The 124,029-nt window shown below is 37.9% G+C and overlaps 2 protein-coding genes across 2 annotated transcripts; both read left to right on the top strand.

Moving 5' to 3' along the window:
- The first annotated feature begins 5,257 nt into the window (after positions 1-5,257).
- Positions 5,258-8,283, top strand: LOC118347713 (transcription factor MYB63-like). The gene is made up of 3 exons (XM_035687767.1): positions 5,258-5,566; positions 6,703-6,832; positions 7,202-8,283. Exons 1-3 carry the CDS (start codon positions 5,428-5,430, stop codon positions 8,136-8,138), a joined length of 1,206 nt encoding a protein of 401 aa, XP_035543660.1. The 5' UTR covers positions 5,258-5,427; the 3' UTR covers positions 8,139-8,283.
- Positions 8,284-33,585: 25,302 nt separating this feature from the next.
- On the top strand, positions 33,586-98,300 carry LOC108987186. The gene is made up of 17 exons (XM_018960062.2): positions 33,586-34,141; positions 44,029-44,227; positions 52,077-52,370; positions 52,468-52,557; positions 55,698-56,180; positions 56,308-56,415; positions 66,985-67,115; positions 67,213-67,345; positions 67,750-68,113; positions 68,210-68,730; positions 68,843-69,022; positions 69,101-69,259; positions 69,693-69,767; positions 73,984-74,167; positions 77,254-77,405; positions 97,023-97,238; positions 97,455-98,300. The coding sequence occupies exons 1-17, from the start codon at positions 33,918-33,920 to the stop codon at positions 98,103-98,105; spliced, it is 4,164 nt and encodes a 1,387-aa protein (XP_018815607.2). The 5' UTR covers positions 33,586-33,917; the 3' UTR covers positions 98,106-98,300.
- The last annotated feature ends 25,729 nt before the right edge of the window (positions 98,301-124,029 follow it).

Below are 124,029 nucleotides of genomic sequence, written 5' to 3'. Positions count from 1 at the left end.
TTAATTTCTTAATTCGTTTTGATCATCAGTCTGTTTCCTTGGACTTAATGTCTAGTTTGTTTGGTAGTCATAAAAAGTCTTTGATATGGTTAGTGAAATTTGTACCAATCCATCGATCACAACAATGATCGATCGATTGTCAAGAGATTAGGTGCCCAAATGGTAAAAGCCTTGTAATGTTAGTTTTCCTAACTGAAGACTTGGAGGTGGGAAACTTCTTATATTAATGTTTTTTATATTTATTTTTGTCATTTTCAAAATGGGTTAAAGTACTTATCAGACTAAGACAAGAGTATTGCATGGAGCAGGGTTTGGCATATATAAATATATATATATATATATATATATATTTATATACGTACATGTCATTTAATTCAAAAGGCACTAATATGGGCGGGCCGGGGCCGGTGACCTAAATCATAAGACTTGTGGCAGCTTTATATACCAACAATATCTTGTGTTGACACAGTCACAGACATGCATGCATGCATGGCATGCTACCATGCATGGTACTGATCACCTTAACATATTATATTATTCCACTTGTCATTATAAAATAACGTTTGGTGTATGCATGAGTAATTAATCAATTTATAAGGAATAAGGTCTCCTGTGGTTGTCGTTTACGTATAGGCCGGACGTACAAATGTTTCATAGCCTGCAGCCTGCTTGATCAATATTATTGGCCTATAATTTTGAGGGATATTCAATTTGTTCTCTATTAAAGTAATTAACCTTAACATGGTCGACAAGTCATGAGTACAGTCAAATTTCAAAGTGTTTTTTTTTTGGGGGACCGGACCTGTTAGTTTTATTACGAATGAGTACTTCATAATTAATTGAGAAATTTTATTTCCAATATGAGTAAAACATTGTTTGTACAGTACTTTTATTAATGAATGAGAATAAAAAGGGAAAGAATATAATTTTAGAAATGATAATTTTTAAAAAATTTTTAAACATAATTGTATGGACTTGCATGAACAGTCTCAAGTAGAAACTGTATGTAGACTAACTCTAATTAATTAAATGATCATTTTAATCTTAAAACCATTAATTAAGTAGGAGTTATGAACGTTTAAATGTGTGCCTGCATTTTTTCGTTTTCTCAGCCAATGCTTTAGTGATAAATAAATTTTATAAAAATAAATTTATTAATTGATGTGTGATCTTAACGTGATACGTTAGATTGTGAATATATTTTTATTATAAAATAGATCTAATATATTAAATAAAATTATATTAATTTATAAATTTATTTTTATAAAGTGTTTTTATAACCGTGATGGCCAATAATATATACAGTATCAAGACCCCGTGCGCATGCATGCATGCATATATAGTAATTTTGACCGTGCATTAATATTTATTAGGTAGAAGCTAGCCTAGATAGCATAGGGTGGAATGTTTGAATCACCTACAGTTAGATATATTCTAGTTGGTGTTTTATTCAAACACCAAACTAGAATATGCATGCATTGCATGATCGGATTAGGTTCGAAGTACCATTTCCGCACAAAAAAATCGTTGAAAAACGTGGATGAAAGAAAAGTAGTGAAACTAGTTCCTAGCTAACTCTTGCTTTCATATTCAATATTCCTTCATACTTTTCTACCTTATGTCGGTTTTGGTAGTTTGTACTTTATAAGAACATCCTCAAGTGGGCTTGACATATTTGTTTTTTTACCTTTTTTTTTTCATGCATCTTCATCATCACTGATTGTTGCAACGTACGTAACTTTGAAAAAATAAATAGAAAAGGAACTGCAAATCATCATGTGTTGTTTCTTGGCGCGCTTTTGCAGCTAGCAAGCACCGGCGCCGGCCTTCCTGATCTCTGGGTGTGTGCATGTGTTTGTTGAATGTATTTTCATTGGATAAAGGCGTAATAATTAGGACTGTTTAGACAATATTTTTTTATTTAAGAGGGTCGGATCATATTATAATAGAAAAATTCTATAAACTAGACTACTATTTTATTTTTATCTTACTGAGTATGATATAACACATTTAATATTCAAGTTCATTTACAAAAGCGTTCAAATATATATATCAAGATTAATGTAGAATTTAGAGTTTAATTAGTTCATATGTAAAAATTAAAAGAAATCGATTATATATATATATATATATATGCATGTATGTATTAGTTGGAAAATATTTATATATTATATATATATTCAATAAATAAAAGCTATTAATCTCATAAAGAACTCGAAAAGTAATATCCAAAGCTTATATAATTTCCAAGTAGTACTGCATATAATATATATATATATATATATATATATATATAATGAAAGAATAACGCGCCAAACTTAATTATACATATATATTAAAAAAAATCCTTAGGAAAATTTCATGACATTTTGCTAAATTAAGTACTATTAGATTAAATATTATCTAAATTCAAATAATTTTCAATTAGTTGTGCTGTTTATTACACTTTCCTAGCTCCCATTAATTCTATATATATGTAATTATGTGGTATTATCAATCAACTGTTAGATTAGCTCTTATTTTTTAATTAACAAATTCAAGAGTTAATGAATATATAACGTCATATTAACACAATAGAATAGGAGTGCATGGAAGAGAGTAGTACAGTACATATATAGCATCTTTTTGTTTTGGATTAATATGTAAATACAATGCAAATCCATACAATTAATATAAAATATAGTATTTTTATTCATGTAAAACAGCTTTTGTACTCAAGGTTCTAATTTTTCCTTCTTTAGCCTTTTTTTTTTTTTTTCAATTTATAGAACAATCTAAAATATAGAAATGTATTCAAATAATTCTTCAAAATCCTAAATAAGGCCGGTGCAAGGACCTGGCCTCCCTGGCCGATTTCTTGAATAAACGATAGAATAATGAAAAATTCTTTTAACCATCTCCACACACTATATTTTTTTATTTTATTTTTATTTTTTTCTTATAAAATGTGTACTATATAAATGGTTAATAGAAGAATTCAATTAGTTTAAGAAGAATAAAATAAAAAATATTAAAAAAATATAGTATATGGTGTGTGAGGATGATGAGAAGTAAAGCTCTAGAATAATTGGTCTAGATAGAAAATTAATTTATAAACTGACATGATTTAATATAATACGCTATATTGTAATTTTTTTATTATAAAATAGATCTGATATATATATTACTTTAAACTCCCTACATCAATTTATAAACTACATCAAGTACGAAGTTAGGATTATAAGTTTGGAGGGGCCAAATACTTACACTAAAATAATTAGTCGTTGATGAATTGATAAAATGAGTAAAAATTAAAAAGAACGAAAAAAAGAATTAGTAAATTTTCATTCTTCTAATTAGAAAATTTCTTTTTAAAATAATTAAAATTTTCTACTCATTATACATATATCACACATTTGGTAATTAGAAAAAATAAAATAAAACAAAAAGTATTGTAGTGTGTGGAGATGATGAATATAATTTTTCTTAAATAAATAAATGAAACTTTCTAATATGTTAAATATCTTAAAAATGGAAATTAAGGTGCCGAGATTAAAAAAAAAAAAAGAAAAAAAAGAAACATATATACAAACAATAACGTAAATATATGCAGCGTTTTTATCTTCCTAAATAAACATAAGAAATTTTGTATGTACGTGTTAAGAGCTTGTAATCCCACTTCACTTAGATTGAATAAAATGATAATTGACATTAATTCCCTGGTCATATATATATATATAAAAGAAATTATATTTGTAATTATAGAGTGTGTATAAGTCATGTTGTGTGCTTCTTTTAAGAAAAAAAATAAATATAAGATTCATATAAAAAAATAAATTATTTAATAATAAACTCAATTCATTTTTAAAAAGAGTACAATTCATATATATAAATATAGATATATATATATATATATATAATTACCATATGCATATAAAAAAGTGGAATTGGTGCAGGGTAGAGTGAATACAGATGGTTGCGTGGTACTTGATCAGCGTTAATGCAGAATCAAGTACATGAAAGAATGAGAGAATTCACATCGATCCGCGTATTAATATTATAAATTGCTATCGGATATGCTAGCTAGCTTGAATAGGATTGATCAGCTTTACTACACAACTTTTATCACACTTCACATTTTATATTTTTTAAAATTTTTAAAATTTTTAATATTTTTAAATTTTTTTTTTGAGTTTATTTTTTTAAAATTTTTTTAATTTTTTTATTCATTATTCATATAATAAATATTTGATAAAAGAAAAAAATAATAAAACTTAAAAATAATGTAGAGTGCGAAGTGTTAAGAAGTTGTGAAGATTTTTTGTATATATAAATCCTCTCTATTTCCAAGGATAGTTAATCCGAGGCGGTGGATTAATTCACGTTTTGGATTCTCAAACCTCTTTAATTAATACTAGTTCAGAATTTCATATATAAACATGCATATATGAGCTTCTAAGTACTACGTCGATCGGATTATATATATATAAATATATATAGAGAGAGAGAGAGAGAGCGATCGAGCATTGAATTTTATATGTACGTGGAACTGATTCCAACGGTAGTTAGTAAATAGAAAATTAGTGACAAAATGTGGACCAATATTAAGTTTCAGAATCATGGTTATAAAAATTATAAGAATTCGACACAAAATTACCGTAAAAAGTCTGGAAATCCCTGTTTTAACCTCGAAATGAAATATTCAGGGTTGATTTGGTAAATATTTTTATTATGTATATAATATAGGTAATTTTACATATAATCGTGAAGTACATAAATGTCGAGTATTTATTTTGAAAATGTGGGATCATCTATTATTAAAAAATTAAATTTTTTATATAAAATCTATATTTTATTTTATTTTTTCAAAACGATTATAGGGGCATACTTTTTTATTACAAATATCATCTATATATATCAATTAATTAATGAGATTGAAATGGCACGTTAATTAATGAGATTAATGGAAAAAGCTGCTAGGAAACTTTTAAAACAAAATAAGCAAAGCAGTTTTGCAAATAATTAATTAGTCTAATTAATTGGGTGGCTGAGATCGTTTTGGTATCACGTGGATTATCATAGGACCAGGCGTAGGGGAGCAGAGAGGCTGATTACAATATAAATTCACATTCTAAATTGGATAACTACAGGAGAGCTCGAGCTGACTGAAGTCTGGGGGAGACTGTATATACCATTAAAGGACAAATAAATAATTATAGATTTTGAATAATCTTGGAGGATTTCCTCCTATTTATTGCATCCATTCGTATCCTATTTCATGGCATGACCCTTGTGGCCCCATTTGGGAAATTAAGCCCTGGCTTTCTTCTCTGTGTCTCTGTGTCTCTGTGTCTGCGCCTGATCAATATATATATACAGAAAACTTTGATGCAATATTATTCCATTAACAGTCGGGCTTGTCTTTGAGGGAGTGGCCGTATATGTAGCATGGGGAAAGGAAGAGCACCTTGCTGTGATAAGAGTAAAGTGAAGAGGGGTCCTTGGAGTCCAGCAGAGGACTTGAGGCTCATTACTTTCATTCAGAAGCATGGCCATGATAACTGGAGAGCCCTTCCCAAACAAGCTGGTATGTATTCAATATTCATCTCTCTCTCTCTCTCTCTCTCTCTTTCTCTCTCTCTCTGAGTACACATGACAATGGTTTTCATGCATGCTTGAGAATACTTCTTGCAGGATTAATTCATTTTTCTTTGACACTGGAAATTAGTATATACTACATTCATGCTCTTGAATTTCCTGGACCAAAAAAACTGATCGACTCCATGGATATATATATATATATATCTATATATATATTTATGTCATATTTTCCCATAAGTGAAGTTGGATTAATATATAGTTCAAAACATGAATATATATATGTATATGTATCCCTTTACAACAGTACTGGTGTTTTCATGGCCGATATATTCCTACAGCTAGCTCCTTGTTTGTTTCTTAATTACTTCCATATATATATATATATATATATATATATATAGATAACAAGCTGCACTTACAGATCAAGAATAATGCAGAATAATTAATCCTAGAAAATATATATATAGTAAGTACGTACGCACGTACTTTTCACAATGACTCTTATTTTGATCTGAATGCAAAAGTGAACAGAGTTTTATTTTCAATGACAGTGAAATACTACTGGTTTTGTTTGCATGATGTGTTGATGGCTTTGAATTACAACCAGTACGTACGACCGAGTTCATCGAATCTGGGCTCCACTGTAGGATATTATTATATATTGTGCGTTGAACTAATTAGTACGTACGTACGTATTTGCTAGTTTCTGCTCTAGCTAGCAAGACAACTTTGAAACGTCTTTCTTCCTAGTTTTTCTGGGCCGTCTGTTTCCACCAAATTAAGTGTGACTTTTGAAATACGTGCACGTCTCAATGGAAATTTAACCATTTTAACCTTATTTTAGTGCCTTCCAGTTTAGAATATTATATATATATAGTAACCAATATATTACAAATTAAAAAGTCCAAATTAATTAATTTATAATTAAGAATATGACAAAATATCATGACAAGTTAGGAAATTCCACCTAAAAAAAGGCCCAGTTAGGAATTGACAACAACAGCTAAGCGAACATACTTATTCAAATTTCACTTTTCTACTTGGCTACGAAAGTAAGAAAATTATATACATTAATACCTTATTTAATTAATTTTTCATCTTTTATATATATATATATAATAGGGTTGTTGCGATGTGGAAAAAGTTGCCGTTTGAGATGGATTAATTACCTCCGCCCTGACGTGAAGCGAGGGAACTTTACCAAAGAGGAAGAGAATACCGTAATAAAGTTACACAAGGCTTGGGGAAACAAGTAAGAACTTTTGACATATTGCTAATTAATTAAGTTATTTTTTATTTCATTAATTTCTTGTAATACTTCCTTTGCAAAAGATTTGCTTTTAAATTTCTCTTGTAAATTAACTTAAATCGAGTACTGCTATTCTAAAACCTCTATATCACATACATATCATCTACATGGTATAATTTGATTTGTAATATTCAAATTTTAAAATTTATGATCTTTTTAATCAAATTACGTCATGTGAATGGTATATAGTACTGTAGAAACCATAACATAGAATTATTATTGTTACCTTATTAATGTGGATGATGCTATGTTTTTGTATTTTGACATATTATATTACTCTCGAGATGCTTATAATATCAAATTATTTCGCAGGTGGTCCAAAATCGCATCACATTTGCCTGGAAGAACGGATAATGAGATTAAGAATGTGTGGAATACACATTTGAAGAAAAAAATGGCTTGCAAAGATGCTAACACTCACGATGGAGATCATGAACAATCCTCCATAACCTCCTCGTCCTCATCTTCGTCTAGCTCACTTACGTCATCTGGGAAACATGAAAGTATGGGAATGGAAGTACTTCATGAGTATCAATCGAATGATCAAGACCCGATTATGAACAAGAAACAATATCATGAAGCACACAACTTGACACATATTGAGAAAGTTGATCAAGACTCACAAAAAGAAGTACTTATTTCAAATCAACTTAGCCGAGCCAATTACCCGATAGAACAAACTAGTTCTACTTCTGTTTCTTCTCATGATCATTCAAATATCTCAAACTCAAGTCCATTATTATTTGATGCGTCAAGGGAAGAAGAAATGCAAATCGATAACCCTGATCTGATCGATTATGGAGGCCCTTATGATGTTAATAACATATTACAGGAGGTGAACAAACCAGATACTGTCGAGGACAACCTGCGCCTAGAAATCCCATTTGAGGCCGATGCAGACTTTTGGAACATGTTAGAGAATATAGATTCAACCTTGTCGAATGAAATCCAATCATGTTGTACTGAGGTGAAGGCTTGCCAAAGCTCGAATGTTGGTGATGAATATCATGGCAAAGAAGTTGAGAACATGAAGTGGTTTCGTTACTTAGAAAATGAACTCGGATTAGTAGATGCTACCGAGGAAGACAGCAAGAGCATTTTAATAAATCAGTATGCAGCAGAAGCAGAAGCAGAAGCACAAGCCCCAGATCAGAATTTTCAGTGTCAGATATATTCGAAGGCAGAAATCAATCCAGACATGGCTTATTTTCAAACTTGGCCCACTTTGCCACAGAGTTCTTCTATCTAATTGGAATCAAATTCCGTGTTTCTGAGAGAACATCAAAATTGACTTATATATAAATAATAGGATCCCTAACTTTATGACTTTGTCTGCTTGGTCATGATGTATGATGAACGTACTTTTCCAAAAATTGTAGTTTTTTTGTTTATCAACTGTGGACCGAACCAGAAACATCTTGTTAGCGTTTAATTTCGACTTGAATGACTGCCTACAGCTTCTTACCATCTAAGGAGTGGTTTGGATTCAGAGATGAGTTGAGATGGATTGAGATGGTTTGTGAATAGTAGAATAAAAATTAAATTATTTCTAATATTTTGTATGGGAATTCGGAAAAGTTGTTTTAAGATTTGAAAAAATTGAATTGTTTATTATATTTTGTGTGAAAATTTGAGAAAATTGTAATGATGAGATGATATGAGTTGAAATGAGGTTTTGAATGCAAACCTAAGCCTTTCGTGTCTAATTCCAAATAGATAGAGTAGCCACTTCTAAATTTTAGGGATGGCAAATTGTGTTAGTATTCGTGTCATATGTGTGTATATTATAAAATATAGATCAATCCGAACATAACCAGTTAAGTTTAAAGGGTCATATTTCAAACACAACCGGTTTGAAAATTTTCAAACCCTAACACGATTTATTAAAATAACAGGTTGACACGATACAACCCATTTTGACCCGTTATGAATTAAATAAAAATATATCGACAGGACATGACCAATTTCAATCCATTTATGAAAATGAGTTAAATTGACCCAAATAATTAATTTGACCCAATTAATATAATATCACATAACTGTTAAAATCACAATATCTCAAAAAAAATATAAAATTAACTACATAAGTCCAAAATTACAATCCAGAGGAAGTGTGGGAGGCGGTTATGACTCATGAGTATTTTTATTTTTAGGTTAAAAAGGATATAATTTTAATTTTGAGTAAAAAATTTAAAGAGTCTAAATGGGTCACTAATAAGTTAAGCGGGTTGACCCGTTAATTAATAATGTCTTAAAGGATCAACCCATTTTAATCCAAACATGTTAACATTAAATCCAAACTCGCTAATTTCGTATCGTGTTCGTGTTGGGTTAACGGATCATGTCACATATTGTCACATTTACATTTAATTGTCCCCTCCTACCATTTTTGCTCATTAAAAAAAAAAACAAAAAAAGGAAGCATGTTGACGTTGTTGTTCTTTTTCATGCATGTGGCAAGAATGATGTTGTACATAATCCCAATTGATGACTACTAAACTCTTTTCAAAGAGGGTTAGGTGACATACTCAACTTCAACCATTTGGCAAGACATTTTCAATTCTTAATTTGATGTTCTTTCACCTTAAAAGAATGAAGACAATATAACTGGAAACTACGTACAACCTCCAATTTGACGTACTGATGCCCCTGAAAGAGTCGAGCCAATCAATAACCCTAACTTGAACTTGAAGTGACGTTAGCAGGTACAACAAAGTATATATTATATGAACTGTGCCAACTGCCAAGGTAATCATTTGAAGGAAATCTTACCAAACTCATGTAGATGGTCTTCTTGAGGGGCATTCTTTTTCAGCAGGCTGGCGCCATTTCAATCTTTTATGTATGAAAGTGCGACCTAATTCATCAAGTAAAATTAAACCAATTAAGTCATTGACCGTAAAATTCTTATTGAATGCAGTCATCGGGTGAGAATAAACAAAGTCATGACATGGACTTAGTAAAAACTCAGCTCCCACTATTTATTGGGGACTCAATTTTAAGAAGAGAAATAATAGTTGCAATCGTGAGTGCGCAAATACTGTGCAAACACTTTGAAAAAAATGAATAAATATGAGACCCAAATGGAAAAATAATAATTTTTTAATAGTAGATCTCATTCTTTTTCAAAACAACTGCACGGCACTTAAGTACTCAACGACTACATGTAGCGTTCCTCTTCTAAGAATAGATGAGATACTAGTGGCCTACGTACTGTATAACATCACGAACTACATATTGGGGGTTCAAACTGGTTATCAATAATTAGGTACTATATTCGTACAATAGATGCATGCTCAAGATACTCCAACTCACATCTACATAGACTTTGGAGAAACAGATCAAGGCTTAAGTCATGAGCAACAACCATGGAACAACTGATACCATGCTACAGATGATTTAAAGAGCATATATATCATGCTTTTCAAAGAGTCATGCTCATTGTAAATAAATGCAGAGATTTATACTATAGTTGTTATTTACATATTATATATATAGACTGATGTGTATCATCATGTCTGTATAGAAAAATGTGAATATAGAAAAGTTTCAGCTTCCATTCAATTTACATTTGTTTTTCTACATGCTATCATGAGCGCCCTTTTGTTAACACCAAATTCTTCTATGGCTGAAACATGAACTTCCTCTCAAACCACCTCCTTCCTTATTCCTAATATCATGCACCCAACTTATCTCCACCAAACTTGATCACAACAACTACTTACTATATATAGGTGGAAATGATATTTTTAGTCCCCACTAGACTAGGCCTATATCAAGTCTAGGAAGCCCAATGGCCAGGATGTAATCGGCCCACTAAGCAATGAAGGAGAAAGAGGGCCCAGAGCCTAGTGGGAAAAGGATCGGGATGGGAGATGAGGCAACGCTTGCTCTGGCACAATCTTTTCCGGATGACTTGTAAGGATGCCACACCGCATTAAATGTGCATATACGAAGCAGAGACAGGAGATCTTGGCAGAAGGCACTATTCCTGATAGAATGCCCAAGTAATGGCCACACTCACCCACCTAACACAGGGGACGTGACCCGGGAGAACCACGCCACATTAAACGTCATGGCATGGTACCTTGTACATAATAAGGAAACCCTTAGCACAGGAAATGGGGCCCACCCCAATAGGAAATATAAAAGCTTAACCCATGTCAGAAGCCGACTCTAATGCACTCTTATATAGAAAAATCCTCTATATCACCTAGAGAACTGATTTAGACATCGGAGGTGTCTAATCACCCATTGAGCCCCTACATTGCTTGTGTGTAGGATCGTTGAGCCCATGGACCGATGTACGAAACACGTCATCAACAGTGACGTCATCCATGGGATCCTTCTAAATTAATGTGTCTTTCGCATGCCGACTGCAACACGCTCTCATACGACCTGCAGTTAGGAAGCAACCTTGAGGAACATGGAAGGAATATTCGCAGAAATTAAGGAGCGCATGAAGAGGATGGCAGTAGAATGGAAAATCTCTGATAGGAAAATAAAATCCTAAAGAGCAGAAGTAGGAAAACTCAAGAGGACGCAACATTGAGCCAAAAGGAGTGTGCCGAGTCGCGAAGTAACGAAGGGATAGATACCTACGAAGAAGAAAGAAGGAAGATTCACCATGAGCTATGTAGCATCGTGGAAGAGTATGAGGAGATGGCCAAGAGAATGGGAGTGTCGTTGTTGGTTGGCCAGCTACTCAATAGCACGAACCTACCCTACATTAGGGGTGGGCAGCGAGGCCCCGACCCCGCTTCCACTCCGCCCCCACATGGCGGGGCGGGCAACCCATCGCCCATGCAGGTGAGGACCCATCTAGGGCTCCTAGTGCTTGGTGAGGTGAGGGCCCACCCCCGCCCCGCATTTCCCCCGCCCCGCCCCTTCCCCCATTTTTACATATATATATATATTATATACATATATAAACATAAATATATATTTATATTTTATAAATTGTGTATATATAAATATATATTACAATTTGTTAGACTTGTTCACAAAATATATATTGGCAAATTTAAAAACTACATAGTTTAAAAACTAATACACTACAATTTATACAAAATATACACTAGCAAATTTAAAAATTATATAGTTTTTAAATTATAGTCATATTTACAAAATTTAAATTTATAATTTAGATCTAAAAATATATTTTTAATTACTTTTACACTTATAAATAATTTTTAAATAAAATAAATGTAGTATTTTTTTTTTAAATGAAAATAGGCAGGGCGGATTCGCCCCGCCCCCGCATCTCGGGGGCGGGGGTGATAGCCCCACCCCCCACCCCATGCAGGGCGGGGTGCGGGGAAGGGGTGCCCCCTCCCCATAGGGAGCGAGTAGCACCCCTACCCTACATTACGAAGGTGATGGCGGCACCAGTCCCACCAAAGTTCAAGATTCTGCAAATAGAGATGTACGATGGGTCCAAAGACCCCCTCGAGCATCTGGAGACCTTTAAGGCACATATGACTCTTCATGGGTTCCACAGAGAAGTGATCTGTCAAGCTTTCCCATTGACATTTAAAGGTATAGCGAGATGATGGTTTGGATCTTTACCACCGGGCTCGATCAATAGTTTTGGAGAACTTGCCCAACTATTTTAAACGCAGTTTATGGCGAGCAGAATGAGGAGGAGGCCTACAACATACCTTCTCACCATCAAGAAATAAGACAACGAGTGTCTAAAATCGTACCTAACGTAGTTTGATAAGTGTTATTTTTATATAATTTTTATTACTCTTTTATTTATGAAAAATGTCATTTTTCCTTCAATAATATTGATTTTATTTTACTTTTATATATTTTTCTTTATTTTCTTATATTTGAAGGAATGAGAAGATTTATTCCGAAATGAGAGCATTTTGGTACAAAAGAAGAGACTACGGATCCAGATCGATGAGAGATAGCGAGATCTGAAGAGAGCTGAGGAGATTTAGGAGTGATTTGGATTCAGAGATGAGTTGAGATAGTTTATAAATAGTAGAATAAAAGTTAAATTATTTATTATATTTTATGTGGAAATTTAGGAAAGTTGTTTTGAAATTTGAAAAAGTTGAATTGTTTATTATATTTTGTGTGGGAATTTGATAAAGTTATAATGATAATATGAGATGAGTTTAGGTGAGTTGAGATGAGTGAGGCCTTAGGCGAGGAGACTCATGACTAGAAGGCGCGACCAGGATTCGTGACTAGAATTGGCGACAAGAGTTAGGCGATAAGCAATATATTTTACCTTCTGGGCGAGAAAACTTGGTGTAAGGCTCTAGGCGAATAGATTGGGCGACTAGTCTAAACGACTAACTTAAGCGATCAACCTAAACGATATCGTGGGCAACAACTAATAAAGGCGAGCAGCTTTACCGTTTGGTAGGTTGACGAGAGGATTCTATCATTCCAGTCGGGAGTCTTTCCTCTCGGTAGGCAATGAGACCAGTTATATTCAGAGCACATAGGCATTTACTCGATGAGGTCCTTCCAAGTTCCGCAATCAATCTGCTGACTACCAAATTCTCCTGAACTCCGCAATTCATGCCGCATATTACTGAATCTTCCATTTTAGATAATTACGTTATTATCGGAATAATTTCTTTTATGTTAAATTTTATAGTTAAAAACTATCTTCCAGATTTTTAGGCTAGATTGTAGCCACATTTATCTTGTTTTCGGATTTAAATTTTGACATCTATTTAATCCTAACTTGTGAGATAATCGAGCGTCGAAGTTTAAGAGGAAAGTCTAATTTTTAGAGTAAAAATATTTCAGAGTTTATTCTTGAAATTTCTTTGAATGAGGCGAATATGGGGGAGCAGATGCGAGAGCTGCATGCTTCATCAGCCAACTCCTACTAAGAACACCAGTTTTATTATTTTTCTTTTCAATTTCATTATGAACTAATTTTATTTTCTAGAGTTTTGATATAGTCTAGCATTGAACACACAATTTATATTCTAAGTTATCATATTTTCAATATTTCCATGATTGAGTGTTTATTCTTTATTCTTAATGTTTGTAATTTTCTAACTAATTATTGTTCGATCTATTGAATTGAAATGAGACCAAGAGGTGATTTGTGATTAAAGCTTTAGGATTATGCACCATTAGTTGAGTAAAAGTAGAGATACTTTATCGCGATTAGAGTGATTTTCAAGAAAAGTTCAAAAAACTTAATGAGTTTCCAATTAGTTAAATTCACATAGAGATATGGAGTTATTAGTTGGAGATATTTTTGATATTGTTCAAGAGAAAATACTGAATAGTTAAGGGATTTTTATCATCAACTTGGGATAACTGGAATTCTATAACAAGGAAGAATAAATTGTGTGAGATTTGCTAGGTTAAATTAAACTCTCTAGATCTATTCTTATTATCTTTAAAATATTAATTTTAAATCTCTTTTTTTTTTCAATTTAATTTAGATCATCTATTCTTTAAACTTCGGTTTTCTAAATAGTAATTAATTTAGTAAATTTTAGTACTCAATAGCATAATTATTCTCAGTGAATTCAACATCCGTTTTCTTTAAAATATTTTACTACTTTTTACGATTTTGTGCACTTACAGATATATATATATATATTTTATGCGAACATAGTTCAACAAGAGCATATGACAATAGACAACCAGGATGAGAAATCACCCTGGCAACGCTCTTTAGCGGCATTTTGCCTTGAAATCTGGCAAAGAAGACATCGATGACATTGGAAGACTTCATGGACAGGGTGGATGGTTTCATCAAGGCAGAGGATAGTCTTAGGGCCTTAACGGCCCCAAGGAAAGCCAAGTTAGAACAAGCAGAGAATGGGTCTAATAGACCAAGCTGAACGAAGGCCCCATAGAAGTCTAAAAGGGGGCATCATGACTGAAGGCAAGAAGAGAACACATCTTTAAGAGGGCAAGGCACCTAGTACGCCATCGCCTGCTAAGCTTCATGGACTCCTACTCAGGGTATAACCAGATCCGAATTAACCCTGATGATGAAGAGAGAACAACGTTCATAATGGACGAGGGTTGTATTGTTACCGATCCATGTCCTTCAGAATTAAAAACGTAGGAGAAACTTACCAACAACTAGTTAATTGCATGTTTAAAGACCAGATAGGGCACAACATGGAGGTTTATGTAGATGATCCGCTTGTCAAAAGTAAGGAACCCAAACCCACCTGGATGACCTACGGGAAGTCGTGCCTGTATAAGATGAAGTTGAATACAGCGAAGTGCGTGTTCGGGATAGACTCGGATAAGTTTTTGGACTTCATGGTCTCAGAAGGGGGGATAGCAGCCAACCTGGAAAAGATTGAAGCCATAATGAACATGTCGCCACCTCGAAATATAAATAAAGTATAGAGACTAGCGGGATGGATATCCATGCTTAACTGCTTCGTCTCCCTGTCAATGGACAAATGTCTGTCATTCGTCAAAGTGTTGAGGAAGGCATAGTCCTAAAATGACGAGTGCAACTTAGCATTCGAGAAGCTCAAAGGGAATCTAGCCAACCCACTACTCCTCAGCCAAGTAGAGCTAGGGGAAGCCTTGAACTTGTACCTGTCGGTCTCCCCTCACATAATCTCGGCAGCCTTAGTACGGGAGGCGAAGGATGCCCAGAAACCTATGTACTACACAAGTTGTGCATTCCAGGGAGCAAAGGTGAGATATCCCTAGTTGGATATGTTGGCCTTTGCACTAGTGACGACAGTTAGGAGCCTGCGGCCATATTTTCAAGCTCACCCGATCAAGGTCCTGACAGAAGCTCCTCTGAAGAAGATACTAAAACAAAGATCAGACGCCTCGGGCCATTTGATGAATTGGCTAATCAAGTTAAGCAAGTTCGACATTGAGCACCTTCTCTGGAACGCTGTAAAGGGGCAAGTCCTGGCTGACTGCATTGTTGAGGTCACTGAAGAAGTTAAGAATGCTCCCGTGAGAAAGCCCTGGCAGGTCTTCGTTGATGGCTCGTCCTGTCATGCCGGGGGGAGTAGAATTGCATGTCACAACGAACTCTGGGGAAGAACACAACTATGCAATAAAAATCACTTTCAAAACTACTAACAACCAAGCATATTACAAAGTGTTGTTGGCCGAATTGCCAGTAGTCTAAGTACTAGGGGCTACAGAGATCAAAGTAAGAGCTAATTCCCAAGTGGTCATCAACCAAGTCTTAGGAGAATTTACGACAAAAGGCAAAATACAGAAGAAATACTTACAGCTAGTGTGGGAGAGACGCGACCATTTCTGGCATTTCCATATCCAACAGATACCATGGATAGCGAATTGTTGGATACCATGGATAGAGAATTGGAAGGCCGAAAAACTAGCATAAGCAGCCTTGGGAGAAGAGGAATCCACCCTACCAAAACACAATGTCACCAAAACTATAAAAGTCCCCGTCCTAGGGATGTAGGTCTCAAAAGTAAGGCCGACGACTCCAGAATGGGCCTTGGATGTGATAAAATACCTAGATACTGGGGAGTTCCCCGATGAAAAATTGGAGGCTAGGAAGGTGGAGAACAGGACGACACATTTCATTTTGATAGATGGGTTTTGTACAGGTGGGGTTTCTCGGTACCACTCTTGAGGTGCGTTTCATTAGAAGAAGCCTAATACGTGCTGGCTAAGATACATAAAAGGGTGTGTGGAAGTCATCTTGGTAGAAGAGCCTTAGCCAAGAAAGTTGTGAAAGCATGTTACTATTGTCCACACACCTTCAAAGACGTGGAAGAACTCGTCAAAAAGTGCCTAAAATGTCAGTTTTATGCACCAATACCACATTGCCCACCAGAAGAATTGATGTCAATCATGTCACCCTGGCCATTAGCGTAATGGGAGATCGATCTGGTTGGCCCTTTGCCCTCAAGTAAGGGAGCGTTAGGTTCGTGGTCGTCACCATGGACTACTTCACCAAGTGGGTGGAGGCAGAAAGTCTAGCAACCATCACGGCAAACAATATCACCAGATTCCTATGAAAGGTTATCGTTTGCAGGTTTGGTATTCCTTGAAGCATAATCTCAGACAACGAATGACAATTCTATTCAAACTATTATCATGATTGGTGTGCAAAACTGGGGATCAAATTTAAATATTCCTCCCCTAGTCATTTGCAGGCGAACGAATAGGTCAAGGCAATTAACAAATCCTTGCTTGGGATGCTGAAGAAGAAGCTGACAGACAATAAAGGAAGCTTGGCGAAAGAACTCCCAGGGGTTTTCTTGGCAAACTACAGCACCGTCGAAACACTGATGAGAAAGACTCATTTCGCTCTCACCTATAGAAGTGAAGTGGTGGTGCCAGTTGAAGTAGGAATGCCGACTTAGAGAGTCCAGTACTTCGACCAAAACTCCAATGAAGAGAAGTTGGAAAAGTAATTAGACTTGCTGGAAGAAAGGAAAGAGGAAGATGAGATTCGGACAACGATCAACAAGAAAAGGGTGGAGCACTACTTCAATAGGAGGGTCAAGCCCAGGTCCTTCAAAATGGGTGATTTGGTTCTAAGAGAAATAGGATTGACCACACAAGAGGAACAGAAGCTAGGGCCACGTTGGGAATGATCATTTGTCATCGTCACCAACAACAAACCAAGGTCTTATAGCCTTAAGGACACCTTGGGAAAGGAGTTACAACATCCTTGGAACATGGAGCACCTAAAGAAATATTTTGCTTGAATGTATTAAAAAAGGCATTGGTAAATGCTGGAAACCATGAATGAAATTGTCTTTCTTTCCAAACTATGTGTTATCTCTTACAGGGTGTCAACAATGGGTAGTGACAATCCCTTGACAGCTCAACCCTCACGCTCAAAGCCAATTCGATAGGTGATGACAGTCCCTTAAGTACCAAACCCTCACGCTAAAGTCGAGTCCCTTGACTCGCAGCAAACCACTGGTGGGGACAGTCCCTTAACTGCCCGACTCTGGCGCCAAAGTCGAGTCCCCCAACTCACCATGAAGCATGGGCAACGAGAGTCCCTTGGTAGCCCAACCCTCACGCTAAAGTTGAGTCCCTCGAGCCTTCACGAACCACGGGCAGCGACAGTCCCTTGACTGCCCAACCCTCGCTCCAAAGTCGAGTCCCTTGACTCGCCGCGAACCACAGGCAATGACAGTCCCTTGACTGCTCGACTGTCCCACCAAAGTCGAGGTCCTTGACTTGCCACAAACAGCGGGCAATGATCGTCCCTTAACTGCCCAACCCTTGTGCCAAAGCTGAGTCTCTTAACTCGCTACGAACCATGGGTAGTGACAATCCCTTGACTGCTCGACTCTCGTGCCAAAGCCGAGTTCCTTGACTTGCCATAAACAGCGTGCGCTGACAGTCATTTGATTACTTTGTCCTTGCACAAACAAAATAGCAACAAAAATAGGACAAAAGAACCACAATAGTAAAAAGAAAGGGCACAAACGCATAGAGAACACATAACCATTGCAGACAAGAAGTCAAATTCATTAGAGGATGTCACGATTACAAATTTATTAGTCAAATTTATGATTTATTTAGTCAAATTTATTAGTCAAATTTATGATTTATTTGACATTAAAGGAGCACTCTGAGAGTGAAGATGACTACATGAAGAACATGTCTTGTCAAATGCTTGCTAAGTTTGAGAAATATTGGTCTGAGCTCAATGTGTTATTGGCTATAGTAGTTATATTGGATCCTCGATACAAGATTCAGTTTGTTGATCTTTCTTATAAGAAGCTTATAGAAATGGTTCCCTAGGGTATTTGAATGTTCGTACCAAATTGGCATCACTTTTCATGGAATATAGTTCTAGTGCTCCCACAAGTTCTACCGCGACTTCTAAAAGAAATGTTAGTAGAGTGAAAAGTCAGTCCTCTTCTTTTAGTAGATGGAGTCGACAAGTATTGCAAGAAATAATATTTTTTGTTTATTGATTTATATTATATTGTTGTTTCATATCACATATTGCCTTGAAACATTTTTTTTTTTTCGTGTATAGGAATTTGGTTCATTTGAAAATGATGATCTTGCTACCCATATACAAAAATGTCAATTGGAGCTTTACTTGGATGAACCTAGGGCAGATAGAAATACAGACCTTGATATTCTTTCCTTTTGGAAAGAAAATGAATTTCCTTATCCTGATCTTTCTTGTATGGCTCATGACATTTTGAGTGTCCTAGTTTCTACAGTTGCATCTGAATCTACTTTTAGTGTTGGTGAGCATATCATTGATCAATTTAGGAGTGCACTAAAACTAAATATTGTTGAAGTATTAGTCTACACAAGTGATTGGTTATAAGGCGAGCAAGGTAACATTATTTTTATTTTATTTAATAATTGATTGTAATTTTTCAATACAACAATTTTATTTGATATAAAACTTAATTGATGCCATTTTTTCAATAGGAACACAAGAAATGAAATTGGACGAATTAACTGAAGATATAATGGAGTTGGAGTACAACAAGAGCAAGGATGACGCTACACTTCCTTCTTCAAGTTCTAAATTTTTTTAGATTTGTGTGTTTATCATATTTGGGATTGTAACGTTAATATTATTACAATGTGTATTTTTATTGTTTGGATTATACTTTTGGACTTATGATGCATATTTGTGATTTGTGTATTTATCATATTTGGGATTTGTATGTTTACAATTTGTGTGTTTATTATATTTGGTACATTTGAGATTTTAATTTTGGTATTTTTATTGTTTGGATTATAATTTTGGACTTATGCAGTTAGTTTTATATTTTTTTTTATAGATATTGTGATTTTAACATTTATCTAAAATTATGTTAAACTTAATCGGGTCAAATGGGTTAATTTCGGGTCTATTCAATCCATTTACATAAACGAGTTGAAATGGGTCGTGTTGTGTCAACCTGTTATGTTAATAGGTCATGTTAAAGTTTGAAATTTTGACACGATAAGCTTAACGGGTCGTGTTTGGGTTGACCCATATAGTATAATATACATACCTTTGCACAACACAAATACGACCCGTTAACACGATTTGCCACCCCTAATTGGGCGTCAGATCTCTACCCAAAGAGTTAGTGAATTGGAGTGAGCAAAGGTCGGGCTGGAGGGTCCTCAAGTCGAGGGCCCTTAGGTCGGTCTGAGGATTTTCCTTTAGTTTATCCCTTAACCTATCCAGGCCTTCCTTGTACTTGTAGCCCCAGACCCTATTCCGAACTACCTTGGCAGCAAACATTTGGCTAGAGAGCAGGGCCAGGGCCTCCTTATAATTAGCTAGCTCTACGGATCCCAAGAAAGTAACTTCCCTCTCATGGAAGCCAATTCAGACTCTAGGGCCTTGATTCACTGATCTTGTGATCTAACCTCCTCCTTCTTGCGCTTCCAGAATTTGGTAAGATCCATATATGTCCTTTCCAACCAGCCGTATGACCTTACATTCGATTCGTGTTGTTGGACCAGCTTGTCCCTCTCACTCCTGAGGTCATTACAAGCCTTCTCAGCCCTCTCCACCGTAGCAGCATGGTCTTGGCAATGTTGCCTGACCTCTTCCAGTTCCAACTCCTGGCGAGATAGGCAATTCTGCCGGGTATCCGTTTCCTCCTCCAGTTGCTTAGCCTCGAGGTGGCAACGGGCTACCTCTTCCTGGGACTTTAATTAGTCATCTCGGAGGTAAGTCCTCTCCTTATGAAGAGCTGAAACCATCCTCTTCTTATGTCAGAGATGAGAACACACATAGAGGAAAGCTTCCTCTACCTCGTCCCTCTCCCTATTCGCTTTACGAAACTCCATACAAGCCAAGATGTGCAGTGCATGGATCTCTTCTTCCAAATCACCCCTCTCATCAATGACCCAGGTGGCCAGTTGATCGACTCTCTAACAACGTCAAACGGGCCTTTTCAAAAAAAAAGAAGAAAAATGAAAATGAAAAAATGGGAAGAAAAAAAGGAAATGAGAGACGAATGGAAGCTTATTGAGGTAAGGAAGTTCCTAAGTTTTTCGGCTTCCCGACTAATTGCTTTGACCCATGCTCTGCTAAATCAGGCTCAGTTCCCGAAGTGTCGCCCTCTCCCACTCAAGAGGCCCGCCTCAAGCCTCTTAGCTTCCAAAGCAAGTCGGTGAGAGGGGGAGGGAGGAACCCTGGAAGAAGAACCTGCACCATACCCCCAACAGTCTTGGACCACTGGTTCTTGAACATTTGTCCCCGAGGTACCTTCATCAGCCGCTAACTCCAGTTCAGAAGTCCCCATATCACCTCTGTTGACCACTGGTTCCAGCTTAGGCATCTCCATGACGCCCCTGTCGGCCGTGGGCTCTAGTTTGGATGTCCCCACTACATCGACATCCACCACCGGCTCCTGCCCAGATGTCTTTGTAATACCTGGCTCCTCCACTCGCTTGATTAGGGTAATTGCAACATTGAGTTTGGTCTGTTGCCCCCTAACACCTCTGTGCCGCTTACGGGAGGAGTTGATAGAGTAGGCTCCTCCAAAATTTTTGATGAAGAAACCTCGAGCTTAGGAGAAGTAATAAAGGGCAAATAAGGTATTGAGACCTTGCCCTCGCTATGGTCCACGATCATGGGTGATCCCAAGACATCCCTATAGGGTAGAAAGAAGAAGTCAGCACCTCACCACCAGCGAGGAGGGGTGAGCAGAATGAGGAGAAGGGACCCAATGGCCTCATTAATAAGAGATAGCGGCAGGTCTACAGTCACCTCAGGAGTGGCAATGTGAGCCTCGACTTCGTAGTTCATTGAAGCGGCCACAGCATCATCAAACGGCAGAACGGGCTCACGAGGACCCCTCGGAGCGGGTTCAAGGAAGGCTGAGAAGAAGGTCATCTCAAACTCTTCCTCTTCTTCTAAACTAAGAACCCTGGCTGACTCTTGATCAGTAGGTGGGTAGAAGATTGGGGCATCGGTCTGGATGAAGCAGAAGGTTGGTTAGACAAGAGAGCATTTGAGCGCCCTGGGGTAGGTCGTTGACCCTAAGTCGATTCTACAACTCTCGATGAAGACGGGGCCTATGAAGACTAGCTAGGCCCTCCACGAGGGTGGGGCGCTTCCGCCAATTTTTAGCTACTGCGGTATAAGGTTTCTTCCCTTTCCCTTCCACTAAAGGATTGAGAGGCGTTTTTCAGTCTCATGAAGCATATGGCTCCCTCAGGAAGCAACGGCTCCCGAAATTAGATCGATTCGAAGTCACCAGAAGTTGGTTGATGTTGGCTCCAGTCAGCAGGGCATCAGTCCAAACTTACTCCTGATGTTTCTCAACCCAGGCGTAGAGCACCTTGAAGCTTGCTCCCAATTGGCCAAAACCAAAGAAATCTCCTTGTCCTCCAGGACAACCCCCCAAATAGCATGGATGTGGAACTCACGACGAACTGCCACGCCAGCGGGAAATTCTCAACCGTGACCCAAAACAAACAAGAACTGCTTAAACCAATGATTGACATGGGAAAAACAGGGTTCCAAGCAGGCAACCCACTGTCCCCCTCGAGAACGAAAACTGCACAAATTGTCATCGTGTCGCCGTACCTCAAGCGTAAAAAGGAACTCCCTGGCGATCATGTCAGGGTCATCTTTGCCCACGGTTCCCAAGACAATGTGCTAGACAATGCAACATGACATCATAGTCTTCCATGCGTTGGAATGAAACTGTGACGGAGCCAAATTGAGATAGTCTTAGGTACGTTTGGGTAGTGAGGTGATCTCAGATGATCTATGAATAGTAGTGAAAAAGTAACGGAAAGGTAATGATAAAATATTAAATAGTAGTAAAAAGTAGTGAAAAGCAAGTGAAAAGTAATGATAAAATAATGAATAGTCAGATCACTCCACTGCCCAAACACAACATAAGACATCTAAAAAATGGGTACAATGCCACTTTTGCTATAAAAGCCTCTAAGTTGAGAACCCATTGGCGAGCCCACGAGATTTCTAAATCGATGGAGCCAGGCACCCCATAAGAGGTCCTTACTGACCTAAGATCTGCAGAGGAGGGGAGGCTACTGAGGACCAATTGTACTTTAAAAAAAAATGGGAGCTTCCTCAGACCTTAGGAGGATCAAGACCCCCTGCGTCTTTGGAAGACCCCTCGGGATGAGACAAACACAAACCCCGAGATGAGAAATGGGAGGTGGTTTTAGGCGTCATCGTAGACAAGAAGAGCAAAGGTTAGGGATTATCAAAGGATAAAGAAAGTTAGAGAAAAGAGGGCTAGGAACTCTTTGAGATAGTAGTAGGAATGAGAAGAGGGCGAAGGAAGGGCGAAGATGGAAGATGGGGATGCGAATTTAAATAGAAGACTACATCAATTGGATTGCCTCGAGTGGGAAAGGGACAAGTGTCACTGAAGGGGAAACAACGGGAACAAATTCTGTGATTTTTGTTGCATTAGGGAGGGTGGGACCGACTTGCCACACGCAACCCCAAACGTGGGGAAATGTACTGGTCCTCGCAATAGACACAAACTAATCCTTTGAGCATTACGAACAATGAAGCGTAATAGGGTAAAAAAAGCCACCCCGATAGTTTGTATAAAAGCTTAACCAACAAACTTGCAACCTCAACGTAGACGAGCTCTACCACAACACTGCAAGCTATACTCAAACACACCCATACTTTTACACCACCGAAACCAGAGCACCCCAAGCCATGCACAACCCTTTCTCTCTCCACTCCATAGAAACTACCGCCCGAAGCTTCCCATCACCCTAGATTTGCTACACTTCCTCTTGGTAAGCCTCTGTCACAAGATCTCTCCTTCCTCCTCCATTCCTTTCTCTAGCTAACAACACCGAACACTCTCTCTCATTTCACAACTGCACCATCATGTACAGAAGCTTTTGCGACCGTCGATTTCACTTTGGCCATTGTTTCCATCGTCCCTATCATCGGACCCTTAAACCCTTTTGTTTCTTGATTCCTTCATTTTCTTCGGAGCATTCTTTGTTCTTCGCTAAATAACATGGTCTCAATTCTTTGTTATTAATATGGTCTCGATTTGTTTCTCAATTCCTTCATTATCTATTTCAATGTGCTCTTGTTAAGATTTATAGTATGGACTGTAACACCTCATTCCTCTAGGCTAGAGATGTCAAACACTTTCATAAATATAGTCAGGCAAATTTGTTAACTCGTCAATTTTGAACTGTAAGACCTCATTCCCTTAAGTTGTTACCTCAGAAATATAGCATGTATGATTATGTAAGTAAAATGATAAGAATGGATATTATTTTCCATTTTTAAAAAATCAAATGATCTTTTATGTCATTTATACTTCAAAAGCTTTTTTTTTTCTTTTTTTTTTTCAAAACAAATATAATATGTTTGAAAGTGTTTTAGACATATACCTACCAAATAGTAAATAACTTTCTAATAGTAATACTTATTACTTTAAGTTTTACAACTATAAGCCTTAAGTTAAAAGCTATATTACCAACCATATTCTCAAACATGCACTTAGAGCATCGCCACTGGAATGACCAAATTTCTCTAAATTTTACTCAAAAATAATCTTTTCCTATTTTAACTACTCATCTTTCTAAGACCTCCTGCATCTTACTCCCTATTATTTCTCTCTTATATTATAATAATATTTCTTTATTATTTTTTCTACTCATTTCTTTGTATATCTTTAACTACTTAGTTTTTTGTCTTTTATGGAAAGTGAGGAAGAAAAGTTTTTAACTTTTTTTTTAATATTTTCATAATTATTTAATTATTTATTTTTTCAATATTTTCGAATTTTAATTTGTAAAGAAAATTTTCTAAACTATTTATCTCTCTAAACGGTAATGTTTTCAAAATCATACTTTTGTATCAATAATATTTTTTTTAAAAAATCATACTTTCACAAATGCTCAATTTTTTTAAAAAAATTGGATATCTCAATGGTGACATTTTTGCCAAATTTCAACTATAATAAATATGAGCATGAGAGAATAGATGATTGGAAGAAGAGTTTATTTTGTTAATTAAATAAAAGAAAAATGATAATTGTACTTAGGAAAAATTTACAAAAAATTTATTTCTCCACGTGTCAATTATTGATACGTTGAAAATTATAAAATTTGAAATTCACAATTTGAATTTTGAAAGCAATATGATAAAATATAAAAAATGATTTATTGATAAACAGTAACTCCCAAGCAGGCAGCTACCGTTCAAATCCCAAATATTTCATACAAATATTTGGAGAGGGTTTTTCTTTGTCAAAAGTTAAATATTTTTACTAAAATTTAGGCAACAAACTCCTATCGAGTAGTGGTTCAATAATATGTCGAACAAATGTAGTTGAGTCATCTTAATATTTTATTATTTTTTCTCTCACTACCAAAATGTTTCCTTTCATTTCATTTTGAAAAGAAAAATTTTACTTATTATCTTCTACATTACACACCAACATATGATTTGTCATTTTTATCCTTCTATTTAAATACATACATATCGATGTGTAAATATACGTCTTTAAATAAAAAGATAAAAATGTCAAATCACATGTTAGTGTATAGTGAGGAGATAATAAGTAACATTTCATTTCTCACCCCTGTTATGATGCTATAGAACGGTAATAGAGAGTGTAAGGATTAAATGGAATAGAAACTGAATCAAAATATTGATATTTTTGGATAGTAAAATGATAATATGCTGCATAAGTTTATCCCTTCAATTTGACCGCTTATGTATTTTATTTTATTTTTAAAATAAAATTACTTAATGGTTAAGGAAATGACTATTAATGTATTAGTTTTTTTTTTTAAAAAATCTTTTAAAGATGTTTAAAAGAAAAACCAGAAAGTAAGTGTAATTTGCATTAGGGGCACGCAAAGTGGGCAAACTTGGGTGGCACAATTGCACTACCCTTTTGGATAATAGGAAAAGTTACATAGGGATGATTCGAGGCACCCAACCTCTAGATTCTCAAATTCTTATAGACTTGTTTCATACCCTTTTTCTTCCTTGCCTTCACTCATATATTTCCTTTCTGACTAAACCACACAAAAACAGACACCAACATGGCACCCCAAAAATAAAAAAATACAAATGGTCGTCCCGACCTATATTTTGGTTAGTACCAGCTCGTATTTCGGCTTTCAATTTTTTTTTTCAAACTACAAGCTCATTTTTTGACCCACAATTCAAAATAGACTATTTATAATTTATATATAATTTATGCATATATATACTATTATTTTGGAATAATATATATATATATAATTTATTCATATATCGACTATCCCGAAATGGTATACGAAACAGTACCGGTATCGAAATATTTTGTTACAGTGCCTTGACCGGTACGACATCTGGTACGGTATTCAAAATATTGATTTGCGCACTCCACTGATGTGATTGGTCCAAGTAATTATTTTATATTAAAAAAATTGACGTAGCTAATCACATCAGTGGAACGCGTAAAGAGTATGAAAAAATGATTGGACATAGAGTTTTTCTAGGAAAATAATGTTATTGCATACTTCTAAAATGGATATTGGTCGCATCGAAATGTTAAATTTATTTTAAAAAGTTCCAACTGCTCCCCTTTTAGGTTTCTCTAGGTAGGGGTCTGGACTCCTGTCTTCATACAGGTTTTATCAAGGTGTTGTTTTTTGGTTACACGAAGGTTTGGATTCTATTCTGAGGGGAAATTTCACAATGAATGCTGAATTGAATGCTTTGTATGACAAGCTATCGTTAACGGAGAAGGAAGAGGAGGAATTACAAGTTGATTCCAGACTGATCGAGGATGTTCTTTCAAAGGGTACCAAATGTCTAATCATGAAACTTTTGACAAGTACACACTACAACAAGGAGGCTTTCAAGAATACGATATGAGATTTGGAGGCCTGTAAAATCCATCAAATTTTGTGATCTTGATGTTGTTCTGGTGTTGGTGGAATTTGAGGATGATAGAGATAAAGCGAGAGTGCTGTGGGAGAGTCCATGGTCTTTTGATAAGCAACTTGTGTTGCTTAAAAAATTAGATAGACATCAACATGCTCAGTAAGTGCGTATGACAGAGGCCTCTTTCTAGGTAAGTATTTTTTTATCTTCCTCTTATGGCAAGAAATCAATACTTGAGAAATTTGGTTGGAAGTGCTTTGGGTAGAGTTGAGGAAGTTGATTTGGAACTTGATGCGCTGGAGTGGGGAAAGTTTATGCGTGTTCGTGTATGTATGAATGTGACGAAGCTATTGATGCGCAGAAAGAAAATTAATATGGGATTGGATTTTCCATGTTGGATTCATTTTGAATATGAAAAATTACCAGATTTCTGCTATCGTTGTGGTTATTTAGGGCATGGACATCGGGAGTGTGATCGATGGCAGCAAAATCAATCTGTGTACAAAGCTGATGGATTTCCCTATGGTTCTTGGTTGTGAGGTAGTTATGTTGCTGATCGTGGAAGGGAGAAAAAACAGTCGAAGAGAGGGGTTGAACCAGTGTCGCCACCGACAAAGCCAGTACTGAAAAGTAGTCCATCGAATCAGGAAACACATTCATTAGTTGCAGTGGAGTTTTAGGGAGTAACAACGGATAAGGGTGTAATGGAGAATCCGGATGTAACTGAAAATCAGGAAGTTATTGGAGCCAATCACGCTGTGGATAAATTTTTGCATTCAATTTCAATGGAGGAGAATGCAGAATGTGTAGAATTGGGAGGTTTTGATCGTTGCGTGAGATGAGGGGTGTTGGATATTCAAAAATCTGTTGTAACGGTTGACATGGATAGGAATGAGAGTTCAATGTTGAGGCCAAAAGCAAAAATGGCTCTTAATGGGCCGGGACTTATGGGCCCATCATCTATTACACAACCTGGCCTGTTTTAGGAAGACTTTTCTCCAACTGAAGTACCAACGTCCCGATTGGGAAGAATGGGAGTGCGAAGACATTTTCTGGGTGTTCAAATACAAAAGTGTGAAGGAAGCTGCAGAGAAAGAAGATCTAGAAAAGTTTTGGAGGATGAAGAAAAAGTGGCAAAGACTCAGAAGAGAACTTCCAAACTTTCATTAGAAACGCTAGAAGACAACATTTTGTTATCGGTGGAGGTTGTTTCATAGCCTCGCCGAGAACAATGAAAACCTTGAGCTGGAATTCACGTGGGCTTGGGAATCCATGTAGAATTCGAGCCCTTCGTGACCTTGTTGTGAAGGAAGATCCTGACATATTATTCATTCAGGAGACAAGATTACAAGTTTCTGAAATGCATAAGTGTAAGTTTCGAATTGGTTTTTCTAATTGTTTAGCTGTTAGTAGTGAGGGGCATAGTGGTGGGTTGGAATTATTTTGGAAGCATGATATTAATTTATCTGTATTGAATTATTCCAAAATTCACATTCATGCTTTAGTAGTGAATAATGATCAGAGTAGAAGCCAATGGTATTTGACAGGAGTTTATGGTTATCCTGAGGTGACCAAGAGGCATCATACTTAGGCTTTAATGAGATCTTTGAAATGCAATGATGGATTAGGATGGTTGTTAATTGGTGATTTTAATGAAATAATCACTCGATCTGAGAAGTGGGGTGGCAGTGATAGACCATAATGGCAGATGAATGATTTTAGAGAAGTTATTAATGATTGTGAAGTAAGGGACTTAGGTTTTCAAGGTATACCTTGTACTTGGTCCAATCGAAGGGAAGGGTCATATTGCATTAGTGAAAGGTTAGACAGGGCTTTGGCAAATGCAAAATGGTGTTTATAGAATCCTATGGCAATTGTAGTTCAGGGTAGTATTGCTTACTCTGATCATACTCCTTTGTGGGTGGATACTGCTGGATTATATTCTGGATGGATGGGTCAAAAACCTTTTAGGCTTGAATCCATGTGGGTGGGGGAAGAAGGTTGTTCTAGAATAATTGCAGATACTTGGAGGAATATAGGGTAATGGTGGCTTGCAATAGGTTATGGAGCTGATTGAAGGTTGTGGGGGAAAGACTGAAGAAATGGAATAAAATCAGTTTAGGAAATGTGAAGTTCAAGATTAATGAAGTAAAGAAGAGATTAATGGTGCTACAAGAGAAGGATCCCAGAGGTATGAATGTCCAAGCTAATTTACAAGCAAGGGAGGAGGTGCACAAGTGGCTAGAGAGAGAAGAGGTAATGTGGCATCAGAGATCTAAAGCAATGTGGATTTAGGTAGGAGACCAAAAATTGAGGTACTTCCCTTCTAAGGCTTCTTACAGAAAGAAAAAGAACACTATTAAGAGATTGCAAGATGATCAAGGTTGTTGGCAAGAAGGAGAGGATATGGAGGCTCTAATTGTGAGCTATTTTCAACAAATTTTTACAAGTTCTGATAGGAGAGGTTGTGTGAATTTTATTGCAAATTTTGGGTCCATAGTGACTGCTCAAATGAACGAGGTGTTGTTGAAACCTTATACTACTAAGGAGGTCTTCACTGCGCTTCAACAAATGCATCCCACAAAAGCGTCAGGACTTGATGGTATGTCCCATATCTTCTATCAAAAGCATTGGAATATTGTTGGTACTTCTGTTACTGAGGCAATTTTAGGGGCTCTTAATTCTAGGGTCTTTCCTAAGGACCTAAATCACACACTCATTTGCCTTATTCCTAAGAAGCAGACTCCTTTAAAAGTGGCAGACTTTTGTCCTATTAGTTTGTGCAATGTTCTTTATAAGCTCATTTTGAAGGTGGTGGCTAATAGATTGAAGCTTATTCTTTCTAGTATTATCTCTGAGACACTGACTGCCTTTGTGCCAAGTAGATTAATCACTAATAATGTATTAGTTGCTTATGAGATTATGCATTTTTTAAGGCAGAAAAGAAAATGAAAGAAGGGTTATATGTCTATTAAATTAGATATGAGCAAAACCTATTATAGGGTTGAGGGGGACTTTTTGAAAATGATTAAGATAAAACTGAGGTTTGAAGAAAGGTGGATTAAACTGATTATCCTATGCGCTTCTTCAATCTCATTTTCTATGTTGTTGAATGGGGTGCCAAATGGATGTATTAAACCAAGTAGAGGTTTGACACAAGGGGACTCACTGTCTCCTTATCTATTTCTTCTATGTACGGAAGGTCTTATTCATCTATTAAAACAAGTAGTAGTTGAATTAGTGGTATCTGTCATAAGAATTTGTAGAGGCGCTCTTGTTTTAAACCATTTGTTGTTTGCTCATAATAGTGTCATCTTTTGCAAAGCTGATTTGAGCACAAACCTTGAGATTCAAAATTTGTTAAAAAGGTATGAGTTGGCCTCTAGACAGAAACTAAATATGGATAAGATTAGTATGGTTTTCAGTAGAAATGTGGGTGAAGATGTGCAGGATGAGTTAAAGAACTTGTGGGGAGGTAGTACTGTGCAACAATATGAGAAGTATTTAAGATTGCCTCCAATGGTAGGAAAGAAAAAGTCTTTCGCTTTTTCTGAAATTAAGGCTAGAGTTCGGAGAAAATTACAAAGTTGAAAGGAAAAACAATTATCACAAGGAGGAAAAGAGGTTTTGCTTGAAGCAGTGGCCCTCTTGATTCCTACATATGTTATGAGTTGTTTTAGACTACCTGATTGTTTATGTAAAGAGTTGAAAATTTTGATGGCTCAATTTTGGTGGGATAGAATTGAGAGTAATAAGAAGACTCACTGGATCAGTTGGAAGAAGATGTGCTGCTCTAAGTTTATAGGGGGTTGGGTTTTAAAGATCTAAAGCCTTTTAACATGACCGTTATTGCTAAACAAGGGTGGAGACTTGTTCAATAAAAAGAATTTCTGTTGTATTAGGTTTTTAAGGCAAGATACTTTCCAAAAACAGATTTTTTAAAGTCTAACTTAGGCTATAGTCCTTCATGTGCTTGGAGAGGGATATGGGAACCAAGAGCTTATCTCAAACAGGATTGTCAAAAAAGAGTAGGGGATGAGACGACTATTAATATTTGGCATGATCCATGGGTTCCAAGTTACAAAAATTTTCATCTTGGTCATGCTGTGGAACCAAATTGATTTACCAACAACTATGGATTCTCTTATCAATTTGGAAACAAGATGGTGGGATATTCATAAAGTAAGGGCTCTCTTCAATCCAAGGATAGCTGCATAAATTTTAAAGATTATCATATGTCCAGTGGGTTATGAAGATAAGTGGATCTTGTTGGCAGAAAGGAGTAGTGAATTCAGTGTTTGTAGTGCATACAATGATTCAAAATAGGAAGGATAATTTGGTAAGGGAGAGCTCTACGAGCAGTAACCTTAATAAGCTATGGAAAGCTATTGGGAAGACGAAGTTACCACATAAAATAAAGATCTTTGCATGGAAAGTATGTTGAGATTGTTTCCCAACCTGTTCAAATTTGCTTCAGAAACATGTGGATATTGATCCAAAGTGTAGTTTGTGTACTCAGAAGAATGAAGATTTGCACATGCTATTGTGTATTGTTCTCATTTAACTGAAATATGGATGTGCTACTTGCCTGCTCTGTTTCCTATTCCAAAGCCACCCTTTTTTCTTGATAGCATGGAGCTTTTGGTTTAGAAGAAATAAAAAGTTTCATGAATCTACTTCACTTACTCCTAAACAGGTTGTTGACAATGCTATCTCTTTGCAAAACTATCACAAAGTTCCCTCACAGCATAGAGGAACACATCAGATCAAGGTATGGTGTAAGTGGAGATCTCCACTAGTGGGTTTTCTCAAACTTAATGTCGATGGTGCTCTATTATTTGACCTTATGAAAGCTGGTATTGGGGTCATACTTCGGGATGAGAGGGGGGATGTAATACTTGCAGCAAGTAAGGTGGAACATTTTATTGAAGATCCAGAAACAATAGAATTGGTGGCAATGCTAAGAGGTTTATAGTTGTGCTTTGAAAGAGGTATTACTCATCTGTTATTAGAATCAGATTGCATGATATTGGTTGATGAGTTATAAAAAGAATCAGCTGCTTCTTCAAGTCTTCGAAATCTGGTTATGGAAGTTAAAAGACTTATGTCTTATTTTGATGTTTGATCTTGTCATTTTGTTAATCGCATGGGTAATAGAGGTGCTCACAAACTTGCTAGATTAGCATGGAATTAGGGGTGTTCATCCGGGTTTTAACCTAAGAACCCGAGTAAACCTGGACCGGAACCTGGGTTTTAAACTCAGGCCGGAACCCGGACTGGGTTGGTCCGGGTCAGACCCTGGCCGGAACCTGGGTGGATTCGGGTTTTCGAAACCCGGAAATCCGGGTTTAGGGTTGTACCCGAGTTTTTTTTTCTTCAAGTAAAAGCCTTTATTTTATTAAATTTTTTTGTAATATGCATATGCTGAGTAAGACAGGTTGGGAATCAAATTTTAGGGGAGAAGAGATTGGATGATGATTGTAATTTCACCATACTAAACAAAACATAATGGGCTCCAACCTCTCCTCTTTAACCCCACGATTTTCTTCCAATCGATCCCAAAGCTTATTCCCAAACTACAAAAAAAAAAATCCCATCCACCACTTCCTCGTGTGAGCCCAACTGAAAGAACAAGAGCTGTAGCTTCATCGAATTCGACATTTATTACCTCTAAACCTACACCCAAAAACCTATTCTTTCATCTTCTTCACCATTTCTTTCTTCATTCTTTCAGACACTGTATCTTAATATAACTATTCCTATAGCAAACTAAAAGCTTCCAAATTTCTTTTGCTTCCTAAAACTCCCAAAAAATAAGGATATGAAGAACACAGATTGAAACGGGAATCAATAAGTCCACTCCTTTGGTAGCCTAATCTCATGGTTCGTTTTTGGCAGCAACCAGATGTTACGCTTCTGATGAGAATAGACGGTGTTACTCCTAAGCCTCAGAGCAGTATCTACAAGAAAACAAACAAAAAAATAGGAGATATAAGAAAACATTAATCCATCACTTTCACCCCAAAGTCTAAAACCCATCACAATCGAATAATCATGTTTATAATATATATGGAGTAGCTACTTCTTATCTATTATACAAAAATCTGGGTGATGAAATAAAACCCAAAAAGAAAAGAAAAGATCTAGCCAAACGACAGCTCTACTAGTCACTGGCGATGATGGCTAGGGTTTCGGCTTTCCCAACACACTCTAGATATGAAAGAAACCTTTCCCTAAGAGAAGAGATCTAAACGAATAAAATAGAGAGAGAAAGAGAGAGGAACATATCGAGAGTAGCGAAAAGGCTTTTGTCTTCTGTGGACGGTGGCCTTTGATAGCACCGAAGGTGATGGTTGTGGTTTCGGAGCTAGGGTTTCTATTTGACACTTTGGGTGAGAGAGAGAGATGGAGAGCTAGGGAGTCTGGGATGAGGGTTTGGAGTTGGAGTTTGAGCTAGAGAGAGAGGACATCTCACGGAAGATTCAAGAATGAGGGTTTTTGTTTTTATATATAACCCGGGTACCGGATGTTAAATTCGGAACCCAGGTTTCATAAATCGGATCTGACCCGGATTAATCCGAATTTTGTAATTCAGGTTTCGAATCGGGCCGGGAAAAAATCCGGCCTGGATGAACACTCTTACATGGAATGTTTTGAGGATTTAGTTGTATGGGGGAATTATGTAACTAATTCTATCGCCCAAATTATTTGGGCTGATAAGAATTTTTTGTAATCCTTGATGCAATATATGAATTTTTCATATATATATAAAAAAAAACTATTAAAACGACTCGTTCCACTAAGATTGTAATTAAAACGGTGCGTCTGCTTCAAGTTGATGCTGCCGCGTTTGCTTCTCTTCTTCCTTACAAGTTACACCAAAACGACCCGTATGATGAAGGCTCCTCCAACTCCAGTTCAGAACGCAAGTACTCCTCTGTCGAAACCTTCTGAGTTCATACTTCATAACACCCCCTCGCCTGTTACCTCTCCCGAAACCTCCCCTCGCCCTCTCCCCCGTAGCCTCTCTCTCTTCTCTGTGAGTTTTCTGCCGCCCCTTCCCACGACGTCCGCCAGCCCACTGCCACGCCTTTGCCGCCTGAGTCTCTTTCTGCGTCTGTGCCTCTCTCTCTCGCTCCCCCTCTCTCTCTCTCTCTCTCTCTCTCTCTCTCCGTGATTAAGACTATTTTGGGTAGTAGAGTATTCTCAAGTTTCCTCATCTGAGCCTTCGAAATGGACGAAACCGATAGAATTAACTGCGGATTCACGGATGAAGAAGAAGTTCAAGAACAAGAAGGAGAAGAGGCAAGAAGCAGCAGCATTTTTTCACAGCTAAAAGCCCACTGCGTAGAGCTTCTGGACCTTGTTCAAAACCCCAACAAGCATTCCTACGCAATCCCCGCTATGCTGCAAATCCTTCGCACTTCTCAGCCGTCTGTTCTCCAGCCCTTCTTCGAGTATGCAATTTTCCACATACATTTGTACATACACATATAGGGTATATGATGCAATTTTCCACATACATTTGTACATACACATATAGGGTATATGCGAATGCATTATGCTTTTTGCAGAATAGACTTGTGAATTCTATTGGGAATTGAGACGATTGGTGTATAACACAAAGTTATTTATTTTGCATAAATAAATTGAAATTCTTGAGCTGCACTTTCAATCTTTTTTTTGGTTGCCTTGGCAATGAAAATTTGTGACGTGATAAAATTTTGATGAAACATTTATGGACAAAAGTTTTTGTCTTATTTTATGGTTTTGATTGGTTGAAGGTGTAAGTTTTGGCCATAAGTGTGAATTTTGTGACGTGATTTTATTTTATTTTATTTTTTATGTCGGGAAACTCTCCAAAGAATGGCCCTTCGGACCCACCCTTACAGAGTAAACCTCGGTCCCGTGCACTGCACTCTCGGAAGTTTCCCTATACGGAACTGGTTAAGTCGCTGGCTTTTCACTAGGGGGTGTGGCCTTAAAGGATTGTTTGCACCTATGAGGTGTTGAATGACGTGAATTTACTTTGGCACCATATTGATATGGAATTAGTGGTGTAAGAGGAAGCTTGGCTATGATTATTCTGTCGAAGGTGGCTTCTTGGTGGAAATAGGGGTTATCTCTTTATAAGAAATTTCATAGATATGGTAAGGTTAAGTGAATAAAGGTACTCGTATAAAGTAATTATGGTTTTTGTGCTCAATGCATGGTTTGCTACAAAACTACTGGAACTTTGGATGGATTAAATACTGCATGAAGAAATTTCCTTCCGCGTCTATTCTAGTTATGCTTAAGAAACCGATGTTGGGCACTAGTTGAATGCAATATAAGCTGTTTAAATTTTTGAAGGCTTGAATTGTTGATAGGAGTACTGATAAAAAGAATAAAAAAAGAATTGTTGAAAGGAGTAATGGGGTTAGCTTGATGTGGTTTATAATAATACCAACTTGCTGTTGTGATTGTATTTCTGGCAAACACTGGACAAACGTCCATGAAATTGTGGCAATGTTCTGAAGATAATGGAATAGGTGAAATTATCAACGAACTGTTATTTGTATCTAGTTCTAAAGAAGCTAGCTTTGAATTTGAAAGGTTTGATTAAGAATAGGCTTCAGAAAAGGTCACAAGCCCCATATTGACTATGGGTGTTTTGATTGAGTGAAACCCATGGACACAAACCTTAAGGAAGAGAGAATTCACTGCGATATTTTTGCTCCTATTCTAGTTAGTAAGTAAATGAAACTTCCAATCAGATGGTCTACTCAAATGGAAGTATCAAGAATACTTATTACGAGGATCTATTTTGGTGTTGAATACTATGTTATTCATGAAACTATTGTAACATATCTTCACTTGTGCTACCTATCAAAAACTTATCTTCACTTGTGTTGAATATGTTTTGAGCGCTTCCATATTTTTAGATTGGTAGGTCACTCACACATCCAATGGGTATTTTCCCTTAAATCCTTTCCCTCCGCCTCCCAAGATTTTGAGATTAAATCGACATACATGTGGATGGAATGTGGCTACATGGACAAATATTGTATGAATGGAATAGAAAGAGGAAGATAAATATTCAGGGAGCGGAAGGGTGGGGCTGAGGTGGGGGTGAGCAGTGGTAGAGGTAGAGTAGGAGGCTATGGAATCTTATATATGTATAGGTGTTCTCTTGTTATCTTTCTGTTTTTATATTGTAGCCACCATGCTGCTTAATCTGTATTAGTTTGTAATCTGTCTTGTGTTTCTATCTAGAAGCAAGTTAGTGTTCATCTACTATTTAGAAAGAGAAAAGTTCTATGATACTCTCAAGTTATTGGTAGCGCCAAATGTTGATTTATGCTGGAAGTTTTTTTTTTTTTGGCACCCCACCCGGTGCTCGAGAACAGTGTCCGGACTAATCCTGAGGGTGCACAGGCTCTCGGCAAGGAGTTTTCCGCAAGTGCACATAAGGTAATTCAAGGGAAAAATCCCTTAGTCTGATGGCCCCTAGAAATTATTTGCACTCGAGAGGATTCGAACCTTAGACTTTGGAGGGAGCATACCACCAAAACCAAGGTCCTTACTACTTGAGCCAACCCCTAGGGGTTTTTTATGCTGGAAGTAAAATTTAATCAACTGAGAAAAAGGAATGTTGGTTATGATACTGATTAGGAATGTTTCACATGCTGTTTGGCACGTCCTAAAACATGCTGAATTCAAATAGTCATGGGTTTGAAACATAAAATGTTAACTAGAACTGTTTTTGTTAATTATAATTTGTACTTAATGAACTTGGGAGAATGTCCAATGTCTAATCAAAGACTTAGAGGGACTGAATTTAATCAAATAAAGAGGATTTACCCAAAACAGCTGCAGCTTTTGTCCAGGAGTTACTTTAAGAGGATCCATTTCATGGTCCCCAGTCCCCCTTTTGTTTTGGAAACTTGATGGAATCTAGTGATGTCATAACGAAGTTCCAGCTAGATGTTTCATTCTGTGTTTAAGCTGTGAAAGCATCCTTTATTGCTACACTTAATAACAGACTGATTGCTTCATTGAAACTTAGTATACAGTATATGGAGGCTTCAATGAATGAGTAGAAATAAGCATTAGAAGACATTAGCAAGGGATTGATAACTGAAAATCGATAACAAGTTTTTGTTTCTTTTAGATAAAAAGTAACACAGCAAGGATAATTTGGGTTTTCATAATTTGATGGAAATAGATATTCAGAAACATGAGTCTGAATGCAAGATGATAATTGAAGTTGTTTGTAATAGCTCTGAAAGCACCCGTCTTTGACATGTAAGTGACAAGGAGGCTGTTCATATAAGCGAAGTTTGTTTTTGAAACAGATACGGGGTTCAGTGATTCATGTCACTTAAGGTGAATTTGGGTAAGTTGGAGATGGTTATGGTGGGGGAGGTGCAGAATATTAACTGTTTGGCGGATCTTTTGGGCTATAAAGTTGCTTCTTTACCTATGAAATATCTTGGTCTTCTGTTAGGGGCGTCTTTCAAGGCTAAGAATATTTGGGATGGGGTGGTTGAGAAGATTGAGAAAAGATTGGCGGTTTGGAAGTGGCTGTACTTATCAAAAGGGGGTAGAAGTACTCTTATTAAAAGTACTCTTTCCTACCTCCCGACTCATTATCTTTCTTTATTTCCATTGCCTGCAGGAGTGGCAAACCGGATTGAAAATATATTTCGTTCATTTATGTGGGGTGGAATGGGAGAGGAGACTAAATTCCATCTTGTTAGTCGGAATAGAGTTTGTTCTCCTATTGCAAATGGAGGTTTGGGGGTTCGCAATCTGAGTAGTTTCAACAAGGATTTGTTGGGTAAGTGGCTGTGGAGGTATCAATTGGAAGGGGAATCGTTGTGGAGGGAGGTTTTAGATCGGAAATATGAGAGTGATTGGGGGGGTTGGTGTTCTAAGGAGGCTAGGGGGGCTTATGTTGTGTGTCTTTAGAAATTTATTAGAAAGGGGTGGGAGAGCTTTGTTAAACATGTTAATTTGCTGTTGGAGAGGGTCCAAAGATCCGTTTTTAGTTTGATGTTTGGTGTGGTGAGCGGGCCCTTTATAGAGTTTTGGCGGCTATTTTTCATATGGTAGCTCATCGGCAAGCATCCGTTTTAGATTTGTTAGTTTGTTCTAATGGAACCTTGCAGTGGGATGTTTGTTTTATTAGAGCTGTACAGGATTGGGAACTTGATGAGGTTTCTGATTTTTACAGCTTCTTATACTCCCTGGGTATTGGAGGTAATGAGAGGGACAGATTGTTATGGAAGCCTACAGGTAGTAAAATTTTTTTGGTTTGGTCATATTATAAGGTGTTGACTGTTCAGCATAGCCCTCCTTTTCCTTGGAAGCGTATTTGGAGGTCTCACGTGCCTTCCAAAGTCTTTTTTTTTTTTTTTATATGGACAGCATCGCTTGGGAACATTTTGACAATCGATAATTTAAGGAAGTGTGGATTTGTTGTTATGGAGTGGTGCTTAATGTGTAAGAAACATGGGGAATCTGTGGATCGTTTACTTCTGGCACTCTGAGGTGGTTAAGGCTTCATGGGATGGTGTTTTTAGTAGAGCTGAGCTAGATTGGGTGATGCCTATGAAAGTAGTAGATTTATGTGCGTCTTGGAATGGGCTTCATAGTTGTCCTCAAGTGGCTGCTGCATGGAAGATGGTTCCTTTGTGTCTTTTGTGGTGTATTTGGTGGGGAAGAAATGAGCGGTGCTTCAATAATAAGGAGCTCACTTTGGAGGAAATCTGGAATTTTTTGCGTTCTTTTTACTTCAATGGTTTTCTGCTATTGTGCTTAATGGAGGGTCTGCTAATAATTTTTTGTCTTCGTTTTCTGCTTTTAGAATGTAATTAGGTGCTTTCTTTTGTATACACCCTATGTACACGGGCTTTGTCTATTTCATTCGATGAATAAAAGTGTCTTTCTTACATATCAAAAGAACAAAATGTCACCGAGTGTTCCTCCCGCGGGAGGGGGGGGGGGGGGTTGGTCGTTTTCTATGGGGAAACTGAGCATATAGTGGCTTATACTTGCAGTGTAGGCTCTTTTACAGATGACGGGAGTTAAAGATTTTGTGGACCACTCGTGAGAAGGAAACGAAACATTCTTGCTACAATGTTGTACTAATAGCAGTGGACTTTTTTTATCTGGTTCGATGGAAGCGGATATATTTACTGAAGGGTGGAAGGAGTACATTGATTAAAGGCATGCTTTCCAACTTGTCCACCTATTTTGTTTCATTTTCCACATCCTAACGAAGTTGCTAACCATTTGGAGAAGTTACAATGGAATCTTTTATGGGGAGGGACGGGGGAGGGCACCGAGTTCCATCTTGTGAAATGGGCTAAGGTGTGTTTGCTGATAGAAAAAGGTGGGCTAGGGGGTCCCTTCTGGGGAAACGGCTTCAGTGTTATGCCCATGAATCTATGAGCCTTTAGAATGTGTCAACTACACACAAAATATGGGAGCATGGAGGAGGTTGGTGTTTACTTGAGGTGAACGGGTCTTTGGGGTTGGTCTTTGGAAGAACATTAGAAGATGTTGGGGTGACTTTTCCCGGTTCACTAGATATATGGTGGGTGATGGGTTAGAGATATGCTTTTGGCATGATGTGTGGTATGATGATTAATCCTTGAGATGTACATTTTCAATTCTATTTAGAATTGCTTGCATGAAGGAGGCTTATGCAATGGGTCACTATCATTCTTGACATGATTATACTTAATGGGGTGTCATCTTCACCAGGGACACAAATAATTGGGAGGGGATTTCTTTTCATCCTTCATTGAGAGGCTATACTCATGCAAAGTGGGACGAGATGGTGATGATAAAATGGTTTGGACCCAATATAGGAGAGGCATTTTTCAAGTGAAGTCATACTACAAAGTGTTATGTAATCACGTCAGGGCTCCTTTCCTGTGTCACTTGGAGAAATATGGCTTTTGTCATGTGGATAGTTGAACTAGGGGAAATCCTCACCTTAGACAACATGAGAAGACATGGCATCATAGTGATTAACCTATGTTGCATGTGTAGGAAAAGTGAGGTAATGATGGGTCATCCTCTTTATATTGTGAGATTACAAGCATCCTTGGAGCATGATCTTCAATATTTTGGAGATCAATTGTGTAATGCCTTCTTGGGTGGTAGAGCTTTTAACGAGTTGAAAAGGGAAATTTAGCAATAATTAGTGTGTTCCTATGTGAAAGATGGTTCCTTGGCACATACTATGGTGCTTATGGAGGGAAAGAAATCAGAGTAACTTTGAGACCATGAGAGATCAGTGTTGGAGTTAAAAGCTTTTTATTTGAAACACCTTGACATCCCTTTCCATCATTAGTAAATTTATCTTACTTGGAAAAAAAGTATGGATAACTGAATGCAGTTTATATGAAGGAAAAAGAAATACAGTGCAGAAAGTGGAAGAGAAAGATGTTTACATAATGTTTGAAGAGTAAATACATTACCTATGTTGACCAAAAATTTTTATTTATATTTTTTTATCAACACTGTAATTTCAAAGCTAGTTATGTGCTGCTTTTTATTTTTTTATCTACACTATAATTTCCAAACTAGTTATGTGCTGCTTTTTATTTTTTTATCTACACTATAATTTCCAAACTAGTTATGTGCTGCATTAGTTTTGAAGAGTACAGACATTAACAGATTTCTTTCTTTGACTGAATAATCTCTCCTATTCCTTCTCATTCATTAAGTAGTCAAAATAGATTACACCCAATTAGCCATTCGAAATTTGACTTCCTATCCTATAGGGATTCAAATCTTGGATAAGATATGTTTCCCATACTTATCTACTTAATCTAAATATTCAACTTACAAATCATATAAATCCTATACAGCTGTACAAATATATCTATACCCGAAATACATAAATAATATAGGAATTAATTCAAATAAATATAATTCACTAATACCCCCCATCAAATTGATGCCAGTGTATCTACTAGCATCAATTTGCTAACTAGGAATTGATGCCGCTGTTTTGTCATCGCTTTTGTGAATATATCAGCTACTTGAAGATCTGTAGAGATATGAGGAAGAATAATAGCATAGCCTCATAGGCTTGACGAATATCGTGACAATCTACTTCAATATGTTTGGTACGCTCGTGAAATACTGGATTGGTAGCAATTTGAATGGCACTACTGTTGTCACCATGAAGAGGAGTTGGCTAGTCTTGCGAAAAACCAATCTCTTGAAGAATGCCCTGCAACCACATCACCTCAGAGCATGCTGCTGACATAGCTCTATATTCAGCTTCAGTAGAGGATTTAGAAACACACTCTTGCTTCTTGTATTTTCCGGAGATGAGTGAATCTCCAAGAAAAATACACCACCCAGTTGTAGAACGCCTAGAATTTGGGCAACCAGCCCAATCGGCATCACTATAAGCAATAAGTTGTAGAGAAGTGCGAATAGGAAAAAATAACCCACGGTTAGGGGTCCCAATCAAGTATCTGATAATACAACGAACATCCACTAAATGCAAGTGCCTAGGAGTGTCCATAAATTTACTGACAATATGGACAGCATATGAGATATCCGGACGTGTGATAGTGAGATAGATTAGACTCCCAACAAGCTTCCTATATAATGTAGGATCAGAAAGTAAATCACCCTCATCCTTCCGATACTTCACATTGACTTCCATAGGAGTATCAACTGAAGTAGTCTCCCCCAACCTAGCCAACTAAACAAGGTCCTGGGTGTATTTATGTTGATTAATAAGTAACCCATGTGGCTGATTGTGAACTTCCAGCCCCAAGAAATAAGTCAATAGTCCCAAATCTTTCATATGAAAGACCCTATGAAGATGCATCTGAACCCTTTGAATAAATTCGATATCGGATCCAGTAATAATGATATCGTCCACATAAACCAACAGAAAAACAACACCAAAATCACTCTTATGAAGGAACAAAGAAGCATCATACGCACTCTGAGTGAATTGAAACTCAAGTAAGGTATTGCGGAACTTCTCAAACCAAGCTCTAGGAGCTTGTTTTAGACCATACAATGACCTTTTCAGCTTACAAATATCATTAGCTGAGGAAAGGGGCATACCAGAAGAAAGTTTCATATAAATATCCTCTTTTAAATCACCATGAAGAAAAACATTCTTCACATCCATCTGATGCAATTGCCAAGACTGAGAAGCGGCAATAGCAAGAAGGAGACGAACAGTCATCATCTTAGCAACAGGAGCAAACGTCTCGTCATAATCAATCCCATATTCTTGTCTATTTCCCAAAGCTACCAAATGAGCTTTATATCTCTCAAGGGACCCATCTGATCTAAGCTTCACAGAATACACCCACTTACTACCAATAGGTGTAGAAGAAGGACAAGACACAATATCCCAAGTGTCATTGACCGCTAGTGCATCCATTTCTACTTGCATGGCATCCCTCCAACACTCATGTTCCATAGCTTGCTTATAAGAGGAGGGAATAACAATAGAGGAAAGTATAGTAGACATAGAAGAATGAGATGACAAACCATACCGATCCGGGGGTTTGGAGACTCTAGAAGTATGCCGACGTGGTGGTGGATCATAAGATGTGTCAAGGGATTGATCAGGAGGCACGAGCAGATACTCAGGAGGGGCAGAAAGAGCGGTTAGATCTTCTGGATGAGATGATTTACGCCTGGTATAAACACAACCAGGTTTAAACCAAGCAGAAGCTGGTGTAGAAGTTGTATCTTCATCTGAAAAATTTGGCAAAACACATAAACTAGGAGGAATAGGGTCTAGATGAGTATGGAAAAATTGTTGTTTGTCAAAGAACACCACATTGCGAGAAACTCGAATGCGTTTAGCCTGAGGATCATAACAAACAAAACGCTTCTGAAAAGAATTATACCCTAAAAAGGCACATTTGACTGATTGAGCAGAAAGTTTGTATCTTTCGTGAGATGGAAGATGCACAAAACAAACACAACCAAATGAGTGCAATTGAGAATAGTCTGGGGAGTGCCCAAATAGCAAAGAATAAGGAGAAACATTGTCTAATACTGGAGTAGGTAATATATTAATTAAATATACAACAGTAGACAAAGTTTCACACCAAAAACGAGAGGGCACACCCGAATCAATTAGGAGAGCCTGGACCATATCAAGAAGATGACGATTCTTTCTTTTAGCTACTCCATTTTGTTGTGGAGTATATAGATAAGAACGTTGAGAAATAATTCCTTGATCTTGAAGAAACATTTGAAACTCAGTAGATATATATTCTCCTCTTGAATCGGAGAGAAGAACCTTAATAGAGGTAGAGAATTGATTAGTGAGATAAGCCAAGAAACGCTTGAATACCGGAAATACTTCATTCTTAGTGTGAAGAAAGTAAATCCACGTAAAACGAGTATAATCATCAATAAACGTCACAAAATATTTATAACGATCATGAGATTCTATCGGGGCAATACCCCACACATTACTATGAATAACATTAAAGGCACGAGTGGCATGAGATCCTTTTGAAGGAAAAGGCAAAACCTTACTTTTAGCTAACTTGCATGTATCACAATCAAAATTTAATTGAGCAAGAGAATAGAAATTTTTATTGCCTATTAAACCAGAAGATGACAACTTATGAAGTATGTGAGAATTGGGATGGCCCAACTGCCTATGCCAATCCTTCACACTCAAAGTACCAACATTACAAGAAAACGAAGAGAAAGATTTTGACTCAACAGATTTGGAATCTAAACATAAAGGAAACAGCCGACCCTCTTTAGGACCCCTCGCGATCATCTTCCCGTTCACCTGATCCTGTACAAGACAACCAGAAGAAGTGAATGACACTCTACAATTGCTGTCAACTAATTGTCCAATAGAAATCAGATTGGTATTTAATGAAGGAGACACCAAAACATTATTTAAGGAAGGAGAAATGTCACCTACGGCAGTGATAGGTAGGGAACTACCATCTGGCGCGTGAATTTTAAGTGGACCAGCATACTGTGAGACATTAACAAGAGAGTTAGAGGTACTTGTCATATGGTTGGTGGCACCGGAATCAAAATACCAAGGTTTAGAGGCAGATTTGGTTTTACCTGAAATACCAAAAGCTGAAAATAAATATAATCCACTAATAGACATTACCTATGCCGACTAAAACTTTTATTTTATTATTTTATTTTTATCAACGCTGTAATTTCCTAGCTAGTTATATGCTGCAACTAATGCTGCCTTTAATGGTATTAGCAAAATTAGAAATGGCTCTGATTTCTGATTATTTTCCATAGTTGGGGTCTATGATGTATTTTGTGCTTGATGTCTTGATATGCCAGTACTTCTTCTCTTTTTCAGCTACACCTTGTTCCCATTGCTGCTGCTGTTGGATGCGGCAATTGAATGCAGATCTCCACAGAAGGTTAATGTTGAAGAAAAAATCGTGATTCCTGGTGTCCAAAGAATGCCTCATAAAGTGAGCGATTATGTGGCAGAGGGCGTGCTTCAATGTTTGGAAGAACTTCTGAAGAAGTGTCAGTTTCGATCTGTGAATCAGGTGCTCTGATTTTACAAACAATACAAGTTGGACTTGTCTAATATCAATAGAAGTTTGATATCTTCGGTGTGCTGTTTATCAAGGCAACTGATTATTTATTTGTGAAAAAAAAAATTTTATAATTTGATGGAAATGGTCTTAGTTTGAAATAAGGATTGTGCAAATAAATAAATCTAAGATAAAAATGGGTTTTCCATATTCCTTCCAGCTCTATAGGTCTTTCTCTCTCAACGTAAATTTTAGACTTTCTATGAACATAACCTTGAGCCTCAGTATTATGCTTCTTTTCCAACTATCATTACATTTTGTCATACAGACTATTTTCCTCTTCTTCTCTTTTCAAATAGTTTCGAGCAATCTGAGAATATGTGATGTGAGGGCTTGGTTTATGTGCTAGAATACAGTTTTAGGTTCTTAAATAAATTTGTAACCTTTTGAGACTATTGGGTTTCAACATGCTACTTCCTAATTTGATATCCATGTTATAATTTTCCTTTTTCACTTGGATATATGGGTATTTAGAGTAGGTTGAACTCTTTGGACATTGTAGCACATTACACTCATGACACAGTATGTGAGTCCCATGGATTAGTCATTTTTATCAAATTTATAATTCTTATTTTATTACTTCTTAATAGACGAAACTAAATTTATGTTTTATCTGTTCGGAGAATGGAAAGTATGAGGGGAAGGGGAGGGGAGAAGGGAAAGGAGGGGGAGGTGTGAGGAGTCCACCTCACCCTCCTTAGCATGCTTTTGTAGAAGGAAAGGAGAAAAATGAGAGCATAGAAGATATAATTATGCAACTATACCTTCATTTAAATCGTTTGAAGAGGGTAAATTGAATTTTATAGACTTAAGAAATCTCCCTCCCCCACTTATCAAAAAAAAGAAATCTCCCTCCCCTAATCAACCAAACGTTGGATGAACAAGTTTTTGTGGGCTAGAAGATTCATTATCCCTTATCTCCTCCCTCTTCTTTTCAGCCAAACATGGGTATCTACCCTTTCATACACTCTCCCTCTTAGTGTTGGTAAAAGTGTGCATAAGCGAAAAGCGCCTAGGTCAAAGTGCTTCATTTACCATAAGTGAAGTGTGCTACAAAAATGCACCATTGGCCGATTTTTTAATACTTTTTGTGTAAGCTTAAAGTTCAAGAAGTGCACTTTTGTTATTTTTTTTTTTAAATATTTTGAAATATCGGTTCAAGACTTAGGCCTGGTTTGTTTTCACAACACTTCTTGACTTATCTCACCTAATTTTATCTCATCTAATCATTACAACTTTTTCAAATTTCCACACAAAATAAAATAAACAATTCAATATTTTTAAATCTTAAAACAAAAGTAATATTAAAAAAATATATTCTAACAATATTTTATTCAACTTTTAACTTTTATCTCAACTCATCTTATCTCATCTATGAAAACAAACCAGGCCTTAGAAACCGATTAAGACAAATATTATTATGTATATCGTTGGTATTGAAGATCATTTACATGTCATGATGACACATGTTGTCTAATGTGATCTATATGCCTTGAACCCAACATAATTGTCCGAATTAGCTTACTAGATGGATTGATATTTGATTGCTTACGTTAGCATAGAACTCAATACCTACAAGAGAATTGGATATAATGTTATGTTTTTTTATCATTAAACAAAATTTTATTGATCATATGAATAGGCAAAAGCCTAGGTATAAGCCTAGGTATACGGGACATATCAAGAGCGTCACCTGAGCGTGCTAATTCAGTGATATAAGAAATTCATAGAAAAACTCATTCCATTGAACTCAATTACAATTGACCAATGAAGTAAATATTGGAAGACAATTTCCTAAGCTCTTTCATTGATCGCTCTTGATCGTTGAAGCTTCTGTCATTCATTTCCCTCCAAATGCACCACCATAAGCATATTGGGACCATCTTCCATATTGATGCAATATGAGAGTTACCCTGAAGGCCTCTCCAAGAAGCTAAGAGATCGATCACCTTTCTCGGCATCATCCAAGTGAGTCCCACCCTATTGAAGAAGTCATTCCACAAGGTCGTGGTAATCTCTCAATGAAGTAATAAATGATCAACTGACTCCCCATTCTTTTTGCACTTGCAATGCCACTCCATGACAATTAATCGACGTTTCCATAAATTGGCAAGTGTGAGTATCTTCCCGAATGAAGCTGTCCAAACAAAGAAGAGTGCCTTTAATGGTGCCTTTGTCTTCCAAAGACTCTTTCATGGGAATGAGTTTGTTGTATGTGTGTTCATGGCTTGATAGAAGGAGTGAACGGTGAATTTCCCTTTCTTGGAGTGATGCTAGAAAATCTTGCCATCGACTTCCCACCTCATGTGAGTGGAATATATGAGTTAGAAAACTCCGATATTGTGTTGACTTCCCAATCATGTGCATTTCTAAAGAAAGTGACATTCCATTGAGGAGCACTATTTGATGTAACCAAAAGGTCTGCAATCGAGGCTTCTTTCATTTTTGCTATTCCAAAGACTTTTGGATAAGCTTCCTTGAGTGTCCTGTCGCCACATCATATGTCATACCAAAACTTGATTTTGAGTTTGTCACCTACCTCAAATTGGGTATTTCAAAAGTATGCATCCCATCCTCTTCTTATGTGCTTCTAAAATCCCACGCCATATGGCCCACTTACCTCATTGGAACACCAACCTCCCCATGCTTCACCGTACTTCGATTCTATTATATTTCTCTACAAGGTACCCCGTTCTTGATGGTATCACCACAACCATTTGCACAACAAATTGTAAGAAATCTATCTGAATTTTCTCCATACGTTGGGCCACCTGGGTAGGAATCAAGAATAGTGATAAGAAATAACTTGGCAAGTTGGATAGAGTATATTTAATTAAAGTAGCCCTACCACCCTTGAATAGGTACATCCTCTTCCAACTAGCCAGTTTTTGCTCCATTTTCTCTAAGACAACATCCCAAATTGATTTCGATTTAAATGGTGCACTCAAGGGGGAGGCCAAGATATTTCATCGACAAATGAGATATCTTGCGGCCCAAGATGGAAACCACTCCCTCCAACTTAGTGGCCTCTCCCATCGGAACTACTTCCGATTTGGTCAAGTTCACCTTCAATCCCGAAATAGTTTCAAAGCAAAGAAGAAGTGCCCTCAAAGCTTGAATATGATTGTTTCTGGCCTCAAAATATTAGAGTGTCATCGGCAAATAATATTTGAGATATATTTGCCTCCCCCTTTGAAAATTTACAAAGGAAACCGCCCTCCACAACTCATGAGATCTGTGGAAATCCCGATAAATATGGAAATGGAGTAATTGCTGGTAGATATCGAGATATTGTATTAGTGGAGTAATTAGTGGAGTAATTAGTGGTAGATATTGTTTAGGAAGTTTCTATTTAGGAAGTTTTTGGTTTTCTGTCAATTAGTTAGGCAGATTTCCTGCTCTTATTCTAGGAAATTATCTCGTTCTTTGATATTTCTCTTGTATCTTAAATAGAGATAACTAGCATGTACAGAAATATACTGAAATATCACTCTGATTTCAAGATCATTTTGCTAAAGACTTTCGTTACAAAAACAAATAGTAACGGAGAAAAAGGTTCACCTTGTGTTAAACCATATGAGCTTTTGAAGAATCCCATAGGGGTGCCATTCACCAAGATAGAGAAATAAGCAGTTGAGATGCAATGAGTAATCCATGAACACCATTTCAAACCAAAGCCACACCGTTCAAACATGTAAAGCAAAAAGCTCCAATTGACCTTGTCATGAGCCTTCTCTATGTCTAGTTTGCACAAAAGTCTCGGCTCTCCCAACTTGAGTTTACTATCCAAACATTCGTTTGCGATAAGTACTGTGTCAAGAATTTGCCTACCTCCCTCCATACTTTTTACTGCTTTCTGGATCTCCATCTCTTTGAAGGGTCCCTCAAGCCATGCTACTTCTTGCAACTCGAGCATCAAAGGTTAGTCCTTTTAATTTTGGCCTCCAAGAAAATTCTTCTGAAAGCAAGTGCTCATAGTATTTCACAATATGATTTGTGATCATTGGTTGGTTTGAAGTAGCCACCCCCTCCACCAACAATGTCTCAATGGTGTTGTTCTTCATATGCGAATTTGCCACCTGATGGATAAACTTGGTGCATTTGCCCCCCTCCTTCAACCATAAAGTTCACAGTTTTTGTCTCCAAGATATTTCCTCCAATAATGAAACTCTTTCAAGTTTTGTAGACACTTGGGCATTACGATCTTACTCCTCTTCGGATATTTCCCTAACCTCCTCCACGCCCTCCAATCCCTTGAGTTCTTCAAACAGAGTATGCTTTTGGCCTTCCACATTGCCAAACACTTGCTCATTCCAACCCTTCAGATCTTTCTTCAAAGCCTTCAATTTACTAGCCATGACATAGCTTGGGTGTCCTTCAAAGTGGTATCAAGACCACCACTGTCAGACTCTCTCAATGAACCCCTCTAATTTCAAACTTAAAGTACATTGGGCATCCAGGAATACTTCCACAATCAAGGGGGATGGGAAAATGGTCGGAGCAAAGCCTAGATAGTCTCTTCTATATAAGATTTGGGTAGGGATTCAGCTGATACCAAGAATCGATCGAGCCTTGACCAAGAGGGGTGTTCTTAGTTATTTGACCAAGTGTAGAAGCCACCTGCAAGAGGAAGATCTAGTAAGTCGTGCTCAAAGATGGAGTTTGGGAATTCTATGATTGCGGAATTGGAGCTAGCGTCACCTGATCTCTTACTCGGAAAGTGAGTTACATTGAAGTCATCTCCAATACACCAAGGTAGGAATATGCTTTTTATACCAGCCAACTCATCCCATAATCACTTTCTTGCATGGTCTATATTTGGGCCATAAACACCTGCAAGGGCCCATTGAAATCCATCCACAACACTCTTGAACGAACAAGCTACCATGAAGTCCCCCACACAGTCTTCCATCTTCTCCACCACCCTTTGATCCCACATCACTAAGATGACTTCCAAGGGTCCATTGGATGGCAAATGAAGCCACCCCACTTGACTACATCCACACAAACTTCTGTGTTGAAAGTGATGAGTTCCAATTTCATTTCTTGTAAACATACAATGTCTACTTTCCATTTGCGAAGCTGATTTCTGATTTTGAGGTGCATTTCCATCTCATTCAGCCCCCTTACATTCCATGAAATGATTTCTGGCTTCATAAAGCTACATCCGTTGCCCTTCCCTTTGATCTTGCATGGCCCAGACGCCTCTCTCTAGCTTCGTAATTAACTGTCTAGTTGAGTCTTTTTAGGTCTCTAACTCTTTTCTTTGTTGAATTGAACGCATTTTCCGAGTTTATTTGTCCAGCCTTGATGGCTGTAAGAAGGGCCATGAATTGGTCCTCGAAGCCATCACTCATGATCCTTACACAATGTTGGATCTCCTTTACCTTTTGTAGTACCCATTCTGATGCATGGATATTGTTGTTTCTACTTGGATGCACAAAATTGAGTGGATGGATTTCCTCCTAGGTTTCTCCTTCACTGTCTATGAAGCTCATATGGGGGTACCTTTTCAATGTCGTATTTCGGCCCTTGACAGTGTTCTCCCACAATCCCATCAATATTGTACAAGACCATAGCCCCTAACATTTCTGGTACATGCTTTGCCCCTGCTACATTTGTTTCGCAATGCCCTTCCTCTACCTAAGCCCTAGTCAATCTCAACCCTCCTTTTGTGTGTTTCTATGCTTCCAGAGGTGTCTCGAGTGTCTTTCCGTTGCCATTTCCGTCAATTTCCACTGCTCTAGTGTCTTTTCCTGCGTCGAAAGCATGTTCTACAGCCGTAACGGATGTCGTCGGCGTTATTGCCGTCGTAATCTCTGTCAGGATGCCAGCCACTGATCGTCATGTTTCGGTGAAGGTTTCTGTGCAATCCCCTCCTTGAGAGTCATCGGCGCCGAGGAGTTGTTCACGAATCCGGACGAAGACCTAGTTTTGATGTGAACATGTTTGACCTGCCCCAGCTGCGGATTGGGCTGCCTGTGCATTGAGGGGCTTTCTTTTTCTTTTTCTCGGCCTGCGAAAAACGTTGCCCACTTGATTTCCCTTTCTCGGCCCATGAAAAGCGCAGCCCACTCAATTTCCTTTTATCTGCCCACGAAAGACCAATCTTTAAAGAGTCTAGTGTGCTTTATGCCCATGTTCATGCTAGGGCCCATTTCTTCATCCACTCTCTTATAAGCCGATTCACTGCATCTCTCACCTCCAACAGTTGCTTTTTTAGAGAGTTGAAGTCCCTATTCACTTAATCTGCACAGTCGACAGTTGCCCTTTTCGTGTTTGCCTTGAGCTCTGAACCATAGATGATTCAAAGTATGCCCTCTTTTTGGTTTTGTTGTGTGTTGTTTCCAACGGATACAAAACCACTCCCCCATATTTCCATTTCTGCCCCTGTTTTGACATTGCGCCCCTGTCGGACCTTCCAACACCGCCTTGTAATTCCTTCGCTTATATGTAGTGCTTTTCCATCTTTTCCTAATCTTTTTGTCACACTGGAAATTTTCGTTACATTGTCAGGTGCTCTGTCACAAAGCTCCCTCAGCTCCAAAGCCAACTGTCTCCTCCCCTTCCCTTCCACTTCTTTAGGGATGATAAAGATGCCTCTTCTCCCACCACCGCTGTACTCTATACTTGCCAAATATCTGCCGTAATCATTTGAGTTGCGTTGTGCTATGAAGGTTTACTGCTGTCGCAAGAAGTTCCGATAAACTCTGTGTATTCCTATCAATACTTCGATTTTCAAGACATTTGTAGCATCATTCAAGTAATTACAGATTGAGATGGTAGAAACATGAGCTTGTAATATGGTACACCTAATTCCGGGCTGGTTAATGCAAGAACTATAAATAAAGGACCAAGATCTCCTATGAAATATAAAAGATCGTTCATACATAGCATTGTCCAAGCCCACTAAAATATTTACTGAACTATGACCAGTCTCCATCCAATCAAAGACGTCCATAGCAGCCTCCGCTTTATTTTCTGAAGTGGCTTTCTCAATACGACCGGGAGCAATCCTATAGAGTCTTCACTACCCATTGCACAGTAAATGTGCCCAATACTAGTTCCTTCACCACCTTTCTGTCGCTCTCTACAATGCGCACCCATTGACCACCTTCCATTGATAATTAAAAAAATTTTGATTTTAGGAGGATCAGTTTTTGTTGTCCCATCTTTAAAAGATTACACCCCTAGTAACACTAAGAAACTTACTAACAACATTAAAAAATTAGTGAACGTGAAAAATGGTATTGAGGAACGAAGATCGTATGGAGAGAAAATTCATACCCATTGTACGGAGAAAGTTGCTAAGATTAATGTTATGTTTAAATTTTATTTAATTAGTCACTTTTGAAAAACATCGTGTAATTACTTGACCGCTTGATTTTCATGTTGCATAATACTCTAATAAATTGAGTTAATAGGCTAAATATATTTACATGTTGCTTTTAAAACCTTCTTTTAATTACTTATAAAAAAAAAGAACCTTCTTTTAATTATAATTTATGGATTTTTTTCATTATAAATATTTGTTTGACTTCTATCTGGCACACACTTACTCATTGCACTTTGTGCCTAGTTTCTGGACGGCATTTGTGCTTAAGTGTGGCTAGCACTTTCAGGTTAATAGATAATCATTTAGATGTCTATCTTTTTTAAGATGACAGTGACAATAGTCTTAGATAACATAAATTTATTGCAGCAATTTTCCCCCTTTTTTTAAGCAAAATTTGTCCCCTGATTCAGTGTTTTGTTATTTTTGCTTTCCTCTTATATGAAATTTGATGATGTGCTTTTGCAGATGGTTGTGGTGCTAAAAAAATTGACATATGGTGCTGTACTTTGTCCCTCAGAGGCTTCGGAAGAGTTCCGTGAAGGAATAATTAAGTGTTTTAGGACTTTGCTTTCAAGTTTAGTCCCATGCTCAGATAAGTCTTGCTCATGTGAACATATTTGTGGTTTGCCTTCACTTTTAGAAAGTGGATCTATCGAAAATTTGGAGCATCATTCAGAATCACCAGAATGTTTGCTAGCATTTCTTCGGTCTGAAGCTGCTTCAGCTGCTGTTGGACATTGGCTATCACTTCTTCTCAAAGTACCTTTTTTTTTTTGTTCCCAGCTGTTGATTCGGTTTGGAGTACTTTACTTCATTTTGGCTTAGGTTCCCTAATTCCAACACTGTTTGTGCAAAGGCTGCAGATACTGAGGCTGCACGAGGACATTGGGGCAGTGCAAATCTTCGCATTGAAGCCATTATAGCCTTACGGATGCTTGTTGCTAAGGTTATTTTGTCACTTTCAGTTCGTAATTCTTAGGGGCTGATATTTATTGATTGCAGTGGTGCTTTCCCATCTTTCATAATCAAACTGCTCATAACCTTGATTAGTATTAACTGCTTATACTGAGAGAGAGGGAGAGGGAGAATGATTCAAAATATACATCTTTGTTCAAGATTTATGAGAACCTCTAATGATATGCACATGCTTTAAAGGTAGATGACTACCCTAATGAACTTCAAATGCTTAGCCATAACCGAAGTTCATGCTGCTTTTAAATTGCCATATTGACCGTTTTATTCATGTAAATCTTGGCCCCTATTTCTCTAAGTATGACTTTGAATTCCTTGGATTTATCATTTTCTCACTAATATTGTCTACGTCAGTCTTTGGTATAAGTGAATAATTTAGTAGTCTAGCTGAAGCAAGCTTTTCAAAGATGTTGCGATATAGCATCAAGGCCCTTGTGGTTGAGAGGGAGACAGGTGTATAAAGTTCTTTCATTGAGTGGCTTACTCACATCGGCAAAGCAATCGTATAGCCTTCTTCAATGTGGATGGCACACAACTATCCACCCCACATGAGATTAGCGAGAACACAGTATGGTTTTATAGATTGTACACTAATCCATTATGATGGAGACCTAATTTGGATGGCTTGGATTTCAAGGCAGACTGTTCGGAAGAAGCAAGTTGGTTGGGGAGGCCATTTGGATTTCAAGGTAGACTGATCGGAAGAAGCAAGCTGGTTGGAAAGGTCATTTGGGGAAAAGGATTTAGGAGGTACATAAGGATCTGAACTTAAACAAAGCACTAGGACTCGATGGTTACTCAATGGCTTTGTTTGAAGCTCTTTACAAGGTTGGGAAAGATGATCTACTGAGGGTTTTTATGATTTTCATGCTATGTGCAGTTTTGTCAAGAGCCTTAAGGCAACAGTTATCATGGATGTCATTGCTGAAGTCCTTGCTACTAAGTTGAAGTTGATATTGGAAAAGATCATCTTGCAATCCTAGAACGCTTTCACTGGGGGAAGGGAAATATTGGATTCAGTTCTTGTTGCCATTAAATGCTTGGACAGCAGGATGAGAGTTTTGGAGCTACGTGTTTTGTCCAAGTCAGACTTGGAGAAGGTGCAGGACAGCTTGAATTGAGCGGACTTTTTGCCACATATGTCGACGAGGTGCAGTTTAGGAGATAAATGCAGTTGGATAGCCCAATGTTTCTCTACAATGTACTTCTCAATCTTGCTAAATGACACTCTCTCAGGTTTCCTTGACAGCTCATAGGAGTTGCAACAAGTGGATCCTTTGTCGCCCTTGCTTGTTATTGTTATGGAGACCCGTGGCAAGAATGACTTTAACATTGGCGAGTGGGGCCATCTCTTAGGCTTCTTAATGGGAACCCGAAGTGAGGAGGGACTTCTTGTATCCCCTCTATTATTCGCTGGTGAGAGTTTGTTATTTTGGAAGGAGAATCCCAAACACTTGTACTCTTTGTGATGCTTGTTCCTTTCTTTTGAAGCTGTTTCATGTTAGAAGATTAACTTGGTCAAGTTAGAGTTGCTAATAGTTGGAAATGTGGATGAGCTTGACGGCCTGGCTTATATCATGGTTTTTTAAGTGTCTTCTTCGCCAATGTTGTACTAAAGCGTAGCATTCGGAGCTAATTTCTAGGGAAAGGCGATCTAGGATGGTATTAAGGAGAAATTAGAGCATTGTTTGGTGCGATAGAAGAGGTTGTACCTATCCACAGTTGGCAAATTAACCTTGACTAAAGTCCTCAAATCTACTAACTTGTCGTTTCTTCTCCCTGTATGTGTCAGCAGTGTTGCGAAATGTATTGAAGGCCCTAGGTGTGTTCCCCAATTTATGAAGGCGGCCTGGGTATTAGGAGATTGTTTAAATTGAAAAGAGATTTGCTGGGAAAGTGGCTCTAGCGTTATGCTAATGCTAGAGAGAATTTTAGAGGGAGGTGATAAAAAGGAAGTATCAGCTAATGTGGTGGTTGGAGTTCCAATGAGGTGAATGGGAGATGCATGGTGGGATACTAGAAGAAAATCCTACGAGAGTGTTGGGATTTTCCAAGCTTGACATAAGGAATGGAATTAAGATAAGATTCTGGGATGATATATGGTGGGCGATTAGCCTCTTAAACAGGCTTTCCCATATATATTCAACATTGCTAGGGAGAAGAATGCGTCAATGGTGGACAACTTACAGTTATCAAATGGTTATCCTCAATGGGATGTAGATATTTTTAGGGTGGCACAATATTGGGAGGTTGACTCTACCACGTATGCGAGGTTCTATCCTCTTCAATTAAGACGAGGAGGGGAAGACAAGATGCTATGGAGTATATCAAAGAGAGAGGTGTTTCAAGCCAAGTGTTTTTGTAATGCTCTAATCCCTCATGATGGGTCAAGTTTGACATGGAAGATCATTTGTAGGAGTAAGGCCCCCATAAAGAGCTGCTTTCTTAGCTTCAATGGTTTCACTTGGGAAGATTCTCACCACAGACAACCTAACAAAATGTCAATCCCAGTGGTCTAATGGTGTTGTATGTGCAAGAATGGGGAATCTGTTCGTCTTTTACTACATTATGAAGTAGCTAGCACAGTACGACAAACTATCTTCATTTGGCTTGAGCTGAGTTGGGTGATTTCTAGAAAGGTGTTGAATAGTGAGACATTGAGGAAAATTATCCGGATCTGTTTGATGTGGAGAATATGAAGGGTAGGAATGACTGAAGCAAGGAACACCGGAGACCTGAAGGCTTTGTTTTTAATGCTTTATACCATTAGATGGAGCCAATAGATGTATCTCTAGTTTTACTTTCCAGAATTTTCTTTCCCCTTTCTCCTTATATCACTAATTGTAATGTTGTATACCTCCGTATAAACCAGTTATGCCCATCTTTATTTTATTGATCATTAATAAAACTTAGCTTATCCAAAAGAATGAAGACTTAATTATTGGTCAAATTGTTTCAAAGTAATAGGTTCTAGTGGAAAAGGAGTGGTTATTCATGTGCACATCACCTAGTCTTCCTTGAGCTGAGATTCTTTTTTTCAGTTTCTTGAAAAAATGCGCTAGTTCATGCATGAAAACCTGGGCTAGTTTTATCTGATGTCACTCTTTTTTCCAGGTGGGTACTGCAGATGCATTGGCCTTCTTTTTACCTGGTGTTGTTAGTCAATTTGCCAAAGTGCTGCATACCTCGCAAAAAATGATTAGTGGAGCTGCTGGAAGTATGGAAGCCATTAACCAAGCAATTCGAGCTTTAGCTGAGTATCTTATGATAGTCCTTCAGGATGATGCTAATTTATCTAGGTTTGATGTGTCAATGGATATCATTACTGACTCTAATTCAACTAAGTACAAATCTACACAATCTTTTCTGGACGAGCTCCGCAGTTTGCCGGATAAAGCCCAAGCTAAAAGTAAACTGGTAGCTGAAGATTCCAGTGCCAAAGCAAAAAAAATTGTTACTCATGAGTCTGGATTCAAAGAGGTGAGAAGCACTGATTCTGGCAAGGGGATTGGATCTTTGCACGTGAATCGCACCAAAGATTGGATTGAGAAAACTGCAGCACATGTGGATAGTCTTTTATGTGTCACTTTTCCGCATGTATGTTCTTATCCTTGTTTTTATGTAGTTATTCCTAAAGGCTAAAATGCAAATTGTTGGGAGCCCTTATGCAGTAACTACTATTGATTTCCTTAGTTTTTGACCAAATGTTTCATATATTTGTCAGATATGTGTTCATCCAGCCAAAAAGGTGAGACAAGGACTCCTAGCTGCAATACAAGGTCTGTTATCAAAGTGCAGTCACACACTGAAGGAGAGCAGACTAATGCTTCTGGTGAGCTGAGAATTGGAATTAGTATATTCCGATGTTCTGGGTTTCATAACACATTACCTTACGTTGATTCACCCGAATTAGATACAGTTGAATAACTTTATATGCAAGTTATTATTTGGAATATGTTTCATGATGCTCTTGATGTGCACGCAATTTTTTTTGTGAGAACAAAATAAAAGCAAATGACCATGAAGAAAATTCATTGTATCAGAGAAATATAATAGTCACATTTGTGATATCTTGATGTGATCGGATTCTTGGTGTCAGGTTTAATAAGATTCATACGATAATGGATTAGGAATGGGTCTTTACAGTAGAGAAAATTATTTTAGAAGTTCACTTTATTGCAGATTTTATGGATGGTTTAGAATGATTTCTTGGGTTGTAAGTTTGACCATCTGCTGATGCCTTATTTGAGTTTGCCTCTTGGCTCTTATAAATTGAGATACTCCTGACTAGATATGCCTTGATTGCAGAATTTTGGCATGATAGAGGATTTTTTTAGTTAAGGTGGTTGTGTTACTTTGATTAGAGCACCCTCTCCAGTTTATCTCCATATTTTACATCTGTTTTACTCTTGCTTATGGGTGTTGCTACAAGGTTGTACAGAGTTTTCATGGAATGGTGTAGTAGATAAAGCAATTTGCCTTACGGTGAACTAGACATTATTTCTTCATCAATTCAGTTAGAGCTTAGAAGGGGTGGACCTTGGAGAGTTTCCAGAAAATCTCTGTTAGGAAAACTAGCTTTGAAAATTTTCTATAGAAAAGCTAGTGGAATTTAAATTTGTGGAAAAGTGGGTCAATTTGGTATATTGTTGAGGCAAGGAGAGCTGTCAAAATTTGTTTATGGAAGCATATTAGAAGAGTTTGCTAGGTTTTTCCCAAATGCATCAGGCTTCACTGTTGGAGATTAGAGATGATGGTCACACTGGACGTTGCCATGAACTATTGTGGTGATGTACCTTTGAAAAGCTTATTTTTGAATATGTTTTGCATTGTGATAGATCAAGAAGCTCTTTTACCTGACTATATGCTGCTGATTATGTCACGGTATGTTAAATGGGAATCTCTAATTTTCTTAAACATTGAGGATTGATGCCTAGGGTCAACTGAAAACTTCTGGCTTGTTAATTTGGCGAAGGGAAGTTGGATATGGGAATGGATAGTATGGGATGGATCTTGTGGGAAGTCAGATGCCTGATCTGTGATCTTAGTCTGGGGGCATTATGGGGAGGCTTAGGGTTTGGTTTTCCCTAGAGATCTGCTCAGACCAGAATTTCTGGTAATGGTTGCTTTCTGTAGCTATATGCGGTTGTTTTTTATATTGTGCAAAACTAGTGAAGAGACTTTTGATCTTTTTTATTATTGTGATATGGTTAGGAAACTATGGTGTTTAATATTTTCTTTATTTGGGATCTGAGGATCATGTCACATCAGCCACAACTTTGGTAATAGGCTAGAAAGGTCATTGGAATAGATACTTGATGAATATAGTGTGGAAGCCATAACTATATTCTCCTTTGGAGAGAGTATTTGAAGGAATAGGAATGCTGAAACCTTTGAAAGCAATTGTAGGATATTCATATTGTCGTTCTTAAAGTTTGTGGATTTTTGAAATTTAAGATTATTTCTCTTTGAATATATTTTCCTTCTTCTCTAGCATTTCCTGTATGGTTCACGGGTACTTGGGCTAAGCCCTTCTAACACATATTTTCTCTTTTAATGAAAATTTTGTTGAGAGAGAAAGAAAGCACCCAGCTGTGGCTAAAGGTTTCTTCTGGTTTTAGCCAAAGCTGTGGCTAACGTTGGTTTTTGTGGCATTTTTTCAAACACTGGCAGGGTTATCCAGTGACCTAAAACAAAGAGTTGGTAGTTATGCAAATCTTGCATGGCTTGTCGACTCTATAGCGAAGAATTTATCTATACTACATCAACCATATTAGGGTAGGCATCTATTTCTTAAATCCTATATCGCAATATTTTTTCTTTCAATTTTATTCATTGTCAGCACTATACTCTAGTATATCTGGAGGTTTGTGTTTTTAATCTGGAATCTCCAGGTGGGCTTATAGATCAAGTCTTTAAGATATTGACACAACACATGCTTAATCTGTTTCTATTTTTGCTACTATCTTCCACGTATAGTCGTGGATCCTCTACAACTCCGATATTAAGGTAGTTAAGAGTGTAGTAGCATGTTGGAGTAGGTCAATCTCATAACAATCTTTGCCTTTTGGAGTTAAATAAAGGAAGACACCCTTTTTGATTGCTTGATTCATTACACCTTGTTGAAAAATTTTGAATGAGTTGGCTTTTACTATATCTCTTGGTTTTCTTTTGACTTGAAAATTTATAATCGAATATTCAATTAAATTCAAACAAAAAATCACAGCTAAGTCACTTTGTTAATCTCTTTGACAGAAAATTGCTTATAAAAAAACTATTTTGAATGAGCATTCATCATAGGTTATTTTATATGATATCTGTACAAGATTATGGAGGGAAACTATTCTTATTACTTTCATTCATTGATGTACAACAACATATATACTACATGCACTTGACGACTATACCCTCACAAGTTACACTTATTTTTTTTTATAAGTAATAATCTTTATTGATGTGAATGAAATTAGGCGATGCCCAAGTACACAAGATATACTAAGTGAGGCACCTAATTACATTCTAGTAGGCTAGAAAGAAGATAAAAACTCATGAACATTCCCTCCCTTCAATACAATAGCAGAAAACCACTGGAAAAGAGAGAATACAAAAAAGTTCCAGATTTCCCCTGCTGCAAGCTCCTTGTTATTAAAGCACCTGTCATTCCTTTCTAACCATAAACACCACATTAAGCACAAAGGAATCATTTGCCACACGGCTGCTAGTTGGACACTACAATGAGGTCTATTCCAGCATGCTAATAGATCTACCACACTCTTGGGCATAGCCCAACTCAGCCCAGCTCTACTAAGAATACCAGCCCAAAGCTCCCCAGCCACCTCACAATGTAAGAGCAAGTGATCTACCGATTCCCCACTCTTTTTACACATGTAGCACCACTCCGTGATTATCATACCTCGTTTTCTTAAATTATCAACCGTCAAGATCTTCCCAAGAGCAGCTGTCCAAGTAAAAAAAGCAACTTTAGATGGCACTAATACCTCCCATATACTCTTCCATGGAAAGAAAGTGGGCTGTAGGACTGTCAAAACCTTGTAGAAGGATTTAACAGTAAACTTTTCTTTCCTCGTGTGAGTACACAACATACGGTCACCCCCATTGGCCCCTAACTTTGCTAAATATAAGTAACTATAAAAATCTGCCAGCTCTTCTAGTTCCCAGTCCTGAGCATTTCTTGTAAAAGTGACATTCCAAGTGACCATCCCATTGGCATGACATAGAACTTTTGCAAATGGAGCTTGCTGATTTCCAGCCAAGTTAAAAACAACTGGGAAAGCCATGCAAAGAGGACTCTCCCCATTCCATACATCAAACCAAAAGCGGGTACGTTTTCCATCACTCACCTCAAACTTGAGATGTTTTTCAAAGGTGTTCCACCCCTTCTTTATGAATTTCCACAAGCTTACTCCGTAAGACCCCCTACTTCCTTAGAACACCATCCCCCCCTACACAACCATACTTATGATCAATAACCTATCTCCACAGTGAGTTCCCTTCCATATGGTACCTCCACAACCATTTCCCTAAGAGTGCCTTGTTAAATACACAAATTTTGCTCCCCTAACCCCCCATTCGCCAATGGACAGCTCACCCTTTGCCAACTCACAAGGTGAAGTTTGGATTCCTCCCCCATTCCACCCTACAAAAAAGCTCTAAACAACTTTTCTATCCGGTTTGCCACACCCACCGGTAATGGAAATAGAGAAAGATAGTAAGTGAGAAGGTTGGAAAGAGTGATTTTGATAAGGTTTAATCTCCCCCCTTTCGATAGATATAGCTGCTTCCAGCCCGATTGTCGTTGCTCAACCTTCTCTACCAATCCATCCCAAACACTCTTTGCTTTGAAAGATGCCCCCAAGAGGAGTCCAAGATATTTCATAGGGAGAGGCAATTTTACAACCTAGTAACTCTGCTAAAGAGGCTCTATTATTCACCTCCCCCACCGGAGTCAACTCCGACTTCCCCAAGTTCACCTTGAGTCCCGAAACAGCTTCGAAACACAACAAAACTGCCCTTAAGGCTTGAATCTGGCCACTGACAACATCGCAAAAAATGAGCGTATCATCTGCAAAAAGTAAGTGAGAAATGGAGCTAGTATTACCATTGCTGCCCACTGAAAAACCAGCAAGAAATCCCCCCATAACGGCGGCCTCCACTATACGACTCAATACCTCCATTACAATAACAAAAAGAAAATGAGATAGCCGGTCCCCTTGTCTCAAACCCCTTGAAGATTGAAAAAAACCACAAGGTCTTCCATTTACTAGGACCGAGAACCGAGTGGTTGAGATGCAATGTTTAATCCATTCACACCACCTATCATCGAAACCACATCTTCTAAGCATATAGAGGAGAAAATCCCAACACACATGGTTTTCCATGTCGAGCTTACAAAGAACCCCCAGGATGCCCTCTCTCAACCGACTATCCAAGCACTCATTTGCTGTCAACACTGAATCCAGGATTTGCCGACCCCTTACAAATGCATTTTGAGGTTTGGATATGAGTTTGTCCATGACCAAACTCATACGATTAGCTAACACCTTTGATATGATTTTGTATATCCCACCTATCAAACTAATAGGCCGGAAGTCTTTCAATTCATAAGCACCAGCTATTTTCGGAATGAGAGCAATGAAGGTGGCGTTTTGTGACTTCTCAAACTTTTGACTAGAATGAAAAGCATTAAAAATCTGCATCACTTCCTCCTTCACTATGTCCCAACTCTCTTGAAAGAAAGCCATAGAAAAGCCATCCGGACCCGGGGCTTTGTCTCTGCACATACTTCTCACCATGAGATGCACCTCCTCTTCATCAAACGGCCTCTCCAACCAACCTGCTACATCCAAATCCAGCTGAGCAAAGAGTAAACCATCTAGTTTGGGACGCCATTCTTCTTTTTCAACAAGGAGATTCTCATAATACTGCACTATGTGGTCTTGGATTTCTTCGGAAGAATGTAACACATTTGAACCGGAATGGAGGACTTCAATAGCATTGTTGCGCCTATGTAAATTAGCCACCTTGTGAAAGAACTTAGTACATTTATCCCCCTCCTTCAACCAAAGTGCTTTTGATTTTTGCCTCCAAGATATTTCTTCCAACAACAAAACTTTCTCAATTTCGGTCACCACCACTTTCTTCCTTAATAAAGAATCCGTATTAACTATCCCTTCCTCCAAAGCCTGCAACTCATCCCAAAGGATATTTTTCTGCACTTCTGTATGTCTAAATTCTTCTTCATTCCACTTCTTTAAATCATACTTAAGGGCTTTAAGTTTACCCGCCACTATGAAACTAGGGGTACCCTCAAAAGAATAATTGTCCCACCAAGCCCATACCTTATCCGCAAATCCTCCAACCACATATTCTCAAATTTGAAGGAACGTCTACCCCCATGAATACCACCACAATCAAGCAAAATTGGGAAATGATCGGAGTAAACACGTGGCAGCCTTTTCTGACATAGGTCCGGAAATTGCATCTCCCAAGAAGAGGAGACTATAAATCTATCCAGTCGGGACCCCCCTCGGCTATTGGACCAAGTGTAGGCCCCCCCAACTAGCGAAAGATCCACAAGATTCAGATCAAAGATCAACTCTGAAAAAGCTTCCATTGCCCCTGACGATGTAGAAGCCCCTGCCCTCTCACTAGGGAACCGAACAATATTAAAATCTCCGCAAAAAATCCAGGGTAAATCCCATAAGGAATGAAGACCTGCCAATTCCTCCCACAAAAAGCTTCTATCTCTATCTACATTGGGCCCATACACACCTGCTAGTGCCCACATCCACCCATCCTCAATGTTCTTAAAAGATACAGCCATTGAGAACACTCCCATGCAATCCTCGACCATCTCCACCACTCGCTTATCCCACATCACCAACACCTCCCGAAGCTCCCGATGAAGCTAAATAACACCACCCCACAAAGGAACAACCCCACAAGCTACGAATTATGTATCTATCAACACCACACAACTTAGTCTCTTGAATGCAGACAATGTCAACCTTCCAACTACGAAGGAGGGATCTAATGCAGAGATGTTTATTCACGTCATTGATCCCCCTTACATTCCAAGAAAGGATTTTAGGCTTCATTAAATGACGAAGTCCCCTTACCCTTCAACCTCTCCCTCCCCACACTTCCTTCCTTATTATTGTAATTAATAGAGCATTTGAGACGTTTCAACTCCTGGTCCTATTTCACTGCTGATTTCAGAACTGTAGGTCTCCATTCCTCCATCGCAATCAAAAGGGCCTTAAACTGTTCTTCATACCCATCAAACGATATTCCCACACACTCTTGAACTTCCTCTACTTTTTTTAATAGCAAGTTGGCAGTTAAATTGTACACTGGCTTTGGAGTGATAGTGCGTAACAGGGTAGGGCTTTCCAACTCATCCTTATCACCCTCAATGCCGCTGACCATAAGCTGATCCACTGATTGAACCATAGAGTCAGCCTCCTTCAACACCACTGATGATGACCCAGGACCCGCATCAAACCCCCCTTCCATATCCACCACCCACAGCTCCCGAGTGATACACCCCTCATCCAACTCCCCATCCTCCAAAATTTTCCCACAGAACCCATCTTTTTCGACCTCCATTGCCTCCAAAACCCCCTCTGCCACTTTCGATGCCAGGGGCATTGCTTGAGCTACTCCTGGAGATTCGACGGTGATCGGCGGCATGATCTGTGCACACCCCAACTTCCCCTCCATCAAAGGGACATCGGTGACCTCCGTCGCACCTATCTGTGCAAGTCCCGATACTGGATCCTCGACCATCTAGCTTGAAACTTCACTCTCCAATGGACAGAACCGCTGCAATGACGTCGAAGGGACATCGGCGACCTCCGTCGCACCTTTCTGTGCAGGTCTCGATGATTGAATAGCAAGTACACAGATGTTCCCATCACGTCGCTTACTCTCCTCTGTTTCTCGGGACGCTGCCGATGTATATTTCGGCACCCTAGACATCGATGGTAGGCCCACCACCTCTGATGGTGACCCCTGACCCATTGTTGACGGTGGGAGTTGAGACTCATCCGACGACGATGGAGTTTCGGCTCTTGAAGGCCGACGTCTCCAAGCTGTCCCCACGGCCTGCTGCTTGACAGGTTGGGCCTGTTGAGCCACGCAGAAGGCCTATTGGGCGTGCAATTTAGACTGCTGGGCATTCACGGGCCCATCAGCAGAGAGCCCTTTCTCTTTAGAACTAAGCCCTTCTACCTGACCCAAGCCCAACTCCCTCCACCCCCCCTCCTCAACGCTGCGTTTCACTATCTCCATATTACTTTGCAGAGTACAAATTTGAGCCTACATTTCTGACAAGAGATGAACAATGCTTTCCTTGTTATGGCGAGCACGTCCCTTGCCATCCTCCCCACTCCTCTGCACCCCAACCAAACCACCATCCCTCCCACACATGTCAGAGCAAGAGCCTAGTCTAACAGTACCTCGAGCAATGTCCAGGAAGCTCGGTTTCTGTAAAGCTACCAAGCTGCCGCTGGAGTGTTGAGGCAGCGCTGCCGTCGACGTTGGCTATGCCAACCCAACATCACGCCCTACTTTACCAGCCTCCCTCAAAACCTCTGTTAACCTCCTCCATCTCGCTCCTTCACGATCCTCAGGAATAAAATATAGTTCCGATGACCCCCCTGTTTATATTCCACCAAGGCCATGAATGCTCCTTGAGGATTGGAACATCGTTGAGCTATAAAGCCCCTATCTCCTTCCTGATGAGCTGTGTAGAACTCTCTTTTCCCTAACTTCAAGCAGTCATCCAGTGCCTTGATGAACCAACTTGTTGCAGTTGATCCCAAGTGTAGTTTTTTTACAAACTTCCAACCACATTCAGTGATAAGCACCCCAGAACCATCTCTCACCACCACAAAGGACTTAAATTCAATGTTAACAACCTTCGGAGCTACCATTTTCCTATCCATGCACTCACAAATCACTCAGTCAATCTCCCCCAGACATCAACATAGTTCAAACTAACGAACATAGGATAAGTGTACGGAGAGAAAAAACGTGAGCTATGCCTTTCCTTGTAACTGAAAAGCAAGTTATAAGTGTCAATAAGTTACACTTATTACAACCATGTCATCTAACACTCCCTCTCAAGCTGAAGCATATATATCATATAAACCCAGCTTGAAACAAATAAGTTTCAGCCGACTCCAACACAAAGACTTAGTAAACATATCTGCGAATTGATCGGCAGACTTCACAAAAGGTGTAGAAATGTCACCACTTAGTATCTTATCTCGAATGAAGTGACAATCAATCTCTATATGTTTAGTCCTCTTATGGAACACAGGATTAGAGGCAATATGCACTGCGGCTTGATTATCACAAAATAACTGGAAAGGGATAGGAGCTGGAAACGCAATCTCTTTAAGGAAGTGTTGCAACCATGTCAGCTCACTAGTAGTGTGAGCCATTGCCTTGTATTCAGCTTCTGCGCGAGACTGAGCTATTACTGCTTGTTTCTTACTCTTCCATATAACCAAGTTACCTTCCACAAATGTACAATATCCAGTAGTAGATATTCTATCTAAAGGAGATCCCGACCCGTCAGCATCTGAAAATGCTTCAACTGTAAGATGTCCATTTGATTGATACAGTAATCTAAGGCTATGAGCTTGCTTAAGATAACGAAGAATATGAATTACAACATCCCAATGTGAGACCCTAGGCATTTGTAAAAATTGACTCGATATACTCACTGCATAAGAGATGTCCGGTCTAGTGATAATGAGATAATTCAACTTCCCAACAAGTCGTTGATACCTACTTGGGTCTCCAAACAACTCCCCTTCCTCTTCAAGAATTTACGATTTGGGTCCATAGGGGTGTCAATAGGTTGTGCACCCAACATGTCGGTTTCTTCCAAAAGGTCAAGTACATATTTCCTCTGAGATAGGTTGATACCCTCTTTAGATCTACTAACTTCAATTCCAAGGAAATATCTAAGCTTGTACAAGTCTTTTGTCTAAAATTGATCATGTAAACACTGTTTTAGCCTAGCAATTTCAACAGAGTCACTCCCAATAATTACAAGGTCGTCCACATATACAACCAACAAAATGTGACCTGCATCACTATGTAGGTGAAATACCGAATGGTCTGTTTGGTATCTATGAAGACCAAATGCCAATACAACATCAGAAAACTTCCCAAACCATGCTCGAGGAGATTGTTTCAAACCATATAATGTATTTTTTAACTTGCATACAGTACCTCGATACCCCCCCTGAGCAACAAACCCAGGTGGTTGCTCCATATAAACTTCTTCATGCCGCCATGTAAAAATGCATTCTTAACATCCAGCTGAAATAAGAGCCAATCTAGATTAGCAGCAAGAGAGATCAACGCTCGAACATAAGAGATTTTGGCAAAGGGGGAGAAAGTCTCCTCGTAATCAATGTCATATGTTTGAGTGTAACCCTTAGCAACCAAGTGGGCTTTCAAACGTTCCACGGAACCATCATGATGAAATTTGATTGTATATACTCATTTATAGCCAACAGGTTGCTTACTAGGTGGTAGTGGAACAAGATCTCATGTCCCATTATGGTGAAAGACATCCATTTTATTTTTCATAGATGTCCTCCATCCCAAATCAATAAAGCATCTTGAACTGTCTTAGGAACAGAAAGTTTTGAAAGCTTAGAAGTAAAACATAAGAATGAAGGAGATAAGGCATGATATGAGACAAATTGACTAATCGGATGTTGAGTAACACAAGATCGAGTACCTTTGCGGAGAGCAATAGGTGGAGAGTCTGAAATACTAGGTAACTCAGGATTTGAAGATGAAGACATGGTTGGTGAAGGCATGGAAGCCAGCGGCCGCAAGCAACGCGAGTAAACCTGTAAAGGAGCTGGGGGAGGCATGGAGGAGGGTTGGGTAAGGCTGGATGAGTGTGAAGGAGAAAGTGTAAGAGTAGGTAACGGTAGATGATCACACTCAATACTCGAAGCTGCGTCCAAGAAATAGGATATGGACTCAAAGAAGGTAACATCAGCACTTGTGAAGTAGCGTCTAAGAACAGGACCATAACAACAAATAGTCCCAGTTGATTCTGTTAATAGATTGATGCTGTTCTCTTATTGATGCTGTTCTGTTAGTCAATCTGGAGGACTAAACTGCCTCCAGATTGATGCTGTTCTCTTATTCTATTTGTTTGTTGTCCCCATCTAAAGATAAGAAGCCGAGTTGCTTTTAGCTGTTTCATCTTCTGGTATATTAATAATTTTGATTTTGTTTCTTATTATCAGTAAAATTTTGTTGATATGAAAGATGTTGTATTTTTAACTTTTTTACTGCTAAATACTGAATTTAATATCTCTAGTTGATTCCACTTATACAGGAATGCTTGTGTGTTTTGGTTGTTGATGATTCTGAGGTGGTGTCTGTAGTGGCACAAGAGTTCCTTGATTATTTATTCTCGTTAGGTGGGAAAATTCATTCAGAATATGATGTTGCTGAGATTTTTAGCAGGTTTGTGCTATATCCGATACTGGTCAGAGTGTTGTTTTAATTGGATTCATCTCTTGAAAGTCATATCATTAGAGCTATATTTTGTTTGCAAAACCAGGCTAATTGAAAAGCTCCCGAAACTGGTGCTTGGGAGAGAAGAATCACTAGCCATATCACATGCTCAGCAGTTACTCGTAGTAATATATTATGCTGGTCCTCAGATTGTTGTGGATCACCTCCTACGTACTCCCGTATGTTGTTAATTTTCATTTGTTGTACATATAAATATTTGTATTGGTTTTCAAGTGAGTTTTATCACAAAATTATTTCAAAGGAAATTATATCAGCCACCTCATTTTGTTTTTGCCTATATCTAACTTGAGGACTGAGTTTATTTTTTTCTATATTAACACCCGTGCTTCGCCAATACTTCGACCACACTGTCGGCAATATCTTCAATTTATAAAAAGTATTCTTTGCAATTTTACCCTCCCAATTTCAGTGTTCACTCTTCTCTCTACCCTCTATTTCTCTTCTCTCACCTTTCTCATCTCTAGTCTCTCCCCCTTCTCTCAAGTGACCCTCTATTATTCTTTTTAATAAGATTCTTTTTACTTGTGTGCGACAGTAACCTTATTTTTGTGTGGAACTTTAGGTTGCAGCTGCTCAATTCTTGGATGTTTTTGCTGTCTGTCTGAGCCAGAATTCTTTGTTTGCTGGTTCTCTTGACAAGCTTATTTCAATAAGGCGATCCTCAGTTGGATTCCTTCCCTCTATTGCTGAGTTGAAAGCTGGAACTAACTTGACTGCTAATCATCTGACTATTATGAATGAGGCTCCATCTGAAAACACGATGCCCATGTGCATTCAGGAAAATGATATAGAATACACACTGAATAATGTACTGAAAATTTTTGAGCTTCCACGGATGCCCCCTTGGTTTGTTTATGTTGGTAGTCCGAAACTATACAAGGCTCTTGCTGGAATTCTTAGGCTTGTAGGTCTATCTTTAATATCAGGTCATTTCAACTCATGGACTTCTATTTCTTTGTTCAGACTTATGTTTTTTCTGTTTTGTTCTTACACGGTGTATCTTTGATCTTGCTTGTTGCTAGACTTAAGGAGGGAAGGGCATCTATCAATTATCACTGATATTCCGCTGGTTTATTTGCGTAAATTGATTTCTGAGATTCGTGTGAAGGAGTACAGCACTGAGACCTGGCAGTCTTGGTATAATAGAACTGGTTCAGGACAGTTACTGCGGCAGGCAAGCACTGCTGTGTGTATCCTAAATGAGATGATTTATGGCTTATCAGATCAAGCTGTTGACATCTGCACTAGGATGTTTCAGAAGTCCAGGTCAAAAAGCGAAGAGGTTCAGGAGTTTGATGCTGGACTCGCTAATTGTCAGCATTACAAACTTGAATGCTCTGTGCCTAATGAATCTGTCTGGAAGGCTTCTCAGGATAAAGGTGTAAGGAGTCACTTGACTGATTGTGTTGGTGGAATCTTACATGAGTATTTATCCCCTGAGTTGTGGGCTCTTCCAATAGATCATAAACCTTCTCTACATCGTGACGGTGAAGCTGAAGATATCAGTTTACACTTCTTTTGTGACACGGCTATGCTACAACAGGAAATTTACATTTTCCTCCTCCTGATATATAATCCTGTGAATCTTGCATCAGTTTAGCATGTTCTTTGCAGATTTACATTGTACTGATTGTAGCTTTGTTGCCCCCAAACAGGTTATAATTGATGGCATAGGCATTTTTAGTATATGCCTTGGTAGAGATTTTTCCTCCAGTGGATTTCTTCACTCGTCTCTATATATGTTGCTTGAGAATCTTGTTTCTTCAAATTTTGAGGTCAGAAGAGCCGCAGATGCTGTTTTACATGTTCTTTCTGCTACATCTGGCTATCCAACGGTAAGAAGGCATGACTCAATCATAGTCTTTTTTTAGTATTTGCTAGTGCATGACTGTTATTAAATATATTTCTTGTAGGTTGGACAGTTAGTTCTTGAAAATGCAGACTATGTAATTGATTCAATTTGTCGGCAATTACGTCATTTGGATCTTAATCCTCATGTCCCTAATGTGCTTGCTGCTATGCTTTCTTATATTGGAGTAGCTCACAAAATACTGCCTCTATTGGAGGAACCGGTATGACTATATATCCTTGACTTTGATAGCTATATTGATACTTGAGAGTAATTAACTTGCTCATCTTTCTGATTTATCCTGAAGATTGTATGTTACTGTAATTCTCCTCTTTATTTCAGTGAGTTTGTTCTGCTTAGAGAGTTATTAATGTTGTCTTTTAATGTAATTCTAAGTTCGTCCCAGTTAGTTCTTATGCTTTGATTCAAGATGTTATTTGTGAAAGCTTTTGATTTTTGCTGAAGTAGCAAGTTCTCTTTTTTAGCAATGCAGATACAGGGTTTGTGCCTAATTTATTTCCTCCCAGATGTGTTCTCCTCAATTATATTGTTTTGTTCCTCATTTTGTGTAGATATATTAAGTAAAGAGCTGGTTCTAATGAGACTTACAACTTTTGGAAGTGATGCTTTTGGTCTGACACTGTAATATTGAACAGATGCGCGCTGTTTCACTGGAACTTGAGATTCTTGGCAGGCATCAACACCCTGATTTGACAGTTCCCTTTTTAAAGGTCAATAGTTATACAGTGCATGATTTCTTTGTGTTGCATGCGTGCTTTTTCTGCTTCGTGTTATCTGTTGTTTCCGTTGTTATTTCAAGTCTTTATTAAAAGCTGCAGAACTCTTATCCCCTCCTTTGTATCTCACCTTTAAACTTGGACACTATCATGGTCCAATATATTGAGAGCAAGTACAGGAACAAGGGGGTGAGAGCTGCAGTTCTTAAATACCTTATCAACTATTTAGTTGCTTAGAGACATGAATGGGAGTAAAAATTAATTACTCATGGCTGTCTTTAAGATTATCTCGACATTGCCAAGTATTTAAGAAGTCTCAGTTATCTTTACTTGAGATTATGAAATAATTTATGCTTTCGGTTGATTGTAATTTCTGTCACATCTAATCAAAACTTAAGGGTTTATAATCCCTATTTTGTGATGTGTTTATGTATGTATCATATGTGTCTGCTCATAAGTCAATAGATCACTTAACCTGATTATTGAGAAACAAAGGCAGAATAGTTTAAACTTTGAAGCTTTTGAGAGAAAGACCTGAATGTGGGTTCCTAATCAACATATTACTTACACAGTTACACTGAAGTAGGACAAATATAAGTATATAAATAGCTTCCAATACAATAGAACCAATTATAGAAACTTTTATGACTCATTAACACTCTCCCTCGAGCTGTGGGAAGATATCTTACATCCTCAGCTTGTTTAAGGTTTTGTGAAAGATACTACTGTACACTTTGTCAAGATATCTGTATGTTGTTCTTCTATCTTCACATAAAGTGCACATATTAAGCCAACATGCAATTTCCATTTGATATAATGATTATCAACGTCCATGTTCATGATTCTATATACTGGATTATAGGCAAAATATGGCCATACCTATATACTGGATTATGGCCACTTTTTTGTCACAACACAACCTTATGGGATCTTTAGTCATATCTATATTCTTTCGACAATATTTTCTCTCATAATCCCACACGAACTTCATATGCCATGGCTGTAAACTCTTCTGCATTTGATCTCATGCTGACTACTTTTCTCTACTAACATGGGAAAATCTTTCAGCCATACCCTAGGAGACTGCTTCAGTCCGTGTAATAACTTCTTCAACTTACACACTACCATTGGCCAAAGAAAATTCAAGACCAGAATTAACCTCCATGTCACTTCTCATCTAAGTCTCTGAAGAAATGCATTGTTTAAACCAAATTGCTGAAATGGTCAACCTAGATTTGCTACCAAAGGGAGGAAAGCTTCAATTGGATTCATTGTTTCTCCTGGAGGAAGTTTGTCCCCATAGTCCATCCCATTGGTTTGCATAAAGCCTTTTGCTGCCAACTTTATTTTGTACCATTCCAGAGAACCATCGGCGTTATGCTTCATATCTCACGCATGTTCATTCAACTTCCTTTTTACCCTTCAGTTAACTCAACAAGATCCCTAGTGTAAGTCTTATGAAGAGTGTTGCTTCTCTCTACTAAGCATCACCGAATGCATCTTGTATACTTTGAGGAATATATATTGAAGACAGTTTGAAAATAAAGATTCTGATAGAAATTGCATCCATATATACAATTTCATCCTTGAAGGAGGATGATAGCATTTATAGCCTCAAGCGAAAATATCTCGAGAAAACACATGTAAGAGCTCTAAGATCTAATTTATCTGATCTGAGTTAGACCATGAACTTGAACAAACACACCCAAAGACTCGAGCAGGAAGAGAAACAGTGGATCACTTACTCCACCGTGAAATTGCTAGATCCTTATTTAATGATTTCTTTAGCTGGGTTGGATTACCATGAGCTATGCCAGGGAAGGGGGTTGATCTTCTAGGGAGTTGAAGAGGTCTTAAGGGTATCCCACAGATTGTTGCAATGTGGAAGATGGCACCCATTTGTCTCCTACGGTGCATTTGGAGAGAAATGAATGAGTGGAATTTCGAGGATTGGGGGCGCTCTTTCAAAGATTTTAAAAGTTTCTTTTTCAAGACTTTATTTGTGTGGGCCATGGCTATAGATTTTAGTGGTCTTAAATTCCATGACTTGTATTTATTTCTAGTTCCTAACTAGGTGCTTTCTTTTGTGTACCACCTGTGTACTTGGGCTATGCCTATCTTTGTATTAGTAAAATTTCTCTTACTTATCAAGAGCTTGAGGGGGGGAGTTGGTGTTCTAATGAAGTTAGGGGGGCATATGGTGTGGGTTTGTGGAAATATATTCGTTCTGGATGGGAGAGGTTCTCCAACTTTTTCAGGTTGGCAGTTGGAAATGGTAATGGTGTTTACTTTTGCATGATGTTTGGTGTGGTGCAAGGGCTCTTTAGTATTTTTTTTCTGTCTCTTTACCAGATTTCTAGAGATAAAGAGGCTGTGGTGGCTGATTTGTTGGTGTGTTCTAATGGTTCTTTCCATTGGAATGTTTGCTGACTTTTTTCGATTCCTTGTATGCTATGTCATTCGGTAATGTGATGGAAGATAGGATGATTCGGGATCCTGTTGGGAGTAACAGGTTCTCGGTGCACTCCTATTACAAGGCTCTCTTGGGATTCTCTAATGATCATTGTTTTCTTTGGAAGGCTATTTGGAAGTGTAAGGTCTCTCCAAAGTCCTAAGATTGCTTTCTTTGTATGGACTGCTTCTCTCGGGAGAGTGCTCACCACTGATAATTTGAGGAAACGTGGTCTCATCATTACGGATTGGTGTTTCTTGTGTAAGAAAAATGGGGAATCCGTGGATCATCTTTTGTTACATTCCGAGGTGGCTCAATTCTTGTGGAATGAGATCTTTAACCGGACTGGTGTGGCATGGGTTATGCTTGGATGAGTTATGGATATTCTTAGGTGCTGGAAAGGTATTAGGGGAAATGCTCACATTGTCGCTGTGTGGAAAATGATTCCCCTTTGAATTATGTGGTGTTTGTGGATGGAGAGAAATAAGAGGTGTTTTGAAAACCGGGAGCGTTCATTGGATGAGCTAAAGAGATTCTTTTATAATACTTTATTTTCTTGGGCTTCGGTCATTAGTTATAATGAGGATAGTTTTCATGATTGGTTTGTATCCCTCACTAGTGCTTAGTGGAACTTAGGCTTTTCTATGTATACTTCTTGTGTGTTTGGGCTATGCCTATTCCTATCAATAAAGTTTTACTTATAAAAAAAATTGAATTTTTCCATGCTAGTCTATTACAGTATTTACAGTGTCCAACTTAAACTTTAATCTGGGGGCGATCAACACCCGAACTAAAGTCAATGGCAATATCACTTATTATTCATGCTTTTTAATTCTCGTTATATTTAACTTTAATATTTACATGCACATGATTAAAGACTGCTGATTTCCATTGTAAGATTAGAGTAAATTTCTTTTATAAGAGAGCATTGTAAAATGGCCCAATGTTGAGGGTGGAGAAGTTATATACCTGGAAAGAAACACAGGTGTCAAGGTAACATAAGATGAATTCAGAAAACAAATAGAGAAGATTTCCAAATAAAAGAAACATAGAACAGAAGTTTCTTGTGAGTTTTTCTCATCATCATCATAATCATCAAAATTGTCATTGTTATAACCATGATCTTCATCATCACCATCATCATTGTGATGAAGATCCTTATGAAGTCTGCATAACCTTGTTGACTTTTTTTGTCAGCAGTTGCATTTGTTTTTGTATCATTCCTCTTGTACATGGCAAAACAATTTTAACAATTTCGGTTTAGTTTAACTCTCATTTCACTTCGGGCTATGCCTATCTCGCATTAATAAAATTCTTATTTACTGATAAAAATTGTTTTCACTTTGTTTGGGTATTTAGAAAAAGCAAATGCTAGATTCAAACATGGTGCTCTTTTCAGTAGTTGTGCGAAGGCAACTAAATAAATACCATCCAAATAAATAGCATAGGAAATTGGTGAAACTTGTATGCTTCAGTTGCTGTCTAATCATTTATTAGTTGTGGACTAGTTACACCTTATGGTAAGCCAAATCTCAAAAAAAAAAAAAAAAAAAAAAAATAGTAAGCCAAATCTAGATGACCTCATGATGGAAATGTAATTGCAGTTGAAGTATGTTTATTGGCATTATACATTGTGTGATTTTTGCTTTTATATTTTGCACTTGAAGCTCTTGTAGGTCATGGGCTTATCTCACCTTATAGTTATATCTGCATAGCCTGAAATGCTATGTTGTAAGGAGTATCTGATAATATTTTCAGGCTGTTGCAGAGATTGCCAAGGCATCAAAGCAAGAGGCGTGCTCATTGCCCACTCAGGCTGAGTCTTATTTTTTGCATGTGAAGTCAATGATGTCCGATGTTGAGAACGTGGCAAGAACAGGATCCAAGCAAGGCTCCGATACATCTTTCTTTGATGATAATGACATGTCTCACATGGAATTAGGTGGTTTCTTGACTCATGTTTCTTTTTGTTTCACAGCAGTATTTCTTTGGTAGTGGCTGCCATCCCATTTGAGAGCCTGCTTTATTGTCCAATTTAAAAGGGAGGATGCCATGTGTATTAGAAAAAAAATCAGGTTAGAAACACAATGCATCACTTTCTCTCTCACTCTCCCAAATAGGTCTCTACTCTCAATCTCCTCTCCATTTCTCTCTCTCTCACCATGATTTTCTACCAGTCTTGAAAGTATCGAACTGACGAGGAGGGAAATGATGATACATTCAAAGGCACGATAGGCACAGATGGAGGCATGGTCAGTGTTGCAACAGGCCTCCCCTCGTGCTTGATGGAGATGACGATCCATCCAAAGACATGGCAAGAACAGTTCACATCCTTGGAGCCCATGGAGAATGAGTTTAGCTCCTCCATGGTTAGTTACTTGACTGCTGTGATTGACAAGGGGTGGCAGAGGGGTGTTCTAAGCTTCTGGGATTTTGTTTTCTTGCAGGAATTGCACTCCTAGAAGTTGTGGGGAATCCTGGCCGTGGCTGAGTAGTCTCCTATGTTTTCTAGGATTTGTACATGTGGTGATAGGGTCCTAACCTGTCTAGGATTAGAATTCCTAATGAATTGGGGGGTTTTTGGAATTTTTACTGGCTGTAACAGCCATTTTCTAGGTTTTTCCTGATGTATCTTGGACTCCAGTTGAGCTTAGGACTCCTAGCAGAAATCTGGGTCTAGAGTCTCTGGACTTATCCTAGTTGAACTTGGATTCCTAGTCCACTTAAGGTTCAGCCAGGGCACATCCTAGGGCTTTATTGGCCTAAAAACAGAGATTTACCCAAAATTTTCACTCAATCCCTATGCTTGTAGCCCATCTTAAGGTTGGGCCAGAATTATGGGCCCATCAGCTTAAATTCTAAAAATCCAACCTAAGATCTAGGGCTCGGGTGTGACTAAAAAGCTTTGATCTATGGCTAGAATTACCTCCAACTTTTGGATCATTTTGAGCTAGGATTTGTGAGTTATTAATTTTCAAGCAATCGGGATAAATTGGTTTCTCATGAATGGCAGAGATTCTTCAAATTTCATATTAGGGATTTGTCTTTTGCTTTGTTTTCATCAGAGCTGATTGGGGAAGAATTTTTGGTTCTCAGAGGTGAGGATTTTTTTCTCTTTGCTATCGTCTTCAAAATCACAAGAGAGGGAGGGAAATGAAGAGGCGAGAGAGAGAAGTAGACCCATTTGAGAGCAATAGAGAAGGTAGCACGGCACCATTTCTAATCTTTGGATTTATTTTACATGCACATGGCATCCTCCCTTTTTTAAATTGAAGGATACAGGCTCCCCAATGGGAGGGGAGTTGCTCTTTTTTTTTTTCTTTTTTTAAAAGATATCATATAATATACTTCTCACTATTCAATGATGGCCATATAGAGATACTGGTATTTGAGGTTTATCTATCTGTTGGCACTTTCTGCAATTTCATCTACTTTGCATATCGTTTATTAGGTGTGTCACCGGTCATAGTTAACTTGACGATTGCATTAATTAAATTTCTTTTTCAGGAAAAAAACATATTTAATTGAGGAAGAAGCAATAGAAATCAATTTGACCTTACGAAAAACAAATTATCTTTTGTAAACTAATGCAACTTGTAGTGTTTCTCAGAACACTTCAGTGATGCATATAGTGTTGCCTCCGTTTACTGTTTATCACGAGGAAAGAACAATTATTTGCCATCCATTACTTCAATAAACGCAGGTTCTTTATATTTTTAGTTCTGTACCCTTTTCATGTTTTTCTGATCTTTTATTGTTAGACCTTCAATTTTCCTTTTTACACATGGTGGAACCTTTTCTTTTATGTGGAGAGTGAAAATTTAATTTTTCCTTTCTAGAATTCTCTCTTTTATGTAGTGGATAATGAAGTATCCAACCTTAGCCAGTCATGGTTTTTTTTTTAGTGTCTTCTATTGATTAGCTCTTTTTTTTTAAAGCTCAATTGAGCTCTCTTTTTTATTTGTTTAATTTCTTGGTTTAAGTAATGAAGGGCTCAAGGAATTCTCATGTCAAGAGGACTAGTTGTCACTATGAGATAACTCAGTGTTTGCTTAATAAGGTTAACGCCAAATTCCCCAGTGCTTAAATGGTGCCCACATCAGTTGCCATTACTGATTTCATACCACGTGTGTGTATCCCTTAGCTGTGAATGTTTTCTCCAACCACAAAAGTTCGCGTCCATTAGGCCTTCTACCTCCCATTGCACTTGATGGTGGGCTTCTTTCGGGTTTTTTGCTGTCTTAGGTCCCTTTGTGGGCATGAATGATCTCCAGACACTAGTTAGCCATTGGCCATTGCTTTGCCACTAGTTGGCTATATAAATTTCCCCTAATGCTTTTTAGCTCATTTGAGCCATTGTTTTGGCCATGTAGGTTGTGGCTCAGTATCTGCTCTTTGTTTTGATTTTACCAGCCACTGCTGGCTCTGTGTCTATTGAAGTACTTGTCTGCAACAAATTATTCTATCGATAGATGGATGTCTAAACAATCTCTCACTCTACATTATGTATGTATGCATCTATGTTTATATATGCGAAACCATTGCCTTTAAGATATCTTGTTTCCCATATATAATGCTCTATTTGTTCTTAGTGTTGGAAAGACTTGATATTTCTTTGGAAAAAGTCCTTTTGATCCCCACAAACTACCACACTTTTTGCAATATGACCACCAAAGTTGTCACTTTACAATTCCAACTGCCACACCGTTTGTAATTTGTCCCCTCCTTTAAAGATCATGTCACATTATCTATTTTTGATCCATCTTAACAGTTAAATCTAAAGAGGGTGTAAATTGCAACTTGTGTTTTAAATTGAAGTCTATGTGACAACCTTGGTTTTTTTTTTGGGGGGGGGGGGGGTGAAGTGAAGTGTGATTTTTCTTATTCTTTCTATAGACAAAATGAAAAATGACTGGCTTTTGAGATCTTGGTATTCTGGAAGGCTGCTAACTCGTATTCTAGCTACCACTCTTTTTCCTTATTCTTTCTACGAGTCTTGGCTCATAGTTTGTGATATTGTGAACATAGAGCAATGGGAGAGCATTTCATTCAAGTTAAATGAATCCAAAAGATACAGAAGAACAATTGGATCTATTGTCAGTTCGTGTATAACTACTGCAACTCCTCTACTGGCTTCGATGAAGCAAGAAGCCTGCTTGATCGCCCTAGATATAGTTGAGGTATCTTCTGCCTGATTAGTTTTATTTTTTTCAACTTCTTTCCTCTAGTCTGGTGATGAATGACATGTTATTGAGGTAGGAACATGCAACGTATTATGGTATTTATATGAATATTATTTACGCTCTGCACTCATCAAATTTGATAACTGCGCTATTTGATCATTAATTGATGCAACTTTTGCAGATGCTTTAGAAAAATTCCTTTATGCTCTTTTATGGACCTTGTAGAAACACATGGAAAGATCTTACTCATTTCATTGATGTACAAACATATATATATACTACATAAAATTGACACTTATACCCTCACACACTTATATTAATTACAAACATGTCCTCTAAGACTCCCCCTCAAGCTGGGGCATATATATCATATAAACCGAGCTTGAAACAAATAAATTTTAACCGACTCCACACAAAAACTTAGTAAACACATCTGCGAGTTGATTGGCAGACTTCACAAAAGGTGCGACAATGTCACCTCTTAGTATCTTACCTTGAATGAAGTGACAATCAATCTCTATATATTTTGTTCTCTCATGGAACACAAGATTAGAGGCAATATGCACTGCGGCTTGATTATCACAACATAACTGAAGAGGGGTGGGAGCTGGAAACCCAATCTCTTGAAGAATGTTTCAACCATGCCAGCTCACTAGTAGTGTGACTTATTGCCCTATATTCAGCTTCTGCACTAGACCAAGCTACTACTGCTTGTTTCTTACTCTTCCATGTAACTAAGTTACCTCCTATAAATGTACAATATCCAGTAGTAGATCTTCTATCTGAAGGGGATCTTGTCCAATCAGCATTTGAAAAGGCTTCAACCCTAAGATGTCGATTTGATTGATACAATAATCCAAGGCCAGATGCTCGCTTAAGATAACGAAGAATATGAATTACAGCATTCCAATGTGAGACCCTAAGTGTTTGTAAAAATTGACTCAGTACACTCACTGCATAAGAGATGTCTGGTCTAGTGATAGTGAGACAATTTAATTTCCCAACCAAGTCTTTGATACCTACTTGGATCTCCAAACAACTCCTCTATCTCTTTCAAGAATTTACGATTTGGGTCCATAGGGATGTCAATTGGTCATGCACCTAGCATGCTGGTTTCTTCCAGAAGATCAAATACATATTTCCTCTGAGATAGGTTGATACCCTCTTTAGATCTACCGACTTCAATTCTAAGGAAATATCTAAGCTTGCCCAAGCCTTTTGTCTGAAACTAATCATGTAAACACTGTTTCAGCCTAGCAATTCCAATAGAGTCACACCTAGTAATTACAATGTCGTCCACAATACAATCAACAAAATGTGACATGCATCACTATGTAGGTGAAGTACTGAATGATCTGTTTGGCATCTATGGAGACCAAATGCCAATACAACATCAGAAAACTTCCCAAACCATGCTCGAGGAGATTGTTCCAAACCATATAATGCATTTTTTAACTTGCATATAGTACCTCGATACTTCCCCTGAGCAACAAACCCAGGTGATTGCTCCATATAAACTTCTTCATGCAAATCGCCATGCAGAAATGCATTCTTAACATCCAGCTGAAATAAGGTCAGTCTAAATTAGCAGCAAGAGAGATCAACACTTGAACAGAGAAGGTTTTGGCAACTGGAGAGAAAGTCTCCTCGTAATCAATGTCATATGTTTGAGTGTAACCCTTTGCAATTAAGCGGGCTTTCAGACGTTCCACAAAACCATCAGGATGAAATTTGATTGTATATATCCATATATAGCCAACAGGTTGCTTACTAGGTGGTAGTGGAATAAGATCCCATATCTCATTACGGTGAAGGGCATCCATTTCATCTTTCATTGTTGTCCTCCATCCCGGATCCGGTAAAACATCTTGAACTGTTTTAGGAATAGAGAATTTTGAAAGTTGAGAGGTAAAACATGAGAATGATGGAGATAGGACATGATATGAGACAGATTGACTAATCGGATGTTGAGTAACACAAGATCAAGTACCTTTGCGGAGAGCAATAGGTGGAGAGTCTGAAGTACTAGGTAACTCCGGATCCTAAGATGGAGACACGGTTGGTGAAGGCATGGAAGCCGGAAGCCACAAACGACGCGAGTAAACTTGTAAAGGAACTGGGGAAGGGGGTGGAGGTGGAGGCGGAGGTGGAGGACCTGCGACAGGATGGGAAAGTGTAAGAGTAGGTAATGGTAGAGGATCACACTCAACACTCAAAGCTGTGTCAGAGAAATAAGGTGTGGACTCAAAAAAGGTAACATCAGCACTTGTGAAGTAGCTTCTAAGGACAGGACTATAACAACGATATCCTTTTTGAGTCTGAGAATAACCAACAAAAAAACACTTGGTAGAATATGGATCAAGCTTATCAAAACCTGGGTCAAGGTTATGAACATAGGAAACACACCCAAAATTTTTTGAAGGGTAAATGGTGGAGATGAAGGAAACAAGTTGGAGAAATGAGAGGAACCATCGAGAATTGATGAAAGCATACAGTTAATAAGGCAACAAGTAGTCATAACACCATTACTCCAAAATCGTTTAGGAACATGCATGTGCAGTAAAAGTGCTCGGGTTACATCGAACAAATGACGATTTTTACGTTTGGCCACCCCATTCTGTTGGGGTGTATAAGAACATGAAATTTGATGAACAATTCCTTTGTCTCTTAAGTAAGTAGCAAATGCACTAGATTGATATTCTCTAGTATTAACAGAACGCAAAACTTGAACTCTTTTGTTAAATTGGGTTTTAATTTCTTTACAAAACACTTTGAATATGTTAAGAAGTTCAGATCTTGCCTTCACCAGAAACACTCATGTCACACGAGAGTAGTCATCAATAAATGTGACAAGATACTAATACTTGTTTGATTCAATATTGATTGGTTCCCATATATCAGAGTGAATCAATTCAAAAGGACTCGATGCTCGTTTATCAACTCGATGTGCAAAAGACACACGATGATGTTTACTAATTTGACATGCTTCACAAGGAAAGGGAGACACATTTCCTAGATCCCTAACCTAACGCTTCAAAAGGGAAAGAGAGGTGACCTAGGCGACAGTGTCATTCATAAGCAGATGATGAGGATGTAAGAGCTCGAGTGGGTGACTGTTTAACATCAAGATAATACAGACTGCCAGCTTCATGCCCTGTGCCAATCTTGTTTCCCGTCTTGAGATCCTAAAAGACACATGAAGAGGGATAAGAGGTCACTGAGTATTGAAGAATTTGAGTAATCTTACTAATGGACAACAAATTAAAAGGACAACTATGAGCATATAGAACAAATGATAAGGATATAGAGTCGGTGAGCTTAGTGGATCCAATGCCTGTAACTTTAGCAAGAGAACCATTAGCAAGAGTAACACTTTTTGGAGATGTCACAGTATCTAATTGGGTTTTCTGGTTTGGTGTATTTTGGGTTGTTTTTTCATGAGCTTTTTGGGTCTTTAGGGGCTTTTTGGGTCATTTTGGGCAATGTGTTTTCTTGAATACATTTAGTGTACTTGGTTTCTCCTTTTGATATATATATATATAATATTTTTACTTATAAAAAATAAAATAAAAAATATTCCATGGAGTGCTCCCGTTACTCGAAATTCTGGTCATTCATTTCCCTCCAAATGCAACAAAGCAGACAAATGAGAGCCATCTTCCACAACTTCAATCTGGGGTATCCCCTTAAGTCCTCTCCAACTAGCTAGTAGATCAACCACCCACCTAGGCATAACCCATACTAATCCCACTTTGTTGAGAAAATCAATCCATGAGGCCTTGGCAAACCCACGTTTCCTTAGATTCTCAATTTTCAGGATCTTCCGGAAGGATGTAGTCCAAACAAAAAAAGGTAACCTTGTGCTTTACTCCTCCAAGTGCTCTTCCAAGGATAGTGGTTGCTAGCTTGAATAGTAAGGACCTCGTAGAAAGAGCATACAGAGAGTTTTCCTTTACTAGAAGGAGTCCAACCAATCTTATCCACCACCGCATCATCAGCTTTAAAAGGAGTATAGCAAGTTAAAAAATTAAGTAAAGACACCAACCTCCCAATCATGCCCTTCCCTAATGAAGCTGATATTCCACTAAATGACTGAGAATAGAATTTTCTTCATTGGCATCGGGTGTCTAATAGTCCAATAAACTGGCCAGACCCCTTATATTGCAAAGTTACCCACAACAACCAGCAAAGATTTAGAAAGATTTACTTTCAAACCGGAGACAGTTTCAAAGCAAAGTAGAATTGCCCGCAAAGATTGGATATGATCTTGGCATGCCTCACAAAATAACTACGTATCATCTGAAACAAATAATGAGAAATAAGAATTGAGCCTTAGTTAGCATTCCCCGCCAAGAAACCTGAGAAAAAACCAACCTCAAGTGAAACTGACAACATTCTACTAAAGGCCTCCATGAAGACGACAAATAAGAGAGGTGATAGTGGATCGCCTTGTCTCATCCCTCACAGTTGTTGAAGAAATCCATGGGATCACCATTCACCAAAACTGAGAATTGAACTGTTGACGAACAATGTATAATCCACAACCTTCATCTTCTCCCTAAAGCCACGCCTTCTCAACAAGTAATATAGGAAGTCACAATTAACATGATCGTAAGTCTTCTCCATGTCTAATTTATGCAAAATACCCGGAACTCTTGACTTGATCTTGTTATCCAAGCATTTGTTAGCAATAAGGACAAATCCAATATTTGTCTTCGTCTTACAAATGCATTTTGAGACTTAGAAATGATTCTATCTATGACTAAGCTCATCCTATTAGCAAGAGCTTTTGAAATTATCTTGTACATCTTATTTACGAGGCTAATAGGACGGGAATCCTTCACTTCCATTGCACCGGAACAAGTGCAATGAATGTAGCATTAAGGCTCTTCTCAAACGACCTCTTTCCCCCTTCCATCTCTGGCCATGCAGCGACTATCTCAATAGGATAATCCTGGTACAGCGATCCCTCCGAACAATTACTCAAAAGCTCAATTTCTCTCCCAACTAAGTTTGTTTCCAACTGACCTACCTCCACTTCTTGCAATGGGATCAAGTCTCTTGGCTCCCTTACCCAGTCCTGAAGAAAAATCTCCTTCATTCTCGCTCGTCGGCATCACCATCATTGGAGGGAGAGCAGTAGAGGAACCATCAACAACCAACGAACAAATCTGTCGCCCCAAATGGGGGCAGAACCATTGATGTGCAGAGGAGAGAAATTCAGGTTGAACCCATTTCATAGACACCCTCATTCTCACTTGCTGGCAGTACTAGGACCAATGACTACCAACGAACAAATCTGTGACACCCTAGCAAGAGGAAGGGCAACCATCAACGCGTAGTGAGGGGAACCCAAGGCTGAACCCCTTTTGTATCCTGACAGTGAAGCTGGGTTTTTGACCCGCCAAACCTGCGTGGATTAGGTTGCTCGTTGGTCCAGCCCAATATTCTCTTTCCCCTTATTTATGATCCTGTTCGTGGGCCCACTAAGTTTACAATTAGGACAGACCAACTGAAGCCCACTACACCCTGCCTTCTCTTTAATCCACTCCAAGCCCATATCCGAGCCCATTCCCTTGTCTGCTTGTCTGATCAGCCCCTCCACCATCTCATTTAACACCAAAAGATTCTCCTTCATTTCTGATAGTTTTAGGCATGCCACCTATGGATGAGCCTCCAACTGACGAGCCACCTGCTGTAGCCCCAACTCCCTTCTGATTGGCCCCCTTATTTTAAATTTTGCATCTCTATGATTGTCTTTTGGAAACACCCCTATATATGTGAGACACCAAGACAGTCGCTGGGCTTTCTAGAGCCTCCTTCTATGATCTTCCTTGTGCTGATACGTGAGCCATTGATCTTGGGATGCCTTGAGCACACCCCCTACCAACATGCAAAGAGGACACCCTGTTTCTGCTGCTGAAAACAGAGGTTGACACTTGACTAAGAGCACCAGCAAAGCTCTTCCATCCCCTCCCTTCTATTCCTTCCGAGATTACAATAGAAACACTTCTTTGTCCTCCACTGTATTCCGCCATCACCAAGTATCTGCCGAAGTAATTGGAAACTCTGTTTACATCTCTAGTTGTTATTAAAAATTTCAGTTGTAGGTTAGAATACAATCCTCCACTACTTTCACCACCCAGCCCATGGAAAAACTTCCCACAATAATGTCTTTCACCACTTTCCTGCTCCTTTTGGTATGTCAAATTGGTTTGAATTCGTCTCAATCAAGAGTTTCCTTCTTATTAAAAAGCCCAGAATTCCCTTAATTACAACCTACAAATAATATGTAAATAACGTAACAATCCAAGGAAACAATCTAAATATGGCCTTGGTAAAGACATCAGCAGTTTGGTGTTCGGTGGAAATGTGAGGAAGTGTAATAACATGTTGATCAAATGCTTCACGAATGGAATGACAATCTACTTCAATGTGTTTGGTGCGCTCATGAAATACTGGATTGGCAGCAATCAGAATAGCACTTGTGTTATCCGCATGAAGAGGAGTAGGATAAATTGCGGGATACCAAGTTCACCCAACAAACCCCGAAGCCACACAATCTCCGAACATGCTGATGACAGCACGATACTCAGATTCAGTAGAGGACTTCGAGACTCGATCTTGCTTCAACTCTTCCAAGAAATAAGAGCATCACCAAGGAAGATGCACCAACCAGTAACTGAACGGCGAGTGTCCACACAACCGGCCCAATGAACATCACAATAACCCATTACTTGTAAGGAGTTCCCATTAGAAAATAATAATACTCTACCAGATTTACCCTTGAGATATTGAAGAATCCGTCGTACTGTTGCTAAATGAGAGCGACGAGGTGCCTACATAAACTGACTGACCTGTTGTACAACAAATGAAATATCTAGTCGTGTAATTGTCAAATAATTCAAACTCCCTATTAGTTGCCGATTTAGAGATGGATCAGATAATAGTTCACCCCCCCTCCCCCTCCTTGACAAAGCTTCAAATTGACCTCCAGTGGTGTAAGTACTGAGTTCCCAGACTGAAGACCAGACAAGGTGAGAATCTCTTGGGTATACTTGTGCTAATGCAAAAGTATACCATTGGGACAAGAATGCACCTCGAGACCAAGAAAATACTGAAGTGAGCCAAGATCTTTCATATGAAAGGTAGTCTTGAGATGTTGCTGTAGTTGCTGTAATGGGCCTCCTTCACCGAGTACGAATTATCAAGAAATAGAGAGACAAGATCCAAGAAGTAGAGAGAGAGAATATTTCAGAAAGAGAATGTAGAGAGAGAAAGATAAAGAGAGGAAATGCGAGGGAAAGTTTGTTGAATCATTTCATGCGTATTACTTCCTTTGCTTCTGTTTTTATAGTTGACAATTAATTTAACGGCACCATTTCGTGCCTTCTTTACAGAATACACTTAATGCAACGACATCGTTCAATTGCTCTCCTTAAACCAAAATGATAAACGACAATACAACTTCACCACGACTTGCCGTATTGACATTCCTCCAACTAACAAAACTACCTTCCCATATCCTTATTTCTGCTGCTGCATATGATTCTTCCCACAATCCTTCAACAATTCTTGTCTGCTGCTGCACACAAACCCCTCGATGTTGCAAACACTCTGGACCCTTACATACCCCTCCCCTTCAAAGCACCTTACTGACAAGGTGAGGGAACTTATGCCTTAGTTGCCAATAAGGTTCCCAAGTGGCTTGGTCAACATCAGTTCCTTCCCATTGAACCAAGACTTCCACCATTGCTCTATTGTTCACTTTCCTGCTACGGCGCTTTAGAATGTTCTGAGGCTCAGGTGCAATTTCTTGAACATCCACTGGTGGCAATGTTGCCAAAAGAGAAATATGTTGTTCAACCTTCTTCTTTAAACAAGAGACGTGGAACACAGGGTGTAATTGTGATTGTGGAGGTAACTCAAGTCGATAAGCCACCTGGCCAATCCTTTCCAATATTTGAAAAGGACCAAAAAATTTGGGTGACAACTTCATTTTTCTCCTCACTGCCAAGGACTTCTGTCTATAAGGCTGAAGCCTTAAATAGAACCAATCCCCCACTGCAAAAGTCCTCTCAGTATGTTGCTTATCGTACTGAAATTTCATCCTCTCTTGTGCCAACACCATATTAGTCTTCAATATGTCCAATATTTGTTCACGAGACTTAAACAATTCTTCCACAGCTTGATTAGATGGGAGACCTGGAACATATGCTTGAAGGGGAGTAGGTGGTACTCCATAAACTACCTCATAGGGAGTGAGCTTAGTAGAAGTATGGAAAGTGGTGTTGTACCACCACTCAGCCAAAGCCAACCACTCAACCCACTGCCTTGGTTTATCGCCTGAAAAGCATCTTAAAAATTACTCCAAACACTTGTTTACAGCTTTAGTTTGACCATCACTTTGAGGATGGTATGCTGAAGAATAAGCCAGATTCACACCTTGCAACTTGAAGAACTCCTTCCAAAAGGAACTGAGGAAAGTAGAGCCATGATCTGATACAATGGATTTTGGCATGCCATGTAGTTTAAAAACATGATCCAGGAAAACTGAGGCCACTTTAACTTCTATGAAAGGATGTTTCAAAGGTAAGAAATGAGCATATTTCGAAAGCCTGTCAACAATCACCATAACAACTGAGTAGCCTTTAGATATAGGCAATCCCTCTACAAAATCCATAGATATATCAGTCCAAACTGCTTGAGGAACTTGCAAGGGCTAAAGCAACCCAGCTGGGTGAACATTTTCAACTTTATTTCTCTGACAAACTTCACACACCCTGATGAATTTCTTGATCTCAATCTTCATACCTAGCCAATAAAAGTCAGAACTTGCTCTTTGCAGTGACTTATGAAAGCCTAAGTGGCCTGCAGCAGGGCTTGCATGAATAAAATGCAATATTCTGACTTTTAAGTCAGCACGATCAGGAATATACAACTTACACTTCTTGAACAAAACTCCTCCTTTAACAGAAAATGATGAGTTTGTTGCAAGGTTCTTGATGAGGACATCTTTTATTTTGGTTATTTTACTTATGTTTTCTTTATTTTAATGGGCTTGGGTTTGGGCATTAGCCCATAGACCTTTTAAGGTTTACTTAGGGTTTTGTTATTTTTCCTATTTAAATGCTTGTAATGAAACACTGAAGACTAGTTTTTGAAGAATTGAGAATTGAGCGCTTGTTACAGCCACCTCCTTCCCATCCCCATTTCTCTTGCTTTCGTCTCCTTCTCTTCTCTTTCTGGGTTTCTTTTATTCTCTGTCTGCTATTATTATGATTTTATTTCTTGTTTTCATTTCTATCCTACATCATATTGGTATCAAGAGCAGGTTATATTGTTTTCTCAAACAATAGATTAATTTTCAAACCCATCCACCTGAGTTCCTTTCGATCCAAGCCAAAACAAAACCCATTCACCTTCGCTCAGACCTTGCCGAAAACCACCAAGTGAGGCTGTGGAAAATCTCCAGAAACCACTGCACATTCCTGAGCAGACCATCCCGATAAAGCAAACCGTCACATTCACATTCCCCTTTAGTGAGTCGGTTCTCTCCGATTCTCCCTCTCGTTCTCTGTGAGTTGCCGTCGTCGCTGCCTCTCCTAACCCTGAGTACACTGCCGGTAAGCCTCTTGGCCTCTTCTCTACCTCCGTCTCATCTCTTGGCCTCTCCATCTGTGTTGTGTTGCCGTCCACGTCGGCCCGATACAGCCCCTCCCTTCGACTTCCTTTCCATCGTTACCCCAGTGCAGAAACAGACCACAGCTCAGCTCCCCTTCGAGATAGACCTCACCGAAACTACCAAATCAAAGATAGACGACGCCAGAAACACAAAATCTTAGCTCCGATCCCTCTCCCTCCAGCAGACATCTCTCCCTCTTTCGGTCTCTCCTCTCGCGAGCGATTTTATTTTTCTCCCAGTGCAGAAATAACCAGAACAACAAGTGTAGCATAACGAAGCCAGTCAAAAAAAAAAAAGAAGAAAGAAAAAGGAATTGTAACTGCGGGTGCACCATTAGAAGCGTGTCTTCTCAACGATTGAAGGGAGTCCTTTTTCCTATTTCTATTTGGTTTTATACTATCAGTTTATTTTAAAATTGTAACAATTGCTTTTCTATGTGCTGCTATTACCCAGACCCACTTGATTGGATTCTTTTTGCTAATTTAGCCTCCGCGATTAATTTTACTCCACTTTTCCTGCGACCCAATTTATCCAATCCTTAGATTTTGTATTCCCATTATTATCTCATTTTAATAGTCCAAAAAAAAATTCCTTGGATTTTCTTAATTGGTATTTGGTCTTTGCTTTGTCATTTTAAATATCAGCATTAGTTGCTTGCCATATTTGGATTTATGTAATCCCAAAAAAAAAAAAAAAAAAATTTGCTCAGGTTGATATTTTCATTGCTTGCATTTGTTGTCATTGATCTCTCCCTTGAACTTCATTTAGCGGTTGTTGCATTGCATGCAGTTGCGTAGTGGTCGTCTTGTCACCTCTAGTTCCAGTACCTTTACCATGGATCCTACCCAATTTGATGCCTCACTCGACAATTAGCTCAACTAGCCAGTAACTAGAAACATGTACAAACTCAATTAGCGGCTGTTCAAACTGAGATGGTTGCTACTCGTGAGGAGAACAGGGACCTAGCTGCTAGGTTGAACAATTTTGAGGAACCCTCTCATTCGTCTGACAACTTTGAAGTGTCCCATAATAGACACTATCGTCGTCGACGAGGTAATCGACAACATGTCAGACATGATCGTGGGGGTAGGGATTATGATCGTGAGCGAGAATGAGACCATTACTGTCAAAGTACTCAGTCTCCTACTCACCATGAAGAGCGCTTATTTAGAAACATCAAGTTAGAGGCCCCTACTTTTGATGGTTGTTTAGATCCTCGAGTTTTTACTCAATGGATTACGGATATGGATCGTTTCTTTACTTGGTATGGGGTTTCTGAGGTCGGGGAGTTGAATTCGCCAGCTTGAAATTAACTGGCACTGCCCAACTCTTTTGGGAGAGTGTAGAGGATCTTGTTGAGAGGCGCCATGCGCTTCCTGTTGGGAGTTGGGAAGAAATGAAACGTGGCCTTCAAGAGAAGTACTTACCCCAATCTTACAGGGGTAATTTATTGGACCAATGGAATGCCCTTACACAGGGCAACCGGCCAGTGACTGAGTACGTCACTCAATTTGATGAGTTTCGAATGAGATGTCATGTAGTTGAGGATGAGGCCATGACTTTGAGTAGGTTTAGACAAGGCCTAAAAGAAGATCTTAAGCGCAAGCTTATCCTTTGGGGTGTCACTACTCTTGATCACGCTTATTCTTTAGTTCGAGATTCTGAGTCAGTTACCAGGACTCCGTATGGAAAGCGTGGTGACAACCACCCGTCCATCACCCCAGCATCCACTCTTTCCCCTAAGTCTCTCCTAGGGCCTCCCCCATCTAATGTTCCTCCCGTACGGGAAAATAAAGGTAAAGGTCCTGAAATTTCTAGGACTTCCTCCCGCTTGCAGTGCTTCAACTGTAAGGGTTTTGGCCACATTGCCTCCAATTGTCCTAGTCGAGCCTTGGTCATTGAGAAACATGAGGGTGTTGTTGATGAGCCATTAGAAGATCAAGTTTATGAACCTAAGCTTGAAGAGTTTGGTGATTTGGGTGATGATGAAGATTCCTTCATAGGTTGTATCCGGACCTTTCCTGTGGGTCTAGGTTCTATGCCCCTTGTTCCCGACACACCTCGGTTAAGTGTTGTTCGTTGTACCCTTGCCCAGCCCAAGGATACTGATGATTGGCGCCATCATGCCATTTTTCATACTTATATCAAAATCAATGATAAGGGTTGTAAAATCATTGTAGATAGTGGTAGTTGCATTAATGCGGTTTCCGTGGCTACTGTGTCATGTCTTGGGTTAAAGCCAATTCCTCACCCTCAGCCGTATAGTGTTTCTTGGATTGATACCTCTTCCATAGTTGTGAAGGAGCATTGTCTAGTGCCTATCCAGTTCCTAGAGTATAAGGATCATATATGGTGTGACGTCATTCCTATGGATGTCGGTCATATCATTCTTGGTCGACCTTGGTTGTTCAACTTGGATGTAACCATCCATGGTCAATCCAATTCATGTTCCTTTGTGTTTAATGGGAAGAAGATTCACCTTAATCCGTTACCTCCAAAACCTGTTGGCTCACAGCAAGTAAAGAAAATTGTGGAACGAAAAGGGCTAAATATCATTAGCCCTATGGAGTGTGAGCATACACACATGGGTAATTATGTTGTGTTTGTTGTGGTTGTTATGGAGGTCCCGTTGGAGTCTCCAATAGTGCCCTATGCTCAAACGGGTGGTCAAACTGAAGTTGTTAACCGCAATCCTAGTGCTTTCAGAAGATGTCTGGTCCAAGAAAATCTTTGGGATTGGGTTTTGATCCTCCCTACAACTCAAATTGCATGTAACATTTATGTGAATCGGTCTTTAGGCATGAGTCCCTTTGAAGTTGTTCATGGCTATAAACCTAGGAAGCTTCTAGACCTTATTCTCATGTCCTCACATGCTAGTGTGTCTGTATCAGCTAAGGCATTTGTACAACATCTTCATGACTTGCATATTGAGATCAATAAACAATTTGAAGCTAGTAATGCATCATATAAATTTCGAGCTAATTTGCATATTGGGGATTATGTTATGATCCAAATTAGTCTAGAGCGACATCCCCCTGGATCTGTTTCTGAATTGCAGGCATGTAGTGTTGATCCTTTTAAATTTTTAAAGCATATTAGTCCAAATGCCTATGTCATTGATCCTCCATCACATTTTGGTTGCCACCCTGTTTTAAGTTGAGGAATTAGTTGCTTACAAAGGCCATTTCAATCCCTCCAATGATCCTCTTCTACCTCCATCTGTGGATCTTGATCCTGACCTTTTGTCATTCCTACTCCAATACCATCTTTCACAGCACACAAAGATAAAATTGATGCTATTTTAGATGAATAGATTGTGTTGACCAATGATGGAGAGGTTCAACGCTTCTTTGTTCGTTGGGTAGATCGACCTGATTCCCACTGTACATGGAATCCCAGAGAGACCCTTCAGCAGCTTGATCCAGATTTATTGGAGTTTTATCGGAGTCAGCAAGATCTTCTTCTGCCTGGGTCATCGTCCACCCGTTCCGAGGGAGTTGGTGGGGATACCAGATTCAGGCCTCCGCTCACTCATGTTTATGGAAGTCGGAAAAAAAAAAAAAAAAGCTTGCTCAACCACTCCGCTTATGGTTGGGTGATTGATTGCAGCCTTATTGTGTTTTGTTCACTCGACGGAGTCGAGTTTTTCCCACCCCGGGAGAGTTGTTGAGGACATCTTTTATTTTGGTTATTTGGTTATTTTACTTATGTTTTCTTTATTTGAATGGGCTTGGGCTTGAGCTTGAGCTTGGGCTTGGGCATTAGCTCATTGACCTTTTAAGTTTTACTTAGGGTTTTGTTATTTTTCCTATTTAAATGCTTGTAATGAAACACTGAAGACTAGTTTTTGAAGAATTGAGAATTCAGCGCTTGTTACAGCCGTCTCTTTCCAATCCCCATTTCTCTTGCTTTCTTCTCCTTCTCTTCTCTTTCTGGGTTTCTTTTCTTCTCTGTCTGCTATTATTCTGATTCTATTTCTTGTTTTCATTTCTATCCTACATCAGTTCTGCTATGAAATCACAAATTGCTACTGCACCACTTGATCTTCAACATATGCCCTTTTTATTTCTTCTAGCCAAGTAGGATTTGGAACAGATATGGCTAGCACAGATTCAACATTTCCATCCTGATCTTTTTTGGACAAAGCATCTGCCACTTTGTTTTCCACTCCCTTTTTGTATTCCACAGAAAAGTCATAGCCAAGCAACTTTGAAAGCCACTTCTGTTGAGCAGGGGTTCCAACCTTCTATTCCAACAAGTACTTCAAGCTATGATGATCAGTTCTGATAATGAATGAACCACCCAACAAATAAGGCCTCCATTTCTTGACTGCCAAGAGCCAAGCCAAAAATTCCTTTTCATAGGTGGATAACTGAATTTTCTTGCCCTTCAAGGCTTGAACTGAAAATAGTCACCCTTCTCTTCTTAATATGGCCAAGAACTCTCATAGTTTTTGGATTTGGTGTTCCCCCCAAGGCTTGAACTGAAATTGAAGCAGCACTAGCAACCCCTTTCATCTGCTGACTACCATCTTCTTGTGACTGCTCAGCTTCTTCATCTGATTCCCATGACTCCACTTGAGGTAAATCCATACCCTCTAAAACATGCACCCTTGGTTTTGCACATTTATGGCCTTGATAATATTTCTCATCACAGAAATAACAAAGTCCTTTCTTCCTTTCGTCTTGCATCTGAGTTTCGGAAATTCTTTGAAAAGGCATTTTAGAAATAGCCTGCCCTCGAGGAGGTGTTCCCAAAATGGAAGGGGCTTGCACTGATCTCTGCACATTATCCCCTGAATCATAAGAGTTAGTCTTCCAAACCTTTCTTGTGCTCCAAATATTCTGTTCTTGAATCTTGGCCAGTCTTCAAGTTCTTGGGATTAAACATCTTCAGAGTAAACCTCACCTCACCTTTCAAGCCACTTATAAAGCAACTTAGTTTATTCTTCTCAGAAATTCCCTTGATCCTATTAGAAATCAAATCAAATTCTGTCTTATAGGTAGCTATTGTACCCAATTGCTTCAACCTTGTAAGAGCCTCCATTGGATCATCATAAACAAATAATCCAAACCTCACTTGTAATGCTTGAGTAAATTCATCCCAAGAATGAAACAAACCTGCTTCAATAGAATTCTAAAACCAAACCAAGGTTTTCTCCTCCATGTAAAAAGAAGCAGCAAAAAAAATTCTTTGTCCCGGTGATACTTGATGGTACAAAAAGTATTGGTTAACCTTATACACCCAAGCCACAGGATTTCTACCAGAAAATCTTGGAAACTCTACCTTGATGCTTTTAAAAATCCCTCATCACTGTCTTCATGCATTTCTTCATATGCCATCGATCCATTCATTGATATTCTTGAGATCTGTTGTATAACTTCTGCAAATCTTTTATCCTGATTCTCCCTGTCGACTCTTGCAGTTTCCTGCTACTGTACCAAAACAGCAATTGTATCCTTAAGCTGCTTCTTATGCTGATCTTCTTGTTGTCTAAGATGATTCAAGGAATCCACCACTTGTACATAGGATCGCTTTCCTTCAGCCATTACTACTAATACCAATTGTAATGGACCTCCTTCACCGAGTACGAATTATCAAGAAATAGAGAGAGAAGTTCCAAGAAGTAGAGAGAGTGAATATTCAGAAAGAGAATGTAGAGAGACAGAGACAAAGAAGAGGAAATGCGAGGGAAAGTTTGTTGAATCATTCCATGCGTATTACTTCCTTTGCTTCTGTTTTTATAGTTGACAAATAATGGAATGGCACCGTTTCGTGCCTTCTTTACAGAATACACTTAATGCAACGACATCGTTCAATTGCTCTCCTTAAACCAAAATGATAAACGACAATACAACTTCACCACGACCTGCTGTATTGACATTCCTCCAACTAACAAAACTACCTTCCCATCCTTATTTCTGCTGCTGCATATGATTCTTCCCAAGATCCTTCAACAATTCTTGTCTACTGCTGCACACAAACCCCTCGATGTTGCCAACACTCTGGACGCTTACAGTTTCTCAATCAACTGAGGGTCAAACCATGTGATAACAATATCGTCCACATATACTAAAAGTGCAACAAGTCCAGTGGAAGTCTTCTTAAGAAAGAGAGAAGAATCAAACTGACTCTTGAGTAAAATGAAACTCAAGAAGAGTGGTACGAAACTTTTCAAACCATACACGCAGTGGCTGTTTTAATCCATACAAAGATTGCTTCAACCGACACACCTCAATGGAGGAGTGAGTGAACATTACCAGGAGTCGTCATATATATTCCTTCCTTCAAATCCCCATGTAAGAATGCATTCTTCACGTCCATTTGCCAAAGAGACCATCCTTTAGAAGCAGCGATAGCTATAATAGTTCGTACAGTAGTCATCTTGGGCACGGGTGCAAAGGTCTCCTCATAATAAAGGCCATAGTCCTGACATCTCCCAAAAGCCCACCAAACGGACTTTATACCTCTCTATATGCCATTAGGCCATAGCTTGATGGTATTAGCCCATTTTCATCCAATGAGTTTTACTCTCTCAAGACATGGGACGATGTCCCAGGTGTGGTTATCTTGAAGAGCCTTAAGTTCTTCTTGCATGGCTTGCAGTCAACAAGCTTGAGTAGAAGTCTGAGAGTAAGATTTGGGCACAGAGGTAGTATCAAGAGTAGCCTGATGAGCAGTATGTGAGAACCCATACCTATCCAGGAGATGGGAAACTCGAGATGACTGTCGAGGTTCAGGTGGGATGGGATGGGATCAGACGTTGGTTCAATGTCAGGAAGGGGCAGTGGAGACTGTGGGCGATGTCTTTGGTACACAACCCCTGGCTTAAAGCGTTCAAGAGTACAAGACACATCATCAAAGATAGGAAGCTTAACAGAAGCAGAATCATTAAGAACATAAGACTGGAAGAAATATTGGTTTTCAAAGAAAACGACATTTCGAAAGACACGGAGCTTGTTAGCATCCGCATCATAACACAAACCCTTTATGTGTGTTACTATACCCGAGGAAGGCACACTGAGCAACCTAAGCAGTAAGCTTGTGATGTTTAGTGGATGGCAAGTGAACAAAATAGACAGCCAAATATATGAAGAGAATTATACTCAAGAGCAACACCAAACAAACGAGAATACAGAGAGTCAAATTGTAAACTTTGAGAGGGTAGACGATTAATCGAATAAACAGTTGTAGATAAGGCTTCTACCCAAAACCTAGGAGGCAATTCAATCAACAAAGTACGAACAACATCCAAAAGATGACGATTCTTATGCTCAGTCACCCCATTTTGTTTGGGGGGGGGGGATATATGTCCAATGAGTTTCAGAATTATCTCAGAACCAAGGGTATTCTCTCTCAATGATCTTGTCCTTACACCCCAAAAGCCTAAAAAGTGGAGAACACATCAACTTTAGATCGAAGGAAATATATCCAAGTGAAACGATTATAGTCATCAATGAAGGTTACGAAACTGAGCATGAGAAAGTACGGGACTCACACCCCATACATCAGTTGGGACAAAGACTTACTATATTCATTGATGTACCATCATATACATACACTACATACAATTGACATTTATACCCTTACAGGTTACCCTAACTACAACCATGCTCTCTACTAATAGGGGTGGGTGGGGTGGGCTACCCTGCTCCGCCCATGCGGGGCAGGGTGGGGCGGGCTACCCTGCTCCGCCCATGCGAGGGCTGGGTCCCCTGCCCTGCATGGAGAGGGCCTGGCGGGGGCAGGATGACCCCAGGGGGGCCCCGCCTCGCCCCCCGCTCCGCTCCACATATATAATTTTTTTTATTTTTATATATATATAAATGAATATATTGTATATAAATATATACAATTTATTAAAGACTTAAAATTGTATTCTAGTCATTGGATTGCCTTGGCCTCCCATACCTAGGCCAAAATAATCCAAAATCTAACTCTAATGTGTTTAAGTTCTTTTTATATTTATAAATTTTAATTTATTATTTAAATTATATTATAATTTAGGTCTAAAAAAATTTTTTTGGACCAAAAATTTTTTTTTTAAATACAATGTGTTGGCCTAGGTTGGGGACGGGGTGGATGGGGTTTTTTCGGGACCCCGCCCCCGCCTCCCTAGGGGGCGGGCTCAAACCCCGATGGTGTGTGGGCAGGGGAGGGTATCCCCTGCTCGCACCATGCGGATATCACCCCTACCCTCTAACACTCCCTCCACCTCAAGCTGAGTATTACTTTATCCGCGTTACCAAACAAATGTTATTCCGGATAGGAATAAACTCTTACTCTAGGTTTTGGTTATTCACACTCGAGGATTGGATAGCTACTACCTGCAACCAAACACTCCGGGGCTTCAACTGTTTCTGGCGACAGACCCTTTCTAGCTGCTGATGACAACGGAAAACTTCTCAATAATCATAGAAAATGACGACGAGTTCACCCCTTGTGCCCAGTACTGGAGATGACACTAGAAACTCGCTGGAAACAACTTCAAACACTTACGGGTCACCGACGACGAAGAGAGAAACCACTTGGATGCACGGAAGACGACAACGAACTTGGATCTGGCAGCTGCAAACACTGGTGAGCTTAGATCCAGCCACGAAAGTCAGATACTACACTGGAAAACACTCCAACGAATTCAGACAATAGTGAACTCGATTTCGGTGTGAACCACCGTACACCACTTACCACCATCCGACAACAGGGATCTCTCATACCATGTAGAAACACGTGGGACAAATACTTACTTTATTCATTGATGTACCATCATATATATACATTGCATACAATTGACATTTATACCCTCACAGGTTACACTAATTACAACCATGCCCTCTAACAAGTATGAATAATCTCAAAACATGTGGAAGCTCGACTGCCATGTAAAGGAAAAGGTAAAGATTTGCTTTTACCAAGTTTAGAAGAACTACAATCAGAAGACATATTAGAAACTGAATCTTTATTCCCCAAATAACTATGTTTCATAAGATGAGTCAAAACAATAGAATTGGGATGTCTCAATTTCTTATGCCAAACATTACTATTATTAGCAGCAGTAGTACAAGCAAAGGAATCAAAACTAAAAATGGAAAACTGAAGAGGAAATAAACGTCCCACTTTAGGTCCCTTCGCGATCATTTACCTCGACGCTTGATGCTGCACACAACAACCATTACGATCAAAGTGAATTTCACAATTATTATCTACCAGCTGTCCAACAGAAATTGAATTCCTCTCAATCGGGAGTTTCCTTGTTAAAAAGCCTAGAATTCCCTTAATTACAGCCTACAAATAATATGTAAATAACGTAACAATCTAAGTAAGGAAACAATCTAAATAGGGAAACTGTGCAGCAGCCTAGTGTCTAACAAAATGGTCTCCTATAAATATATACATATTTACTGCCATATATAAATATATATATATATATTTCGTTGACATGGTAGTGCGCAAAGTAGCTCTGCCCTCCCTTATAAACTCAAAAACCTTCGAATTGACTAAGAATACAGCTATCTCCCCACCAGAGGAAACAGTTAATTCGGGTGAGAAGCACAAGAATCAGCCATTAAGGATGAAAATATGGGGAGAGAGAGAGAGAGAGAGCTAATCTTACTTTGAACTTATTTTTGTTGTGATGCTACTTATATGTTTAAATTTCACATATTTCAGCAGGCGTATGGAGCTCATAGAAAGAGTTAATAACCTGGACTCAAATATCATAATGATAAAACATTCTTTCTGTTTTAATGGAACAAAATGATAGTTCAATGTAGTGAAATGATAGAAGCTCCACAGTGTTTCATTGAAAACTGGAAATGATTCTTCGCCATAGTTATGTTGATGGTTCTCGTTTTTATCTAATTGCATCATAAGATCAGTGGGAACTCCCATGCATGTCAATTTCTGACTAACGCTTTACTTTTTGGAAGGATGGCATTATGACACTGGAAAAAGTGGAAGCAGCCTATAAACATGAGAAGGCAACTAAAGAAGCAATTGAAGAGGTGATACGGTGCTGCTCATTCTATCACATTCAGGACACTTTAGATGCCACTGATGAGGGGGCTGATGAGAACAGGTTGCTTCCAGCAATGAATAAACTATGGCCCTTCCTGGTTTCTTGTATCCGAAATAGACATTCCGTGGTTAGTGGTCTTTCATTTTTCCATATCACGGAAGAGTAACATAGTAGTGGCCTAATGAATCTTACTGAGTAGGATTTGGATAATGACACAGATATCTTATTTTCCTTTAAATAATTCTTCTGTTAAAGTAACCTTGAACTTTTCTGAACTAATTAGAAGACAAGTTCCATTTTATGTTATCATTCTTACAAGACTATTGACTTTGCTATACTGCAGGCTGTCAGGAGATGTTTAGGTGTAGTAAGCAGTGTGGTACAAATCTGCGGTGGAGATTTCTTCTCGCGCCGCCTCCATACTGATGGGCCCCACATCTGGAAAATCCTAACAACATCCCCTTTTCAGAGAAAGCTCAATCTAAAGGAAGAAAGAGCTCCATTACAACTTCCCTACAGAAGTACTTCCATTTCACGAGATGACCCAGTTGCTGAAGTCACAAATTTGAAAGTCCAAGTTGCAGTGCTCAACATGATTGCTGAATTGTCGAAAAACAAAAGAAGTTCTTCTGCAATGGAAGTAGTTTTGAAGAAGGTTAGCAGTATTGTTGTGGGGATAGCTTGTAGTGGGGTTGTTGGGCTTTACGATGCATCCGTGAATGCCCTTCTTGGACTTGCATCTATCGACCCTGATCTTATATGGCTTCTTTTAGCTGATGTCTACTACACTATGAAAAAGGAAGATATGCCTTCACCGCCCATCTCAGATCTGCCACAGATTTGTCGAATTCTACCCCTGCCCTCATCTCCTAAAGAATTCCTTTATATGCAGTATGGAGGGCAGACTTTTGGTTTTGACATTGACTTTTCTTCTGTGGAAACTGTTTTCAGGAAACTGCATTCCCAAGTTTTCATTGACCAAATGTACAGTTAGAGATCTACCGTATATAGTTTATCTGTATAGATACAGGAAGATACCACAAGTAGTTTATTTTGTTTGCGCATCCCAATGACTTTCCTATTGTTTGTCTGCGCTATTTTTTCTTCTATCTGTCTTTCTTTGTTTTTCTTTGCTTTTAGCATAATGGATTTTGGATCCTCGAAGCTATTCCTTAGAAGGTGAAATATATCTCTGTTTTGTTCTTTATCATCACTATTACTTATATTTTTACGGCGAGTGGGGACCAAGATGTTAAGGCATCACCCACTGCTGGGAAACATGTTTTGAATGCCAATGGTTTTTTAATAAGTACATTTACCATGCCTTTCTATGAAAAACGCTTGTTGCAAGCGCCTGATGCAAACGGCGTGCAAACGTGGCTAACGTAAAGACACTTGATGAGAGAGAGACTAAGCTGCTGGAGCTGGTGAGAGAGAAAGACCGAGCTGATGAGAGAGGAAGAATTCATTTTAAATCTGATGTGGCATGGACGACTGCACGCCTGTTGTATCTACCGACTGTATATAGAAGAACTGCCTTTCTATTGGTGAACCATTGTATATAGGTAGATTAAAGGCATCTTTGCTTGCTCTTTGGGGGGCTGTTGGGAACTAGCTTGGAAGTATGGTTCTCCCTCAAATGGTCAGAGGGTGCTCATAAAACATGTGTTGAGTAGCACGCCTATTCCCTTACTCTCTGTACTAAGGCCTCATTTGGTTACGTAGTTCAGATGAAATAAGATGTTTTGTTGAAAGTTAAATAAAATATTGTTATAATATTATTTTTATTTTAGGATTTGAAAAAATTGAATTTTTTATTATATTGTATGGGAGTTTGAGAAATTTGTAATGATTATATGAGATGAGATGATATAGTTTGGTTTTGTGTAACCAAGCCAACCTTAATGTTTACAAGACGGTTATGCTGTAAGTGTTGAAAGTTTTACTCGAATTGTTTTGCAGGGTGAGATTAAAGGAAAACCAAAGAGAATAAGTGGCTTGAAAACAGGTTTCCTGACTAATTGAAGATTCATTTGATTAGGGTCCAGCTTAAAAAAAAAAAAAAAAAATCCTAGTCTTCCTTGTGGATTAAATACTTTGGATCAAAGTCTATGTTGGTTCGCATCCTTGTATTATTGTTTTTTCACGGTATGAGCTAAAGTTCCTGAGATCTGCGGCTTCTTTGAATACGTATGGAGTACATGACAGATGATTAAAGAAGGAAGAATAGCATTTTTTTGGTTGAGAAATGGTCTGATTTTGGTATTCTGAGTGAGAATGGATCTGGTAATTATGAGGTAAATGTTGTCTAAGAGCAATGCCAATACTAGCAATTAAGTGCTACATCCTAGTAGATGCTAACCACATCAATTCAAAAGAGAATGATACTGTGACGTGGGCAGAAAGTGCTACATTCCCAGCTTTTTCCGGCGTTGTTTTTCTTCTCTACCATGACAAATTAATTGAGTTAAATGTAGGTATTGCTCTTCCCCTTGTCCTTGACTCCTCCAATTTGTGCTCTATCACTAGTGCTTACTACCACCCATTTTCCTTTCATAGAGATCAAATCGGTCCAAGTCAATAAAAAGGTCCTTATGAACCTAAATATAAAGAAAAATGCTAATACGAAGCTTATTGTTCAGATAACTCTCTTGACGTAACACCATATGGTTTATTAAAAGAAAACACAAATACAAAATGAGTAGATGGAACTTAAGGTTTCAGTCTCTCTCTTACATGTTTTTTAAAATACTTTTGTTTTTAAATATATATATTTTTTTAATAAATCATACAATACTATATGATAGTGTCACATCAAAAAGACCATCTAAACAATAAGTTTATTGTCATGGAACCTACCTAAACTAAAAGATAATAAAACATTTGGGGACAATAAAAGCATTCCATTTTTTTTTTTTCTTGGGCCTTATACTTGAAAAGCTGCGCCCAAAAGAAGCCTGATCCAACTGGTTGGCCAATTGTCTTATAACATCTAAAGATCGCACGAAATGAGGGCAATATTATTCATCTTTTCACCTCTGAAAAAGCATTCGGCCTGTTGCCCATCATGCAAAAGAGTCTAGTTATTGCACCTTTCAGATCATGTACGTTTGGAAGGAAGATTACACGAATGTTTATAGGGTTGTAAATGAAAAAATATAATCGACAAGCCATTTAAGATCGGTTCAGTCAAATTTAAATTTGACTCAATTCATTTACTTGAATGACTTGTTTTTTAGTACAAATTTATGATAAATTATAAAGAGCGGTGCTGTTCTGTCGCTCAGAGTAGCTAGCTCCAAGTGAAAGCTAGGCCAAATTGGCCTTTTCATTTTTTTTTAATTTTTTATTCGTATTTTTTTATCATTTTAAAAAATTTTTAAAAAATATATAAAAAAAATTAATATACTAATAATTAATTTCTTAACTATTAAGTAAAGAAAAATTAAAAAAAATAAAAATATATGAAGTATCAAAATAAGAGGATAAGTTGAATGAACAAAATAATATTTTTCAATTATAAAACGATAAAAGTCGTAAATTTGAATAACTTATTTCGTACAGTCCCCCCTTCAAAACCTGGCCCCATCTGTTCGACATGCCCAACCAACTCGTCTTGAATGAGCCATAGGCACATACAGCCCATTTGGGGGCTATTTAAAGCCCTTTTTTCTCTACTGTTAATTTTTTTCATTTTTCATTTTATGTTCCACAATTTCACGAACTTAATCTAATAAATAAAATTTCAAATTAAAACTATTACATTTTAATTTAAATAAGTTTCAACTAAAACGTATTAAGGAATAAAAAAAAAAACTATTATAATTTGATTTAAATAAAGTTTCAAACTAAAACTATTACAAGTTAATCAAACAAAATCAAGTAATAAGAAAACAACAATATTCACAACTTCCAAATGTTTCAAAATCAAATGTAAAACACCTTCCAATTTCCAACTTCAATGTTCAAACCAACTCCACAAGTTTTTCAATATAAAAACCTACTCCCCTAAACTTTCAATATAAAAACCAACTCCAAGTTTAAACTAGGTCCCAAGGGCCCTGAATATGGATAGCAATATATGACACGACCCAAAATCTCGACACGAATACAAAATAAAATAATCATATAAATGGATTTATGTCAAAATGGGTTGACCCTATAAGACACAATTAATAAACGAGTCAATTGTGGGACAACCCGTATAACACTAATAAACTCTATTTTCAATTTTTTTTTTATAAATATTTATTTTTATATGCCTTTTTTTATTGCTAGAATGTAATATTAATATTAGCATTTGATTTCTTGATATATTAAACAATTAAATTTTTTTTGTTAATATGTAATTTTATTTTATAAAAAGAATAATTTTCTTATGTATTATCGGCTTGAATATTGATAATAAAATTTTTATGATGAATCCAGTGGTAATTATAAATGATTTATATAGCAGTTCTTGCATTATATATGAAATTATATTAATTAGGTTAACAAATAAATTCACGGGTCAGTTTAATCAATTTATATGAAACAACTTAAAGCAAGTTAAATGAATAGAAACAGACGAGTTAAATGGGTCATTTTCAAGTTAACCCAATAAAAATTAATTATTAAATAAGTTAAGTGGGTCATGTCTTGTTGTCCGTTATTTATGAGTCGTGTTATAGTTTTAGGATTTGACCCATTTAATTAAACATTATATTTGGATTGACTTATATAACTCATGATTCTACAAGACACAAACACAACCTATGAACACAAATTATCACCCCTAGGCTTGAGTACGACACCTCCGCAAATAAGAAGAACCTGAAAAAAATAACTTGAATTAAGAAAAACAATATAAGAACATGAATTAACAAATTAATTCCTTTCAATGTGTGTTGACCCTTTTTTTCTTGAGAGACATCCCTACGATAAAAGCAACTTGACTTAAAATAAATGTCGATAACAAATATAAAAAAAAAAATTATAATATTTAATCACAAGCATTTACCACTTTCATCTCGAACGTCCATTGCATCTTGAACGTCAATTAGCTTTCCTTTAATCCAATTTTAAGTACAAATCAAAATATACAAAGCGTAAGGAGTCAATAAAATTTTGAATGGATACAAGTGGTAGAGGTGGACTCAAAGGCTACTGTAGCTATAGGAATGGTGAACACAGTACTATAGGTTACCTTTCCAAGGATAACATATTCGAAGTTTACCTTCCACCTATTTAAAATAATAATGATACACACATAATACATTATATAATAATATTATAAAATGAGAATATTTTTATAAAATAATATTACTTTTATAAGATATTTTATAAAAATACTCCTCATTAAAAATATAATTATATAAAGTATTGTAAAAAATGTTGTACGTAAATTATTTTCCATTTAAAATATCGAAATCCTTGAATATATCAAAATCTCCAACCCTATGACTTTCTTCATTTGGTGCTGGACAAGTCTCCAACCCTATGACTTCTTTTCTTTGGCATGTCTCCAGAAGAAATAGGAGAAGCGGTGCGAGTAGATGATGGAACCTCGATATCTCCAATATTACCCTATGGAATGAACTATACTAAATTAGCCCTTCCGCTAGCTGCTTGATCCTTCCAATCCTTTCAATTTAATACTTGTCATGCAACATAAACATTTGGCCTCGATTCGAGACTCACATTAATTCATCTCATTTTATCATTATAATTTTTTTAAATTTTCACACAAAATATAATAAATAATTTGTTCTTTCAACTTCCAAAATAATAATAATATTAAAAATAATATTCTAATAATATTTTATTCAACTCGTCTAAAACCATCTCAACTCATTTCTAAATCTAAATGGAATGTTACTCATATCTCTCTATTAGTTCTCATTTTTTAGTCTAATATTTAATATCATGAGACGTAAGTATGATCAACACATATATCGTCCAATTCTTGCTTGACCAAGACAAACTTGTTGGAAATACTCGTTTAATTTTTACTCTCAACCTCTTTACTCTCGATGAAAACTTTGAACTTCTCAAATCTAGCAGGTGAATGCTTCATATATCTCACAGCATTTTTAACTTTTGTGATTGACTCACAAGCTTCTTTTAAACTGTCGTTCACAATAAGATTAAGAATATGTGTATGATATTGCATATGTAAGAACTTACCTGCCAATATCTTCTTATTCTCCTCTTTCACATTCATTCTCAAATATTCAATTGCGGTGTTATTAGAAGAGGCATTATCCATCATAATTGTCAAAACCCACTTCATATCCCATTCCAATATCTCGAACTCCACCAACTTCCCAATTGTCACACTTATGTGATTGTTAGTTAGACAAAACTTAATTTTTTTAAATATCTAATTACTATCTATAAGCGAGTAGCAAGACAATGATCAAACTTTGCACCTATCAATGGTCAAGAAAAATTGTTTGCATACTTTTTACATTATTTGCCTTCTACATCAATTTTCATTTGGGGTGCCTTGTGATTTGTGATGAAAACCATAGATGATACCACAATAGCTATACTTAGCTTTAGGGTTGTTCGGGTCACAACCCTCCACTTTGGTAAAATGGTCCCACACCATGGACACTGTGAGGATCGCACAAAAGTAAGGGAAGCCCTTCACCCGGGCTAGGTGCCAAGGAAGATGAAGCAATGGTCAAGCAAAGTGCATCTATTCCACAACAGGGCAAGCAATACTATGTAGAAAGTTTGGAAAACACCACAAGCACTGAGTGACAAAGGAATTTTCAACCTATGATCGGTGAGCAAGGACTATTGATGCAACGGGATTCGAGTCCAAATCAGAGTTCGATGAGGCTCAACTGACATATGCGATGTTAAAAGCACTGGACTACTTCGAGAAGGTAGACCAGCACAAAACCGGCGAGAAGAGATGAGTATTCCTAGGATTCTTCGTTGTAGAATAGATTGAAGTTTTGGTGTCAATTAGGAGTAACCGGTCCGATTTGGTTTGATTTTGGACAAATTTTAGAACTGAACCGATATACACCGATTTTACATTTTCAAGAATCAATACCGCACATGTTACTCTCCTAAACCAGTACTTCTGGTTTTATCGATTCGAATCCGGTTTAATATATATAAATATTAGTAATACACTAATACTATTAGTATATGGTAATACTATTAGTATAGTACTATTACTGTATATTGGTGAGAGTATAGTATAATTACTAATACTATAGTGGTAACATATATGCTACTAATAATATATTAAATGATGGTTAGACACACTTTTTTACATGAGTGTATATGATCAAATATATAGAAATGTATTTATCAAAATTAATATATATTATAATGCTAAATAACTATAGACTATACCAATACTAATAGTAATAATAATACTAAATACTATATTATAGTGATATTAATACTCTATATAGTTATAGTGATAGTAATACTAACATATTAAGTTGTATTATATATAAGTATATTATATATTATAGTTGTATATCTAACCATAATATAAGTTAACAAATATATATAACTATAACTATATAAGTATATTATATGTAGTAGTATATAATTATATAGTTATAACATAATATATTTATAATAGTATAGTTAACTTAATATATTAGTATTAATATCACTACTAGTATAGTATATAGTATTATACTATAACTCTTATAATATATTAATATATACTAGTACTATATATTATACTATTATAGTGTTAATACTATATATAGTATATATATTATAGTGATATAGTGATACTAATACTATATGTTATAAATTAAGGAATATAATAATACATTGATACTAAATTATTACTAATACTATAATACTAATAGTGATATTAATACCATATATAGTTATAGTGATTTAGTTAAAATGATTAGTATAACTATATAATAGTATTAGTATTAGTTATTGTGATTAGTATAACTATATATTATATTTGTTATAGTGATTTTAATTTGGTACAATTATATAATAGTATTAGCATAAATATTAGTATAACTATGTCACATATAGTATTAGACTATTAGCATACTAATATTAATAGTATTAGTATTACTATATCACTATAGTATCATATAGTGATTTATATAGTAATTTATATATAAACTTAAAGTGGATTACTAATAGTATTAGTATTAAGCCATAAAATGTAATTAATATACTAATGTATATTAATATTACTAATGTATTTATCAAAATGAATATCAAAATGAATATGTTAAGAATTTATAGGCCATAAAATGTAATTAATATATATATATATATTATATTTAAAACATATGATCAAATAAATGTGCATGTTTAAGATTAAAATTTTATGTTATAAATTATAATATAACATTATTTCATACATAATTATATATATTATATATAAAAATTATATGTAAAAAATATTATATATAATATTAAAAGTTAATTATATATATGTGCGAATCGGTCCGGTTCGGTGCCAAAAAACGTAAAATCGAGATCGGACCGATTTTGACCAATTTTTAAAATGGAGGAACCAATCCTAGACCGAACAGGTTCAAAATCTGACCGAACCAACGGATCTGGGCCAGTTCTCCGATTTATTTTTACAGCCCTAGTGTCAATTCCCCTTGCAGATCAACTGGTGGTAATGTGGAAAAAGGTGAAATATGTTGCCCCAATTTCATTTTCAAGCACAAAACATGAAATACAGAGTGAATTGAGGTGTGCTGAGGAAGATAAAGTCTATAAGCAGTTTGACCAATTCTATGTGTAATCTGGAATGGCCTAAGGAACCTTGGGGAGAGCTTGAAATTACGCCTAGCAACCAATGAATGTTGTCTGTAAGGCTGAAGCCTAAGATACACCCAATCCCTAATTGAAAAATCCCTCTCAATTCTTTTATTATCAAGCTGAAATTTCATTCTCTCTTGAGCTATTACCAAATTATATTTTAGGATTGCCAAAATCTTATCCCTAGACTTCAACAATTCTTCCACTGCCTAGTTAGAAGTCAAGCCAGGTATATAATGTTGTAACCTTGCAGGAGGTCTGTCATACACTGCCTCATAAGGAGTTATCTTGGTAGAAGTGTGAAAAGTGGTATTTAACCACCACTCAGCCAATGTCAACCACTCAAACCACTGCTTTGGCTTATCTTCTGTAAAACTTCTCAAAAAATGCTTAAGACATTTATTAACAACCTCAATCTACCTACACCTTGAGGGTGATAAGTAGATGAGTAAGAGAGAGTGACTCCTTGCAAATTGAATAGTTCCTTCCAAAAGGAACTTGTAAAAGTAGAGCCTCTATCAGAAACTATACTTTGAGGCATACCATGTGATTTGAACAGATTATCAAAAAATAAAGATTTTACCTTTGCAGTTGTAAAAGGGTTCTTCAATGCCACAGAGTGAAAGTATTTCGATAATCTGTCCACAACCACCATGATAATTGAGTAGCCGTTTGAAATAGGCAAGCCTTCTATAAAATCCATAGACAAATTTGTCCAAATTTGTTAAGGCGCAGGTAAGGGCTTTTGTAGCCCTGCAAGGTGTACAATATTTACAGTATGGCACAAACGACAAGGATTTTGCCTCAAGTGGTACAGTTTGTAATATTTGCCTAAGGTCAGTGGATCGTTGATGCCACTTACCAACAACACAAAAGAAACATACACCAAACAATAGAGGCATACTCTTAAAAGCATATGAATACTTTGATTAAGCATATCATTGAAGAATTAGTAATAAAGGGCAAAAACAAGATGAGAAGAAGCATGATTTAATTCTATACTTGTTGGCCTTGAAAGCATATCCCAACAAGCTACTGATGTGCTTATTTCGAAACTAGGTTGGCCTTGAACAAGACAAGTAGCCTATTGAACAAAATGTTCACTATTTTGAATGAAAATAATATAAGGATTCATGGAAAAGTATCACAAAAAAGAAAGCATAAACAATAAACCTTTTGAATTACAAGTTAATCAGATCTGTCTATACTTTTTATACATGTATTTGTTGATCTGGGTGCCAAAGAATCTGTAGAACTGTTCAAATTATGAGAATTTGTTACATTGTTTGCAGATGGATCCATTTGCTAATCTATTGCAGGAACATTGACGTTTTGAGAATATTCAACCTCTTGTGGGGAGGACATCGCATTGGTGTCAATATCACCATCAAAGATATATTGTTTTTTTAACTTAATATATCAGAGTTCTCATTGTTGTTCATAAATTTTACATCGTTTTCTGAGACATTTGCTTGATCAACGCGAAATAGAGAAGATTATCCTAGTTGAACAACATCACTTTTAGATGCTTTTTGTTGAGCATATATTTCTCTTCTTTTTCGACATAGATCTTCTTTTTTTTTTCTTTTAACAATGCACTAAACGAATTTTTTTGCTGGTTGTTTCCCACGACCCTGTGAATTTTTTAAAAGAAGAACTTAATATATGAGAATGTTAATTGATTGTATCCCGAAGGAAATTTTGTTATTTCTTAATATAACCTTACCATCTTTCATTATGTCAGTGAAGAAAAAAAATTCTTCCAACAATTGCATAGAATGACAGAAAATGAGATCCAAAGGAACTAATGAGCATCATGATCAATGTGAAATTCGTATCTAAGAGGAGATACAAAATGTTACAAACATATTCATAGATGTCTATGTTTAGCAAGACATAATGTCTAATTGTTTATAGTCAGAATCAACATTGATTAAAAAGACAAAGTCTACATAAGAAGAAAAACCATGTGTAAACATGATCAATGAGAACAAAGATGCAAAATACAACTACACAGCATAACAACATAAGAAATACATATGAAAGAAAAAATTTGAACACAAAAATATTATGTATTCATATTATATAAGGAAAATGAATTTTGAAGCGAAATAATAGAAACAATACGTGAGCATAATACAATAAGAAAGTTATAGATCTAAATCTATCGAAAATATGCATCATAACATATAACCCATAAAACAAAGCAAGGACCCATAGATCTAGTGAATATAAAACTTACCAACACACATATATAACTAACTCATTATACTGGCATTCTAGAGAATGTTTAAATTTGACCTTGTCCATATAATTACTTCAAAACAACACAATAACCATAAGTCTTAATTGTTAAGTGCAACACCTGGAAGTATTGAATGATTTATGCATTTCCATCAAGGAATTGTTTAAATTTTGTGCTTCTAAATTCTATATTCTTTGCAACTTAATGTTTTATACATTTGAATTCTTGTCCATTACATGTAGCTGATTTATAATCAATTAGTGTGGCTGAATTTGGAACTTTATAGTTTTATACATTTCATGTATACATGCGACAGATGTTTTCTACATTTTATATATATATTTGTGCATAACATATGTTCAATACTTTGTAGTTTCTTTCGAGAGTACTATACATTCTATCCTTACATATAATAATTTGGATGTATCCACTCCAGATAGATTTTATCACAAACCAAACTAAAAGCACACATGGCTAGCACATGAATAAGCTTTTTAATTTTATTTTCTAAAATGGAATTCAGTGTGTTAGGTAAAATTACTGAGTTCATTATATGTAATTAGTGTATTGATTTTTATTTTAGAAATCAATAAAAACAAACTTTGGGTCAATGATTAGTCAACCTCTACAAATAAAATTTGAAAACAAGACAAGTATATGTTACAACACCATCAAATCTACCTACATGAAGTAATTAAATGAAACAAAGAGCAGTTTGGTTTTCCTACAATTGTTTTTATTTTCATTCCGAAGACTTCTTTCCTTTGGTTCTACATTCTATCATAAATCTACATTAAATAATTTATTGAGTTCATATAGGCATTTTCGATCCCACTAAGACCGGGAACTATTTATAGCCCTAAAAGTTATCAAAAACGCCTTTTTTTTTTTTTAACCCAAATTATAAATTTAAGTTTCTGATCATAATTTAAAAACTAATAACATAGCTTTTAAATATGTTACTATATATTACGTGTAAATTAATATATACACACACACAAATATTTATTATATCATTATGGTATGTATCTACTTGACATAATCATATATATATAACCACAAAATTGAACCTTAAAAGAAACATAAAATAGCTCATGACCATGACTTGTCATGACTTAATTTGTTCTTCTTCTCATTTTTTTTTTTTTTTTTGGTTTTTTGCATAAGTGTTAAGGAGTCAGTCAATATTAAATCCACAGCCATATATAGATAATAGCATGAATGAATTGTATTTAGAGTTGTACCTATCATGGAATCTACTAATACTACACACAGATGGTGATAATTTATTATAGAATCAATATTATTGAAAATGGAATAGACAATATATATATATATATATATATATATATATATATATATAAACAACAACAACAACAACAAGAAGCTGAACATTCAATATATTTTCAAGTAAATTATGCTTTGGATATTAAGATGATTTTAGATGTCAGAGTTATTATGTGAATAGTAATGTCTTGTGGGTCTCACTGAGATGTGTTTGAATGTAAATAAGTTGAAATATGTGTTTAAATGTATGAAGTGGGTTGAGATTTTAACTTTTTCATGAAAATTTGAAAAAGTAGTGGGTCCCATTAAAAAATATTGGGTTGAGATGAGTTAAGATGAATCAAACAACCAAACACAACCTAAAAACTTTCAGATGTAAGAGGATACTTCCAAATGAAATAGACAGCTTGGATTTGATTTGACCTTTCAAATAAAACATATAAGTTCAGATCAACAAATTTGTGTTAAAGAAAAATCTTAGGATCTGAGTCCCAGCTAGTTGCCTTGTGCTTGACAATAATAATGCTTATTGAAAAGGAAAAATAACACAAGATAAAATAAAAATTAAAAAAAAAACATAAATAAAAAACGAATACTACTTTCTGCTATATAATTAACCTTATTTATATGCATTTATTAAATGGTTTCATCACTTAATTTGTTCTTTTTCTCAATTTTGCTTGGTATTTTGAGTAATTATCTTAAGATTCAGTCAATATTAAATCTACAACCACATATATATATATAATAGTACAAATGAACTATATTCAGAGTTGTACTTGTTATGGATGTACTTCACCGTCGCCACCTCACGATCACCTGCAACCAAAGATTAGATGGCTTCGGGGTTCGATGGGAAGCCTTTGATGCTTAAGTCAGTGACTGCAAGAATAATCTTTAATCTCCAAGAATCATATCCCTTTTACGTATCTGGATTTTTTTCTTATATAGAGCTTCTGAACCATTATGTTGCTTAAATGATAATAGATATATCTATTATTCAAATTCAAACTTGGGGATGAGGTTCAGTCTTTAATGGATCGTTATTGTAACTGCTTTTATCCTGTATCGCTACTGGGTGATTATCCAGTCGGTTTTAGGGAGTGGGCTGGGCCCTCTCAAATTTAATGGGCCTATTTGGTATTGGGAATCAAATTAGGAATAGGCGAAAGCCTAGGCCCATACTGTACTGATCAAGAGGAATGCCCTCTCCAGTTATCCCGTGAAGTCTCATTACACCCGGTGTGGTGGGACTTGAATCCAAGCGCTATTTCAGTTTTCGAGGCATGTCAGGGCACCGTTTCATCTCCATTCATCGGACATGTCAACCATCATCTCACGTACAATCCTATTTAATGCTCCTTGGACATTCATTTTCTCTCCCCTTTCGAACTACTGTCTCTTTCGTATTTCTTGCTCTCTTTGTGAGTTCTTACTCTCTTTATGAGTTCTTGCTCTCTTTCCGAGTTCTTGCTCTTATTCTGAGTTCTTGCACTCTTTCCTTCCTCCATGGCTTCTTCTTCTTCCAAAGGTAAGGGTGTGGTTTCTGCTTTTGACTCTTCACCACCCCTCGACTGCTCTCCCCGAGTTGTCATTGCTCCTCTGGCATCCATATTTGCGGGTTCTCATTAGTCTTCAACCATCACTTCTTGCGAATTGGAGAATGCTCGAAACAACTTCAACATTCTCGCCTCTGTCGATTTGAGGGCCCCTACTCCAAACCAAAAAGCTATCGACGCCAAATTTATGGTTGTTTTTGTTGCCCTTTACTTTGCTATGTTTACCATAGGGCATTGATTGCCCTTCCTGTGACTAGTTTGCGACGTGTTAGACGTCCTAGGGCTCACCCCTGCTTAATTGGTGCCTAACACCTAGAGAATTTAGATGGCTTGCTGCGTTTTGTGGCGAAGGGTACTAGAACCCGTGGGCAATCAATACACAGACTTAAAAGCTCATGAGTTTTTGTCCCTTCATGAGTTTAGGCATTTAGATGGAAATCTTTGCAGTTTTAGGGCCAATAGGGCATTAGTTGATTTGGAGCGTAAGTATTCGCTTGTAAAAGATTGGACCAATAAAGTTTTCCTGCTTACTGGCTCGGGTTGGGAATTTCTAGCCAATGAAACTTTTAATCGGGAGTTTCCTATTAGGTCGTGCTGGTCTCCTATTGTCGATGGGGATGACTTTGAGGTTATTCTTTCCCCACATGAGGAGGCCCGTGTGAGTTTGGTTGATTCTTGGGCTCAGGCTCATCCCAACTTATGTTTTTTCGGATGTGCTTCTGACCCCTGGCAACATTGAGAAGTTCCTAGTGGTTCTCAATCGGGCCTATACATTAGGACGTGATTTTTTGGGTGACCCTCGCCGGCGGGCGACTTTAGAAAAAAGAAATGCCCTAGTGCAGATGGATCAAAAAAAAGAAAACTCAAAAGGGCTCGTATCTCACCTCGTTCAAATGAGTCCATCTCGTCAAAGCGTGACTCCTTGCTCTCCCCTGTGTCGAGTGGAGGCACTAAGTTGGCTCCTCTTTGGGAGCAACCAAGCGAATTGACACCCCAGGTGGGTGGAGGTGATATTAAATTGGCTCTCCCTCAGTCTAAACCAATTGGAAAGACCTCCCAGGCGAGTGGGAGCACGAAGGTGGCACCTCGGGAGAAACTAAGCAAACTATCTGCTTTTGTGGCGCCATCAACTCTTTCCTTGGATGATGTGATGTCTCTAGCCGAAGAGGATCTTAAGGCCATTATTACGGCGGAAGCTGCCGATGCGGCCATTGTTCAGCCCTTAAACACATCGGGGGATTTTTTTACAAAGAAGGGCGATGATAACCCTCTAAAGGAGGATGACATGATCCTTCTGAATTCTGACTTGCAGGTGCCTCCATCTACTCAAACAAACTTCCAATCCTTCGAGGCTCCTCTTCCTACATTGCCTTTGTCCCTGCCTTCCACTGCTTGGTCCCTTGATGTTCCCGTGGAACCTTCTCGGGTGGAAAATGTTGAGGGGGAACATGTTGAGGAGGAATATGTTGAGGAAGCAGAAGCAGGTTCTGGCTCGGCACTTGCTTCGACGATATCTGGTGGAGCTACTCCTGACTTAACTTTTGTTTTCCCAACCCTTTCTCTCTCCAGTGGGAGCAAGGTTTCAATCCCTTCTCCTGTAGCCCCTCATTGTTCCTGGGGAAGCTTTTTGAGTTACTCAGAGACCATCTCACCATGATGAGGCTAAAGTGTGCTCAGGTTCATACGTTGAGGCACCTGCTAATCTCCCGTCTAGTCAGGCCGATTGAGCTTATCCTGGGGGGCTTTTTGCTAATACTCATGTTCAGGCCTCTAACCCGAGGAGACCTTCTAGCTCTCATTTTTCGGATCCCTCGCATTCCTCACATGCCTTTCGTGAAAAGGCTTTCAACTTTGTCGTTCAACATCTTCGGAGTATTTTTGCATTGGTAATCTTCTCGTATCCACTTCCCCTATTCTGTGTGTTTTTCTCGTTATTTCTTGAAAAGATATTAACATTCAACACACAACTTTTTTTTTTTTTTCTTTTAGGGGGTCGATCACCTTGTTGCCGACTTGGTGGAAGAAAGATTACGTCTGGAGGAGGAAAATGATCGAATGGCCAATGAGTTGGCCCTGCTGGAAGCTTGTTCCCACATGGCTGACGATGAATTGGTTGCTCTCTGTGTCCAGGTTGAGTCACTTTGAGGAGAGTTGGCGAGTTCTATTGTGGATGTCGACTACCACCGCGAAGAAGTGGTTGTGCTCGAGAAGGAGCAAGATGATCTTACTACCCGCCTAAACCAAATGAAGAACATTGAGTAGAAGCGAGATGACTTTGTTGCTCGTCTTCGCCAGGCTGAGATGGGTGCGCAGGAAAGGGATGATTTGGCCACTCGCTTTCATCAAGCAGAAGTGGTCGTGTGGGAGAGGGATGACCTTGCCCCCCAAGTGGAGGCCTTCAACAAAGATAGAGACAAATTGGCCATTTGGGCTGAGTTTGCTTTGAAAGAGCGAAAGTGATCAAGTCTGACTACGCCTCTCGCTTGGCTTCCCTAGAGGATGGGCGGCAAGAGCTACTTATAAAATTGGGTGTGGCGAAAGGCGTGAAAGTAGAGGCTGAAAAAGCTTTGACTGAGGTGAAGAAAAATCTCAAAAATAGTGATAACTAGTATCTTCAACTTAGCGCAGTTGTCGATTTTGCCAAAAGGAATATCTCTATTTTTTAGAAACAAGTATCTGAGCTGACTCTCGCCTTGGAGGAATCACAGTAAGATCTCAACCGGGGTCTTCCCCAACTGGCCGCCGCTCCCAAAGTTCGGGTGCAAGCCTGGGGTATTGGTTTCAAACTTGGTGTAAAACAACTTCGAGAGCTTATTCTCACCAACCTAGAGACGAACCTACAATCTTTGAACTGGAAGTCTATTCATGCCAGTGAGGTTGCTTTGCATGTTTGTGACTCCTTAGGTCGGACTTAAATGCCAGACGCTTTTCCTCACCCCTCATAAGACTTGTCTACTTTGAAAGTTTTGTACCCCGCGAGGGATTTGTTTAACTTTTGTAAAGCTTTGTATGCAACAAGACTTCCTTATTAATGAGACTTTGCAAACATCTTTATTAATTCTTGGTCAATTATGAAAGCAGTCTTTCCTTGATCAGCCTCATTCATCCTGATTTGATTTTACCATGAGTAGGCATCCATGAAACTTAGCATCCTATGCCCTATTGTTGTGTCTACTATTAAGTCTATCCGTGGTAACGGAAAACTGTCTTTTGGGCAAGCCTTGTTTAGGTCGATGAAATCCATGCACATACGCCACTTCCCATTAGATTTCTTCACCAATACTACGTTGGATAGCCACTCCGGATATTATGCTGCTGTGATGAATCTTGTCGCCAGTAAACGGTCCACTTCTTTGGTGATTGCCTCATACTCCTCGGTACTGAAGTTTCTTTTCTTTTGCTTAATTGGGCATGCCTTCGAGTCAATACTCAGTTTGTGTTCGATGATCTCCTCGCCTATTCCTAGAATATCCTTATGACTCCATGCTAACATGTCTTTATGGTCTAGAAGGAAATCTATCAATAGTTGTCTTTCTTCCCTTGATAGTTTGGTCCTTATCTTTACATGGCTCTCAGGATGACCCTTTTCGAGGGTGACCAACTCTAGGGGCTCATCTGCCTCCCCTTGCTTTAGAGCACTTTCATCTCTAGTTTCCAACTCCGTCATCATTATTTGGGGCGTTGGTGGGAAAATTGCCTCCTCTTCAGTGCCCACCATGTTGACTTCTCCTTGCCCTAATTTGAGCTCTTGCACATAACATTCTCTGGCTAGGACTTGTTCGCCATGTACCTCGCCTATTCTAGCTCTTGTCGAGAACTTCATTTTTAGATGATAGGTCAAGGTAATAGCCGTCTAAGCATTCAATGTGGCTCACTCAATGATTGCATTATATGCTGACTGAGTTCTTACTACTTAAAACTCAGTCATCGCCATGGCGATATGATGGTCTGTGCCTACAAATACTGGCAATGTAATGGACCCCATTGGTTGTATCGAGTCTCCAGTGAACCCTCTTAACTTAGTGCTGGTTTTAGTCGATTTATATTGATTCTCATCTTGCTGAAAGCATCCCAGAATAGGATGTTCGCCGAACTTCCGTTGTCAATTAATATTCTCCTTATGGTAAAATTTGCCACCAGCATTGTTACCACCAAGGCATCATCATGTGGATATACAACCCCTCAGCAATCCTCGTCGCCAAAATATATTGTGGGGGATATATGCACTCGAGATTGCTTGACCGGTCTTTCCACATTAAAAACGTCCTCATATCTCACCCACCTAGCATACGCCTTTCTTCCTAAAGAAGCTGGGCCACCTCCTGCATACTCGCTGGCGATCGTATGTATTTTGCCCAGGGGTGAGTTTCTGCAGGCATCATCTACTCTCGATCTCCGGTCACAAGGTTTATGTGACCTCCTCTCTCTTCTCAGTGACTCCCATCGCCTAGGGCTTTCACTCCTTCTTTTATACTCGAGCTTCCGATCATTCGTACGTCATGGGGGGGTAATGTTCTGGACGATCAAGCATTCCAACTTGCCACTGCCTCTCATTTCTTCTACCTTTCGTTTCAAGTTGTAGCAGTCCTTAGATATGTGCCCTGTTGTCTTCTGATAAGTACAATACTTCTCGGTCTGTTGCTCATTGGTTGGTTTTTCTTCCTTTGTTTTTTCCTGGTTTTGTGTACTGGAGTAGTGCACATAATCGTCATTATGTCTTCTTAAATTATTATCCCACCTTAACTCTTGTTGGTCTTTTTTCGCCTTTTGGCCCCCATCTCAGTCTTTCCTCTATTCAAGTTCCCATTCATTCCTTCTTTTTGGTTAGGTGGTCAAGGCAATAATGGTGTCTTCAGCGTTGACAAAGTCGTCGGCCCTGTCCATGAACTCTCGTAAAGTGGAAGGGGTTTTCCTGGTCAGTTTGGCCATAAAGGAGCTCCTTGGCCAAATACCTCTCAGCAATGCTGCTAGCATGATTTTTTCGTCTTGATCCTCGGCTATCATCTTCTCTTTATTGAAGCATGTTAAATATGCTTTCAAACTTTCATCCTCTCTCTATTTAACTGTTAGCAAGTACGCGGCTGGTCTCCTTCGTCTTCTACTTGCCATGAACTGAGTCAAGGACTATCGACCTAGCTCTTCAAAACTTTCTATGGAATTCGGTTGCAGTGCACCAAACCATCCTCTTGCCGATCCCTTTAGAGTAAAGGGAAAGCCCTACACGCAATTTCTCCTTGGAATCCGTGAAGCGTCATATGGGTTTTTAAAGTCTCAAGATGCTCCACAGGATCTTTTGAGCAGTCATATAGGTCTTTCGACAGGACTTTAAACTTTGGAGGCAGAGACATAGCCATAATTTCCGCAGAAATCGGTAGATTTGTGGTGGACAACAACTAATTGACCGTAGAGGACGTTCCTATTTTTTTGGCCATCTCCTCATATTTATCCATCAGGATGCGTACATCGTGGTGCAGCATCTTTGCCTCCTCGTTCTCCTGATGGCCTTTGCCAATGCCCACACTATTTGCCTCCATCTCTACCCTATCAACTTGAATGGGTGTCGCGTCTTCTCCTGACGACCTGTTTCGTGACTTGAGAGTCTCATTCTCCTTATGCAACGATTCAACCTCCATGAAAAGTTTCTTTATTATCTCCTCCATCTCCGCAAGTCTTTCCTCCATGTTTTGTGAAGTTTCTCCCTTGTGGATGAGGGTTCAGTCTTTAATGGATCGTTATTGTAACTGTTCTTATCTTATATCGCCGCTGGGTTGTTATCCAATCAGTTTTGGGTAGTGGGATGGGCACTCTCAGATTTAATGGGCCTCTTCGGTATTGGGAAACAAATTAGGAAAGGCCCAGGCCCATATTGTACTGACCGAGAGGAATGCCCTCTCCAGTACCCGTCATAGAATTAAGTACTACTACATAAATGAGACAGATTGTAAAAATTAATTATGAAATTAAGCTCTAATTCACAAACTCGTGTTAAACAAAAATCTTGAGATTTGACTCCCAGTTGCTCGCCTTGTAGCTCACAATAATAATGCTTATTCAAAAGGCCAAATAACACCAGATAAAATAAAAAATTTAAAATATATATATATATATATATATATATATATATATATATAAACCGAATACTACTTTTTGTCATATAATTAACCTTATTGGTCATATGATGTATATCATTATGTTTTGATACATCACGTAAAGTCGAACAATTTTATGAAAAAACTTTTATTTTCGGCTTGTACAAATTACATTTACCCTTTGTTGTTCTAATATAATGCTTGAGATGACCAAAAAAGAGGAAGTCGGGAAATGTTGTGCGTGAGTTAGCATGAGGGCATGTAAAACCGTAGAAAGCATGCCGAATGTCACAAAGACCACACACTGTATATTTATAAGGGAAAATGTTTGTTTGTCCCCTCACTTTGTCTACTCATTTTGACCGTTTGTGTATTTAATTTTTTTTTTTTAAATATGTTTTTACTCAATAATTAAAGAAATAATTTTTAATGTATTTATGTATTTTTTTATTTTTTAAAAATATTTAAATATATTAAAAAATATTAAAAAAAAATAAAAAGGTAAGTTTGTGGCAGGTGGCAGCCTAGCATGACCTTATTTATAAGATTGCGTCAACCAGCAGGCATTGTAGTCATATTTGGTTAAGTCTAATTTTTAAGATTTTTTTAAACGATTTTCACCTTCAAACCAAACATTTTTTTTTCTTAAAAAAATTTACTATTTTAGCTTTTCATCCCACTGTTTACCTAGACAAACATATAATAATCAAGTAATTTCTACACAAATCAAAACGAAAAATATATATTTAAACAAATTTTCAATTCTTCTTATCAACACAAATCCTAATAAAATATATTTTAGAAGAGTTTTATTCAAATTTTCTTAACTATCTTACAAAATCCAATAAAACACATTATATAGAGATTTTTCATAATTTTTCCAGAAATTCTTAGATTTTCACTCATTAAAATGGCTGAGATTTTCAATGACATGTATTACTCAGTAATTAGTAGAATATTTTTTATTTTTAAAATAATAAATTCAATAGTTAAAAAAAAAAATAGTATAGTGGATGCAGCTCATTGTGAACTGTTTTTTAGAGGAAAATGCTTGTGGGCCAATTTTGGCAAAGAACAGAATGCTGGATGTGACATTTTTCTCAATTTAATATTCTCTCCATATGTGCTTGCACTCTCTCTTTCTAACTAAAAGTTTTTTTCCTCTCTCTACTGAGAGAGAATCCAAGATAATACATAAAGAGTCCAAACGAAAGTGTTTAATGAATACAAAAAAAAAAAAAAAATTGCAATTCGTTTTGACTCCACACCCTAACTGAATAAAAAAAAGATAGCCAATGTTCTTAAAATAAAAAGCACACCAACTTCTGATAGGTACATATCTAAATTAAGAGCCAAAAAGCCAACCTCTAGAAATAAGAAGTGTTATGAGAGACAAAAAGGATGTGTCTAGAGGGAGAACGATATGCCAATGGCTAAAGAAGTCATGGGTGCTTCTTTGATTCAGAGGACTTCTTTTGTTTCTTCATCAAAAGTATATCTGAACCCTAGTTTTTAGAAGAAGAAGAAGAAGCAGAACGAGCTTTTGGTTAATCACAAGCATATATTTAATAAAAATCTTGACTTTTAATCACAAGTAGATATTTGCCCCATTTTTTTATACCCAAAATGATATCTATCCCGAATTGTAAACAAAATAAAGTAGAGGCCATCAGTTTTTTATAAGGCTGGAGGCCAATACATTGATATCACAAAAAAAAAAAGGTAGGGCCCACTAAATCAAGACACATCCAACACCACAAGGACAGAAAACACAAACCAAACCAAGAAATCAGTTTGATTAATGCAACAAAATGAAAAAATCATATTAATACAAGCCTCAAAGCAGCATAGATTTTAAACCAAACCCAGGAAATTCATTGCACAAAACAAATCAACAAATCAGATGCACAAAATAAACCAACAAATCATATCAATTAATGGAACAAAGTAAGAAGATCAGATAAAAACAAACATCAGAGGACCAGAAATTTAGAAACCAAACCGTAGAAACTCGCTGAGGAAATCGAAGAGAGACACACAGACACTTACTTGTGACAGTAAAGAAGAAGATTTACAATCTCAACTAGAGAACAGAAACAATCTCTAGATAAAGCAAACACGAAAAAAGGGTTTTAGAAGGAGAGAAAAAGCTTGATCTCGTAGGGGGTGTGTGGTTGGAGAGAGACAGAGAGAGATTCGGTGAGAGAATAAAAAATACCACAACCCAACACTCTACCTCTACCTCCACCTTCACATCAACCAAGAAAAAAATCCCCCCACCCTGACAACATCCCATCATGAGAGTAGAACGAACCAACAAAAAAGAAGAACCAAATCCAGTTCTCCAAGAACCAGTTATACAAATCAGACAAACGAGAAATGCAAACAACAAAGCCCATACTCGGTCACCCATGAATGGTATCACACTGTATGCACCAACCAATTAATAAAACAGAGGATCATAACCGTAATTACACACAAAAACAAAACTTTAAAAGACTCAGCCAGATAAACTGACAGAAACATAAGAAGAAAAAAAGAAGAAAAAATGGAACATTAAAAGACTCGATCAGACAGACTGACAGAAACAAAAAGAAAAAATAGAAGAGATAAAGTACAGGGTCACAATCGTAATTAAACACAAAAAGAAAACATTAAAAGACTCCGTCAGAAACAGTACCCATCCCATTAGCAGCCCAAACATCCCTTCACCCTGACAAGCAACAAAACTCAGCCACGAACTCACTCTAAAAGAACTAGAAAGGAACAAAACACATTCACACAAGGACAAATTGACACTGCAAGGACTAAACAAAGAAAAGAAAACTCTGGCTACACGTAAACACCAATGTAATAAAACGAAAAAATGGAAGAACAAGCATCTGACACAAGGGCATAAATGTGATAAAGGAAAAAATGGATGAACAAATCTACTGTTCACAGACTGATAGGCGTTTTATAATAGAATAGATATAATTTATATTGTGAAGACCGGTTCAAGTCTAACTCTATATCATTTATGCATCATTTGTGGTTTGATGATTATCATGTGTTTGGGAAGATAAGAAAGCTGGGAAGGAATCTTTTGAAACAACAAAAGATCATATCTAATCTAAGTTATTTTGCTAGGTAGTTTTTTTGTGAACGAGATGCCCATTCAAATCTTGAATGAAGCTTCCATAAAGAAGAAAGAACAATATTGCTCATATTGAAGTACCCCTTAGATTCTGCTTTGTGATCATAAAATCAAATGTATGTTGATTGTTGACCAATTTTAATTTATTGTGCATCTGTGTGTAACCATTAGGAATGTAAAAAAAAAAATTGAAAAATCAGTTGAAGGTTCGGTCCGGTGCGGTACCGGTTCTTAAGAACTAAAACTGATCCTAAACCGGTGGGGGTTTAGGATCAAGTATATACAATTTATATATACAATTTATATATATTTTTACTCATTTGATCATATATATCCGTATAAAAAGTCTAGAACTTATAAAGACTATAGTTAAATTTAATATTATACTAGTATGTGTTAATTATTATAAAATAGCATACTTATATAATAATATAAATAAACTAATAGTTTAGTATATATAAATATCATATTACTAACATAGATAATCTATAAAATCGGAAAAACTGGATCGAATCGAAATCGAAAAAACTGAAAGTTTTTATTTCGATAATAAATCGATCCAGTATTGATTCCTAAATTTTTAAAATTAATATATACCGATTCGATTAAATCGATCCCCTAATAGCTATGCATTTGACCGATCGGGTGTCATAGAATTGAAACAGATTTAAGTAATTAGAAAGTAATAAATGTCTATGACCCTTTATTGAGTAGTACAGCCATAAACACATGCATCCTCAAAATAGCAATTGCTTTGCAAAGAGACATACATGATGACTAAATTCATCAAAGCTAGCTAAGCCTAGCTGTTTCATCTGAAACTCAAGAGGAAAATACATTTTCCTCCATCCAACTAACTACCAATACTGGTACATTGCACAACCTTTCATCTATACATCAAAACTAGCAAATATTAAATCCATCTTGCAATGGTACTGTATGTTGCCTAGAGACGACAGAGAATTAAGGACTACAGCACTTTTCGTTTGTATTCCATCATTTATGAGAATTATTCTTATAATTATTCTTATAATTATGTGACCAACTATTTTTTTTTGGGTGGTCTTCGAGTTGGCCACGAGTCCAATCTAATTGTTTTAAATCTCAAATCTTTATATAAATATAGCATATAATTTTTAAATCGAATCGAGTATTTTAAAGTCCTCTAAATATTTTAAAAGCTCAAAATTATTTTAAATTGGGGTATTATTATGTTATTGAACTAAGCTTAATTTTCAAGTAAGCCTCTTTAAATTTTGAAATCCCGAAAATAATATAATTTTAGAAAATTGTTTTATTTATATGATTTTATTTATATAGAAATATTATTTAATATTCATCATTTTATTTTATATTAAAAACTCTATTTATTTAGATGGATTTATTTCTTTAAGAAATATTTGTTAAAACTCATCATTTTATTTTATGATAAAAAATATTATTTTTAAATCAATAAAACAAGGTTGATTTTTTAATAGGGTGAAGCTCCGAGTTGGTTGGGTGTGTAGTTTTTTTTTTACACCTGGCAATCAGGAGTTGCCACATAGACGTCTCAGCAAATTGCATTTTGCACCCTCATGCAGATGATCTCTTTCTCTCTCCATCTCCCTCCCCCACCCACGTCCTCCTCCCCTCTCTCTCTCTCTCTCATATTGGGTTGTTGCTATCGACGAGGTACTGTTTTTCTTTCTTCTTCATCCATTTGTTGTAGTGTATGGTGCTGTAAAAATGTGGGTGAGAATATGTTTGGCTGTTGTGAAAATGTTGGAGAAATCTATTTGACTATTGAGAAAATGTGGGAGGCATTTCTTTTTTGCATACAATCATGTCAATTAACTTGCTTTTCTGGTCTCCAACTATCATTTCTCAAACTTATGCAACCATTAGACTTGATATTTTATTTCATGGAAAATATAATATTTGGATCTTAATTAGAGGTGGTCTAGATCATTTAGAAAATTTTATTTTTGCTTATGCTTGGTACAACAAATGGTCATCAATATGAATATAGAATTTTGATGACATGTGGGTGAGGGACGGTGTTGATGTCATGTTTCGCAGCCCGAGCAGTACCACGATATCCAAGCTCCACGTCACTTGCACTTAGTCTCGTTTGTTTTCAGAAAACATCTCATCTCATATCATATCATCTAATCATTACAACTTTCCCAACTTCCAATACAAAATAAAATAAACAATTCAACTTTTTCAAATCTCAAAACAAAAATAATATTAAAAAATATATTCTAACAATACTTTATTCAACTTTTTAACTTTAATCTTAACTCATCTCATCTCATCTGCAAAAACAACGAGCCCGAGAAAAGGCTCTAAGGACTTCCGGAGTCACTCCGATGTCAAAGTCAATGAATAATCCTCTAGGAACGAGTAAAACTCAAGAGATAAGAGATATTAGTAAAGGGTTACCAGAGACTCTTCCGTAGAAGGGATAACTGCTATTTATACCTGATTCGGGCTCCACTATAGAGGGAGATTGTGGCGTGTCAGGCCGTACCTGAGTCAGACCTGCTACCACTCATTCTCCGCTGCAACAGCGTGTTAGTCCGCGGCTTAGGTGACCAAGGGAGATCGTGGCGTGTCAAGGCTAGGTTAGATCTGGCGCCACCTTCTTGCCAAGACTGGGTGTTAGGTCATGGACAGGCCATCCTACATGCTCTGGGGGCATGTCGTTGCATGTCGGGCCTTCTGACACATGCATTGAATACAATGTACCTTGGGTCTGATGAGACCATGATTAGGCACGTCTAGCCATCCGCGTAGAGTAGGCATCCTTCATGGTTCCATAGGGCAGGGCTCGGTAGGTTTTCGTGTCCTGAGACGCTCTCCTTGGCATGTCCGAGCTTGGTGTCGGAAGGTCTTCCAGGGTTGGTTTGCGATTACGGGCTAGACGCAGAGTCCTCTGGCCTAGGCTCACAACCCACGGCTTGGCACGGGGTCCTCTAGCCTGAGCTCGCAACCCACGGCTGGGTTTCATCTTTAGGCCAGGGGTTTTGTAGCCTGACCTCCTTGGGCTTGGGCCTTTCTGGGATGGGCCCCTCCCTCACAGTACCCCGCGATTTCCTATCATGGGCACGTGGTGGGAATTCATAACACTTTTTATTATGGGGTCACCCGTTTGGCTTCCATCGCTTCAAGTTTCTCAAGGTCACCCGTTCGGTTCCTGCTGATTCGGCTTCCCGAGGCCACTTGCATGTTCAAAGAATGAAAGGTTATCCTTGTTTCCTGCGATCGTCCCGTCTCCCGACAATTGATGGGACATGTCGGCTGTCCTTCTTCATGTCCTGGGACCTCATTGGTCTGTACCGCCCACTCTCCTGACCTAACAGCTGCTGTGCGCGCCGTCGTTTTGGCTGTTGGTGCCTCGTGGCGTTTGCTAACATCATTGCCGTCAGTACCCCTTCGTTTCCCGTGCTCCCTCCAACCTTCCTATCCTATATAAAGTGGTCCTCTCCTTCTTTTTCCTCCATTTCTTCCTTCGACTGTTCTGTGTGTCTTAGTAGCTCCAATCTGTTTCTTTCTCCACCCACCATTTTCCTCCAATTTCTCCCATCCTCTCTCCAGCCGTCGCGCTTTTCTCCCCTAATTTTCTCTAGTCACTGTGTTCCAAGTCGTCGTGCTTTTCCTATCGCTTCCTACCACTGTCGCTTCCTGCCACTATCATGGCACCCAAAGTCGATCTTGTTCCTCCATATTTCGGGAGGAAACGCTAGGTTTCCTCCATCTCCTGTGACAACCTCAGGGCATTCCATTCTAAGTACAGGATTCCTCCCTCCGTTGTTCTGGAGATTCCTCGGAGTGGCCAACATGCAGTGAAT

This window comes from Juglans regia, chromosome 2 (assembly GCF_001411555.2).
Source record: "Juglans regia cultivar Chandler chromosome 2, Walnut 2.0, whole genome shotgun sequence".
In the NCBI taxonomy this organism is placed as follows: Eukaryota; Viridiplantae; Streptophyta; class Magnoliopsida; order Fagales; family Juglandaceae; genus Juglans; species Juglans regia.
The sequence above is the reverse complement of the archived record's forward strand: the minus strand, read 5'-3'. Positions and strand labels throughout refer to the sequence as shown.

Coding starts and splice junctions, on each gene's coding strand:
- LOC118347713 (XM_035687767.1), top strand. CDS start 5,428: ATGGGGAAAGGAAGAGCACCTTGCTGTGATAAGAGTAAAGTGAAGAGG. Junction 5,567..6,702: donor AGCCCTTCCCAAACAAGCTG/GTATGTATTCAA, acceptor TATATATAATAG/GGTTGTTGCGATGTGGAAAA. Junction 6,833..7,201: donor CACAAGGCTTGGGGAAACAA/GTAAGAACTTTT, acceptor ATTATTTCGCAG/GTGGTCCAAAATCGCATCAC.
- LOC108987186 (XM_018960062.2), top strand. CDS start 33,918: ATGGACGAAACCGATAGAATTAACTGCGGATTCACGGATGAAGAAGAA. Junction 34,142..44,028: donor GTTCTCCAGCCCTTCTTCGA/GTATGCAATTTT, acceptor TCTCTTTTTCAG/CTACACCTTGTTCCCATTGC. Junction 44,228..52,076: donor AGTTTCGATCTGTGAATCAG/GTGCTCTGATTT, acceptor GTGCTTTTGCAG/ATGGTTGTGGTGCTAAAAAA.